The following is a 127,543-nucleotide window of genomic DNA, read 5'->3' on the forward strand; positions in this document are numbered from 1 at the left end:
GAATTGGTGATTTTTTTATTTACAAATGGCCGAAGCCGATTTGTACTATAAATGTTTCATACTTTGAATATATAGTGTAACTTAAATTGTTAGGACAGTTTTTTTACACGAATAAACATAGTAGGGGCAATAAAAAAATCTTAGTTGATAATAAAAAAAATTAAACCCTTATCATCACCCCAATAGTGCATAGGGCACTGCGTCATATAAACGCAGTGTTATCTTGATCGTTTACACATGAAGGAAAGGCAATCAGCCCTCCGATTCAGGTAACAGTCCAGGGTAATATTGAATAAATATTACAGTGAAAAAATCACTTCTGATTATTTAACTCCTCTTGGGAATCAAACCCGGGACCTCCAGAACGGTAGGACCTCCAGCGTGCTGACCATTTCACTACGGAGGTGGACATAAAATAAACGGAATATGAAGTTAAAACGGTGAATTATTATAAAAGTACTAGACGAATTAAATTTCTAATTTAGAAAAACATATAATAATATGTCGCCCGCCTCCGTAGTGTAATGGCCAGCATGCTCGCCTACCGTTCTGGAGGTCCCGGGTTCGATTCCCAAGGGGGGTAAAAATAAATATAAGTGATTTTTTCACTGTAATATTTATTCAATATTACACTGGACTGGTACCTGAAGTGGAGGGCTGATCACCTTTCCTTCATGTGTAATCGATCAAGATAACACTGCGTTTATATGAAGCAGTGCCCTATGCACCATTGGGGTGCGGTAAGGGTTTTATTATTATTATTATTATTATTATATAATGTTCCTACATATAGTCACATTATGTATGTTATTATGTTTTATCACAAAAATAATAATAAAAAATAAGAGCTTTTAATTCTTATTATTTTGAAATAGATGGCATTTTTGATTCATTGGTTTATGTTGTAATGTAAGCAGTACCTACATATTTCTTATTATTATTTATTTAAGAAAGGCTGAGATAAAATTAAAAAGGGTGTGTTGAAATGGTTTGGGCAAGTGAATCAGATGAGTGAAGAAAGGATAGTATAACAAATTTATTAGGTGAATGTGGTTGGTAAAAGAAGCAGAGGTAGTCCGTGAAAACCATGGCAACGTCAATTATTTCAAATACTTTAAAGTGATCATGTCAGAAATCAGAATAATCAGCGGGTTTGTATGAGGATATGCGTGAATGTGAAATAGGCGAAAAGCAGATTGGTGTGGCATTTTATTCTCTCTGCCTACCCCTGTGGCGAAGCAGTGCAATGGTGATTTAGTGAGTGTTTCGTGTTGTTTAGTGTTGAACATATTTTATTTTTATTCTCTGCCAACTCCTGCAAGGAACCGGCGGGATACTGAATGAATTGATTTTTCATTTATAATTTATTTACAATAATTATAAATATTTTGTAAATAAATTATCTGGTCAAATTATTAGCTTAATAATAAAAATGAAAATGGTATTTTATGACGTTTCTCATGTGTGTGAGTATCATCCAGGATTTGGACCTCACATACTAATATCAGAGTTTCTGCTTAGTAAAAAGCTTCTTTACATCTCACCAATAGATGTCTCTAGTGAAGTTCCATTGATTCAAGAACAAGGTCTCTTAATTGGTTCATATATATAGAACATCCAAGAATTTGAGTAGTGTGGTTGTCAATAATGGGGTAGAATTGGTGAATGTTACACGTGTGTAAAGTGATCACTTAAACCTGCCCAGACTTCCATTTTTTCTTCATCTTTGATAAGATGTCAAAAAAAAAAATTCAATTTTAAGTTTAAATGTTACATAAGAAATCATGTTAAATCAAAAACGCAATGTATTTTATTCTCTCTGCCTACCCCTGCGTGGAAGCAGTGCGACAGCTATTTAGTTAGTCTTCAATTAAAAGTTCAAAATTTACATTAAAATGAAAACATGAAAAGTTTTCAGCTGGTTATTTTTAAAACAAATTAAAAAAATATATACGTTTTTTTCAGTTTGAAAATTGAAAGGTTTCATCAACACCAAAAGGAATTTAGGCTTTTCTTAAACTCCCCGTTCACCTTGAACAAAAGGCGCTGTCTGTTTTCCATAGAAAAGGTGAAATGTCCCGAATTTTCATAATTTGCGAGTAAAGCATGAAGGTAGGGAAAGGTGCAGAAATAAAAGGAATTTAGATAAAGGCGAAGTCGGTGTGTATAGAGGAGTATGAAGCATCCCCCTGAGATCCTAAAACGGTTTACGAAACAAACCCTTCGCTATAAATTCGTAGGGGTTGAGAGTTGCGGAAAAATACATATCATTTCATGTTCACGCTGCTATTCCAAGGGTTTTTACACTTGCTCATTTTTATGCTCTGAAAACTAGAGAGAAAAATTGGAAATTTGATTAAAAAAAATCAAATAAAAAATTGTCACTTGCAAAACATTTCTTTCATATTGTGCGGAATGAAGAGATAAGGCGTATGACGCAGCAAATCTTGGTCAAATCTGTCGTCAAGAAAAGGCGATTCAGTTGGCTTGGCCATGTACTCCGCATGCCTCCTGAGAGCCTTAATCAAGCTAGCCTCTTTTACAAAGCATCAGGTTCGCGCCGCCCAAGACGACCACTGCTGACAATTCGTCGGCAGTTCTCGTCAGAACTTCGGGACGCGAATCTGACTTGGGAGGATGCAAGGGAGCTGGCAGCCGACAGAATAGTCTGGAGACAGTTTGTGGACTCCATTTGCTTTACCTAGGGAGCGGATATGGTTTAATAATAATAATGTGTTAATAACCTATTTTATTGATCTACGTGTTAAAGTATTTTAACGTTATTTTTTTATATAACTGAGATAATAATTCGTGGATTAATTTTTCATCAAATTATACACAAACAAATGAATATTTTATTTTTGTATACATTTGTTTGTATTTATGCATGTTTATACCATATATCGCTCACTCCTTTCACGAACGTCATAAATCAAAAAACTTGATTTTCAGGAGATCGTTTTTTAAGTTTAGAAATATAATACAATTTATTAAACTTTAACTTTCAACTGTGCAACAGATCTTTTAAGGCTAAACCAGAAGGTTTTTCTCCAATTGTAAAATAATAAGTTTATTTTTAAAAAAATAATTAAATAATACCTTTTCTTCAAAATGCAAAAACAACACTTTTTGCCCTGTAGCGTGTAAATATTAAGTTAAAAATATGCCGCTTTTTCTGGGATATAGTACATTTTCTGGGCATTCCGAAAACATGCACAACTAAAAATTGACGATTTTTGATTTATGACGTTCTTGAAAGTAGTGAGCGATATGTCCTCACCAAAAAGTTTCATTTCCAATATTGGACAAAAAATCCTTTAAATGCAAATCTGTTCTGTTAGCTGTTTTCTATCGAAATCTTAATTAAAGTTGTGACAAAACGTGACCAATCCTGTGTTAAACCAATATGAAATAATCAAATCGCACCAAAACGTAACAATTATACAAGCTAAAATTCCCGATTACTTATAATGGAAATGAACGTTTTTGTGAAGGCCTCCACATTTGATCCATAATTCATAGTTACATACAAAGAAAGTTGTTTCGTGTATATATTTTTATCAAATAAAAGGTTAATTAATTCATGGATGAAAAAAAATGGAATCCCATAACAGAGACTATAAATAAAAACGACAATTAAAAATAATCATTTTTAATATCTAGATGTAGGTTTATATAAATGTTGAGATTCCATTGAATTAATTTTTCATGTAATGTTAAATTGAGAACAACATTTTGAGTGTGTCCAAATACTTGTTCACAAAATCTGGATTATCTCCAATTACAGGAGTTATTTTCATATTAATTTTTGACATCTCATCAAAGATGAAGAAGAATATAGAAGTCTGGGCATTTACGGGGCTGACGACCGTCATCGGCTGGTTTAAGTGATCACTTTACACGCGTGTAACATTCACCAATTCTACCCATTATTGACAACCACACTACTTAAATTCTTGGAAGTTCTATATATATATATGAACCAATTTAGAAACCTTGTTTTTGAATCACTAGAACTTCACTAGAGACATCTATTGGTGAGATGTAAAGATGTAATGCTTAATAAAAAGCTTCTTTACATCTCACCAATAGATGTCTCTAGTGAAGTTCTAGTGATTCAAGAACAAGGTTTCTAAATTGGTTCATATATATAGAACTTCCAAGAATTTGAGTATTGTGGTTGCCAATAATGGGTAGAATTGGTGAGTGTTACACGTGTGTAAAGTGATCACTTAAACCAGCCGATGACGGTCGTCAGCCCCGTAAATGCCCAGACTTCCATATTCTTCTTCATCTTTGATGAGATGTCAAAAAATAATATAAAATTGAGAAACTTTGTAACGTTCACTTTTCTCGCGTCAATAGTATTAACTTGAAGTTATGGATTTCGAATAATTTTCTCATTTAACTCCTACTCGGAATAGCTTCGGTATCATCCCTTAACTGGGTATCTACTGATATTTACTCCCCTTTTGGATAAACTTAAGAAAAAAATACATAAAAATTTCAAGATTCTCAATCTTTAAAAAAAATGCGACCTAAATTCAAACGCATACTTATCCCAAAAAATAATATAAAACGGTAACATAATATTGAATTAGGTTTAACATTTATATGTGGAAACTAAACATAGAATTAGCAAAAGGGGGATGAAAGCGAGATTAATGTCGTTAATTTCATTATCTTAGCCGAATATGAGAAGAAGAAAAAAGCCATTATTTTATTAAATTCTTATTTGATGGGATTTGAAAAAATTACAATGAAATGAAATGAAAATATTAAAATGAAAACACCGTAAGCGAACTGACTATTACATTACGGAGGAGACTGATATAATAAATGGCATAAATATTCACAAGATTTTGAGTGTGTCCAAATACTTGTTTACAAATATGGATTGTCTCCAATTAAATGTGTTATTTTTCATATTATGTTTCGACATCTCAAGAAAGTTGAAGAAGAATATGGAAGATGATAGGTCTCACTAATAGATGTCTCTAGTGAGATTCTAGTAATTGAAGCACTATGTTTCGAGATTGAACTATATGTATGTATAGAAGTTCCAAGAATTTGAGTAGTGTGGTTGTCAATCATGGGTAGAATATGTGAATGTTACACGTGTGTAAAAAGATCACACAAACGAGCCTATGACGACCGTAAGCCCTGTAAATGCCCAGAAATCTATAATTCAGACAGAACAAACTTTTTATAATTTTTTTGGGTTAACAACAGCAACATATGTAAAACAAAACAATTAAAAGATATACATTAAACAAGCCAATTATAGTTAACCACAGAAACATAAAGATTGGTACAAAATATTTAGTGTAGATCTAGCAAATGAATGAATGTGTGTGTGTGTGTGTGTGTGTGTGTGTGTGTGTGTGATGTTGATTCTAGTAGGGACGAGACATACATACAATGCAGAGAAGCATAGTTTATAAAGATTCATTCTATGTTGAAATCTCAAAAAGTAATAGTATTTATATTGTTCATTTATAACTTTATAATCTTAAATTTTAATGAATAATTTCTGTTTTAACTAGCATGTTCAACTTTTAATGCATCACGCAGAATCTAGTTGAAATTCATGTCTACATCTCAGCAGACGAATTGTATCTGGCAGTCTGTTTCATTGTACACATGAAAGTTTAGTTTTTGTGTATGCGAACAGTGCCACCTGACAAGGTACAATAGTACCTACTTGTCTGCAAAGTTTTCTATTCAGATTGATATTGCATGAAATACGTGCATAATGACTATACCTTTATAAAATAAATAAAAAGAGATAAAAATAAATATATATGTAAAACGTGGTAATAATTTTCTTTTGTAAATTGGGTGTAAATAATATGTAAAGTGGGTGTATAATAATAAAATAAACAATGTGTTGCTTTGTTATTAAAGTTTATAATTAAAGTTTATTCTTAATTTATCTTTATAATATTTTTTATCTATCTATCTGATTCTGACAGTTCAGAATATTATATTTTTCTATCTGATGTCTTTTGTTTTATTCAGTGCAACGCATGCGACATCTGGTTGTAGAACTGTTTTATGTAGGTACTAAGTACTTCAAAAAATGTATAGGTTGGTACTATATGTAAGTACTTAATAAAATGTAAAGGTAGGTACCTAGGTATTTTATTACATATGTAAATTTAGAAATGATAACAAAAATAAATTTGGATTGTGAATTTATATTTGAAACACTAACTTTGTGATTTTCCATTTTTTAATTAAAATATAACTTTGTTTAAAATCGCTACAAATATTTTATTGTAACTTTTTAATAATATCTGATTAATACTATTTCTAGCTTTTATTTGGGGTAAGTAAATCGATAAAACGTAAGGTCGATAGCAATCCAAATAGAATATTCCCAATTTAGTTAATGTGCTAGAAGTATTCATTAGAATTACAATTATAAATTCATTAGTGTCAGAAGCAACATAAAGTATTATAATGGAAAACGTTTATTGTTAAGCAATTAGATTTTATCAATACGTTATTGATTAATATGCGATGTGCGGATAATAAAACCGATTATATCATAAAATATATCCACATTATTTTAGCTATAAGATGCCAATGGGAAAACTACGTGGTAGGAATGGAAATTACGTTAATACGATGGGTTTCAAAATAATTGTATAACTGGCAAGTATTTTAGAATGTTTACTGTTTTTCTTCTAACCCTTATCCGGAACCAATTATGCAACGGGCACTGTGTTGATCTTTACTTACTTGAAGGCAAGGTAATATTAAATTAATATTACAGTGCAAAATCACTGAAATTTATTTCAAACCCCCAAGGAATCGAAGCCGGGCCTCTAGCACGGTAGCTAAACACGCTAACCATAACACCATAAAGGCTGACATAAAAATATACACATATCGCTCACTCCTTTCAAGAACGTCATAAATCAAAAATCGTAAATTTTCAGCTGTACATGTTTTCGGAATGCCCAGGAAATGTACTTTATCCCAGCAAAAGAGGCATATTTTTAACCTTATAATAACCCGCTACAGGGCAGAAAATGTTGTTTTTACATTTTGAGGAAAAGGTATTGTTTAATTATTTTTTTAAATAAACAAAATATTTTTCAAATGGAGAAAAAACCTTCATGTTTTACCTAAAAATATCAGTTGCATAGTAAATAGTTCAATAAGTGGCTTGATATTTATTTGAATACATTGTGTTATATTTTTAAACTTTAAAAACGTTCTCCTGAAAAATCAACATTTTTGATTTATGACGTTCTTGAAAGGAGTGAGCGATATATCAAAATAGTTTAAATTCAGTAAACACATCTGTAAGATATTCATTGTTATCATAATTTACTTAATTATTTTTCATTATATAAGTGTTTAAATAAATATCGTGCACCATATAGCTCGCAACTAACGCGCTTAATTTGGAGAGATTGTCTTCGCTGCCGCGGCACCGATGACTTGGAATGCTCTTCCATCAGCAGTTTTTTTTAATAATATTTATTAGGTGCCTAATAAAATTATTCTTGCATATTCGCCTATTCCACTAGTAGTTAGAAATAGTAAGAGTGAGATGATCTTTAAAAAAACTAGATATATATTTTCAGTACCTCTTTTTCCCCATTTCAATCATTGTGAAGTGCCCTTGAGGTAGTATTTTACGGAAATAGCGCTATATAAATAATCCAAATTTATAATTAAATGTTACTTTGTTTTAAAATCAGTAGTAATATTTTATTGTAAATTAATTATAATGTCTACCGATTTTAAAACTAACTAATAATAAAATACTTATAGTTATTTTAAAGCAGAGTTATATTTTAATTATAATTATGGTTAGAAAATTATTATTTTATTCGTTAGTAATAGAATCATAAATCGAAGCATTTTTATTTATTTTTCCTAAAACATATTAAATAGAAATAATAAATAAATTTAATAGAACCATAAATTTGTGTTTTGATTTATTTCAGTAATAATATATTGGTTATAATAAATGGACACATATCAATTTCAAAGTTTTGATTTATATTTCTAATGAGAAATTAAACATAGAAAAAATTATTTAATAGGTTACAATAATAAATTAAACTGTTCCATATTATTTTTATTGTTCTTGAATCACTAGAACTTCACTAAAGACATGTATTAGTGATATAAAAAAAGCTTTTTATTGAACAGAAACTCTTTTATTAGTATGTGAGGTCGTTATTCTCGATTATAATCACACATTTGAGAAACGCCAGAAAATATCATTTTCATTTTTATTATTTTGGCTTATAATTTGAACAGTTAACATGTCATATTAAATTAGTTAGAAAAAAATATTAAATTGGTCGGAATTTTTAATTTAAGTGTTTTGATTTACATGGATAGTAATGTATTCGTTAGAAAAGAAGTAAATTTATTAAAATCATAAAGCGTGTTTACTTTACAGAAGTATGAAATAATGTCCGCCTCCGTAGTGTAATGGTCAGCACACTCAGCTACCGTTCTGGAGGTCCCGGGTTCGATTCCTAAGGGGGGTAAAATAAATATAAGTGATTTTTTCACTGTCATATTTATTCAATATTACCCTGGACTGGTACCTGAAGCGGAGGGCTAATCACCTTTCCTTCATGTGTAAACGATCAAGATAACACTTCGTTTATATGACGCAGTGCCCTATGCACCATCAGGGTGTGGATATGGGTTTTATTATTATCATTATTATGAAAAAATGAACGTTGAAAAATATATTTTGAATAAAAATATTTCACGATTCTTTACATCTAAAAGGTGTTTAAAAAAATACTTAGGTTTTCATTTTAAAGGCTTCATTTTATATATCATAGAATACAGCCTGAAATTTGAATGGTGGTCATGTAAACGACAATCGTCGGTAAGGGAGCAATCTAATTACATCACGAGTCTGATGTGAATTTAAACACTGCCTTCGTTTTTAATATAAGGCTGCCGGAGAATAAACGTGAAATTAAAATATTCCGACATTTATGAAAAATGCCTTTCTAGGAAGTGACACAAACGTCTGAAATTGGAAAACGCCTGAAAACGCTTTCGGAAATATGTCAAAACATAATTATGACGCCATGTTCCGGAAGGTTTGCCCGATTCGCGGAAAATGTATTATTATATTTGCAAATGAAATAACGATCTCATACACCTAACATACGTATTACGTAAATAAAAATATGTAAAAATTACCTTGGGGATTGACAAATAATGGGCAAAATTTGTAACCTTATTTTTTAAATAGTTTTTTGGAAACATTTATAAGATTTTTTTAGACTACTTTTCCATCCCTTCTAGATTTATTAAAATATACTCTTTCTTCTCCTTTTATAAAAATAGTTTTTTTTTTAATAAAAGATAAATCATTTGTGTTTTTATTATTCACACAAATATTTAATTTCATACAATTTCTGTGAACCTAAGCGGCACATTATTAGAAATAGGTATCGAATTGTCATAGAGTGGGTTCGAACCGAGAAGCTCTGACTTATGAGTCCGCGACACTAACCACGTAACCACAACCCGAACAAACCGTTCTTACCCTTATCCGCACCTAATGGTGCTTAGGGCACTACAACGTATTGACGCAGTGTTATCTTGATCGTTGCTTACATGAAGGCAAGGTGATCACTCTTGCGCTTCAGAGACATACAGGGTGGCACAAAAATACTCACCCCATCGGAAGATGTTATAATTTTTGTAAATGTCATTCCACAAATTTAATGCCGAAGTAATAAATAAATTATTAACGTTTGTACATTCACATTCATAGTATGTGAAGTCGTTCATTTTGAACTAAACTACTAATCATGTCTTTATGATTATAATATCTGTCTTCGATCCAATTTATATATTTTGTTGACAATAATTATTTGTCGCTCGAGTACAAATATATTTTGTATTATTAGTTATTTAAATAGATGATCAAAATTACAAAATATAATATTATGATTAAATTTGTACCGACATTTCTTGGTGGATTTATATTTTATAGAATAAATTAACAAATATACAGTTTTTTTACCATAAGTCTGATGATGTCGGTTACGACGAAAACCGGTCGCTGGTCAAATAAAGAGTATATGGAGAAAACTATATAAGTAGTTGTAATATTATTCTACAATTTTTTTTCATCTAATTTTCCCAAAATTTCGTTGTCTGCTTCACAGTAAAATGATATGTTTTTTTTTAATATTTTAAATTTTGATGATAATACGCATAACGTCAAATATATGTGAAACAGGTTCGGCCAAAATATCGTGTACATATTTCCGGCGCAAAGTACTTTCATATTTCGGACAATCTGACAACGTGGGAAAGTTCGTAAGCATATCGAAACGAAGTAGAATTTCCGTTCTTAGAACGAAAATATTGGATAGAAAAATAAATGAGAATTTTCTAGGTTAAAATATTCTCTAAAATTTATTTTTTTACTCATATGAAGGATTTTTAAATATGAATAAAATTCAACACTCAAACCTTTTTTTAAAGTAATAGTTGTAATATGTAATAAAGATTTTTTTAGTGTGTCCAAAAACTTGTTCACAAGCTATTATTATCTCCACTAAGGAGTTATTTTTTTCTTTTTCGGCATATCAAAATAAATTAAGAATAATATAGAAGTCTAGGCATTTAAAGGGTTTATGACCTGTCATATGCTGGTTAAGTCATCACTTCATACGCGTGCAACAATTTTGTTTTCCTCAATCCAACATAGACGGCTGTTGTGAACTCGTATGTACTGTGTCACGATATGAACCAATATATCTAGGAGTTCCAAATAATGTAAATAGTGTGGTTGTCAATCATGTGAAGAATTGGTGAATGTTACACGTGTGTAAAGTGATCGCTTAAACCAGCCTATTAACAGAGCTTATGACCTGATATGGGCTTCTAAAGTGATCACTTTACACACGTGTGTCATTCACCAATTCTATCCATGATTGACAACCACACAACTCAAATTCTTGAAAGTTCTATATAAATGATCAGATTTTGAATCATTGTTCTTGAATCACTAGTTATTCACTAGATAATCTATGAGCGTGATGACGGAAGCATTTTATTAAGTAGAAACTCTTTAATTTATATGTGAGGTCTTAATTCTGGTTTATATTCTCATACTTGAGAAACGCCAGAAATGTCCATTTCACGTTTTTAGTTTTGCTTATAATTTGACTTGTTAATTTATTTACAACATTTTGAGTTTGTCCATAAATATGTAGTTATATTAATGCAAAAACCGACCATGAAAAAAATTTTAATGATATGACTTCCCGTAAAAAATATTAATTTAAAAAAATGGAATACAGTTTTAATGTCTTCTTCTTCTTCGTCTTCTTCTTCTTCTTTTAGGACTAGGTCCTGTCATTCTCGGGTCGGTCCTGGGAGGTGGAAGACCAGCTATCCTTCCATCGTTTAGGTGGTCTTCCTGGGGGTCTGATCCCGCCTATGCTGCTGTCCGCTGCCACCTTCACCTCTCGATCCGAACTCGCTCTTCTCACATGATCTCTCCAGAAACGTCTTTTTTCTCTTCCCCATCGCACAACATCTTCTATAAAACCTGCGTAAGACCGATCCTGACATACGGCACGGAAACAAGAGCCGACACCGCGAGAACAAAAAGCCTTCTTAGGACATCCGAAATGAAGACTCTACGACCCATTGCAGGCCTAACACTTCGCGACAGAGTAAGAAACTCAGATATAAGTTATAATGTTAATGTCAAAAAAAAAATTAAGCAACCAAGTATGTTAAAGTAATATTACAAACAAAATTGCGGAAAAACGATGAATATTTTTGAAAAAAAAAAACTATATTTGTTTAAAATATGAGTATAAACGTTGAAAACACGTTTTAATGACATAATATAGCTTATTTATTCAATTGCCAAATGGAAATCTGTTCAAAAAAATTAAATCAAATAATCGATAAAGTATGTTTAAGAGGATGTATAATTTAAAAGCTTTAGTTTGGAAATGGATTTGTTGGCAATTAATGTCATTCGGTACGATTATTTGCAAAAAAAACACAATGGGCTTCTTCAATAATTATCGGTTTTCAGAGACAAAGCACTCACAGCGGGTGTTTGACTTTAAAACATGCTTTTATCATTTGAGTATGGATGAAAAAACAGTATTTGAATTATATTCTGAAGTTAAAAAGTCTTCATGTATTATTATTTATTGCCATGAAAATCTAAGAAGAAATGTTTACAAGATTTTGAGTGTGTCCAAATTATTTACATTAGTTAAGTTTTTTTGACATTGCAACACAGACGATGAAAAATATGGAAGTCTGGACATTAACGAGCAACAAATAATGTAACAAAATAACTCCAAATTGGAGATAATCCAGATTTGTGAGCAAGTATTTAGACACACTCAAAATGTTGTTAATATATTTATGTACAAACCCTGTAAGCGAACTCCCTCCCTAAACACGAGCAATCTGCTCTCTTAGTGAGGTAGCACGTAAAAAAAATAGTAATTATAATAATAAAAATATGTAACTATGTTGATTATTATGATAAAATATGTAACTAAAAAAATAAAAAATAAAATAAAATAAAAAAAATAAAAATATACATATTTTTTAATTTTTTAAGAATAACTCATTAAGGGTTACCTAATTTAAAAACAGAACAAAGGGTGTAATTAAAACATTTTTTTTATTTTATATCACACATACCCACTGAGAAAAATATATATATTAAATAATACTTTGAAAAAAACAAATTGTTTATCTCATAATCATTTCGTAAATGGACGAAATCGAACTTGCGATGTCAGTTTCGCAGTCGAGCATATCGCTCACTCCTTTCAAGAACGTCATAAATCAAAATACTTGATTTTTCAGGAGAACGTTTTTAAAGTTTAAAAATATAATACAATGTATTAGAAAAAAATATCAAGCCACTTATTGAACTTTTTACTGCGCAACAGATCTTTTTAGGTAAAACCTGAAGGTTTGTTCTCCATTTGAAAAATATTTAGTATATATAAAAAAATAATTAAACAATACCTTTTCTTCAAAATTCAAAAACAACACTTTCTTCCTTGTAGCGGGTAAATATTAAGTTAAAAATATGCCACTTTTGCTGGGATATAGTACATTTTCTGGGCATTCTGAAAACATGCACAACTGAAAATCGACGATTTTTGATTTATGACGTTCTTGAAAGGAGTGAGCGATATATACTCAACCATTCCACGACGTATTTCTCATTATGTTGGCTTTTTATTGCACTTTATCAGTTAATTAGTAAAATTCCTGTAAAAAATATGAAAGAAATATTTTTATGTTCTTGAATTTATTATACATTATTGACGAGAGGCAATAAAATTTTTGAATTTCAGCAAATATTTCGCAGTAATAAATTTTCCTTTTACAATGCCCATCGCAATGTGTTAGCATCGTAAAAATTTTACGTACGTCAAAAAGTAAAAGAAGCCGCCGTACTCTTCGAACGCCCCTCGAAATTTTTATACTTTTCCATTAAATATGGAGTGCGTATGCAAACTGAATATTTTTAATTGAGAAATGTTCAGGGTCCCTTGTCAACCGGAATTCTTTTTGCTGAAATTTACCTGGCATTAATTGAGGTCACATTAAAATACAGATGGCGCTAGTACAAATGATGTTAACGGTCCAAATTAAAATAATAATGTTGATTTAATACGCTGTTTGCTCTTCTTATTAGGATGGCCCTATTTGTCGTAAGTGGGATGCGACGTACCCTAGGGGATACGCCAAAAAATACCAGGAATGAAACAGTATTTTATGTATTTTCTAAATTAAAAGCATTGTCAACTTTGTGGTTTGGTAATATAACACTCTCCTTATCATTCATAGTTCTTTGTGTAATACCATTAAAAACACTACTTCATGACTTCCGGTTTTGGAATAATCATTCCATCTTCGGGTCAAATATACATGTGTGCGCGCATATATATGCACATGTGTGTTTATGCATATGTAGGTGATTATATGTGTTTGTGTATTAAGGCTGTTTGGTCATATTTATTATAATTATTATTGTGTACAAAATAAATATTTATTAAATAAAAAATACACAAAATAATGCATAATTTTTTAGCAAAAAAAAGCTTAAATATTAGATATTTTAAATAAGTCCAAATCATTTATTATTTAAGCCCCATAAAATTTTGCCGCATATTAATGAGGATTCTTATATTCTTGACATACTTATATACGTAAATGAAAAAGACTATGGAAATCGTCGGTAAAATGGTGAATGTTGCACTCGTGTAAATTGATCACTAGACTAGCCTACAGCAGGTCATTAGCCGCATAAATACCTAGACTTCAATATTCTTCGTCATCTTTGTTGAGATTCTAATAATTCAAAAATAACTTAAGTGAAAAAACCCAGATTTTTAACAAGTATTTGGAGACAAAAATCTTCCGAGATGGTGCTTTAAACTCGCACACTTTAAACAGGCGTTTGAATAGAGTTTTTTAACCTTTACGATATAATCCTTTATGACCGCCAGCATTTTCATATTTATCCAACATTTTCTTTTCGAGTTTGTGATATATTACTAATTCACAAATTTAAATTCACAAATTTTGTATTTCAGTAATTTATTCCCGTAAGGCAGTTTAGATAAAGAGCACCTTTGTGTAATTTCAGCATCCGAATGACTGAAGGAACTAACCGATAAATCAAATAACTGAAAACGATCAACTGAAAAGGCAGTGCCGAACTCTGAAGTCAGAAGGGTGGCGCTGGGGGGGGGTACATTCCAGGGGCGGACCTGTCTGAATAAATAATAATTTAGTGCGCATCTTTCTACTGGAATACCTGATCGAACAATTGTGCCATAAAACATCTACGCTCCGGTAACCATCATCTTTTGTATCAAAATAATAGAATTCCTTGGGGCATCTTTTACAACAAAATGTTTGGTTTAACATGTTTTTTTTCATGCACCTGTATTTACTGAAACTCGTCTATGTTCAGTGGAATTTCTCACAACGAGCATTATTTATTCCGGAATCTTACTCATTAAGCAAAACACTCGTTATGCGAAAAAAAATTTTTTTTGACTGGAGTGGAAATCCTGGCTTATATGTAAGTTAATGTCTTGAAAAAGGGACTTACCCTTTCTCAGTAACTCGTTATGTGAAATGTCGCCCGTTAAGAGAACAACTTATTCACATTTTTTTGCTCGTTTTGCGAATTACTCGTTATGAGAAGTTCCACAGTACTCTGAATAAAGATTGTGACGTGTGACGGGTACGGTAGCCGGGTACATTATACGTTATTTCGAAAGTTAAAACAGGACTATCTAGACGTCCACTGATTATATCCTGGAGGATTCCCATATCTAATAACAAACGACGATTTTTAAGACTGAGTAATCGGTATTTTTACCACAATAATCTTAGTTAGTTGTTTGGATAACGTGGTCCACACAAAATTATAGATCATCACTGAAAGCTCTACCGTCTTCAGTTTTACCTGAACCAAAAAAAAAAATCTATCCAGCAGAGTAGTTTCAGACTAACAACTTCCAAAACTTAGTTGGCGGTTGAAGTCAATAAGTTTAAAAATCGCTTGAATATTTTTTGAAGAAAGAAAATCGCAGAAAAATATACTGCAAGAGATATAGACACTCCAGCCAAAGTTGGCAAAACTTTCACTAAAAATTTATAATATATTTTAAAAATATTTTTAAGGCTTCACTCGTTAGCGAGTGTTTTTAGTTCCTGAAAACAAAACAAAAAATGTAATATGTTATAGAAAAAAGATTAAAGAAATAAAAATAATAACAAAAATTAAGAAAAAGATTAAATAAATTATATTTTGTGTATTAAAAGCTTTGTGGTTTGGTTTTATAACACTCTTCTTATCATTCGTCGAAAGAGTGTTTTTTTGAAGTGGTATTTTTTTAAACCCTTATCCGCACCCGAATGGTGCATAGGGCACTGTATCATATAAACGCAGTGTTAACTTGATCGTTTTTACACATGAAGGAAAGGTGATCAGCCCTCCGCTTCAGGTACCAGTCCATGGTAATATTGAATAAATATTACAGTGAAAAAATCACTTATATTTATTTTACCCTCCTTGGGAATCGAACCCGGGACCTCCAGAACGGTAGCCAAACGTGCTGACCATTACACTACGGAGGCGGACAAATATCATTCGTCGAAAGAGTGTTTTTTTGAAGTGGTATTACACAAAGTGAATTTTGAATGATAAGGACCGTTAAAAAATAAATTTCTCGATCTGTAGTAATCAAATCAATTTAAAATACTATAATTGTACATATATATTGTGCTTTTAAGAAATTATTTTTCGGGATTGGCAAATCATAAACTGGACACTCTTTTGGCTCACATACGTATGATTTATAACATTCAGTCGCATTAAAAGTCTCAGTTATAAACAACCTAAAGAATACAGAAATAAAATAAAAAATCTGAGAAATACTAATTAATAAAACACTATTCTAAATTTTGTAAATTTTAACCCCACTCTCTGTCACCCCCTATTCGCCTTACAGTTATTATTCTACTACCACTATGAGTATATTTACTATTTATTGCTTATTACTTTCACCAGTTGATGAGAATACTGTAGTTCTCAAAACTAGTCGTGTTTACATTAATAAACTAGTAAAAGCAGTCTTATACAGAGTGGCGCAAAATGAATCACTCTGTCAGAAAATAATATAATTTTTGCAAATGGAATCGTATGTCAATAATATTTGATATTTGTGAACGAAACAGTTGCAATATACAAAAAAATTAAATGTGGCGCAAAAGTAATTATTTAATTCTATTTTAACACAACTTTTTTAGTACTATATAAAAAAATCATAAAATTAGTAACGGAATTCTTTGTTTGGATTTTTTCATTTTGTTGTTAAGTAGAAAATATGATATCTGTCAAGTGGCAGCCGCCAGTGTTGATACATATTTGAGCCAGAGTTAATTTGTTTGTATACTGCAGCTGTCTATTTTACAAATGTCAAATATGATTGACGTACGACGCCATTTGCGAAAATAATAACATCTTCCCATAGGGTGATTAATTTTGCGCCACCCAGTACAAGAGCTTTTATTTATTAATTGATTCGGCAGTCACTTTATGGCTGAATCTATCTCATTTTATGAAAGTTTCACTTAGTAAATACCACTATTTTTTAGTATATTCCAATATGACAAATAGTGGTATTAACTGAGTAAAACTTTTATTCAGAAAAGGTTTTTTTTTCACAAAGTGTATGCCAAATAAACAAATAACCAAATATTTGAATCATATTTCTTGACAGATTTTTTTTTAATAATAGAAATGTTTAATGAAACGTTAATTTTAATTAAATATTTATTCTTTCTAAATCATTTCATCTATAACGTTCATCTGTATAAAAGACGAGAAGATGGAAGGTCCTTAAAGACAAGGAATAATAGTTGTAGGTACTCGAATCATAATAATATTAACTACATCCCTTATTCTGCCCTATAAACTTCCTTATAATGGCTTACTGTGATATTTTATATGCCTCTAGAGAGCCCTAAAGAGAAATAAAAGATTACATTATAATATAAAACATTATTACTTACTATAACCCTTATTCGAAATACCTAGGATTAAATCAATGAAACTTTTACCTTAGAAAACTACAAGTTCATACATATTTTTATATGTATAAAAATGCAAATGTTCGTTTATTCAAAATCTTCAATCGTCTGAAATAATACATGACTGCGTTTTGACGAAACGTTGAATTTATAATACTAGCTTGTTATATTTTTGCAATAAATAAAAATCAAGAATTTGTTTAAATTAACTCAAATCGCCTAATAAATTACTTTGACTTGTGTTTTAAACTTTTTGAGTTAAAAACATGTATTTTTTTAAAACAGCCTTTCTTCACCACAGTGGCAGCGACATGTGTTGAACGTAATAGCAACACGTCCAATACAAAATTTGTTTGTTTAAATATCAAATCTCCTGACGACATTCACCAATTACTTTGATGTTTTAAACTGTGAGTGGTAAAAACTTTTTTTTTACTATAGTGGCAGCGCCATCTGTTGAACGCAACAGCAACACACCTCATACTAAAGATTGTTTATAGTGGACAACCATGATTCCTTTAATTTCTCAATATTTTGACAATTGATAAAATTGTCAAAATATTAAGAAATTTAATATTTTGACAATTATTATTTAGATTATTATTTAGATAATTTTATTAAGATGATTATTTAGATGATTATTTAGATAAATAATAATAATTATAATAAAACTGGATAAATTATATAGCGCCATTTTCGTAAAAAAATACCTCAAGGGCGCTTCACTGTGAATGATTTTATCAATTATTATTTAGATAATTGATAAAATCATTATTGTGCCTTTGATGCCTCAGAAGAATCTTTATGACATACCATATGTAATAAAGATTCAACTGAGGCATCAACGGCACAATATAACACTCTCCCTGTACATTTTGTGTGATACCACATTAACATATTATTGTTTTAAGGTAGTATTACACAAACTGAACGATGAATGTCAAGAGAGTGTTCAAGATCTATTTATACCTCGAGTACAGATGTTATTCTCAAAAAAGCAAACCAACTATAGTCTACAGTTGACCTCATGGCGGAATGTACATATATTCCAAAACCGGAAGACGTGAAGTAGTGTTTTTAAGTGGTATTATACAAAGGAACGATGAATGAAAGGAGAGTGTAATCAAATATACATTTAGCTTTGAAGTCGACGTGTTGTCATAAAATGTATCATGGGAATTCTCATCAAAATTTCTAAAGTTGTTTAATAATTTAAATTTGTACCTACTCCACCCAAATGTTTAGTTAATTTAGAATGATGGAAAGATAACATTATTATATAAATATGCTCTCCTTTTCCGAGTTCCAAAAATAATAATGACGATACTAACAACGTTCAAAGGTTCAAAAGCAACCTACATACAGGATGTTTCGAAAAAATTTTGTCTTTTTTTATTTTACTCTTTTTTTTATTATTTAATGACGTGACATTAACTCTTTGTACAAAAACGACGATTTCAATATGACAAAAAAAATAAAGTTGTTTAACCCTTCCCTTACGATGCTATAAACTTCCGCGCGCTCCGGTCAAATGTATTTGGTACTCTTTATGAAAATGTGATTTAAAAACGGGATAATATGAATGAAAATAAATTTTGCTTTTATTGACCATAGTTGAAGTTGAAATGTAACAATTTTGTAAAGATGGCTCTGATAAGTACCTAAAAAAGAAAAAAATACATGGTAAATATCCGCCATAGCAAGTGTAGCAGTACAATCATCCTAAAAGACGTCTTGTGCGCAACCAAAATGAGATCGTTCGAAACATTATGAAATATAATATTGAATGTTGGTCATATATAAAGTGATCACTAAACCAGCATATGGCAGGTCATAAGCCCTGTAAATACTCACACTTTAATATTCTTCTTCATCTACGTTGAGGTAATTTAACGATTATTTGAATTTGATAATCTCTTTTATTTTACTTAAGGCAATGTGATAGCACTACGATATTAATTATTGGGCATAGGAACGGGATATTTTTTATGTACATTAGGAAGAGAGAACTAGAGAAGGAATTGTAGTCCCATACTCTTTCTAGCTTGTGTCACTTATACTAACGTATATAAATCAAACATGTACACAATCACAAACTATTTACTAACAAATTCTCAAACAATTTTTGTAACATGTCATCCATCAAATTAGTAAAATCATTTGCCAATGATACATTGTTTTTTGTTCGTCTAACTGATGGTTTATATATAAAAAATGTCAATATACGCAAAAACTTTGTTTCGCAACACACTGTACAAATATCCCTTGACAAAAATGTTTTTTTTTCTTCCTTTTTACATACATAAGGAGCACTTAGAGGAATAGGGATGATAAAAGCTTGTCAATCATCCCCCATATTCTTAATTCATATTATTAAAGTGATTTTTCCTTAGGGATGAATCCATATTTCATAAAATGGCTTTATGTCATTATACGCCAACAAGATTTCTCCTCAACCTGACTTATAAAATATTATATTTATTTATTTAAAATATTAATTTTTCATCATACATACGACACACACGTGTTTATTTTACAACCTTTTTTTAAAAAAAATACATTTTTTAAAAAAGAAAGATTTTTTTTACAATCAAATACAACATGGTCGAGTGATGCGATCTATTATTTTATAACTATTCATTTATAAATAGCTATTTGAATTTTTGTTTCATTATTAAATGACAATGGAAGCAAGTTATACAAATTTATTGCATTATAATCAATGGTCTTTTTTACCAAAAGAGGTTTGTATTGGGTATTGTTTGATGTGTTTGGATCTCAAAGTTCTTTGCATGTTCCCATGTGTTAATTATAATTCGTTTGCTTTTCTGGGAGTCGTTTGCTTGTATTATGTGAGAGTTACTTTTAGTAATTTATATATATATATATATATATATATATATATATATATATATATATATATATATATATATATATATATATATATATATATATACATATATATATATATACATATATGTATATATATATATATGCATATATATATATATATATATATATATATATATATATATATATATATATATATATATATATATATATATATATATATATATATATATATATATATATATATATATATATATATATATATATGTATGTGTGTTAGTGTGTGTATAAAGACAGATATTGTAATTTAAATTGCAGACATTTATTTGCAAATAAGCCGATGATGAAAAGGCAACTGAAGTATTTTAATATAAAGCAAGCATTAAGAGGACAAGGAAGTACGATGAAATGAAATGACTACATCAGAGAAAACAATTATTTCCTTTATATAATAAAGAATATAACTTTGTTTAAAATCCTTTTATACCCCACAAGCTGTATCCGGCTATCAGTCTAAAATGGAACAGAAATAGTAAAATACATTCCTTCTATGTTTAATTTCAACATAAAGCGAAAATGAAAATAATAAAAAATAAATACCAAACAACAATCCAATCGAAAACATTAAAAATGCTTAGTGAGCCATGAGAAATATTTTGTATCACTTTTAACAGATAGTCTCGCTATTGCGGTAAAAAACTGATCAAAAAACATATTTTTACCTTTCACAGTTAAAGTCTACTGTCACAGATTTATATGTTAAATTTTTTATATATTATTACAGAATATTTTAATATATTTTTCTATATCCGAGTGCATGGTAGTTTTGAAATAATATTATGTATGCATAGAAGTAAAACATGTAGGAAGCAAAAAAAGATGAAAAATGGGTGAACTGAAATCTGTAATTTATTAGCGTATTTGCTATGGACTGAATGTAGTTGAAATAGATCGCTCAGACGAATGTGCGGCAAAACGACGTACTATAGATGTTTAAACTGCGATTTAAAGAAAGAATGCAAGGTTAAGATAAGCATTATCGAAGAAAAAAAGAAAGGTTTAATACCATGCGAATCGAATGAGTGAAGGAAGAATAGCAACACAAATTTATGAGGCGAATGTGGTTGCTAATTGAAGCAGATGAGGACTGATGAAAACTAGGCATAATCCAATAGCTTATAATACATTTATATTATCCACTGACACTTCGTGATGGAATTGCATTTTTAATTTATTATTAGATTAAAACCAATATTTTTAGCTTTTCCACTTTTTTTATTTGACAAGCGACTGGGTTTCGTCGTTACCGACATCAGTCTGATGATGTCGGTAACGACGAAACCCGGTCGCTGGTCAAATAAAAAAAGTGGAAAAGCTAAAAATATTGGTTTTAATCTAATAATAAAAAAAACTTATAATACTTTAAAGTGATCAGGTCAGGGGTAGGAATAATCAGGGGGATTGTATGAGGAGATGCACAAATGTGGAAGAGGCGAAGATGAATTATTTCATAATCAATATTTAATATTTCAAACGTTATTTTATAAGTTTTTTTTTTAAATAAATATTTACCTTGAATTTGGAATTTGTAAAAAAATATGTAATTGTTTTTTTTACATTTACACCTTTTAGCGGATACATCGTTCGGTTATATTCATCCCTTTCTTGAGCCATCTTGCATCCCTTTTTGGATACAATAATGGTCCTAATTTACCCGAGAAGGAGAATGATAAAGACATTTTTTTTATTTCATAATCAATATTTAATATTCAATAAATGTTTTTTTGGATAAATATTTACCTTGAATTTGGAATATGGAATGTAAATATGTTCATAGTTTTATTACTTTTACACCTTTTAGCGTATACATCGTTCGGTTATGTTCATCCCTTTCTTGGGCCATCTTGCATCCCTTTCTGGATACAATAATGGTCCTAATTCACCCGAGAAGGAGAATGATAAAGACATTTTTTTTATTTCATAATCAATATTTAATATTTAATAAATGTTTTTTTGGATAAATATTTACCTTGAATTTGGAATATGGAATGTAAATATGTTCATAGTTTTATTACTTTTACACCTTTTAGCGTATACATCGTTCGGTTATGTTCATCCCTTTCTTGGGTCATCTTGCATCCCTTTCTAGATACAATAATGGTCCTAATTTACCCGAGAGACACCGGGAGAAGATGGAGTGGTCACCAGTGGATTCCATCCCCTTTTATTTAATTTCAAAGGGCGGATAAAAATAATAAAATGCTGAAAAATAAAACTGAAAACAGTGGTATTGAAAAACCCTTTTTGAGTTGTGAAGGTGTGAGGTGAAGTATTATAAAATTTACAGTGAAACCAATATTTCTCATTTTTTTTTCTAAAATATGTTTTTTTTTATTTTATTTTATGTAAATATACAGAACGTATAACAGAACGAGGACGACCGAAAAAGATTTGGCTCGATCAGATCAATCAGCACCTAAAATCTGGCGGTGTCAAAAGTCTGCGTAATCGGTGGGTACGTATGACTAGATGTATGGATGTGAAGGAGGCGAGGAGTGTATGTCAGGAAAGAAGAGTGTGGCGTTCCATCTTCTCTGCCTACTCCTGCGGGGAAACGGCGTGATGGTAGATTGTTTCACATTCCTATACACAGGACCAACCTGCCGATGGTTATGCCTGTAGGAAGAGCTACCGCTATGTTGAACAATATCACATTGGATATTGATCTGTTCCATGTGTCCGAAGGAGTTTTCCGAAGCGGGATTCTTCTACACCTTTAAGTCTTATTGCTTACTTTTAATATATACGCCTTGAATATTGTTTGTTATATATATATATATTTTTTTTTTTAAAAATTGAAAATTGAAAATTGAAAATTGAAAATTGAAAATTGAAATTGAAGTTGTAGTAGTAGTAGTAGTAGTAGTAGTAGTAGTAGTAGTACAAAAGGTAAAATTAAAAAAAAATAAGGATAAGTCTAAACGAAGACACTACCTATGCTTTTGTCATATAATGTCCTTTCTTGTCATGAGTTATATTTCTAGGTGGGGGGATCTAAATATGTATAATTAAAATGAAACTTTGTTTTAAAATCACTATAAATATTTTATTATAACTTAATTATAATGTCTACCGGTTTCCAAGCTAACCGCTTCTTTATAAAGACTGATCAATACTTGATAAAGAAGCGGTTAGCTTCGAAACCAGTAGACATAATAATTAAGTTTTAATATAATATTTATGTCGGCCTCCGTAGTGTAATGGTCAGCACGCTCGGCTACCGTTCTGGAGGACCCGGGTTCGATTTCCAGGGGGAGTAAAATAAATATGAGTGATTTTTTTTCACGGTATTATTTATTCAATATTACCCTGGACTGGTACCTGAAGCGGAGGGCTGATCACCTTTTCTTCATGTGTAAACGATCAAGATAACACTGCGTTTATATGACGCAGTGCCCTATGCACCATTGGGGTGCGGATAAGGGTTTTATTGTATTATTATTGATTGTGATTTTAAAACAAACATACATTTTAATTATAAATGGAAAATCACAAAGTTAGTGCTTCAAATATAAATTATATTCTTAATATGTATGTTTTTTTTCACTCTAATACTTATTTACTATTATCCTGGACTAGTATCTGAAACGCAGGACTGATCATATTGCCGTCATATAAAAAATGATAGAATAAACATACTTAATAATACACACGTGTAACATTCACCAATTCTACCCATCTTTGGCAGCCACAATACTCAAATTCTTGAGAGTTCAATGTATATGATCCGAATTTAAAACATTGTACCTACAAGAATTACTAGAATTTTCACTAGAAACGTCTATTGGTGAGAAAAAGAAGCTTTTTAACTAAGCAGAAACTCTTATATTTGTATGTGAGGTCCGAATCCTGGATTATAAACACATACATGAGAAACGCCAGAAAATATCATTTTCATTTAATTACTTTACAACATTTTAAATATGTCCAAATACTTGTTCACAAATCTGGATTTTCTCCAATGAAAAGAGTTATTTTTCATATTATTTTTTGACATCTCATCAAACATGAAGAAGAATATGGAAGTCTGACGGCCGTCATAGGCAGGTTTAAGTGATCACTTATTACTTAAGCTTATAATTTGACCAAATAATTTATTAACAACATAGTTGTGAATAAACATTGCATCAATTCGATGCTCTATGCATTAGGTACAATTAGGGGTCACATATATATATATATATATATATATATAATATATATATATATATATATATATATATATATATATATATATATATATATATATATATTTATATATATATATATATATATATATATATATATATATATATATATATATATATATATATATATATATATATATATATATATATATATATATATATATATATATATATATATATATATATATATATATATATATATATATATAATTTTACTTACTTACTTACTTATAACCCTTATCCCCACCCAATGGTGCATAGGGCACTGCATCGAATTGAAGCAGTGTTATCTTGATCATTGCTTACATGAAGGCAAGGTGATCACTCTTGCGCTTCGTGAACCGGTTCAGGGTAATATTTAATAAATATTGCAGTGCGAAATCACTAATATTTATTTTCACCCCCCTGGGAATCGAACTCGAGACCTCTTGACATTTATAATTTTATCTTTGAAAAAAAATATACTTTTAATTTATGATCGAAGATATTGTTATAATTCTAAAAAAGCGTTCATGATAAAAAATATATAAGATATAAGTAAATTTTATTTCTTATGTTTATGTTATAAATGTTACAAAACATAAAAATATTTCTCTTTTACTACGTCAACAGCTTTAAAAAAAATTATATTTTTTTGAACCTAAATTTTTTATTGAAAAAAAAATTTAAACCGAATACTTCGGATATTATTTTATTTCAGTTTATAATTTTAAAAAACCCAAGATGTTTATATTGATTGAATTAAAAAAAGAGCATGTATAATATTGTTTGCCTTAGAAAAATAAATATCTACATACTTGGATTATTTTAATACACGTCTTCAATAACAAAAACAGAAAACAATGTATAACCTTTATGAATGTCGGCGATATTGTTTTACCTGTGTAATTTATATACTAGATGTGTCTAAAAAACGGTAATATCCTTCTTCTTGAGCAACCCCTAAGATCTAAAATCCCCTAGAACAGTGAATCCCAAACAGTTTTCTTTGTAAAATTATTTCGAGAAATAAAAATACTTTGTATTCTGATCCACTCACATTTTTATTTTACCAACTAGTTTCGGCAACAACCTGTTGCCCTCTTCAGGGTTACATTTATAACTTATAAGTTATAAATGTAACCCTGAAGAGGGCAACAGGTTGTTGCCGAAACTAGTTGGTAAAATAAAAATGTGAGTGGATCAGAATACAAAGTATTTTTATTTCTCGAAATAATTTATCAAGATGATCCACAAAGTTAATGCTTTCAATATTCAAAACAGTTTTCTTTGTGATTACTTAATATTTTATTTACATTTTTGAATCTTGAAGAGCTTTTGAAACGATCAATTTATCTTATAAAGATGCTACGTTATATTATGATATATTGTGACCATATAGGTCACAATAGACCTAATATGGTCGCAGTGACATAAGGGATGCAAGATCCCTTGTCCTCAAAAAAATATGCTCCATCTTTTCAATGCTAATGCATTGAAAGCTGGACACTCACCCAAACTATCACAAATAAAGATTAAAGCCCTGCTCTCTTCAATAAAAAGATTCTTTACATCTCACCAATAGATGTCTCTAGTGAAGTTCTAGTGTTTCAAGAATAATGTTTTAAATTAGGTTCATACATATATATAGAACTTCCAAGAATTTGAGTAGTGTAGTTGTCAATAATGGGTAGAATTGGTGAATGTTACACGTGTGTAAAGTGATCACTTAAACCAGCATATGACGGTCGTTAGCCCCGTAAATGCCCAGACTTATATTATTGACCATATTCTTACTCATCTTTGATGAGAAAAAAAAATATGAAAATAACTCCTGTAATTGGAGATAATCCAGATGTTGTGAACAAGTATTTGGACACACTCAAAATGTTGCTAATAAATTATCTAGTCAAATTATAAGCTGAAATAATAAAAAATTAAATGATATTTTCTGGCGTTTCTCATGTGTGATTATAATCCAGGATTCGGACTTCATATACTAATAAAAGAGTTTCTGCTTAATAAAAAGCTTCTGCAAAAGCTTCTGAAATCATTCTGAAATCTCAAAGACGTATTTTTTCAATTATGATTCAAATATTACTTTTGTAAGATTTGCTAGGTTTTTTTACCGACAAAATTTTTCCGCGACCCACGGATTGAGAGACTTCTCCCTAGAAGAACGACACAAGGGAGGAAAATACAGGAAAATGGAAAGGGGATATGATATATTTGGGAATATTTCGTATTTTTTCACTTTGGAGTCTACGACATCATACCACGATGTTATGGGATATTTAAGATTTTTCCATACTCCCCCATAAAATATGATCTTTTTTGCGACTGAATAAACGCCCTGAGGTAAAATGAACAAAATATAAAACGCGAGTTTTTTTTTAAAAATAAAATTGAATTGTCATAAAACGAAGAGTCTTACACGCCTGAATATCTGAAGAAGAAAAAAACATTATATCACTTTGTCTGTATTCTTTGAGTCGTTTGAATGTTCAAACCACCGACATTATTTTTAATATAATATTGATAAGATGTTAAAAACATTTAATATTTAATAAAGAAAAACGCAATTCAAACCCTTATCTACACCTCAATGGTGCATAGGGCATTGCACGATATAAACGCAGTGTTATCTTGATCGTTAACACATGAAGGAAAGGTGAAAAGAACCTATTTCTAATAATGAGCCGCTTAGGCTCACAGAAATAGTATGAAATTGAAATATTTGCGTAAATAATAAAAACACAAACATAAATCTTTTATTTAAAAAAAAACTATTTAAAAAGGAGAAGAGAGATTATATATTCATTAATCTAGATGGGAAGAGTATTAATTCAGAAATAGTACGAAATTGAAATAATTGTGTGAATTATAAAAACATAAATATTTCTCTTTTAAAAAAATATATTTACAATATTTTCAGTACGAGTATATCCAAATCTTACATTAGGGTTGGTACTCTGTTGTGCACTGGTAGTTTAGCTTCCGCTGTTTGGGTCGTACCACCTCATCCTGTATGCGTTAATATCAACAAATATATTATTTATTGATTCGGCATTAACTTTGTGGAATGACATGTTGATTTTTTTTAATTAAACGCTTGAATATACCACTTAATAAGTTTTATTAATATTTACGACTAGTTTCAAAAACTTACACATGTTTTCATCTTCTGGTAAAAATTAAAACTAACGAAAAATAAATATAGTTAGGGGTTTATATAGGTTAATAAATATAGGGAAGGGGGGGGGGGGGTTAAGAAGATGAAAACATTTGTAACTAACTAACTAACTAACCATCACGCCGCTTCCCCGCAGGGGTAGGCAGAGAGAATAGAGCGCCACACCACTCTGTCCTTGCAAACATTCTTCGCCTCTTCCACGTTCATGCATCTCCTCATACATACCCGCCGATTGTTACGACTCCTAACCTGACCACTTTCAAGTATTTGGCATACCTGATCGTGCCATGTTTTTCTCGGTCTTCCTCTGCTTCTTTTCCCGCTAACATTCGCCTCATAAATTTGTTTTACCGTTCTTTCCTCACTCATTTGTTCTACATGTCCAAACCATCTCAACACACCTTTCTTAATTTTATCGATAATGCTTATCTCAGCTTTGCATTCTTTCCTTATTTCACTATTCGCACATCTATCATACATCGTTTTGTTACACATTCTTCTGAGAGATCGCATTTCGACTGCATTCAGTCTACTTTCATCCTTCTTTTGCCAACTCCGTGTTTCACTTCCATACATTAGAGTTGGAACCAGGACTCCGTTGTGCACTGCCAGTTTAGCTTCCGCTGATAGGTTTTTATTTGCTATAACTGATTTCAGTGCACCGTTCACTTTGTTCCCAGCATTCACTCTCCTTTCTATATCTTTATCAATCTTTCCATCCCTAGAAAACATACTACCCAAATACACGAAATCATCTACCTGTTCCAGAATCTGAAATGAAAACATTTGTAAGTTTTCGAAATTAGTCGTTTGTATAAATAAGTGGTGAATTCAAGTGTTTAACTCATTAAGTGGTGTATTCAAGTGTTTAACTCATTAAGTGGTGTATTCAAGTGTTTAATTTGAAAAAATAAAATAAAATAAAATAAAAAATCAACAAAGCAAACTAACGTAAGCAAAACTTTTCATTGTCTTTAAAAATAAACTCGTCTCTCACATCCATCACTGTAAAGTAAATATTTTGAAAGTTAATATAAAAAAAAAATATTTCCTAGCAAGTGGTGCAGTGGAAAATTTCCACATTATGCAGTTATAAAGTTCCACGTGAACAACAGTTTTGGTATAGGAGAATATTTTGGTCCATGCATCTTCTTCAAGTCTAAACTTCCCACCGCTAATGCTCCCAGAAGAGAATATATATTAACTGGATGCCCGAGGGAGTGCACTACGGCAGTGTATTAGAACCAAAACAGTTTTGAAGAAAAAATCAAGAGTTGAAGCCATAATATTTTTGAGTGTATTCACATACATACATACAAAAAAAATATGTAGTTACATTTTTTATATATTTTTTTTCATTTCTGTTACTAATTAGTGCTTATTAAAATAATATTACAAAGTGAATGATGAATAAGGGGAGTGTTTAATTTCTACTTCAAACAATCTTATAAATTTATAAACTTTACAAAATAAAACATCTTTGTTTTAACCACTTTTTATTTGTACACTTTATCTAACCGGTTTTGACAAGAACCTTGTCATCATCAGGGTTTATGTACTAAATTCTAAAACATTGAAATACTTATAGTTAATTACCCTTCATTATTATTCATCATTCACTGACTTAGATTTATAGAAGGCTATATTGATGAAATAAATTAACAGTTTTCATATTATTTTTTGACATCTCATCAAAGATGAAGAAGAATATGGAAGTCTGGGCATTTACGGGGCTTACGACCGTCATAGGCTGGTTTAAGTGATCACTTTACACACGTGTAACATTCACCAATTCTACCCATTATTGACAACCACACTACTCAAATTCTTGGAAATTCTATATATATGAACCAATTTAGAAACCTTGTTCATGAATCACTAGAACTTCACTAGAGACATCTATCGGTGAGATGTAAAGAAGCTTTTTATTAAGCAGAAACTCTTATATTAGTATGTGAGATCCGAATCCTGGATTATAATCACACACATGAGAAACGCCAGAAAATACCATTTTCATTTTTACTAACAGTTTTGGCTTAACAGTTTTCATTTATTATACCTTTACAATTCAAACCCTTATCCGCACCTCAATGGTGCATAGGGCACTGCATTATACATCACAGTGATATATTGATCGTTAACACACGAAGGAAAGGTGATCAGCCCTCCGCTTCAGGTACCAGTCCAGGGTAATATTGATTAAATATTTGACTGAACATATTACTTTTATTTATTTTACTCCCTCTAAGAATCGAACCCGGGACCTCCAGAACGGTAGCCGAGCATGCTGACCATTACACTACGGTGGCGGATCTTTACAATGCTCATTAAAAACCATAAGTAAATACCTATGGCTATGTCAACAACTATTTTTACCAAAATGTCTGTTTTATTTTATATGAAATAATATCTCGAATCAACAAGGATGTATCAGCAGCCATAAATGTTTTTTTTCAATCACCGATCCTTCCCATACGTCTCTTTCAAAGGTTTCCGGGGTCACTTAAGCTGTTTTCACAGTTCAAAAGATGCCAAACTACGGACTCAGCTTTGCTTCAAGTAAATTGGGCATAAAAACATGATTAGATTAGATGTTTCTATACGCGGCCAAACTTCTTCTGTCAGTCGGTTCTAGTCCAATTTACCCTTATCGACTTTTTATAAGGGTTTTTTTCTATTCCTTACTCACCCCCGACTACGGTGATATTAGTAGGGGTTGTCCCGTGCACCACTTACTTACCGGGGTTATTTTTTATAAATGTTTGAAGAGATTTCGCAAGTACAAACCTTCCGACGAGTGGCCTTTTTGCCATTTGACCTCTAGTTTAGTTTGAGCAAATAAAACACAAGAACTTACTCATTTTTATTTACATGGAATCCTATCATATTCAAAGTAGACTTGAAACATGCGCATATTTACATTTAAGATGAATTGAATATTTAAACGGATTTTTTTCAAATGCTCTATTTAAAAATATATATATTTATTTAATGTTATTTTTTGACATCTCATCAAAGATGAAATCATTTTCATTTTTATTATTTAAGCCTATAATTTGACCAGGTAATTTATTTATAACATTTTGAGTGTGTTCAAATACTTGTTCACAATTGTTAATTGGAGATAATCCAGATTTTGTGAACAAGTATTTAGATACACTCAAAATGTTGTAGTATGTTTTTACTTATTTATTTTTTATTTTTAGGATATTCAGGGATTTGAACAGTGATTCCCATAGTGGTTTATATCGACCTCTAGGGGTCTACGTCAACTTGCAAGGGGTCCATGTCTACGAAAAAAATATATTGGGGGCCCATGAAATAGAAATGTGGGTCAACGACACAAAGTGTGTGTCGGCGCGGTACTCAAGATTCAAACCTAATTTTCTCTGGACTGAGTATTGATATCATCGTGAATTTTGGCTTAATCTTCATACTATTGACATCTGTGGGGAAGATCTCCAACACAAATATGAACTAAACCTAACACGTGTGTTTTTTTTTTAATTTTCACTACACTTCACTACCGTTATAAATTTAATTTTTTCAAAGTGAGTAGCACTACATACACCGGCTATCAAAAATACATTTGAAGATAGTGAATTATTAAAAATTAAAAAAAAAAGCATGGCAAATGGCAATGGGTCTACGAGACACTAAAGTTTTAAAATCTCTGGTTTAAAGAATATAAGTAACTTTTTCTGGGATATTTTTCTTGGATCATGTAAGTAGTGCGACACTATTTCCTTAAATGTAATTACTATTCGCTTCGCTATAATGTGCGACGATATAGTACAATAGTACAATACAGGTAATATCTTTATAACCCTGTTATTTAGTTATGTAATAATTGTATTAAATTAATGATTTTAGTGATATTTCGTGTCGCTTAATAGTCAGAAGCGCAAATCTGTACGTAAGATACTTATTGCTATTACAGTAATTACGAGTACATGTAACGCTTTCAGTCGTGAAACTTGTAGGTGGAGCTTCCTGAAAACAATTCAATAATCTTACATTCGTTTCAAAGTAAACTTACTCTGACAAAACGCCTTTGTTTAACCCTTGGAAATTGTTTATGTTTTTCAGACGAGAAATTCATTATATTTGCATTCAGGGGTACCTACAAAGCTGTCGCGTTTTATACATAGGTACATATTATGGGTGATCCGCATCCCCTAATTTTTTTATGTACATAGTTTATTTATTTTTATAATAAAATAAGAACTATGTATATATTATTATTTATTCCATTTACATTTTATTTGACCAGTGACCGAATCTCATCTTTACCGATATCGTCAGACTAGTGGGAGGCTAGACAAAATTCTAGGTTATATACACAACAAACCGGGAGATTAAAACTACTTTATTTTTTATAAATATACTTAAATTTACTCAATTTTAATTTATTTTGTCAAAAAACTAATTAACATACTTTAAACATTTTTAATCTTTTGTAAATAAATTAGTTTATAATTTGTTTTTTTTTTTTATAATTTGAGGAATTTCCTGGTTCGTATATTATCTCACATATACATGAAACAGGCAACCTGTTATAATAACTAATACAATAATATATGTAGAGATTTCAACAAAAATCTTGATAAATAATAGGAATCATTTTTCTATCATAAATATTCAAGCACTCTTCAATAAGAATTTTTAAAACAACCCCTTTAAAACAACGTTTTTGGGCATCATAGGAAAGTACAGAGCTTACACGTACAATATAAAAGTTTTAATGGAAGGAGTCTATCACAGTTTTAATATGCTATATTGAAAATAAACTTTCTCTTTGCTTTCAATCTTGGACTTCGAAAGCATCTTTGAGTTGTTTTATTTCAAGCCTCGCTTTACAAAAAGTTTCCAAAATCTTCGATTGAATAATGATTTTTTGATGCCTTCATAAATAAATTGAAAGTCGTGTATCTTCAATAATAAAAAAGGCACTGGCCATCAAAAAACCAATTTATGCAGCCCAAAATATCGATAATCACGATTTTCACTCAGTGTAAAACAAGAGAAGAGAAAAACCCTGACACGAAGATTGGCAGCAGAAGTGTGTGCGATTCATCATGACATATCGCTCACTCCTTTCTACAACGTCATATATCAAAAATCGACAATTTTCAGTTGTGCATGTTTTTGACATGCCCAGATAATGTAATTTAAACCAGCAAAAGCGGCGTTTTTTAAACTTAATATTTACCCGCTACAGGGCAGAAAGTGTTGTTTTTGCATTTTGAAGAAAAGGTATTGTTTAATATTTTTTTCAAATATACTAAATATTTTTCAAATGGAGAAAAAACCTTCAAGTTACACCTAAAAAATCTGTTGCATAGTAAAAAGTTCAATAAGTGGCTTGATATTTATTTTTAATACATTTTATTATATTCTTAAACTTTAAAAACGATCTCCTGAAAAATCAAGTTTTTTGTTATTTGACGTTGTTGAAAGGAGTGAGCGGTATGATCGAAAAAATTACGGTCAAATTAAGCTTCAACAATCAAAAATTGTTCTTCGCTTTCAAACACATAGTTTTGAAAAAGTAGCTCAAGTCAGAATGGTTTAAAATAGCAATGCCCTATTTCCAGCATGGCACATAACGTATTGAATGCATCGACGCTAAGTTTACACCGAATCTCTACAAAGCGGGTCCTCTAAAACGTCATAAAATAAATAAGGGACGTGACGTACACCCCCGGGAGCGAAGCCTCTCGTACCGTTGCCTCGGGGGTTGTAAAGCGAGCGAAGAAACGACCTTGCCACCAAATCGAAAGGCAGCCAATGAAACTTTGAAGGGATTGCATACACTAAATGGGCGAATAAGGGAGAAGTTACAATTTATTTGGACGGTTCCTTATGTTTATAGAGGGGTGGGAGGGAGTCATTTGTTTTTTTTTCTAAATGAAAATAAACATGACTCCAACGTATGTTTGTATTAACTTTTTATTTGAATAACAATTATCAATATACAAATATAATAGAACATATACTTTTAGTATTGCTATATCAAAATGCGTTGTCCCAAATGAATGTACAGAAAAACGATGGAACATATATATTTAATATATATATATATATATATATATATATATATATATATATATATATATATATAATATATATATATATATATATATATATATATATATATATATATATATATATATATATATATATATATATAAATATATATATATATATATATATATATATATATATATATATATATATATATAAATATATATATATATATATATATATATATATATAATATATATATATATATATATATATATATATATATATATATATATATATATATATATATATATATATATATATATATATATATATATATATATATATATATATATATATATATATATATATATATAAATATATATATATATATATATATATATATATATATATATATATATATATATATATATATATATATATATATATATATATATATATATATATATATATATATATATATATATATATATATATATATATATATATATATATATATATATATATATATATATATATTGTTTATTTGTGTGTGTGTATTTTTACATGTACAACATTGTGAGTGTATCCAAATACTTGTTCACAAATCTAGATAATAAATAATTACAGGAGTTTTTTATTATTTTTTGACATCTCATCAAAGACAAAGAAGAATCATTAGAATCTGTTGGTTCTTGAATCATTAGGATCTCTAGTGTAGTTCTAATCATTCAAAACAAGGTTTCGAAATTGGTTCATTTAATTAAAACTTCCAAGAATTTGAGTAGTGTGGTTGTCAATAATGGCTAGAATTGGTGAACGCTACACGTGTGTAAAGTGATCACTTAAACCAGCCTATGACAGTCGTCAGCCCCGTAAATGCCCAGACTTCCATATTCTTCTTCATCTTTGATGAGATCTCAAAAAATAATATGTACAAAACTACTCATTTAATACATTTCTAGTTAATACCTTATCCAAAACGTAAATAGTCTTTTACAAGATTTTTAAAAGGTATTTAAATTGATGTCATAGATTAGAATATTGAGATTTCTAAAAATACATGCGGTTTAATCGGATTGCTTTTTATGAAATGCGGCTGCAGTTTAATTATCCCTCTATAGCAATGGGGTTGGCGGCTGATTTAAGGGTGCCTAATTTAGGTCTCGGTTTAGTTCTTGACTAATGAGATTATTTGTGAAGTTCCCCGTTTCATCTTATTTCCTGCTCCAAGTGTCGCCCAACTAAAAGTTTGGGAATGACTTCTCCCGAGAGGAAATTTCCAAACCTTACTCAAGTTGGGTTTGGAATTATAATAGCTTCCATTCACCTGGGACTAAGAGCCATCAAGGATTTTGGTTTTTCCTGAAACTAACTGAAATAATTGAATTTATTTATCATTACAACCATTAACATATACTTTTTATTCAAATATTACATAGTTACGTACTTTAACAAAGTATTATTTATCATACTGGAGATCTAGGGTTCGATTCTCAGGCAAGTCAAAATAAATCTGATGATGTCACTAACGACAAAACCCGGTTGCTGGTCAAATAAAATTCATGTAGAAAATATTACAAAGTTGCTATTTTTTTAAATAAAATGCACCAAGAAATGTTAGTACAAAACTTAAATCTTAATAATAATAATAATAATAATAAAACCCTTATCTGCACCCCAATGGTGCATAGGGCACTGCTTCATATAAACGCAGTGTTAAATTGATCGTTTACACATGAAGGAAAGGTGATCAGCCCTCCGCTTCAGGGTAATATTGAATAAATATTACAGTGAAAAAAATACTAATATTTATTTGACCCCCCCTGGGAATCGAACCCGGGACCTCCAGAACGGTAGCCGAGCGTGCTGACCATTACACTATGGAGGCGGATACTTAAATCTTACTCAAAAAAATATATTTATAATCAACCATAGATACTGCAGAAAACTCATACCATTCCATATTCTTCTTCATCTATCTCGAGATGTCAAAGTGTAGAGACTCAGATTAGTACACAAGCATCTGGACATACCCAAAATGTAATATTATTAATAATATTTTGTTATGCATTAATTTTAAAATAAAAAACAGGTTTTTTGACTCTACTAAGTTGTATTTTATTAACAAAAACACATAACAAATTAATATAGTGACAATTGTTTTGCCTAGTTATGACATTCGTTTTAAAATGCCATAATTAGGTGAAACAATTGTCACAATATTAATTCTAAATGTGTTTTTGTTAATAAAATACAACTTAGTAAATTAAAAAAATCTGTGTTTTTGTTTTAAAATTAATAGATAAATTAAAATGGAGTTATACAAATTAAACGCCAAATCAATATATAGTAAAATGATTTATCATATAATTCTCCTAGATATATCTTTTTTGGGTATGTCCTAGTTTTTATTCACAAATCCTGGATTTTTTATGATTTTTTTTAATCCATTCCCAACTTACAGCGAACAAAACTGCAAATATTTTCCGGGAGGAAAAATCGGAGAGCAACCTGCAGTATTTTTGTTGCAATTCAAAAATTGACATAAGTTTCTTTTTTCCAATTTTAAAATGTTCGCTGGGAATTTCGGTATTGAAATGAAGTAACTGTCGTAGCTGACAAAAATACTGATGAAAGTACTGCACAAAAAATTAATTCTTGTTTTTTCGCTACTTCTAATCGATGCAAGTACCTAGTGCTGTTGATCTCTAGTATTTATTTTTTTCTGTTGGAAAAAGCAATTTCGGCGAACTTTTATCTATAATATTGTGATTATATATTTCGTCACACTATATATGTTTGATAGATGTTCGAATGCATAACGATGTTTGATAGATGTTCGAATGATGAAATAAGGAAAGAATGTAGGCTGAGATAAGTATTATCGATAAAATTAAGGTGTGTTGAGATGGTTTGGACTGAGAATGGTTAAACAAATTTATGAGGCGAATGTAGTTGGAAAAAGAAGCAGAGGACGACCGAGGCACAATCAGGTATGTCAAATACTTGAAAGCGCCTGGGTCAGGAGTCGTAGTAATCGTCGGGTATGTATGAGGAGATGCATGAATGTAAAAGAGGCAAAGAATGTTTGCAAAGACAGGGTGGTGTGGCGTTCGATTTTCTCTGCCTACCCCTGCGGGGAAGTGGCGTGATGGTTAGTTAGTTAGTTAGTTAGTTAGTTAGAGCTTTGATGACGCACAGAAACATTTATGAAAAAAAATGTCTTACTAAATTACTAAAATTTATAATTATTTTTTTTAAATTAAACACTTGTAATAAACCATTAAGTGAGTTTTATATTTATTATGCACGACTAGTTTCGAAAACTTACAGATGTTTTCATCTACAGGTGAAAATTTACGAGCAAGTACTTATTAAGGAAGTACTGTGAAGCAGCGGGCACTGATACGACGCAAACATTGTTTTTTCCATGTGTTTTCATGTTACCGTCGTAATTTTTACGATATTTTAATAAACTGGGGTTAATACGTAAAAAAATGACAATTTGACAGCTATTTCTCAACTCACAAAATATTTTTCATCATCTATTTGTTGTTAAAAAATAATCGTTTATCTTAATTCGAATTTATTAAATGATACGGATATATTTGGATTTAAAGTAGGTACCCCAAGACGCTGAAAAAATGCGCTTACTAGATTGATAATGAGAATTTATTTGTCTGCCTCAAATTTCAAGTATGTTTACGTAGTAAAATATTGGAATTTCTTTTATATTTACGTGTCAATAAATTATGACTGTAGAACGAGTATCGAAAAAGCTAGGAGCGTCTGCTTTATATCCAAGTCACGTCCATATAATAAGCTTAGAGACATTATGTCTGGTGATTCGAATAACCAATAAGGATAATCGAATAATTCGTTTGTTTTAATAACCGTGTAATAAGATTATCTTCTTAAGATATTTTTCATTGTTCGCAATAACATATATCAATCGTATTACATAAATAATATATCTTTTTTGTGTTTGCGATTACCATTACAAAAAAACGGTTTTCAGGAAAATTGAAATGAGGTTTTTTCTCTTTGTGAAATCTGGAAAACAAATATTTTTTTCTCATATTTTTGTTATTAGATTCATGTGTATAGAGATATAGCTTTATTTATTTTATTATTTATTCTAACAGATACCTACTAGATTATTTGCCATACGGATATGTCTATACCATATGTACATATGTATATACGAGTATATTAGATGTCTCAATTTGAGACGAACCATATGTCGTTTTTATATAAAAAGATGTCTGAGCGTTCTAGGACTAACGACTTTTCATTTTTTATTTAGGTTTCACTTAGTAAATACCAATATTTCCTTAAAAAATCTACTATGACAAATCATCTGTGTTTCGATGCATTCCGCATCATTTTTTTCTGGGTTTAAACATGATGTGGAATGCTTCATGCCATATTAGATTTTAAGAAATAGTAGTATTTACAATGTATAATCAAATTTAATTTAAAAATTAAAGTTCTATCTACATTGCGAAGTTAAATCGGTAATATCCACCATTGTTTTTTTTTTAAATTTTTTAGTGTTGGTAGCCTTCTTAAAAATACAAGTTAAATTACAAATATTTTTTTACATATAACACCGTGTTTGAAACCGTATTTGAGTAAAACTTTATTTGAAAATATTTAATTTCACCACAAAGTGACTGCTGAATCAATTAATGAAAAGGGACTTTTCATTTGGCTGGCTAAACTGATCACTTTATATACTTTAATCTTTTTTGTATAAAAAAGATAGATGTATTGTCTCAAATTGAGGTACCTATAGGTTACATTGTATTTCTGTTAAGGTCATTTTTTGACTTCTCAACATGGATGACGAAGAATATGGAAGTCTGGGCATTTACAGGGTTTACGACATAGGCTGGTTTAAGTTATCACTTTACACACGTGGAACATTCACCAAATCTATCCATGATTGACAACTACACTATTCAAATTCATGGAACTTCTAGATATATTGATTAAACCCGAAACACAGTCCTTGAACTCAATAGACTTCACTAGAGAAATCTATGGTGGGATGAGGCAAGCTTTGTGAACAAGTATTTGGACACATTCAAAATGTTGTATATTACTGTTTATATTTCGTTATTCTCATATTTTTATCTTTTATCATTCTACTGTCTGTCTCCGTTAAATGTTAGTTAGAGTGTTTGAATTCCGCACTAGTGGTACCGAGTTCAATTTTTAGGCAAGAGGGAAAAAATTTATGTGATTTTTAACACTTCATATCACCCTGTAATGGTACTTGAAGCGCATGACTGATCCTCATGCCTTCCCCATGCTTAATGATCAATTTAATACTGAGTCAATGCATTGAAGTGCCTTTTGCACCTTTAGGTACAGTAAGGGGAAAAAATCGCCCATTATTCGAATTAAAATATATTATTTAAGATATTAAATTTTGCACGGTCCATTTTTATTTTATATATTAAAATTGTTCGTTTTATTTTTTATTGTTATTTTTTGTAATATTTATCATACTTTGATGTAACAAATTTAAATAATCATAAAGGATCCGTATAATTCCATGATATCCAGATCCTTTGGAAAGTACAATATTTGCAATAAAAAAATAACGTTTTAAAAATACAACTTTGTAGTAGAATTAAAAGGTTAACAAAAACGTTACTTTTTTAATGCAAATAAATTGTTTGAATCAAAATGTAACTCTATTTAATACAGTTATTAAAATGTAAACAATATAATGAGAAAATAATATTTTATAAACTCTTGTTTGGAGATCTAGTATCAAAAATATAATACTGAGTCCAGTATTTTTTTTATAACGATGCAATGCTTTAAAAAAATTCAAGGTGAAAAGTAAAAAAGTTAATTTTATAAACTAGAATTTAATAATTCAAGTCAAACACCAAGAACGAAGGTCTATAAAATCACCCTCTCTTAAGGTAAACAAAAAAACATCTAGTTTAAAGTTCTGCCGTTATTTATTTCATTATAAATTTTCTAGGGTCTTCAAAGCTTTGCTTAAAACACAAGGGGTGGTGAGGCAGTAGTTTTGCACCCCTCGGATAGGCCTAGGAGACGTGAGCTGCCTTGAAACTATCGCTCTATGAGGAATAAAGCCTTCTTTTATTTACAGTAAACCAGTTTTCTTACTAATTACAAACCGTTTCAGTATTGCCGAAACGCTCCGCGAATGTTAAGGAGGAATTTGAGAATTTGTTGGCCAGATGTGTTAACCTTTTTTCGCGTACATCATTATTGTAATTCTTCCGCTTATTTAACATATTCCCACGGGAAGCAGGCGCCTCGTTTATTTTTTCTTCAAATTGAACACGGGAGTTTTATATAACGACCCTCGAATTAGCATGTAAAAATATTGACATTATTTTTTTTAAAACGTAAACATTGATCGTAGCGACTTTTTCGGTGCTATTTTTTCAACCGGTTTAATTCAAAGAAATACAAAAAAAACATTATCAATAAAATATGGTTTCAAGTAAACAGTTAAACTTTGTGAAATGCCAATTGTAATTTAAAAATCCACAATGGTTATTTTCATCATAACAGTATACAATATATGTCGCCTACTTTCGAAATGCGCCAGATCCAATTTTATAAGATTTTAAAATAAATACTCTATCGGAATGCCGATTGTGGGTTTCATTGTTTAAAATATTTACATACTTAAAAACCCTGCTAAAAATACTTAAAAAAGCATTGTATTTCATATTCTGCCATATTCATGAGTCTTGCCTTCTGACCCATATCGGCCAATCAGAGAGCGGGGATATGTCAAAAATTAAGATGACTTCATTATCCGTTTGTGTCTCGTGACTTTTTTAAATACTGAATAATTTTCTAAAAGAATGGTAAAATTCTCTATTTCATAATATTTTATCTAAATATAGACAAATCTTTTAAACATAAATGTTACCCGGAGAATTTTGCATTTTTTGTAAAATCGACTTACGGATTTTGAAAGCAGGCGACACATATGTACTCGTACTGCCCTGATGTGACAAAAGTAGACAACATCGAATATTTAGATATATATTTAGACAAAAAAATTACGATAAGGACCTAAGGAGAACAAAAGAGGTGTCGGAAGACCTCAAAAGAGATGATCCGACGACATAGTTGCTGTGGGGGGTAGAAACTGGCTGCAAGTAGCAACCGACAGGAAGAAATGGAAAGAAGGGGATGAGGCCTATATCCAGCAGTGGAGGTCAGAGGGCTCATGAAGAAGAAGAAGAGGATATAGACAAAAACATAAAATAGGATTATCAAACTGGAAATACAACAACAAAAAAAGCTTTAAATAAATATGTAATATCTTAAATACAAAAGAATTAGTATTTTTTTTTCATTTATTGATTTGGTATAAACTTTGTGAAATGACGTGTTGATTTTTTTATTAAACACTATACTTTTTATTTTTTACTTTTACTTTTCACTTGTAGATGAACATCTGTTAATTTTCAAAACTAGTGGTGTTTAGTGAAATAAAACTCATTAAGTGGTTTCTTTACAAGTCTTTAATTTTGAAAAAAAAAAACAAAAAATTATTTGCTTTATGTTAGTAATTTCAACAGTATAGGATTGTTGGTTAGTGTGGTACGAGTAATACATTATTAAATAATGTCATTTTCGCCCAAAAATCAAAAATGAAAATAATACTTGAAGTTTTGAGACGGACTCCCACAGGGGAAATTACTAACAAATAACAACATACATCATTCAAACAACAATACGATGAAACAATCCTTACATATGCCTTTAAGAATTACTCCCATATATCACAAGAAAGCACCTCCGAGTAAAGCACGCAAATTATAATAAACACACTGTATGGAAATTCAAAACACAGATCTACGTCAAATAAAATTTAACTTTTGGTCTTAATTACCTATAAAGTCTTTAAATAACTAAACAAAGTTTAAAAGTTTAAAAGAGATACTCATAAATGAATTATGAAAGTGGGTAGATCTGAATTAAATCGCATTATTCGGCCATGCCGTATTTGAATGCATATCATCAACAATTTATTTTTATTGTAAATATTTTATTGTAATTTGGTATGATGAAGAATAAAATGTTTATAAAATGTGGTACAAGGTTTTGAAAAAAAATCTATAAATATTGATTATTTATCTTGAAAAAATATCTCACATAGACGAACTTGACAAAATTACTTATCACGACGTGTCAATCATATTATATCTCAGCATGTTTTTATATTGTTTTTAATTTTGTATTATATATTAAATTCCCTTTTTAGAATTTATCAAATGAATTTTATGTTAAACAAACAAACTCAACATAACATTGTATTCACGTGATACAGTACCCTTTGCACCATTTGGTGTAGATAGGGGTTAGAAATATAACGACGACCCCTACGTAAAATACTCTATCTGCAAATCTGTTACTTTACAGGAGAGAGCTTAGAAGATTTTTTCGACGTATTTTTTTTTATTAATTGATGGTTTTATCTGAAATTTTAAACTAGTACTAAACATTCAAAAACACGATGAAATAATGTATTGAATCGTTTCAAAACATTATGCTTTGTCAAAATTAAGTAGTTAGCGTTTTAAGAGTTCAGTTCATTTCGAAAATTCGATATAGATAGCGTCTTATACGCCTGAAAACTAGGCATAATTTATTTCATATATTTTTGTTTGTTTGTTTATATTTATAGAAAACGGTCAGTTGATAACATACACCAAATCAATCTCAAAATTGACAAAAATGTAGTTAGAGCACTTTACGTAGGGCACGTCGATAAGAAGACATGATCCTTTTTCCTTATTTATCTATTTTTTATCATTTAAACATATGTATTTACAACATTTTGAGTGTGTCCAAATACTTGTTCACAAAATCTGGATTATCTCCAATTACAGGAGTTATTTTCATATTATTTTTTGATATCTCATCAAAGATGAAGAAGAATATGAAAATAATATAACTAAAATATTATAATAATATAATAGAATAATATAACTCCTGTAATTGGAGATAATCCAGATTTTTTGAACAAGTATTTGGACACACTCAAAATGTTGTAAATAAATTATCTGGTCAAATTATAAGCTTAATAATAAAAATGAAAATGGTACTTTCTGGCGTTTCTCATGTGTGTGATTATAATCCAGGATTCGGATCTCACATACTAATATAAGAGTTTCTGCTTAGTAAAAAGCTTCTTTACATCTCACCAATAGATGTCTCTAGTGAAGTTCTAGTGATTCAAGAACAAGGTTTCTAAATTGGTTCATATATATAGAACTTCCAAGAATTTGAGTAGTGTAGTTGTCAATAATGGGTAGAATTGGTGAATGTTACACGTGTGTAAAGTGACTTCCATATTCTTCTTCATCTTTGATGAGATGTCAAAAAATAATATAAACATATGTATGTGTAATTAGGTTACTTATGTAGAATTTAGAGTCCTTTTCAGATTATTTCGTCTTTAGGTGGGGTCAGTTATATTAGCCATTTGAAATGGTTCCGTAAAAGGTTTCAGTGCAAGCGTTTGGCCGCATGGGTCAAGGGTTGAGCTTCTAACAAAACCGCAAGTGATTTAATGGTAACCCTTATTACACGAGTTATTAAAGGGCCGTATAATGTATACATACTGGGTACTTAAAATCTTCAGACGAAATAAAAACATATTATTCATACGAGTAAGTGTTTAATAGGCTTCTTAATGTTATAGGTAATCAATGGTCCTTAATTTACAACAAAATAACAGTGGATTTATTTCAATTCGGCATTTCAGTGGCACTTTGCGGTGTAATTTATCTATTTAAATTAAAATGTTAAATGCCGTTTGTTCATAATCTTAAATATCCCCAAGTAATTTGCAGATTGCATTGAATTGTTGAGATAATTTATTATTAGATTAAAACCAATATTTTTAGCTTTTCCACTTTTTTATTTGACCAGCGACCGGGTTTCGTCGTTACCGACATCATCAGACTGGTGAGAGGCTATACAAATTGTTATGTTACATATAAAAGAAGGCAGGAGTTGATAACTATGATTTGATATAATTTTATGAGAAATTAATTTAATTTGAGTGAATTTAAGTACCTATTGTATGATATTTAAAATATTTTTTATAAAGGTTTTTTTTGTATTGAAACACGATTTTATATAAAGTTATAATAGATTTGCATTTTTTGTAAATGAATTTAAATTATGTAACGAGGTATCAGGAAATGCTGGTTGACGGCTCCTTCCACTAAGCTGTGGTTGTCCGGGGGGGGAGAACCACAGCTTAGTGGAAGGAGCCGTCAACCAGCATTTCCTGATACCTCGTTACATAATTTAAATTCATTTACAAAAAATGCAAATCTATTATAACTTTATATAAAATCGTGCTTTCAATACAAAAAAAACCTTTATAAAAAATATTTTAAATATCGTACAATACTTAAATTCACTCAAATTAAATTAATTTCTCATAAAATTATATCAAATCATAGTTATCAACTCCTGCCTTCTTTTATATATAACATAACAATTTGTATAGCCTCTCACCAGTCTGATGATGTCGGTAACGACGAAACCCGGTCGCTGGTCAAATAAAAAAGTGGAAAAGCTAAAAATATTGGTTTTAATCTAATAATAAATTAAAAATGCAATTCCATCACGAAGTGTCAGTGGACAATATAAATTGTTGAGATAATGTTGCTTTTAAAGACGTGAGTGTTTTTATATATTTAAATAAATACTGTGATTGGTGTTTTCATCTGTGATACTTTAAAATATACTTCTTTGAAAAACAGCTTATTTTTACTGCAATAGCAACGAAACATGTTGAATTTATATGAAAAAAATAATAAACAAGAAAAAGAAAGTACAAAAAATAAAAAACAAAAACAACACGGAACTAAATTTAACTCCTAGCATACAGCGTGCTTCTTGACATCTGCTGTCACTGTTTTTAGGAATAACCCGTAAAATATATACTTTTATGGGCTTGTCTGCAGGTAGGATAGTAAGGATAAAGAAGGTACAATAAATGTGAAAAATACATTACAAACACCCAGACCAATTTGAAATATTTATATATTTTAAATTGGTCTGGGTGTTTGTAATAATAATTTATTACTAACTATCTTAAATTACTTACTTAAACCCTGAAGAGGGCAACAGGTTGTTGCCGAAACTAGTTGGTTAATAAAAATGTGAGTGGATCAGAACACAAAGTATTTTTATTTCTCGAAATAATATATCAATATGATCCACAAAGTTAATGCTTTCAATATTCGAAACACAAAATATTTATATTTAATTCATTTTGTAACTGGTAGGAATTGAACCAGAAACGCCAGTTTTGCCGTAAAGCATCCACCCAACTACGTCACGGCTGCTCTCTTAAAATTTCCTACTTATCTCCGATTGCACTGTTGTATAATTTAGATGTATTGAAATTAAACACAAGAAAAGTGTTTGTTTTCTATTTTCTTTCTTTTTCATCTAACCAGACTGAGCCACATCAACGCCAGGCATAGCTTGTTTCTAACTTATGGGAAATACAGGAGGAATTTTATACACGGGGGATGCTACAGGTAAAAGTTTTATGCCTCTGTTCTTATGGTACAATTTCCACCTCAAGGGACGTGTTTACTTTGGTTAATTACACAAGCATATAAGTATAAGTACTCTACGCTAAGTATTCAAGGCATTCCTGATTTATAATTTTCCTGTACCAATTATTGTTTCTTCTCTATTTCATTTCCTTTAACCCTTTCAATGCCGGAAAGTGTTTTTAAGGCAGCACAAAATAAAACCTATAAAATTTTTATCTTTTTTATACAAGTATAAAAGATATTGTCCGTCTCCGTAGTGTAATGGTCAGAGTGCTCGGCTACCGTTCTGGAGGTCCCGGGTTTGATTTCCAGAAGGGGGTCTAATAAATATAAGTGATTTTTCACTCTAATATTTATTCAATATTACCCTGGCCTGAAGCGGAGGACTGATCACCTTTCCTTTGTGTGTTAACAATCAAGATAACACTGCGTTTAAATGATACAGTGCCCTATGCACCATTAGGGTGCGGATAAATGTTCGAATGAATAAAGGACATAATGAAAATTTACCAAATATATCCACCGAGTGGCGTTTGAGCTGCCGTTTACACAAAATGTCAGGGTTGTCACATCTTGGTACAGAAAACACATTTACTAATAAATATATCGGAATATAACTGTGTTTATAAAATATGTTTGTTCATTATTTTTTTAATGTTAACTTAGATTAGAAAAGGATTAAAATAAATGTTAATATTGCATAAAAATATAAAAAATGTAGTCGGTAACCCTGTATCATACACATATTGACTATCATCAGTAAAAGCTTTTAGCGAGATGACTAACTTTGATAATATCGGTAAATTATAATATTTTATTGTTTCTTGATTTGATGTCTCTATATATTCTAATTAAAAGAGATTTCAATCGGATTTGGTATTGACTTGCGACAAGTTCAAAGGAGAGCGCGTTTACGCGCTCATTTTTAAGGCCGGCCTGGCGAGGAATTGGATAGCGCGTTAACGCGCTCGTGGCAGCGAACAGGTTGAAGGGGTTTTGTCCTCAGCTCTGAGTATCACTTGAATCATCAATAAACCATCCCCTGTAATCCACGGACGCTATGAGGGTGTGCAGTTACCCTAGATGTCGACTCTACTAACTCCATTGTAAATTGTGGATGCGATAAAAGTTGGATCATGGCAAAGACATTTTTCTTCCATCTTGGAATGTTACTCAGTAACCTATGACCTTAAATTCCCATGTTACATCCTCGAAAACTTCATCGTCTCTGTTAAATATTATGCTAGCTGTACTATGACCACTTATTGATGTGGCTCAGCCCCGCTCAGTTAATATTTTTTTCAAATCACAAATAAATATATTTATATATATATATATATATATATATATATATATATATATATATATATATATATATATATATATATATATATATATATATATATATATATATATATATATATATATATATATATATATATATATATATATATATATATATATATATATATATATATATATATATATATATATAAAAAGATATAACTTTCGTTATGACATTTATTGGTGAAACTGCATTTTATGTTATAAAACATTAACAAAAACAAAAAAATTACTTTTATAAATAAATTTTTTGGCAGTTATTACTTATCGACGTGACAATTTTAGTATAAGTATGATTTGAAAACAATGCGGAATGCATCGAAACACGTGTCACGATAGATTTTAAGAAATAGTGGTGTTTACCAAGTAAAACATTAACTAAAATGGATCAATTTTACCATTAAGTAACTGCGTAATCAATCAATGAAATTTTCTGTTTGTATTCTTACAGGAATATGCTTTATTTTACAAAAAAAAAAAACATAAAATTAGAGGTAGCAAAAAATAAAAATTTTAATAAAATTTGTGAAATAGGTAATTATATATTTATTTTCTTTGTACGCTGGTCTTGTTCCGTTTCCACTAATGAGGCGGAAGTCAGGTTTTGAAAAGTTTACCGGAACCAGTGAAAAGTTTAAAGTTTGGTCCGTGTTTCAGGGTGGCAGAGACTTATCAGCTGCAGACGTACTCGTAATCAAATAAGTGTACGAGTGTGTAAGAAGTAATAATACCACCACAGTATCGCTTCAAAATAAATAATTATTTATCTTAATAAATTATTTTCTACTACTCAATTTATATTTTACACATCAAACCATTAGAATTGGCCCCAAAAAGTTATTTTTAAATTCAAAAATTTTATGAATAAATTCCCATGTACCCTTTTTCAAGCCTGATTGCTGATTATAATTTTAGTTCTAATGCTTTTGTAATTTACATTGGATATTATCCAATGGATAATTAGAACTTTAAATTAAGACCTCAATAAGGTACGTTCAATACACTCTATTTAATTTAATGTATTAAATACAATAAAAATGTCCATTGTATACAAATACATGTCCTCAATTTATCTTTTTTACACCAAAATATTATAACTGACCCCAAAAAGGTACGTTCGATTTCTACAATTCAATGAATAAATTCCCATGTTACCTTTCTCTAGCGTAATTGCTGATTGTAATTTTGGTTCCGATGCTATTGTAAATCACGTTGGATTGTCAGAACCTTGATCCAATAAACTCAAATTGGAAGTTTTTCTGTGTACTTTCGTGACTCAGGATTAACTTAAGGTAAAACTTTTCCAATAAACCTTCCACATAACTGACCTTCCAGAATAGAAATCAGTAGCCGTGATTTGGAGAAACTTGAAACACTTTTATTAACCATTCATTTTGCGAATTAATTCTTCGGGAAAATCGAATAATCGATGTTTTAACAATAAATCATTCATGCACATGGTGTTTCCTACTAAGTTTTACTTAAAAATTAAATACAAATATACATGCATTTTACAACTCTTATTTCTTAAATGTATTGATAGTACTTAAGTGGCTTGACATTTACTTTTAATACATTTTATTATATTTTTAAACTTTAAAAACGATCTCCTGAAAAACCTTTTTTTTTAATATACTTATGACGTTGTTGAAAGGAGTGAGCGAAATGTATGTCATAGAGGGTAAAGATTTCATAAATAATACATTTGAAATACGGACAGCTAACTAGTAAAATCATGTTTTAATATAATACAAGGAAATAAATCTAAAAAATAATATACTGTAGTGAATCACTGACCCATAACAAGTCATCAAAAATAGCCCTCTGACAAAATACCTTCCTCTTGTAAAACAAACACCTATTTTTACATTTTGTCGGGTCTGGGAATGCTGGATTTATGTTGGTGACAGCTGTCATGAAACAGTGTTTGTAAATACGGCGCCTAGGAAAAAAACTTTACCAAACAATTGAATTTGGTTTTCGTTGTTTGTAAATTATTAAAAATCTACCCCAACCATAAGGATATCAAACAAGCTTGTAAAATATATCTTAAAATATTTATTTTTGGATCGTTTTTAAAGTTTGAGAACATAAAAAAAAACGTATTAAAAATAAATATCAAGCCACATATTGAACTTTTTACTGTGCAATGAGCTAAAAAAATACTTATTGCAAAGATATCTGTGTTACTAATTAGTTCTATTTTGGATTTTTTTCCTTGAAATGTGTTTTTTTTTATTTAATATGGTTACAAAAGTTTTTTTTTTAATAATTTTTATTCATTTTCTAAACGTTTCTACTAACAAACATAAAATTTAAAATTTAGTTCCCACCAATAAAGAGAAAGCTCTTGCATCTTACTTTATACTTACATATTGCTTTATATTTAACATAATTTTTTTTTTTTTACGATTTTATTTGATTTTTTATACTTGTTAACCTTAATCCTATGTCCCGAAACAAGTAATGGAAATAATTCATCGAGAATATTATATATGTGACTTATGTATGTAATATGTTTAAATGAATACATGTATTTAAACCAACGTAGGTACCCAAATATACAGTACCTACTGTCTTCATAAATAAGTTGTAGAAATCGAATTACCTGTATTTTCATGTTTTGAAATAATCCGAATTCAAATTGATGTCAATACAAAATATTCGCTATTTCTGATAATCCCAAAATTCACCGTTTACGATAAAAAATCACAATGTACTCAAAAGCATTTAATATATGCTACCCAAACAAGTCCTACAATAATTTATTTGACTAAGTATTTATAAAACAAATCAATTATATTTAAGATGAATTTAAATGGTAGAGAATCAGAAACAGTGTGTGAGGTACCCACTCCAAATTCAAGATTATGCTTAGCTAGCCGAGTCGAGATACCAGGGGTGCATGTTTGTCGACAGGCTTCTGTCAAATCCAAGTCCGACCCGACCATTTGCTCGACGACAGCTGTAGCTACAAATTCTGAAAATCCAGGAACCTCAAAATTGATTGTTAACAGTGTGAATTCTCAAAACGAAGCCGGGACTTCAAAAAATGATGAAATAAATGATGAACCGATAACAACAAAAGGTATAATTATTTTCATCATTTTGCTTATTAAATTTATTCATTGTGGTATTTGTTCCCGTCTTACATTATACATTGTACAAAAGTGGATTTTTAAAATAGGTAGGAGCTTGTTAGAGCTTTTTTTTGATTAAGAGTTTTTTATACATTTTTTTTACTTTGTCAAATTTCATATATTATTGCTTTAGATTCTATCATTTTCACTCTCCTTACCATCCATTGTTTACTTTGTGTAATACGACTTTTTGTGACTACCGGTTTTAGAAAATAATAAATAAAATCTATTATTTTCTGTCAAATTACTTACCTTATAGAGTTTTATCAATTAATGTTTCTTAATTATATTTTGTAAAATTTTCAGATATTTCTATTTTTATTTTATAATATTTCCATATGTAAATTATCTCTAGACATCAATTAGATTAAATGTGTTTTTTTATAAAAATATTTTTAAAGGATAGACAATTCATATTAAAATAATAATAATAAATATTTTTAAACTCTAAAAAAACTTTATATTGCAAATAATTAATTAATTAATTTTATGTTTGAAAGTGAAGCAAAGAGTTAGCAAAAGAAGGATGAAAGTGGACTGAATGCAGTCAAAATGCGTTCTCTCAGACAAATGTGCGGCAAGATGTTGGCTCCAAATCCTGGACGATGTATAAAACCTACTAAAGGCAACTAGAAACTGCTGGAATGCGAATGCTTAGATGGTCAGCTGGAGTATCCTCTAGAGATAAAATAAAGATTTCACGCATTCGTGGGAGCCTGGGTGTAACTTGGTGTAACGATAGCAAGGTAGAAGAAAGGCAATTGGGATGGTATGGGCACATAAGACGTAGAGAACCTGAACATATTGTAAACCAGGCGATCGCCATGGATCTTCCTCGAACGACATCTAGAGGAAGACCAAACGATTCATGGATGCTACAGAAAGATAACATGATTCGTAGGCATGGCCTAGGTGACGTTGTATGTATATGATAGAAAAACATACAGCTTGAGGACGAAAAGAGCTGGCCCTAACAGTCTACAAAAACGATAAGTTGGGATGAATCCAGGAAGAACAAGACTCTATATGTGTGTCGCCTACATTCAAAATCCGCCAGATCCAATTTTATAAGATTTTAAAATAAATACTTTTTAGTAATGCCAATTGTGGGTATTATTGTTTAAAATTTTTATATACTTGAAAAACATGCTAAAAAATACTTAAAAACAGTGTTGTATTTCAAATTCCGCTATATTCATGGAACTTGCCTTCTGACCCATATTGGTCAATCAGAGAGCGGGGATAGGTCAAAAATTAATATGACGTCATTATCGGTTTGCGTCTCGTGTTTTTTTTAATACTGAAAAAATGTAAAAACAGTTAAAATTCTCTATTTCATAATATTTTATATAAAGATAGACAAATCTTTTAAACATTAATGCTACCCGGAGAATTTTGCATGAAAAATATTAAGTTTATTCAAAAAAATAATTAAACAATACCTTTTCTTCAAAATGCAAGAACAAAATTTTCTGCCCTGTAGCGCATAAATATTTAGTTAAAAATATGCCTCTTTTGCTGGGATATAGTTCATTTTCTGGGCATTTCGAAAACATGCACAACTGAAAATTGATGATTTTTGATTAATGACGTTCTTGAAAGGAGTGAGCGACATGTCATCCTTTATTCATATTTATTTTTAATTTTCAGGTGCCATTACGCTTACAACTATTGCATCAAACCATGATAAAACGAAAGTAAAAACTCCTCAAAATGCTTTTGAAACATCAAAGGAAGTCATACTAAGCCGGCAACTTGTTCATCCCACTGTAGACGAAGCTATTCCATTGGACACTGTTCGCAAAGAATCTTCGAAAAGTTCGAAACTAGAAAGATCCTCATCGGAATGTAACGTGCAACCTTTTGTGTCCACATGGTCCAGCATAAGTCTTCCTCGAGAAAATTCGTCATCCAGTACTGGGACTGAACTGTGTCGGATTTGTATGATGTGCGGCCGAGAAAGGTAATAGAGTACACCTCCCTATAACGCTGAGATTGGTACCGCGTTATCGGAGTGAACGTTATAGGGGGTTAATGTTTTAAATTGTCTTCTTCTTCTTTTTAAAGATCCAAGGGATATGTTTGTGCCTCCGCATGTCGCTCTTGGGATGTCGACTCCCAGCTGTCTGTCCATCTTTTCGGAGGTCTGTCTGGGGGTCTGCGTCGTTCAGGGTTGCCTTGGAGGGCGATACGTAGAAGTCTGTCTTCTGACATTCTGTTTATATGTTCCTTCCAGTATCGCCTTTGTTGTCGTCCCCACCTCACGATATCCTCCGTCTTACACATGCTCCGGATGTCGGTATTTCTTACTCGGTCTCGAAATGTGTTTCCAGTTATGGATCGGAGAGTCTTCATCTCGGAGTTTCGAAGTCGAATTTGTTCTGGAAGTATCTGCTCTTGCCTCAATCCTATAAGTGGCTGTGTAATTGTCTTCTTACATTTTAACCAGCGGAAATGACTGAAATGAGTCATTATTAAGTAAAAATACAATTTAAAACATTTACCCTCCAAAACATTCGCTCTGATTACGCGATACTTAATCTCACCGTTATATTAATTAATTAATTTATTGAAAGGCTAAAGCCTTTAACATAATATATATATGCAGTATCTAAAATAAAAATACACTAATGAATACACTAATAGAGAAACAAAAAGTCTTAAACATAAAATAATACTATAATAACAAATAGTAAGCACTGGTAAATACACGTCTCCTTCACACACATCGAGCAGCAAGAGAGAGAGAAACAGAGGTTTACTGGGATAAACGGTATTGGAAATATTTAGATTATATGTTACTTTAGATTTTATTTTGCTAAAAGAGATGAATGTAGATCTCAAAATAAAATAGAAGTACCACAAATGGGAAAATTTTGGATGAGGTAGATGATTTCGTATACTTAAGAAGTATGTTCTAGGGAAGCAAAGATTGATAAGATATGGATTAGAGAGTGAGTGCTAGGAACAAAGTAAATAATGCACTGAAATCAGTTACAGCAAATCCAATCACCGAGAATAAAACATGGAGTTGACAAAATAATGATGAAAGTAGACCGAATGCTGTCGAAATGCGATGTCACGAATGTGTGGTAAAACGATGTATGTATGATAGATGTTTGAATGGTGATATAAATGTGGAATGCAAGGCCGAGATAAGCATTATAGTTCAAGTTAAGAAAGGTGTGTTGAAACGACATAACATAAACATGTTTTTGGGCATATAGAATGAATGAGTGAAGAAATAACAGTTTAATAAATTTATGAGGCGAAAAAAGTTGGAAATAGGAGTAGAGTTAGACCGTGGAAAACATTTTTTTACATAAATTGTATACATTTATTTAAAAAACAATTATTAACATATTTAAAATATTTTTGCAGAGACCCACCAAGCCACCTTTTATATCTTGGCGGTGGAGGTCTTTTTGCTTACATTTTTTATTGTTTTTATCCATTTTAACCTAATATACACACAAAAAAGATAGAAAAAATAAATATAAATCAATAATATGCTTTTCCAAAACTTCTCACCATTATTGTCTATGTTCCCACTAAACCAAGTCCCACCCTTTAACCTCCCTTCTTCTAGTTATCACCCCACCCATCTCTACCAGAACCTGAATGATTTTTTCACCCGTTAGTTTTGTGATCATCTGTTGATGAAAATATCTGTAGTTTTCGAAACTAATCGTGTAAAATAAAACTCAAGAAGTGTTTAACTTGTCAAGAGTGAGACAGATATAGGGCATGATTATGGCGCGGACTAATTACCGACCTCGAGAAAAATCAGGGATCTGTTCTTTTATTTATCCTTGTGATGTTACAAATCATTAGTCAGATATTTCAACAGATGTCATAAGGCCAAGGATTGACGTATTATTTTATCTAAAGTTCCGTATCATGAAAAAATCCCTCCCAAGTTGAACTGAGGTTCGAAACTTGGAGCAAAGTAAAAACACATACTTACGCTTATGTCAGCCGCGTATGGGGCATGTTTTGTTAAAACATATACGGCTATGCGAGCCACATGGATCCGGTTAATAATTTTTTTTTTCTCTTTCCAGGTTGATATCTCCCTGCTTCTGCAAGGGGTCCTTAGGCCTCGTTCACGTATCTTGCCTGGAGCGTTGGCTGTCCATAGCTGGACGATGCAGCTGCGAGCTGTGTGGATTCAGGTTTCCAGTAGTTCAAACCCAAAGATACCCACTCTACAGGGCTCTCACAATATGGCTGAATCATTCCAGGAATAGAGTTACATTCCAGGTAAAATTTAACCGATTACGACATCATATAATTTAATATAATTTAATCATATAATTTAATAATTTAACCGATCACGACATCATATAATAACCCATATCGCTCGCTCCTTTCAACAACGCCAAATATCAAAAATCTTCAATTTTCAGTTTTGCATGTTTTCGGAATGCCCAGAAAATGCACTATATCCCAGCAAAAGCAGCATATTTTAAACTTAATATTTACCCGCTACAGGGTAGAAATTGTTGTTTTGCATTTTGAAGAAAATGTATTTTTTAATTATTTTTTAAATTTAATAATAATAAAACCCTTATCCGCACCCCAATGGTGCATAGTCTTATAAACGCAGTGTTATCATGATCGTTTTACACATGAAGGAAAGGTGATCAGCCCTCCGCTTCAGGTACCAGTCCATGGTAATATTGAATAAATATTACAGTGAAAAAATCACTTATATTTTATTTTTACCCCCCTTGGGAATCGAACCCGGGACCTCCAGAACGGTAGCCGAGCGTGCTGACCATTACACTACGGAGGCGGACTTTTCAAATGGAGAAAAAACATTCAGGTTTTACCTAAAAAGATATGTTGCACTGTAAAAAGTTCAATAAGTGGCTTGATATTTATTTTTAATACATTTTATCATATTTTAAAACTTTAAAAACGACCTCCTTAAAAATCTTTTTTTTTTTTAAATATGACGTAGTTGAAAGGAGTGAGCGATATATAGATTAACAGCGGTCAATATTTACTCTAAAGGTTTGTTTTTTCTTTTTCACAATTTCAAAAACACTTGACTTACTTACAATCAAGTCGCTTCCACGACTACAAAACCTTTCCATCCCTAGAAAACATTTCAATTAGGGACATAAATGAAATAAGGATTTCAACCATATTTATCTCTAAAATTTAAAGTCCGGTGTAACTTGATAAAGGAGAACTTTTTGACATCTCAACATAGATGAAGAAGGAAATGGATGTCTGGATATTTGCACGGCTTACGACCTGTCATGGGCTGGGTTACTGCCCGCGAACTCGCACATGACCCGATGATGGAATCGTATCATACACATATAACTTCACAAAAATTGGAACAGTATGGTCGTCAATCATGGGTAGAATGGTGAATGTTGCAATTGTATAAAGTAATCACTTAAACCAGACTATGACAGGTCTTAAGCCCTTTAATTACCCAGACTTGTATATTCTTCTTCATCTGCGTCGAAATGTGAAAAAAAGCCATAATATTTTTATTGTTTCCTAATTTTTGGACACTAATTCTGTATTTTCTTTACAATTTTACATGTGACATATTTTGAAATATCAATAAAAAATATTTGTGAAAATTACTCTTAATTTGTAATCGCTTACTCCAGAATGCCCCTGAATTTTAAATTGAAAATTTTAACGCATTCAAAATATTGTTAATAAAAGAACAAATGTAATAAATAAAAGTTTTAATAAAAAAATCAATGATATTTTCATGCGTGTCTTAGTATATGAAATAGTTTGAGGGAATCTTACACACATGTCTGTGTCGAGATGTCAAAATGTATAAATCACCCAAAATAAAGTGGAAATAAAAAAAAAAACACAATAAAAAATTATATCACCCACAAACATAAAAAAATGATAAGTCCCTCTCCAAGCACAGGAGCTTAGTCTCTGTATTGGAGAAGAGAACAGCATAATTGATTTTAAAATTGCAAAGTACTAATGTCTTTATTTTTAAAAAACTCTTCCAACTAAAAATTCATAAAATAAAAACTTGAGAAACCCAGATATGTGAAGAAGGATTTAGACACGCCCAAAATGCTGTATAAAAAGAATTTTATATAATTGATGGGATTTTTTTTTCCAAAAAAGAGAAAAATGTATTTGTGTTTTATTATTCACACAATTATTTAAATTCCGCACTATTTCTGTGAGCCTTAGCGGCTCATTATTAGAAATAGGTATCAAATCGCGGTAGAGTGGGTTCGAACCGAGAAACTGACTTAAGAGTCCACGATACTAACCACGGAACCACAACCCGACATCTGTTTTCGTGTTACTATTTCGTATTTTGAGAAAAGTCCAAGCGATAATCTAGGCATTTTCTAAGGAGCGATTTGGCTTCATCCCATAGTAGACAATAAGTATCTTCATCGCCTATTCGAACCTGACAAATGGATATGGACATATTGATGTATCCCTGAATATGTTCCCGGGGGAATGAGCATCTATGTAGAAATTGTAAGGAGAGGAGTGCTTGAATTCGCATTTAGAAAACGGGAATGAATAGGAATAGATATGTGAATAGACTTTTCAGGGGACCAAAAAATTGAATTCTGAATGGGAAATTGAATGAGACTTTTGCAAATAAGGATGTGATTTCGGAAATAAAGGAAATTTGATGATTTTAAAATTGGTCATTGAAGAAATTCTGAGGAACCCAAAAGCGGAAAACTAAATGAAATATAATAAATACATCTCAAAATATCCAATTAAAAGTTTCCGTTTTTTTTTTAAACTTATTTTTTTGTCATAAATTTTTTAGGCCTATCGAGACTATAATATTGACGTAGAGTGATTACTGCAGTGTCTAATATAATAAATAATATTAATATTGTAATTAGTATCTAAAAGTTTCCTAAATATATATATATATATATATATATATATATATATATATATATATATATATATATATATATATATATATATATATATATATATATATATATATATATATATATATATATATATATATGAACTTATTCGGTAAGATAGCGTATTTAGATACCGTGCTGGTGGTCCCGGGTTTGATTCCCAGGGGGGGTGAAAATAAATATTTGTGATTTTACACTCTAATATTTATCACCCTGGGCTAGTCACCGAAGCGCAGGAGTAATCACCTAGGCTTCATTTAAGTAACGATCAAGATAACTCTGCGTTTATACGCTGAAGTGCCCTATGCACCATTGGATACGGATAAGGGTTAGAAGAAAAAGAATAATTGAAGTTGTTTGACCGATGTTCAAATGGTGTTATATAAGGAAAGAATGCAAGGCTGATATAAACAGTATCGATAAAATTAAGAAAGGTGAGTGTTGAGATGGTTTGTACATATGAATCGAATGAGTGAAGAAAGGAGTGTTGAACAAATTTATGTGGTTGGTAGTAGAAGCAGAGAAAGACCGAGGGTGCGGTGTACCCTAACCCTGGAGTAAAAGAAAGAAAATTCGGTCAGTCAATAGTATAGTTGTCTCAACTTGATATGAAACATTTATCATTCCTCTTTTACATGTAAGCAGTTGGAAGTCTGACATCCCAAGGCTTACGACCTGGCATTTGGCTGGCTTAAGTGATCACTTCACACACTTGTGTAACGTTCACCATTCTGCCCATTGTTGATGGATGCACATACTTCCGTCTTCTTTCATATAAAAGAGGGATGATAGATATTCCATATCAAGTTGAAACAAAACTAACTAAATAACTAAACATCACGCTGCTTCCCCGGAGGGGTAGACAGAGAGAATCGAACGCCACACGATTTTTCTACATTCATGCATCTCCTCATACAAACCCGACGATTATTACGACTCCTGACTCGGCCGCTTTCAAGTATTTGACATACCTGATTGTGCCAAGATTTCCTCGGTCTTCCTCTGCTTCTTTTTCCAACTACATTCGCATCATAAATTTGTTTAACCGTTCTTTCCTCACTCATACGTTCCACATGTCCAAACCGTCTCAACACACTTTTCTTAATTTTATCGATAGTGCTTTTCTCAGCCTTGCAATCTTTCCGTATTTCATCATTCGAACATCTATCAAACATCGTTTTGCAACACATTCGTCAGAGGGATCGTATTTCGACTGCATTCAGTCTGCTTTCATCCTTCCTTTGCCAACTCCATGCTTCGCGTCCACATACAAGGGTTCGAATCAGGACTCCGTTGTGTACTGCCAGTTTAGCTTTCGCCGATAGATTTTTATTTGCTAAAACTGATTTTAGTGCACCATTCACTCTGTCCCCAGCATTAAATCTCCTTTCTATGTATGTTGGAACTATGCGTAAACTAGCAAAAATTCCCTAGTTATTCCAGTCCACTTCTGTTATCATGTCTTTACACTGATGTAACGTTGTATGTGCGTCAAATATTTTTTGCACGAATTCACATAATTCAAATATTTATAAAACAATTTACTGCGATATGTGCAATGAAATGCTTAATAAAATAGAGATCAATAATGTTTCTTTTAATACGTTTAAAAGTAATATTGTTGTTGTCTATTTGACCAGTTGATAAAGAAATGTTCTATATAGTTATACTTTTATGACAGTTTATTTGAATTGTTTTATTTTTAGATTACTTAGGTGGAAACCTATAATCGGAATTGTTATTTTTTTGTATTTTATCATATTATGTTATTTTTATCGAAATATTCTGTTGGTTTTCCAATAAAAAATAAATGAAAATATAAAATATATATATATAAAACCCTTATCCGCACCCCAATGGTGCATAGGGCACTGTGTCATATAAACGCAGTGTTATCTTGATCGTTTACACATGAAGGAAAGGTGATCAGCCCTCCGCTTCAGATACCAGTCCATGTTAATATGGAATAAATATTACAGTAAAAAAATCACTTATATTTATTTCACCCTCCTTGGGAATCGAACCCGGGATCTCCAGAACGGTAGCCGAGCGTGCTGACCATTACACTACGGAGGCGGACAAAAATAAAATAAAAAAATAATGATATTTCAAAGTAACAATATGCACCCCATTCAAAATTCGGGCAAGTTTCAGTTCAGAAAGTACAGTTTTGCGCTCTCCCGAGACTAGAACCCGACACCTCAACATGATCGAGTGGCGCCTTGCATAATGCAACAACCCGACCGGTGGGACTTCTCTGAATACATTAATATTAATATGAGGATATGTTATATTTCAATGACATACAAACGGATAGTATTTCACCAAATTTTGAAATATATTTTTATTTACAAGTTCATCGTTTTGTATGGCTACTTTACACCGTTGTTCGGTAACAAAACCAAGAGTGTATGTTAAATATAGCAAAAAAAAATGATAATTGAAATCCTGAGTTCCCAAAACTTATTTGACCCATTACGCATGGCCCCCCTGAAATTTAACTTTTTTAAACGAAATAAAACAGAAAAATATAGTGAACTTATTTTTGTGTACGTATTTACTTAGTTTTACCTCTAAGCTGCTCGATTTCGAGTGTCAAACTTCCGTCCCGTGCTGGATTATTTTACATTACAATATTTTTGACAAAAAAACATATTTTTGCGTATTTTTTGTATTGAAACTTTCGGATATCCATCATAGATGTTCAAAATACAGAATGCACTTTACTTATTATGTTTTTAAGGTGTATTTACACAAAAATATTAACATTTACGGACTCGCGGCCTAAAGTATGGCGGCTGTATAGAAGACGCGGCTGTCGTATCTGCGGAGCACGAGCCGACCGGAAGTATTCACGATAAAGTTGACACTAAATTAAAATAATTTTTATATTTTATGACAATAAATCAATGAAAACTAATTTATCCATGCCTCAAACCAAATTTAAGCGCAAAAAATATCCATAGGTGTTGATATAAGTACTTAAAGTTGAAAAACGACTATGCATGCGATCCGCAGTCAACGGTACTTCTATAAAAAACAACAATAGATGCGATCCCCAGCTTACGGGTTAGTAAATAAGATTCGCGGATGCTCAAATTCTTTATCATTTTTGCATATAAAGTAGCTTTAAAATAAATTATATTCTCAATATTATTGATATTTAAAGCATTTACTTTGTGGTTATTCATTTTGACTTTTTTTTACAAAAATGTTAGTAATATTAGTATTTAACCACTTACCAGAATTTTTATGTCTACCAGTGTCTAGACGTACCCGTTTCTTCGTCAGGACAATCACTCCAACAGCATGCAAACAATACTTCACGTTATCACCATAGCACTATTCACACACTTACAACTACAAAAAATGTTTATCACATGCGCTTTTTACGATATAAATGTTTCAACGATCCAATAACTACCCTGTTTTTTTATTCCCAATGGGTGTATACTGTTAACGCCACCCTGTTTAAAAGTTTATTCTTATTTTATTTTATTTTTCAAAACATATTACATACATAAGTCATATATCGCTCACTCCTTTCAAGAACGTCATAAATCAAAAAACTTGATTTTTCAGGAGAACGTTTTTAAAGTTCAAACATGAAATACAATGTATTAAAAATAAATATCAAGCCACTTATTGAACTTTTTACTGTGCAACAGATCTTTTTAGGTAAAACCTGAATATTTTTTCTCCATTTGAAAAATATTTAGTTTATTTAAAAAAAAATTAAACAATACATTTTCTTCAAAATGCAAAATTCACACTTTCTGCCCTGTGGCGGGTAAATATTAAATTAAAAATATGCCTCTTTTGCTGGGATATAGTACGTTTTCTGGGCGTTACGGAAACATGCACAACTCAAAATTGTCGATTTTTGATTTATGACGTTCTTGAAAGGAGTGAGCGATATAATATATAATATTCCCGATGAGTAATTTCTATTACTTATTTTGGGACATGGGATTAAGGTTAACAAGACTGGAACACAAATAATGAAGTTACAAAAAAAAATATTTTTTAAATTAAAACTAAAAAACTAAAACTTATGCATGGCAAAATATAAAATAAATAAACAGGTATAATAAATAGGCATAAGAAGCATTTTAGTTATTTTATATTAAATTTATCTTTGAGAATTACCTGAGCTATGCATAAGTAATCCAAGATTTAATGTTCTATCAGAGTCTTAAGAAATTATATTACGGAAATTCAAGTTTGCTGATGGCCATCTTTCATATTTAACGAATTCGTAAGCATTAAGCTAAAAGGTATTTCGGATTTCTTTTTTATTGTTAATACTCTATCGAATACTCAAGAAACTTTGCTCTTAAAAAGTCAGTTAGTTAATAAGAATGACTTAATGAATATGGCGTTGTTTTTTTGAGTACTTAATAATATTTTTCCATTTTTGTATAATGATACTCTTAGATTCTGAAAATATACTTTTTTTAAATAAATTACTGTGACGTGAATTGTTTACTGCCTTTTCATTTGTTTTCAATATAAATTATTTTTGAAAAGGGATGAAAAATAATAATTTATATATAATTCCCACTCGCTTGGACCTACCATTATTATTATTTTTAATGTAGCAAGTCGACATTGAATATATGTGTAGAAAATGTTTTATTGGCGGTATTCTTTTGTTTACATGAAGTAAGAAAACCAAAAAATGGATCACTGTCTCAACGTAGCTTCATCTTTTTTAAACGTTATAAAATAAAAGTACTTTGTTTTTAACCACCATTTATTGGTACTTTTCTCTAACCCGTTTCGACAAGAACCTCATCGTCATCATCAGGTTTAGCCTGATGATGACAAGGTTCTTGTCGAAACCCATTGGAGAAAAGTATCCATAAAAAATGATTAAACACAAAGTAGTTTTATTTTATAAAGTTTAAAAAAGATAAAGTAAAGTTGGGACAGTAATCCATTTTTGGTTTTCTTTCTTCATGTCAACAAAAGAATACCGCTAATAAAAATATTTTCTTCACATATATTCAATGTTGACTTGCTACAAAAATAATTATAATAATGGTACGTCCAAGCGATTAGGAAAGTTATAATGGATTTCGGACAAAATGGCGGAGAGCTTTTACGTCAAAAGTGCTTCAATTATTCAGTGCTAATTATCACTTGGAACGCCGTGTATTTTAGCTGCACAAGCTGCAGCTTCGACACTTTTAACCACGTCCCCACATATGTACCGAGATAAATGTAATATTATCTCATTAGAACAGTAGTCTACATATCGCTCACTCCTTTCAACAACGTCATGTATCAAAAATCGTCAATTTTCAGTTGTGCATGTTTTCGGAACGCCCAGAAAATGTACTATATCCCAGAAAAAGCGGCATATTTTAAACTTCATATTTACCCGCTTAGGGCAGAAAGTGTTGTTTTTGTATTTTGAAGAAAAGGTATTGTTAAATTATTTTTTTCAAATATACTTAATATTTTTCAAATGGAGAAAAAACATTCAGGTTTTACCTAAAAAGATGTGTTGCACAGTAAAAGGTTCAATAAGTAGCTTGGTATTTATTTATATATATTTTATTATTTTTTAAAACTTCGAAAAACTTAAAAAACGACGTCATGAAAAATATTTTTTTATTTTATTTATGACGTTGTTGAAAGGAGTTAGCTATATTATTACCCTACTATGATATTTAAACCCTTCATGAAACATCCACATTTGACAATATCTTCAACACCCTCATATTATTTATTGGTTGGTCATCAGCTCTGAGTAATAAAATGAAAACACTTGTATAATACCACTTTTTGAGATTGTTAATGTAAACGCGACAAGTTTCAAAAACCACGGATGTTCTCATCACAAGGTGAAAATAAAAACAAAGTATCATTTAACAATATTCTTAAGACCCTCATATATTTTATTGGTTTGGCATAATCTTTGTGTTATAACATGAAAACGCTTGTATAAGATTACTTTTTATGTTTATTAATGCCAACACGACTAGTTTCGAGAACCGCGAAGGTTCTCATCAAAAGGTGAAAATAAAAACTATCCAGCAGCAAATAAGCGATATATATGTACTGATAGAGGGGGTGGGGTATTATCTATAGGAGTTGATTAGGAGATGGTGTTTGATTTAGCAAGCAAATATAAATTTAAATGAGAATTTTTTTTATATATATACGTATGTTATTGATTAATATTTTTTTACAATTTAATTATTTGACAAACAAAAAAACTTTTGAAAAAATATTAAAAAATACTTTTTCAAAATTCCTCACCTTTGCTTTCCCTTTAATCCAAGCAACATCCCCTAACCTCCACCCTTCAGTTATTACCCCGTCCACCTATATTAGTACGTAGATTATTTATTGCTTTATAATTTGAATTTTCACCTGTCGATGAGAATACAGTTCTGTAGTTCTCGAAACTTGTGTTTGTATTAATAAACTCTAAAACTGGTCTCATGAAAGTTATTTTATCTTTAAGACACTTGAAGCATCTTATTGCCGTTTTTTTCATCATATGCGAAAAAAACCAATCATCTGTTATTGATATTTGTGTGTATGAATATATATAATATATACATAGTTTATTTCACGATAAAATAAATAGCTTTATCACTTGATTGTTAAAAATCCTCGAAATATTTTTTTCTTGATTGTTTATTAGGTGATAAAAACACGTGTGTCAAAATTAAATTTGCAGGTCTGTTTTGATGAAATTTCTAGTTTTCACTCTGATGATACATTTTTTTCGCTTTTACTATTACTTTAAAACGTTTCATAAATGTTGATCAGAGTACTGTTTGCAGTATATATATATATATATATATATATATATATATATATATATATATATATATATATATATATATATATATATATATATATATATATATATATATATATATATATATATATATATATATATATATATATATATATATATATATATATATATATATATATATATATATATATATATATATATATATATATATATATATATATATATATATATATATATATATATATATATATATATATATATATATATATATATATATATATATATATATATATATATATATATATATATATATATATATATATATATATATATATATATATATAAATATATATATATATATATAAATATATATATATATATATAAATATATATATATATATATATATATATATATATATATATATATATATATATATATAATATATATAATGTTGAGGTATTATACCTCTGAACAAGGTAAACTTAGAATGGTCATTATTAAATTCAGACACCTAGATAGGAGAAAGTATTAATCAAAAGCGGTCTAACTCCCCAACTACAAAGTTCAACGGCTTTCAGTTAGGGCTGCCATTTGGGGCTCTAATTAAACCGTGGCCATCGTTAATGCCACAGATAATCCTTACCTCGGTCATAAGCCAGATGTCGCCAATTATCTATGGACTTTATATAAATGTAAGAAAATGGAAATCGAAGAAAATACTCGTAAAAGTACCTGCATGAAATATAGCAAAAGCTTCTATTTTTAAATGTTCTAGTACCCACGGGTATTTGCAGGTTTTATTGAGAAATGTTTTGGATGCCATGCGATGCGAATCACTTCATCTTCTTCTTCAAACTCTCATCCGCACCCGATGGTGCATAGGGCACTGCATCATATAAGCATAGTGTTATCTTGATAGTTAACACTTGAAGGAAAGGTGATCAGCCCTCCGCTTCCGGTATCAGTCCAGGGTAATAGTGAATAAATATTTTAGTGAAAAATCACTTATATTTATTTGACCCCCCCCCTAGGAATCGAACCTGGGACCTCCAGTACGGTAGCCGAGCGTGCTGGCCATTACACTATAGAGGCACTCATTAATTATTTAAAAAAGATTTTTTTCCAATGAAGTTCATTTATTTTATGTAGTGATATTATATTTACTTAGTGCATCATTCGCAAGATTATTTTATTTTTTAAATTTCACATAGATAATAAATGCACATGAGCGAGCTTATTGCTTAGTAGCAATATCTTCTAACCGAAAAAAGAAACAGTGCTACGAGTCAAGGTTTTTACATTATACACCTGTTTGAAGAAAGGTGGGCAGATGGTGCTTGTACACAGGGTCGTAAACCTCGTAAATGCCCAGACTTCTGTATTCTTCTTCATCTATGTTGAGATGTCAAAATGTAATGCATAAACCGTTTAGTTTAGTGTTAAGGCGTATAATTCTTAATTTTCTAAAGTTTATCCTAACCTAAAACAGCGGCGTTTGCGTTAAGCCGATAGTACTCGAATCACTTTATAAGTCCACTTAGAAGTTCCATCAAATTGTCTAAAGAACGAGGTGCGCGTGGGTTGAATGCTGTATAGATGCTATACCAACCCTCGCCTAACTTATCCACAGCCCAAACTACCCCTAGTCCGCAGATAATAACTTAAACCACCCCTCCTTCACACCGCGGTGTAAAATATTGACGGTTGTTATAAATAGATACCGAATGAATAATATTCTCTGGCATTCCATGGCGTATATTTACCCGGAGCCAATGAATGTTAGTTTAAAGCTGTTGAAATGCATTTTTCTGTTATAATTTATATGTAATTACTTATCTCTTGTACCTACATACGTTTATTTTACTTTGTACGAATACTCGTATATACATTTCATATATACATATGGAGCTAAAATATAGTAGAGTAGAGAGGCTGAATTGAATTGCTTTACCTTTTTTTCCCATACAATATGTTCTTGAAAATACTGTAGGAAATATTTAAAAATGTGTCATTTGTAATTTACCCTATATTTTTTAAGGATATTTAAAAAACACGGCGGGGATTTCATACGGATGTTACCGATTTAACTATGCAATGTAGATATAACTTTACCTTTCTTAATTTTAATTTTACTTGGTAAATCTATTGTGACACGTCTTTCAATGCATTCCGCATAATTTTCAAACACCGGAAAAATAGATAGATAAAGGTTTTTCACTTTAAATTGGACGTTTTACAAAACTAATAGGACGTTTCATAATGATTCAAATTAGTATTGAAATATGTATATGAGATACATATATTTGAAATAAATACGGTGTTTTAAAATGATGCGAAATGCATTGAAACACTCGATTTTTTTCTAAAATGGTGTTTTAAGTTTTAAAAAATTAATTATTTTACCAGCTTCGGGTTGTGGTCCCGTGGTAAGTGTTGCGGATTCTTAAGTCAGAGTTTCTCGGTTTGAATCCACTCTACCACAATTTGTCTATTTCTAAAAATGAGCCGCTTAGGCTCACAGAAATAGTATGAATTGAAATATTTGTGTAAATAATAAAAACAAAAATATTTCTCTTTTTTTTAAAGAAAAAGAAAATCACCAAAAATAAATTAAGGTTTTTGATTTACAACATTTTGAGTGTGTCCAAATACTTGTTCACAAATCTGGACTATCTCCACTTGGGATCACAATTTCTGTTATTGGACCTTAAGCTACTTTAGTGAATGTATTAAATGTATTTTAAATTCAAGTTTTTATTTTTTATTTATTATTTTCCAGACTGATTTGCTATTCTTCTCAATGCTATCCATCCTCACGACAGCCATGGTGGTCTGCTGTGTCATGGGATCGCGCTACTTCATGGAGCAGGGCGGCGTTCTAGGCCTTCCGAGGGTGGTGGCCGAAGGGCTCACAGACGCGCTGATGGTGACCGTCGTCTGCGGATACATCGTGACCACGTACGCCTTATGGAGAGACCACGCCATCGTATGGCGACGGTGGCGAAACGCGACCATGGATGTCAGACTGGTCCTGGAAGATCAGAGACCCCTGCAAACCTGATCTTGGTGCTATAACTAGGCTTGCCAGATGCGATCATGGACTTCAGACTGGTGCTGGAAGATCAGAGACCCTTGCAAACCTGATCTTGATGTTATAACTAGGCTTGCCAGTTGCGACCATTGACGTCAGACTGGTGCTGGAAGATCAGAGACCCATACAAACCTGATATTGGTGCTATAATTAGGCTTGCCAGTTGCGACCATTGACGTCAGACTGATGCTGGTAGATCAGAGACCCTTGCAAACCTGATATTGCTGTTAAAACTAGGCTTACCAGATGCGACCAAAACATCAAATTCTCTTCATCATCGTTAGTAAGAGATAAAAAAATATCTTACTGAATTATTCATTTGTGAATTATAATTATCTGTGGTAACGCTTTTGTTACTTCTCGTCGTGTGTATTTGGCCAATAAAATCCAATTGCCTGGTATGGTTGCCGAGTTTCAAAAAACCATTAAAAATTACGTTGCTTTTTGATTCAGAAAAAAAGAGAAACATTTTCGACGGCAATTGTTTCTACACTTTTGTTTCATAATCTTGTCTTACCTCTTCGAGTTTCATAAGACTGGCCTAGACAAACCTAATTTTGATGATTAAACTAGGCTTGCCAAATGCAACCATGGTCGTCAGACTGTTACTAGAAGATCAGAGACCTACCTGCAGATGTTGATGCTATAACTAGGCTTATCATTTAATTGACATCTTTCACGTGTGAGTTCTCGGCACCATCTTTGATTGAGTTGTCAAATGTTTTTATCACATATTCTTTTTCATCTATATTGAGATATCAATATAAATAACTCCCGAGTGGACAAACCCAGATTTATGAACTAAGATTTGGACTCATTCAAAATATTGTGGATATCCAGATTTAATTTAGATTTTTTAAATGTCACGAGTCAGAAGGCCACAAGTTCTCTACCTCTGGTTTAATCAAACACAGCTTATCAGCAATCTAAGCATAAAAATGACGGAACAAGGTGACAGCTATCAAAACGAAAGAATTACAAATGCCATACCAGTTGACAGATTGTTATATTTCCGCATCCCATAGATGGCAGTTTACCAATCTTGCTATGAACTTTGACATAAAAACGGATACGTTTTGCATACTTATTAGCTTTTGATACAACTTAAAGCGTTATTATTTTGTGATTATACCGCAATGTGTATAATAAGTTACCTTCATGGATATAAACTTAAACTTTATAAGAAATATAAATAAAAAAAACGAAATCGATACTTTTTGAATAAATTGTTTAATTTATTTAGTTATACCTTTCAAATTACTCAAAGGAAAAATAATTACTAATAATATGGATTATCTTTAAATTGTAAAAGAAAACACTGATTTTTTAACCACTTCATTTAATTACGACAAATAGTTTCGGAAGCTATGTTTCCATCTTCAGGTCTATATATAAACTAAAACATAATAAATAATTATATGTTATAAGTAAGTTAGGGGTAGGGGGGTTAGTCAAGGTGGAGTTTGAAAATAAAGGAAAATGGAAAGCAAAGGTGAAGAATTTTTAAATAATATATATATTATTTATTAAATTATTATAATATGTTTTAGTTTATATTTAGACCTAAAGATGGAAATATGGCTTCCGAAACTAGTCGTCATAATAAAATTAACTCAAGTGGTAAAAAAACAAGTGTTTTTCATTTACAATTTCATCATGTTTTATCACAAAGTGAATGCCGAAACAATAAATGGATTATCTTTACATTATACAAATATTAAGTAATACAGCATACACCCTACCATTCCATAGTCAGCTAATATTTTTTATCTGATGTCTGTTTTTAAGATGGGAGCTGCATTTATTATTTATCTTGATTATTATGTACGAGGTTTATGGATCATTAAGTAGATTTTTGTTTCTTCTAGTTAAAATATTGTTTTATTTTAATCTGTGTTGGGAAAAGGAGGGATAACTTAATGTGGGCCATTGAGAAACTTCTCAGCATTTAGTCATCGCTGGGAGGAACAGGCCTTCCGTTCCACTATAAGGGGGGTTCGGTATTTTGTGTCCTAGCTTGGTGTATGGTACCAATATCATTCACTATTTCTAACATAACGTTTTTTGCCAGTACACCCGCGATATACGATTTCATCTCTCGTGAGAGTTCCTTATGAACTAACAGAGTATTCAAAATACTAGAACATGCCAAATTTTCCTCGGTTTCCCTCTGCTTCTTTCTCCAACTACATTTGTCTCATATTTTCTTTTACTGTTCCTTCTTCACTCATTCTATTTGAAATACATGAAAATCTCATTACACCTTTTTAAATTTTATCCTTATATCAATCACCATTCGTACCTACATCGTTTTACCGCACATTTCTCTAAGACATTGCATTTCTTTTCCATTAATTCTCATAAATGCTCATAAATCACAGATATCAGTTGACCCGCAACGTTCGTATTTATATATATATATATATATATATATATATATATATATATATATATATATATATATATATATATATATATATATATATATATATATATATATATATATATATATATATATATATATATATATATATATATATATATAAATATACATATATATATATATATGTATATATATATATATATATATATATATATATATGTTTATATATATATATATATATATGTATATATATATATATATATATATATATATATATATATATATATATATATATATATATATATATATATATATATATATACATATACATATATATATATATATATATATATATATATATATATATATATATATATATATATATATATATATATATATATATATATATATATATATATATATATATATATATATATATATATATATATATATATATATATATATATATATATATATATATATATATATATATATATATATATATATATATATATATATATATATATATATATATATATATATATATATATATATATATATATATATATATATATATATATATATATATATATATATATATATATATATATATATATATATATATATATATATATATATATATATATATATATATATATATATATATATATATATATATATATATATATATATATATATATATATATATATATATATATATATATATATATATATATATATATATATATATATATATATATATATATATATATATATATATATATATATATATATATATATATATTGAATATCGTTCCTTTGCTTAATTTTACTGGGAAAGCAATATTTTCATTGGCTAAAAATTTTAATAGCTTAAGTTCTGAACAAAATAATGAAATTATTAAGTATTCCTTTTATTAAATTCTGATTAAGTCGTCAGAGGACAAAGGAAAAATAATGAAATTTTCGGAACGTGGAACATACTTATCAAGCTCAATGAATACGGAAGCACAAAATGAATTCTTTTAATAAATTAAAATTCATATCCGCTGTAATGAGGATGAAAAATTAAATAATAAACCAAGACATTACTCATCCCACCTCAAAAAATTTGCTTCTTAGTTTAAATCGGTTGGAATGTTGCATCTTCAAACAATAGTATATCCTGTTCATGGATGTACCCAGAGGTATTTACGTGGTTAACTCGCAAAATAACCGCGTTTGTTAACTGTTTGTCTTTATTTAATGTTTAAGACTCTTTTCTGCTTAAAAAAATATTAAAGGACATAGCGATGTAATATTTTCATATAAATTTCTTTTACCACGATTTATTTACCTACCAATTATATTTTTACACAATTTGGTCCAAATATTTACAAAAAAATAGTTTCTTCTTCTTCTCTTCTTTCCATATTCGCTCCCTAGGTAGAGCATATAGCCAGGTTTAAATAGAATAATAGTTTATCATTAATAAATTTCATTAAACCTTATTTATATTTACAGTAAGAGCATAGAAAAAATAAATGCGTTATTTGTATTTTTAACAGTAGTACGTAAATGAAATTCGAAAAATGTTTTAAAAAGGTCAAAACCTAAAATTAAAATGGCCGCTAATCGAAAAGAGGGAATAATACTAATAATGCAAGAATTTGGAATTTGCAAAGATTGTTTGGTAATACGGATTGCTGTGGCGTTCTATTATCTGTACCTACCCAAGCAGAGAGGCGGGATGTTTAGTTTTTTTTAGTAATACTAATTAAACAATCGTAACTTCGAATAACCAATTTAAACAAGGATATCACATTTTTCGATATGCATAGGGCGCTGTAACAGATAATTCAGCGTTATCTTGACCGTAAATTCAAACAAAACCAAGATACGCTCGAGATGGAAGATCTAAATTACAATCTCAAATATAGGTTTATTTCATTCATATCAGGAATATGTATCCGGTATTTGGTATATGAAAATTTTAAAGCCATGGAATATTTTAATGTTGGTATAAGTGCACATAATTTATTTTTAAAATAAGCGCCCTTGGAAGTATTAAACGAAGTCAGTACATTATATTTCAGCACTAGCAAGTTGGTAACGTAAAAAATATTTTACATCTCTTCGTAAATGCGCGTCGAAAATGTTCGCAAACGTTCCGAGTGTTCAAAGTTCAGTGTTCTGTGTGTTCGTAAATCGCGAAGTTTGGCGAACGTAGCCGGTGGCCGCGTCTTCAATACAAAAATTTTAGGTTGTCTGCCGTCGCACACGTGCTGAAATATCGGAAATTCGGTGACACGAATATTGATTAGAATTACATTATTCGCTAGCAAAGGATATCTAAAAATATAAGATCTACAGTGAAATATTGTGTAGGATACCTCCGTTCTCAAAAAAATGTAAGTATATCCTCAGTGGACATATCCAAGGGGCGGGGCAGAAAAAATACGAAAAAACCGTAGCCACGTGTCATTTATAGGGAAAATTCCACCCCAAAAATAAATTACTTTGCTTATTCATCACATTCACGATTTGTTTATTTTGTTATACTCGAAAAATACACCAAATACGACCGAGTCAAATGGTCTATTTGCTTATATTTTTGACAGTTGATTTGCGGTTTGTGGGGATTCCAGCTAGTGGGTCCAAATATTGACCGGTTGAATTCAACAAATACTATGTCGTACAATAATATTTTCTTTCTATCGTGTTTATTACATCTCGATCATCCGTTTTACTTAGGACCCCATTATATTCGACTAGCTTAGATCGTACATTTTTGTGCTAGACGTTTTAAGATTTTCAGGTTATGTGTGTTCCATTTTTTGACTGCGTAAAATATATCGCTCTTCCGTTGTTTTTGTTTTTTATTTTATTTCATCCGTCTTCTCACAAAAATATTTCGTAAGAAATCGGAATAATACCACTAAATATCATAATTTTGTATGGATTCACCGTTCAATGGCTTCTTAAGAAGCGTAGATTTTTAACCATAATATTGCAATGTGGTGATAAATCGAACTGTCATATAAATAAGAAGGTATTTATTTAGATTTCTCAAATTTCTAAAAATAATTTTGCTAATCATAAAGCCATACATATTTACTAGAAAGTATACGATGGAATTTTTAACATAATGATCAGTATGTGTATTGTACAATATTGATTTATTTTCTTAGTGTATATTTTTTATTTATTTGAAATATGAGGGTAACAGGTAATGTCCTGTGAACATCCTGCCCGCCTCCGTAGTGTAATGGTCAGCACGCTCGGCTACCGTTTTGGAGGTCCCGGGTTCGGTTCCCAGGGGGGGTAAAATAAATATAAGTGATTTTTTTCACTGTAATATTTATTCAATATTACCCTTGTCTGGTACCTGAAGCGGAGGGCTGATCACCTTTCCTTCATGTGTAAACTATCAAGATAACACGCGTCCATATGAAGCAGTGCCCTATGCACCATTAAGGTGCGGATAAGGGTTTTATTATATTTCTCATAAGTGTTTTTAGGCAACCATGTCTATGATGGTCCATGAAAGAAATGGTAATCTGTTTAAGTTTTTTCTTAAATTTCAATATTATTATGATTTGCATTAAACGCGAGTGCAAAGGTCCAATTTTTTAACTATTGGGCGATGAAACTAGAAGTCCTATACTCATGAGCAATATTTAATGACTCCGCTTCATCCCGCGGCCTGATCACCTCATTCTGCTAAGATTATATAGACCTAACTATGCAATTGTAGATTTATATGAAATGCATTGATTATCCTTGAAGAGTTATTGCCAGAAAACTCGCAAAAATCAGAGGTTTGCAACTTGGCTCCTCCCAATACAAAGAATTTTTAAGCATATAGCATTGGACTTTCTATGGCCCAGGGCTCGAAATAGGGTCTCCGCAATTGGGCACCAATACAGTTAGAAATTATAATAAATGTAAATCATTCTTTCAATTGCCTTACGAATGTATTTCTTACGGTGATAATATAATGTTACTTGTCAATTTTAAGAGGTGTAAATTTTCTTGCGTTTCTTGCGCCTGTATGGCAATCCCTCACTTCTTTTTCAATTTGAATATAGAACTCATTGGTCACACTGTTCGATAAAATCAACAGGTGCCTATAATTATTTGTTTTTACAAAATCAACAAGTAATGGTAACACTGGACTCCTGTTTTGCAATGATACCAACTTCTAAAGCAAGGTGGTGGGAAGGTGTTCATAAAATGATGACAATTTTTAAAGGACTTTCAACATTGTTCTAATAATATTAATGACTGAATTTGGTACTGTGTTTGTTGTAGAATGGTTTCTCCAGCCGTTAATGGAAGCAAGGCCACGGAGGCCTTCCCTTCTGGAAACTACACATTGGTAGGATGGGACATGGATACTACAGGAAGAAGACTCATAGATGAGGTAAATACATGTCTCATTTACTTACATTCTGAATCCATAGACAACTTTCAAAGAGTACACAAAGTCAGGTCATTTATGTACTCTTAAATCCTGCATTAACTGGTAGAAAATTGGGTACGCTGGTAACATTTTAAATGTAATTTTTTATGAATAATTAGGCGAATTGTAAGAGAGAAAAAATAATTAAAAATTATCTTGGTATCCCTGTAAAAACCTAAAAACATTTAGATAATGTCTGAAAGATTGATTCCCAAACTATCACTCAAAATTTTTCTTACAACAAAATACAAATATTAATATGAAAATTGTAATAAATGTTAACAATGAACACATTGTTTTGGGGAAAACGCTTAAAAGCGTCTTTTTTATACTCTTGGTAGAGAGCGGGAGACACTTATAAGCGTTTTATTTGATTACTTTTGGTAGAGCGGGAAAGATGCCTAAAAATGTTGTACAGATTGGAATTGAGTTTGCGGTTACTTTTGATTAGTATACCGAGGTTCGGATGGTGGACGTGAGTATAATTAGGGCCAGGGTTGATTAATAAACTGCCCGACAACAATGTGTTCAACACTATTCCCACCTTGTGAAAAGATCCTATAGCGCATAAGATACCTTCTTCAAAAGATTAATCAATATTCACTTACATATAGACATCATTCAACACTCTGTGTATCACCTCTTTTTGTGAAGATGCCAACGTCAGAGTGGACATTTCAAATGTGGGAGGTGATTCAGAAGGATAATATGAAGGCAAATGAAATGCCAAAGTCATATCAATATCTGCCTCAGGCAAGTTGAATCTAAAGTCCTGCAAATCACCATTCGGTTCTGTAGATTGAAACCAACCCCTCTATTAAAACTGCCCTATAATATGTGTTAATACCCGTGGGTATAGGTATGCGATTGTCTGTATTTTTTTTTTAAAAGAGAAATGTTTGTGTTTTTATTATTTACACAAATATTTCAATTTCATACTATTTCTGTGAGCCTAAAGCGTCTCATTATTAGAAATAGGCATCAAATTGTAGTAGAGTGGGTTCGAACCGAGAAACTCTGACTTAAGAGTCCGCGACACTAGCCACGGTACCACAACCTGACACCCCAATAATATAAATATTATTAATAAAGAATGTATTGTTTCAGATATGTCATATCGGGGCTTACGCTCCAGATGCACAGTTCTCCCAGTACATAATGCCCCACGGGAACCTCAATCCAGGAGCCAGACGTAGACACAATATCCGGGTGGTCACTATCGGCCGCTACAGGATGCTAAAAGACAATGTCGCTAATAAGGTAAAACCTCAATTATAACCATATTTAACACACTATGGGCGTTTGCCCTCTACCCGGAATTCCGTGTAATTTTACCGTCCGGCACGTCATTTAGCGTTTTAAAACGACGATTGGCTTGGATTGGCATGTGCTTTTGTCCATATTTTTTCGGATCGGTGCGTGATCACGTTGCGCGTAAATTCGATCACGCTAAACTGTCTTAGTCGCTATCATTTTTCAAAACCGGACGGTCAAATTCCGAGTAGTAGGCAATCGCTATGGATGGAAGAGGCATTTCTACCCATTCGGTAGATTGATGCTTAATGACGGGAAGGGTATTTTTACCTTCTGCAGTGGGCTCTTTTCAAATATCAGAAAATAAGGAATTACATTTTTAATATTTTTATATGAATATTACGTACCAATCTCTTTGTTAAGGTCTAAATTATATGTACATAATTATCAAATTTCGTCGCCAGCAGTCTGCAGTCATAAAAAAAAACACCTCTACGAAATGTGTTAATAGCAACATGTCCGCTAATGTTCAATCCAAGACTTGTCATGTAAATAGATGATCTTCATGCGTCATGTCAGGTCCCCCAACATCACTTGACAGCTTACCTGTCTAGGTTAGCTCTAAATAGTTCCTCAACTGTTCCGATCCCCATCCAATCTCGTATATTCCGGAGCCAGGAGATTGCCTTATGGCCATACCTCGTCGATCCTCTATTTTCCCTTTTATGAATAGGTGCAATAGCTCATACTTCTCTCCTCTAAGCACATGCATCCAAATAGGGCACCTGCCGGATTTTTATATCAGTCAGCAACTGTTTTTCTACTCTTGCTCTTTGGAGCATATTTGCATTGCTGATCAAATTAACTACATTTGGAATGCCTGCGACCAGTTCATAGTGCTGATCTTAAGGGTCCACGATTCAACTCCGTATGAAAGCACTAAGATAATGATTAAGCACACCGAATTCTTGAATGTAAACTGTTCAGGAGTCGAAACAACCACTGTGCATGTTTGAGATGTATGGATGTGGAAGAGTTAAAGCATGTCTGTGGAGATAAGAGTAGTTTTTCGTAATCTAAACTGCATACACCTGCTGGAAAGAGGTTTGGAGTTTTTACTGTCCTGTCTCTTCACCAGGACAACTACTGTACCACATGCTAATAACATTTTTCACATCATAGATGTTCATTCTCAACAATGTTAGTTAATCTCTATAATTGTTATAATAAAGTCGGTACAGATTTATATTGGATGTTTCAGGTATTGAAAACTAAATCAGAAATATCTGCCCTGGTAGAGTTTCTAGAATGGTTAGAAACCTTGAAGGCGGATTCGGATGGGATTATCCTAATTATCCACGAACCAAGAAAAGTCACCTCACCAATGCTATTGGAAGCACTACGCAGGTATGTTTATCTTTTTTCATGCACCGCTGTCATGTTCGCTGAGGCTTTTTTTCATGTAGGAGTTGCTTGTATAGACATAATAATAAATAATAAAACCCTTATCCACACCCCAATGGTGCATTGGGCACTGCTTCATATAAACACAGTGTTATCTCGATCGTTTACACATGAAGGAAAGGTGATCAGCCCTCCGCTTCAGGTACCAGTCCAGGGTAATATTGAATAAATATTACAGTGAAAAAATCACTTATATTTATTTGACCCCCCCCTGGGAATCGAACCCGGGACCTCCAGAACGGTAGCCAAGCGTGCTGACCATTACACTACGGAGGCGGACATTGTATAGACATACATCACAATAACGTATTTATATTTAGAAAGATCATTTTAATGACTTGCAAATTGGGCACATTTTTAATATAGATATGTCAACTAGAACATTTTAGCTTATTCAAAAATACCCCTCTCCCTCCCTTGCATTCTCCCAAGTCGGGCCGTGTCCCGAAGTTCAGCCAAAAACGACAGATTGTCAACAGTGGACGTCCTGGGCTATGATGAAACCTGATGCCTTGCATCAAGGCAAGCTTTAAGGCTCTCAGTATGCATGCGATGTATATGATTTTTCCAACTGCATTGCCCTTTCTTGACGACATTTGTAACCTTGAGTTTTTACGTCCTACTCCTTAATTCCTCATTCCTCACGAAGTCAAACCACCGCATGCCTGAAATTCGTCGCAATATTAATTTATTCCAGTCTTACCAACAGCAAAAAAACTACGTTTATACCGAAATCCTCAGGTCGAAGATACTTTCATAGAATTTTTTTTATATGTACACATGAGGGTAGGCAGATGTGCGAAATGGGACATTTTTAAGATTCAAAATGAGACCTTTATAACCACATCGTTCTAAATAAATTGTTTAACAGATAAAAATGTTTGAAATGTTGTTAAATAAAGTGTCAAAAAAAATCAAATATGATCTTTCAGTTCAAAATTATTTTTGTAGTATTTCTAGTATTATTTTTTTGGTATATTTTTTTTTTGCAAACATAACATTGCATTTTGACATCGCAAAATAAGTGGAGATTTCATGACTTTTTTCCACAATCTCTTTCCAAATATATTATTAATTTGACCCCAGATAACCTGAAGCCACTTAATAAGGACTTCAAATGGATTTTGAATGATAAGATTTATTTATATAAATATGTATATATTTAATCAATTTACTAAACAACAATTATCACTTGATTACTTGATTGTTAAGAATCCCCGAATATATTTTTCTTGATTGTTTATCAGATGATAAAAATATATGAGTGACAAAGTAAAATTTGCACGGCTATTTTGATGGACTATCTACTTTCCAATCTGATAACTATTTTTTTCGCTAGTACTATTATTTTTTAAATAAAATTTTACATAAATGTTGTTCAGAGTACTGGATGTAATTTTTTTATTATTTGCAGATGTATTTTTTAAGCTAATTTTATATAGAAATGTACTGCTCATATTTAGTCTTAATCTTCAAATTATTCACATACTACATACATATTTTGATAATGAAATCAAAACTTTATCAGCTGTTCAATTCAACTCAAGTAATTGTTAAAAAAATTAACTAAAAATTTGAATGTCAAATATTAAAATAGTACATTTTAACTCACTTAATTTTTTTGGAAAAATAAATATTTTTACTGTTTTAATGTATCTAAAAAACAACCATCAGGCGTAATATATCAGCTGACTATGGAATGACAAATCATGGATGCGTCTAACAGAACTTTGTTATCAATATTAATATTATTTATTGTATAATATTAGGCACTGAATTATTCACCCTACGGATGAGATGTTTTCTTTCATATAAAGGGAAGAATGATACATGTTTCATATCAAGTCAGTCACCACATTGTTGTCCAGCTGTGTTTCTATCAAACCCGACCCTAATTAGTATACTAATCAGGGTGGTATACTAATCACAAGCAAACGCAAACCCAATTCCGATCTGTACAATATTTTTGGCGTCTCGCTGTGTACCAAAAGTAAGCAAACAGAATGCTTATAAGTGTCTCCCTCTCTTTACCAACAGTATGTTAAAGCGTTTAACCTCAAACAATGTGTTGACACATTTGGGACGGGTGTTTTTTTATACTGTGGACTGCTGGCAATGGAATTTGATAATGATGTACACATAGTTAAGACATTAACATTCATGGATAATTCATTATTTTCTGACTTTGAAATGAGGCCGGCGCAGAATGTATACCCTTCCCGTCATCAATCAACCGAACGCATAGAAAAACCTTTCCCTTCCATGTGTTTACAATGACTGTTTGAAATATTACATAAACTATACAAAATGCATTTATTGACAGGCGCCGTGGCGTAGTTGGGTAGACTTTTGACTGCAAAACTGGCATTGCGGCTTCGATTCCCGCTAAGTGCGAAATAAATTCAAGAAAGATTGATTTTCAATTGGTCTGGGTGTTTGTGATGTATTTTTCACATTTACCTTCCCTATCCTTACTATCCTACCTGCAGACAAGCCTCTAATAGAGGCATTGCGGGTTATTCCTTTAAAATGAAAAAATGTAGTTTTAAATCACATTTTTTTGCAACGTCATCAGACCAGACTGAGTTAAGACTATACCAGGGGTCAGCGATCTCTTGGACCAAAAGAGCGTAGTATTTTTTGCGCAAAAATATGTATATTTGCTATCAAACGCGCCTTTTATTGTTATATTGAACAAGATAGTAGTTTGAAACTAGCGTGGTTTTTCAATGGTTGTTTTCTTTTCAATGTTTACATTTTTAACAAGAGAAAGGTTTTATGAGGGCTCATATGTGCTTAAACGGCACCATCCCTCCTTACCCAACCAAATTGAAAACTGAAGGTGGAGACTGACCGGAGCATTTCGTCGTAATGTAACACGTTACGATGCGAGCATTCAGGCAGTCAGTACACCGAGCCGAGCGCTCCATCTATAGTCTCGGATGCTCGATGACGCTCGCCGCGACCGATGTTATGACGAAATGCTCCGGTCAGTCTCCACCTTAAAATGCACAGAATAATAAAATAAAAAAATCAATGTTTCTGTAAAAAATATGTTTTTGAGTTTGAGAAAATGTGTCCTGATCGGTGTATTATGCATAAATAACTATTTCTTAATGCAAGTTGCCGTTCTGTGCGCAGATACAACCTGATGGACCGCTTCAAGTCTGTGGTGGTGGGGTTCTGCGACGGGCAGGCTCTGGCCGCCGACAAGTGCCTCGCGACGGTGAAGTCCTTCAGCCTGCGCGTGCTCGCCCGCGTGCTGCTGGACGCCGACTGGGCCCTGGACAGCGCCATCGAGCGCGCCACCGCCGCCTTCAAGGTCGCCTACCACCTCTCGCAGGGTGAGAAACTTGACAATGCTATGCAATGTGCCAAAAATTAGAAAGTCTTTCGAATTTATTTATTATAACTGCAGACAGTTGGTAGAATTCCATATTGAATTGTTAAGTAATATATCCAAAATAAAACACGGTTTTTGTTGGATTGAATTCTACATTTATTTATGTATATTTTAATACGTGACGCGTTTCGTCTTCTTAGGACATTATCAAACACTGACCAGTGTTTATTAAAATATACATAAATAAATGTAGAATTCAATCAAACAAAAACCGTGTTTTATTTTGGAAATATTACCCAACAAATCTTTCGAATGTTTGAGTAGCGTTCACTTGACCTTCCCCTCTCCCGGTGACATGTATTTACTACAACTCGACTTTTAAAATGAGAATATCAATCTTCTTCTTTGGTCTCAATCCTGCAGATTGGTCTGTAGCAACAGATGACATCTCTTTCGCCATTCTCGCCTATTTTCGGAAGTCCTCTTCAGCTCCTCATACGTCGAGCAGCCCATGTCTTCAATATAATATATAATAGATATATGATCAGAATTTTTGTATTGCTCCATAATATAATTATGTATTACATGAAAGTATTATATTATAAAGTATTATATTATAAAGTTATTCATTTGCAACGATGGAAATAAATAATTTGTGAAAAAATCAGGGATTAAATTACCAATACACAAACGTTTCTGTGTGTGCTCGCATGGCGTGCTTTGTGTACCTAAACGCGCATGTCGTAACATGTTTACTGCGTCAGTAGTGCGCAGATCGTCTTTACGTAGCGGTCGTGTCGCTAAATATTAGAGTGAAAAATCACTTATATTTATTTGACCCCCCTGGGAATCGAACCCGGGACCTCCAGAACGGTAGCCGAGCGTGCTGACCATTACGCCACTACGGAGGCGGACATAGTTACATTTTAATTATAAAATGGAAAATCACAAAGTTAGTGCTTCGAATAAAAATTATATTATTTATATGTAATAGTCGGCAGACACATTTGTGCCATGTCACACACGTGTGTGCTAGCCACGATCAAAGGGTCAAGATGTCAACTGGTTATATGTATACTCGGTCCAAACTTGTTTTTTTTTAAACAACGTGTTCGTTTGCAGGTGAACAGCAAGACCTAGTTGCTGGTAAGGGAGATGGTAACGCAGCCACCAACAAGAACATGTGTGACATTGTCAGCCAGTTTACCGTCTCTATAGAAAAGGAACTATCCGAGTTATCAGAACTTAAGTGTCTACTCGACAGGCAAAACACATTCAGGTACATTATGCTTTACATTTATTTCATTTCAAATTCTACTATGTGTTCCAGAAATATGAGGCCATCTAGTAATTTAATTTTGTTAAAAAATGCAACCAGTATAATAAATAATATTGCTTCAATATTCAATATATTGTCCGCCTCCGTAGTGTAATGGTCAGCACGCTCGGCTACCGTTCTGGAGGTCCCGGGTTCGATTCCCAGGGGGGTTAAACAAATGTGATTTTTTCACTGTAATATTTATTCAATATTACCTTGGACGTACCTGAAGCGGAGGGCTGATGACTTTTCCTTCATGTCTTTACGATCAAGATAACACTGTGTTTATATGATGCAGAGCCCTATGCACCATTGGGGTGCGGATATGAGTTTGAAGAAGAAGAATTTTTCTAGTTTAAATGGTAAATAGGTGAAAATTCTCAATGATGTGTGTTTCCAGGCCCGTATTTGGTCCGCTGCTAATTCGCACTTCGCGGGATGAGCGTCTCCGTGCGGCCACCCTCCGCCGCCTCCTCGCCGAGGCGGACCTGGATTACTCTCGCCTCAAGGCCGTCTGGGAAGAGAACAAACTCACAGGTTAGCCCGAATGTTCTCATTACCCTCATGATTTTAATATAGGAAACCGTCAATATCTTGTTCTTGCAAACACATTCAAAATATTGGATAAAAAAAAAGTGATATGAATAATAAGTATTATCAAATGAAAATTATTTATATTTGTGAAGATCTCTGACTTTCAACCTTTTGACTTTTGAATTTCAACCATATCAAAACAAATGTATTAAAAATAAATATCAAGACACTTATTTAGCTTTTTACTGTGCAACAGATCTTTTTAGGTAAAACGTGAAGGTTTTATCACCATTTGAAAAATATTTAGTTTATTTAAAAATATAATTAAACAATACCTTTTCTTAAAAATGCAAAAACAACACTTTCTGCCCTGTAGCGGGTAAATATTCAGTTAAAAATATGCCGCTTTTGCTGGGATATAGTACATTTTCTGGGCATTCCGAAAACATGCACAACTGAAAATTGACGAATTTTGATTTATGACGTTCTTGAAAGGAGTGAGCGATATGTGTTGTCTATGAAGTTTATTATTAATAAAAGAACAAGAAGTGCGAAAAAAAAATAGAACCATATTTTTTAGTAACGCTTAAAAGCGTCATTTACATATTATTGGTAGACAGCAGAAGATCCCAAGAAACATTGTACAGATCAGAATTGGGTTTGCTGTTATGGATCGGGTGGCAGACTGTCCAGTATAATTAGAGTTGAGGTTGATGAAATAACCATCCGACAACAATATGTTAAGGAATAAATAATGTATAAATTATTTTTTTAAATGTGTCAAAAGTCTACGTAATCGGAAAACATGTATGGACATAAAGGAACCTAGAAGTGTATGTCAGGACAGAAGAGTGGCGTTCTATCCTCTCTCCCTATCCCTACAGGGAAACGGCGTGAATGTAGTACGGCTGTCCGAACTTAAAACACAGTAAGGGACATTTTTTTGTGGTACGTTTTTTTTGCATTTTTGGACTAAGTAGAATCTACTTAGTCCAAAAATGCAAATAAAAACTTGCTACAAAAAAATTGTCCCTTGCTGTGTTTTGAGTTTGGACAGCCGAGTAGTAGTAGTAGTAAATTATTAAACCATCTTTATTTCGTATGGCGAGAATGCAGAGATAAATTGTGATGTCATCACTTGTTTCAAAAAATAATTTCTATGATTCCCCATCATAAACCTTGCTGTCTCTATAACGATGCTTATATGTGATTCGCTAATGTCCATGGTGGGTAATTTTTCAAATTATTGACATGTAGATATGCACAAGTGATGATGTTATGTAAAGTGCTGTTATTCATGGACAGAAAAGAGACATAGAAAGCCGTGACATAATTGATTTAAAGATTTTTATGAATACCAAGAGGAGAAAAAAATCCTTATTATGTAGAGTTTATGAAATCTGATATTCCTGCCAAGTAAAAATACCCTTTACCTAAAAATTCCCATTGAAATTCTCAATGCACTTATTTTTTTTAAACTATTTATTTCATAAAATAAGAATTTTGTAATTGTCCATCCCTTCTCAGAGCTGAGACGCGTAAAATGAGAAATAGTTTGGTTTAGAGACTAAAACTAGTTTAGCCAATATCTAATTTAAATTTTTTACTTGTGTCAAGCGAAGTATCATTAGAGAGAACCTCAAAAGGATCAATCCTTTAGTTAAAAACACACATGGATGTTATAAAGTCATACTCTTATCTATTTACGTGACACAGTACATTATAGTCAGGTTTTGACATTTGTGTTGTCTTGCAGGATTGGAAGAGGAGCTGTCATGTCTGAGTGTTTCCGCTAAGGAAGACCAGGTGAAGGAACTGGTAGAAATACTGGACTGCCACTTCGACCCGGCCAAGGAGGCCAAGGGACCCAAAGTGAGGCCCGCAAGACCTAAAAATGCCAGGGTAAGCATTTCAATACAATCCTTTGAATAATAAATGTCTGTCAATGCCTGTCATGTCTGTCAATTCCTTTAAATATTAAATGTCTGTCAGTCTGCAAGTAACAAGGAGAGTTGGCTGTAAACCTTTCCCTTACAGTGCTAATAACTTCCGCATACAACAGCGATATGTATTTTGTACACCATATGGAAATGTGATTTAAAAACGGGAAAAATGTGAATATTTCTAAATGTTGCTTTTATTAACCATATTTGAAGTTTAAATGTATCAATTTTGTAATGTTAGCTGTGAAAAAAAATACATCGCAGGCAGCTGCCATAGCTGGCATAGCGTCACAACCACCCTGAAAGACGACATGCACGCTACTAAAAGGATATTGGTGGTTTGAAGAAGAATTGAGTTATTTATAGTAAAAATCCCTCAAACACATCATCCAGTCATCTTTTTCTTCCTGGCTACATCCCAACTTATCGTCTTTGTAGACTGCTGGGGTCAGCTCTCCTCGTCCTCAGATTGTAGGTCCTTCTGTCATGGACAACGTCACCTAGGCCATGTCTTTGAACCATGCCCTCTCTTTGCAGCATCCATGAATTATTTGGTCTTCCTCTAGATATCTTGCGAGGAAGATCCATTGCTATTGCCTGGTTTACGACATCCTCGGGTTCTCTGCGTCCTATATGCCCATACCATCTCAATTGTCTTTCCTCTACCTTCCTATTTATGTCTGTTACGCCCAGACTACCACGAATGCGTGAACTCATTATTTTGTCTCTAAGGGACTCTCCCGCTGACCATCTAAGCATTCGCATTTCAGCATATTCTAGTTGCCTAGAGAAGGTGCTATACATACATTGTCCAGCATTTGGAACCATTTTCCCTTTAATTTGGATGGCATTCAACATCCAGTATTTGTGTAATATCGTTTCGTTACATTTATAGTTTTACACATGCACATGCAACTTTTTTTATTTTTTTAGGTTAAAGGCTCCACGGAGACGTTGGACTACCGAAAGAGTTTGGGAGTCGCCGATGTTTAGTAATCAAGTATATTTTATTCAACAGAATGGTACGGATGAAAAAGGAAACAGAAACGCAGAGACGGGAGACCAGAACGCTGAGGATAGCGGAACCACCACACCAGACACAATGAGTTCGGGCTCCCCGGCCAAACCGAAACTGTCTCAAGATGCAGGTATTTATAAAAATTAAATTAAAAATCGTTTTTAATTATAAGTTTTAGTTGTTAAATATGTACCACTATTTCTTAAAATGTAATGTTACACGTGGTTTGTGTTTCCACGTGTCTTATGATTTTTTTTTCATAATAATTTATTGATTTTAAAAAAAATTCTAAATACAGTAGACGCTCTCTTACCCGGGCTTGATGGGATCGACCCAGGGTAGCAAACTCTTTCGGGAGTCTAACCTGGATAGCAAAAAAGCCTGTTAAAGAGAAGATAGTGAAAAACACTCTCGCAATGAAGAAAAAAACAATTTTTTCAAAACACTAAACAGAACTTTTATTCTGTATTAAACTATATGAAACTCACATTAAAATTTCACAAACTAAAAAATAAGGATAGGAAATGGCCACACCTCACTCCAAAAAAAATTTTTAACTAGGCCTACAATGGATTAAAAATTATGTTATTTTCTGTTGCTTCTTGTGTTGAATCGACTTTTTAAAAGCGTAGCCATGCCATTTTTTCATGAACATTACATCTGCTGCAGTAAAATCCTTCTGCTGAATGTACATCGCCGCCATCTGTAGAGCATCTTGTCTGCGTATTTTTTTTTGACGCGAGGCATTCCTAGAAGAGGCCGGTTAAAGCGGCGCCAGTTAAGAGAGCGTCTACTGTACCTTCCTTTGCCTGCACAATGCCTTAAATTTAATATTATTCATTTTTAATCAATCAATTTTTGTTAATTGGATAGTAAAGAATGTCTTTAATGACATAATGCCAGATGAATAAATAATATTGCCACTCTAAATAACGAAAAAGCAATTTGTTTAGAGTGATATTTTATTAATGGACCATTGTTTCCAGGTTTGTCAGACAGCCAATCAAATACCAACCACACTCTGGCCACAGCCACAAACTGAGAAGTGCCAACATCACCAGCCATTATATGATCGAACCAGTGTGTGGGAATCAATTCCACTACTATCTTGTCAAATGTTAAATGTTTTTATTGCAGCTTAAGTAATTAACCTTTTTTTAAATAGTTTTTTCCAGACACAAATGTACCATAGTTTATTTTATCATTAAAGCTTTAGATTCTATTGTCTACCGTTACGCCGTATATCTGTAATAATGCTTAATATATTTTCATTGGAATACAATCGAAGCTTTTTAATTTGTCCTTGGAGTATAGGAAATGTTTTATGTTTTCGGCAATATTCGATGTGACTCGTAACATTTCCAATTTTGATGTTTTATAATTTTCATAATGTCGGAAGACTGGGAATGCCTTTCGTTTTATTTTAAAATGACTTAAGTTTGTTTAAAGTGCCTTAGAGATCCGAGGTTTCTTAATTTGTAAGTTAATGTGCATTACTATGCGTACTTATTCACCTTAAAAACGGTATTTGATGTTTCCATCGACCGCATCGGTGCAATTTATTTTAAATAAACCATTTTACAATATACACTTCATATATTTATTGAGTTTTAACACTCTTCGCATATTTTACCACAGTTAAATATTAATATTTTACCCCGGCCTTAAGCATTCATTTGACTTTTGAATTACTTTTATCTGATTCAATTTTTATGTCGGCTTCGGTGGAATTCTTTTAAGTGCAGTCACAAAATATTTTAAAATATATTATTACAAGACACCAATTATCCAAAGCTTCCTTTTGCATAGTACAGAAATGATTAAGTTTTAGGAATTGAAGCAAATATGAAAAAAGCAATACTAGTTTGTAAAATGCAATAATTTTTTACTTTCTCGGTACCTATGTATCGATGACACTATTTGGAAGCTATTGCTTGAAGTATTTTTACTATATTAAACATGTGTATTTGATAAGAATGGACCGTTTATCTAAGATGGTAATTGGGGCACTCGAGATGGTGCCATTTTCGTCATGTGATTATTCTAATCATTAATTATGGTAGTAAAAAAAAAATAATAAAGATTTTTGTACTTTTCATATTATATTAATCCTTTAAAACTTTGGCTAACGAATAGGTTTTTTTGTATGAAATAAAATAGAAATAATCTTTGTATATTATTTTCTGTAATCTGCATAATTTTACTGATTGTACCTTTAACTTTACCTCTAATTTAGTTAGTTGTAATGTGAACTGTACATATATTTAATTTCATATTATGTTCAGATCTCTAATAAAAACATAAGATTAAATCTCTTCTTTTTATTTCCACTACAAATTTATAAATAGAGCATGTGTAATGTTGCTAGACAGCATACAAGGATATAAATACTCTTCAATCAAGCTTATATGCGAAACAAGAAAAATCTAGCCTTGTTAATTAAAAAATCTAACCTTGTTAATTAGCTGACCACTATTGGCATTTTTACAAAGTTAACGTTTCTTTTAATTCTATTTTTACCACCATAGATCAGTTTTTCCAAGTGTAACCAATATTTCCCCATGACATTGTGAGAATTCTCTTCTATATTGTGACGATACTAACATATCGTAGTCGTACAGGAGGAAGTGACCAACAAAACGAAAAATGTTCAGGAGGGTCGTTTAACCGTTTTTGCACTTTTGTCATAGATTAAAAACAAAGAAATAGTGTATTCAGGATTGTGATTATTTTTGTGTGAACAGAAACATTTATTAATATTGAAATGAGGAAATAATATTTTAGAAAATTTACATCCTCAAGTTTTTAAAAATACTTAAAGCAGTTGGTCACTTTTTCCACGCATTTATCTAGGAAAAAATGCAGATAATCACTTTTAATTCTTAGAATTAGATTGGAAAAATTTGTGACAGGTATAAAATTTTAATTCAAAGCATTTTATTTTATTAATTAACATTAAGAAACTTTTTTTTGGAAAATAAACTAGGTCGGTACATGACATAATTTTTTTATACAAGTAAAGTACATTTATTCTGCCTCAGATTCAGAATCTAAGTTCGGTTCTGGTACTCTGTCTTCTTTATAATTGACAGAAAGTGATCTGTACCACCCATGATATTCTCGCGTAGTTGCTCCAGTATCACACAGTTTTAGCAAATCTCTCTTCTTTTTCTTAATTATACTTAGTTCTTTGTATAAACAATTTAATGGAGGAAGAATTACTGGAAATCCTCATCCAAATACTGACAGGATTTTAAAATCTTTGTTTTACGAATACTTATACAATATAATTTTTCCTGGTCTAGTTTGCTTATATCGCAAGCATTTAATTTGCAGCCATGAAAGATATTCATTATCTTCATTTTTTATTCGGTTTTTCATCATGTTATTGGCAAGTGATTGGCAATTAATTAATATGTATTATATGGATCACTCTTTCTTGATTTTACATATTTCCACCAATAATTTACCTCTACAGGCCATTTTACTTCGAATTTATTGAGTCACTTTATTAGGAAAAAATTAAATGTCAACATTTCATGCAGAACATCATAGCGTTGAAAATTGTTACTAGCAAAAACGTCCAACTGTCACTTGGTCACTTTTGCTTGGCAAGAAAATAAACACCAATGCAGATAGTCATTTTTATCAAGTCAATATTTTATACTTCCAAGTTTAAAATCGCTTTCGGATTTTTTCGAAATCAACATTAAGCTAGTAAGACGTCAAATAGTCAATCACGTTTTTGTAAAAAATGCACTTGGTCATTTTTTCCTTTACGAGAACGATATATGAAAAAGATTCTAGATGATCACAGTCCTCGTCTAGAATGGTATGGTTTCTATGGATTTTACCATACAAAATAAAATATGTCAGCGCTGTAGTGGTTATCATTAGTAATTCAGGATTCGATATCTGGGAGGTCCAAATAAATATTTGTGATTTTTTTCATTCTAATGACTCAGAACTAACTACACACTTTGGTCGGGTCGACCAAAATCTCATGTGATAAACATTTTGTGCAGTTGTAAGTTTGTGAATAGTGCTATGGTGGTGACGGGTAGTATTGTTTGCATGCTGTTGTAGTGATTGTCCTGACGAAGAGACGGGTATGTCTTGAAACCGGTAGACATAAAAATCTCAGTGGGTATTAATTCAATATTACTATAATTTTTGTAAACATAAAACATGGCTCGATCAGGTATGCCAAAAACTTGAAAGAGTCAGGTTAGGAGTCGAAATAATCTGCAGGTATGTATGAGGAGATGGATGAACGTGAAAGAGGCGAAGAATGTTTGCAAAGACAGAGTGGCGTTCTATTCTCTCTGCCTACCCCTGAGGTAAGCGGCGTGATGATTAGTTAATTAGTTATATAAAAGTAAAAAGGACTAACCACAAAGTAAGTGCTTTAAATATTAATAATATTGAGAATAAGATAACACTGCTTATAAACGGTACAGTGCCTTTTGCATCATTGGGTGCGGATAAGAGTTAGAAGAGTATATTTTTTTCCAAAGGATAGTTTTAAGGGAAGAACAAGTCTTTTTTTAATTTGTGCAAAATTTTTACAAATTTTGTTAGTTTATTTCAATACAAAATATTCTAGATCTAATATTTAATAATTCTAAATAAAAATTCTTTATAATATATATCATATGTCCGCCTCCGTAGTGTAATGGTCAGCGCGCTCGGCTACCGTTCTGGAGGTCCCGGGTTCGATTCCCAGAGGGGTCAAATAAATATAAGTGTTTTTTTCACTGTAATATTTATTCAATATTGCCCTGGACTGGTACCTGAAGCGGAGGGCCGATCACCTTTCCTTCATGTGTAAACGATTAAGATAACTCTGCGTTTATATGATGCAGTGCCCTATGCACCATTGGGGTGCGGATAAGGGTTTATCTTTTTTTTTTTTTATATATATAAACAGGCATACAAAAAATATACAATTGCTAGTGTGTGATTTCTTGTAAGATTATATTCAGGATTCTTCGGCGATGCATTTTTCAACTAATTCACTCAAATTTGGGTTTTCCAGTGCGGCAGCTATTCTTTCCTTGTCGTTTATTTGTTTGTTAACTGGAAAATAAATAAGAATATATATTTATTATCCTGAGAGTTTCTTTGAAGATTCAAGAGTTATTTTCATATTATTTTTTGACATGTCAAAAAATTATTTGAAAAATAACTCCTATGATTGGAGAAACTTAAAGTATTTGGACACACTTAAAATGTTATAAATAAAAATATATAAGCAGGGTACAAATAATAAAGAAAAAAAAATTTAAAGAGAATTTCTTTTACACAAATATTTCAATTTCATACTATTTCTGTGAGTCTGAGCGGCTCATTATTAGAAATAGGTATCAAATTGTGGTAGAGTGGGTTCAAACCGCGAAGCTAATTTAAGAATCCATGACATTAACCACGAGACCACAACCCGACACGAAAAAAAAAAAATAAAAAAAAAACAAATACATCATTCTGAGGGGTTAAATCCAGTGAATAAGTAAGATCAGTAAAATTAAAATATTTTGTTATATATAAAATTAAATACAGGTTTGGTCAGCTGTAAAGCGGAAGATATGAAGTTATTTTATTTTATAATTAAATGTAACTTTGTTTTAAAATCACCGTAAATTTTTTATTATAACTTAATTATAATGTCCACCCATTTCGAAGCTAACCGCTTCTTTATCAAGAGTGATTAACACTAAATAGTCTAATACTAAACAGTCTTGATAAAGAAGTATTAGCTTCAAAACCGGTAGACATTATAATTAAGTTATGATAAAATATTTATAGTGATTTTAAAACAAAGTTACATTTTAATTATAAAAATGGAAAATCACAAAGTTAGTGCTTGAAATATAGATTATAATTTTATTTTATTTTATTGTAAGTTATTCTTACTTTCTTCTTCAGTTGTGTGTGCTCCCTTTTTTATATAGATGTCCAATTTGATCAAATGGGGTAAGGATCTTTCAACCTTCACTCGAATACAAAGTCCTATTAGAGTAGCGAGAGAGCAATGTGGAACAGTTGGATTGAATTCTATTCTTATTACTTGAACATTATCTGCCGACGGTGGCTTTATGAATATGCCGTCGATATAAACTACACTTAAATCTTCTAACGTTGCAGGTTTCTCTGGATCTCGAATCGTGCGCAAGAAATCTGTAAAATGATAAAACAAAATATTATTTCATATATCGCTCACTCCTTTCAACAACGTCATATCGCTCACTCCTTTCAAGAACGTCACAAATCAAAAAAATCGTCTTTTCAGGAGAATGTTTTTAAAGTTTAAAAATATGACACAATGAATTAAAAATAAATATCAAGCCACTTATTGAACTTTTTACTGTGCAACACATCTTTTTAGGTAAAACCTGAAGGTTTTTTCTCCATTTAAAAAATATTAAATAATATTTAAAAAAATAATTAAACAATACCTTTTCTTCAAAATGCAAAAACAACATTTTCTGCCCTGTAGCGGGTAAATATTTAGTTAAAAATATGCCGCTTTTGCTGGGATATAGTACATTTCCTGGGCATTCCGAAAACATGCACAACTGATAATTGACAATTTTTGATTTATGACGTTCTTGAAAGGAGTGAGCGACATATAAATAAAAAAAAATAATAAAAAGCTTCTTTACATCTCACCAATAGATGTCTCTAGTGAAGTTCTAGTGATTCATGAACAAGGTTTCTAAATTGGTTCATATATATAGAACTTCCAAGAATTTGAGTGGTGTGGTTGTCAATAGTGGGTAGAATTGGTGAATGTTACACGTGTGTAAAGTGATCACTTAAACCAGCCTATGACGGTCGTAAGCCCCGTAAATGCCCAGACTTCCATATTCTTCTTCATCTTTGATGAGATGTCAAAAAATAATGTATCAAAAATCATCAATTTTCGGTTGTGCATGTTTTCAGAATGCTAACCACTTCTTTATCAAGACTGATTAATCAGTCTCGATAAAGAAGCGGTTAGCTTTGAAACCGGTAGACATTATGATTAAGTTATAATGAAATATTTATAGTGATTTTAAAACAAAGTTACATTTTAATTATAAAATGGAAAATCACAAAGTTAGTGCTTCAAATATAAATTATATTATTTATATGTAATAGTCGGCAGACACATTTGTGCCATGTCACACACATCGCTCACTCCTTTCAACAACGTCATATTTCAAAAATCGTCAATTTTCGGTTGTGCATGTTTTCGGATGCCCAGAAAATGTAAAATATCCCAGCAAAAGCGGCATATTTTTAACTTAATATTTATCCGCTACAGGGCAGAAAGTATTGTCTTTGCATTTTGAAGAAAAGGTATTGTTTAATTATATTTTAAATATATTAAATATTTTTCAAATGGAGAAAAAACGTTCAGGTTTTGCCTAAAAAGATCTGTTGCACAGAAGAAAGTTCAATAAGTGGCTTGATATTTATTTTTAATACATTTCATTACATTTTCAAACTTTAAAAACGACGTCCTGAAAAATCAAGTTTTTTGATATATGACGTTGTTGAAAGGAGTGAGCGATATGTATTTTATTAATATTTCAAAAACTCAAGTAGTAAAAAACAAGTGATCTCATTTGCAATTTTGATGGCCCCTACGTAAAGTACTCTATCTGCAAATCTGTTGCTTTACAGGAGAGAGCTTAGAAGATTTTTTCAGCGTATTTTTTTAAATTTATAACGGTTATCTGAAATTCTAAACTAGTATTATAGATTAACAAACACGATAAAATAATGTATTAAATCGTTTTAAAACTTTATGCTTTGTCAAAATTAAGTAGTTAGCGTTTTAGGAGTTCAGTTCATTTCGAAAATTCGATGTAAATAGCGTCTTATATGCCTGAAAACTAGGCGTAATTTATTTTATATTTTTTTGTTTGTTTATATTTGTAGATAACGGTCAGTTGATAATGTACACCAAATATCTCAAAATTGATAAAAATGTTAGAGCACTTTACATAGGGCACTTGTCTTACAAGTAAATGCCAAAACAATAAATAAAATATTTTATTTATTATTCTCATTCTTATTTTAATAACCAGACACTGGATTCTTCATCCTATTAATGAAATATATATATAATAGATCTATCAACTTGAGATTAAGCATCTATCGTTTTTAAACAGAAGGAGATGGAAGTCTAAGTATCGTAGTGCATATGACTATATATAGCTAGCATTTGGCTGGCTTGTGTAACGTTCACCATTCTGCCCATTATTCAACATCCATATTGCCTCAATCCTTGGAAATTGTAGAATATTATACAATAGTAAAAAAAATCATAGAAAGAATTGAAACATAAAAACTAAAAGGATGGTTTGAATGACATAACATACATGCTAAATGACACGGGAACTAAGAAAAAGACGTAAATAAACTATTTTAATGCAGAATGAATCTCAAATTATATTGTTAGGCCAACATCACGATTAATATTTTAATCATTAGTAGTCTCACCGTAAATTGTTTCTTTCAAGTCATTAGAATCTTTATAACCAAGATCTGTTATGGTCCCGGACTTTTCCATTTTAGCCTTGGATGAATCAACTGCGCATTTTCTTGGCACATCTAAAGACAACTTTCTGAAAAACGAAAGCATAATGAACAAAGTTCAAGTATACTGAATTAATCAAAACATTATTTTCACTCGAATAAAACGTCAAATGACGTTACACTCCGAGAGTCATAGATCAAATTTCACATACGTAGACTACCAATTGGCCGTAGACAAATTATTATAGAGTCATAATAGGTAGGTTCCTACTTTTGTTCTTCGTGGAAAACAATCTGTGTCAAGATTGGTTTGCTCCTTTCATGGTCAGTCCCACTCATCTCTTTCCTCGGCTTAGCGTTCCACTATAGCGCCTGTCGAAGATAATTTGGCCCTTGTAGTTTAAGCGGGGTATCCTTACCCCGGTAGTTGTGTCATTGAACATACCCTCCGCAATAGTAAAAAGCAGGCCTTGGTGTCTTATATTATGGCTAATCCATTTGACTCACTTTTGTGCCACATTATTTTGTAAGCATCTAGGCTCCCCAGATCTGCTTAGTACCTTGTTTTTACCCAAATGTTCTGAGTTTCGACCAATGAATCCCTAATATGTGCCTGTAGCATTAAATCTCAAACGCCTCTTGCTGCCTCCGCTCTGCCCGTCCTTTTCACGTTTCGAACCATACAATAATACGCTCCATACTAGAGTTAACCTCCATAAATAATAAAATTCATAATTAGGGTGCCGTAAAATTATTTTTTTGTTTTTCATCTTTTGAGAGGGTCGCGACACTGCTGGCTTACACAAAATTGTCAGCATGGTAACGAACATTGTTTATTTACCTTTATTTCTATCATAAAAAATAACCTCTTGCCATATAAATGATTTCGATCGCAATTCTGTTTTTTGTTCCGATTTTTGTATAATATCGTAGATCAACCGAAAATAGAGCAATGATGTAAATAAAAATGTAAACGCAATAAATGCAAGTATGTATGATAAAACTGAAAAACGGTATTCTTCTATTCGAACTAGATGGTGCATAGGGCACCGAATTGGAGGCAAGGTAGTTAGTCTTGCACTCCTAAAAGAATACTAAAATGTTTACAGCAATGGCAAGCAAATTTTGATTTTCTGTGGGAACAATCACGTGGAAAGTGACAGATGACAGCGAATCTACAATAATACCCGCGGGTTCGGTAGTAATGTTGCAATTTTTGTCGCATGTATTGTTTTTAATTATAAAAGTATGACAATTTTTGTAAAATAAAGATAAACAAAATATCCCACTGTTCTAATTGAAAAGAATTCCAATTAACGCTTACTAAGCATGGAAAATAATATTTCAAGACAGGTAGATATAATTTCTGTTTGGTTTAATCGAAGTTCTTCTGGACCCCATTCGCATCTTAGTGGTCTATAGGACACCTAATATGACCACTTTTGAGTTTTATCAATGTAAACAACTAGTTTCTAGAACTATAGATGTTCTCACCATCAGACAAAAATACAAACTAATTGTTTGTTTTTTCACCTGTTTTATCTATAGTTGTCGAAACTATTTGTGTATACATTAACACATTGCTTGCACGAAACGTTTAAAAGTGTATTTTACACAATGTTAGTAGAGAGCGGGAGACACTTGCAAGTGATTTATTTGCTTACTCGTGGTAGAGCGCGAGATGCTAATGATATTGTACAGGTCGGAATTGAGCTTGTGGTTACTTGTGATTGGTATACAACCTTAATTGTTATACTATTTAGGGTCGGGGTTGATGAAAAGCCGCCTGACAACAGTGTGTTAATAAACTCGAAATTGATCACATACAAGTTTTTTTATCATTTTTTTTTCTTATTAATAGCCATAGCCAATTTGTACAAAATATTTTACATGTATACTTTATGATAAAATAATATTTTATCTCTTTTTAAGGATATTATTGGTTCGAAAAGTACGTCCCTAAACAAGGATGAACATATAAAACAAAGAATTATACAGTAGCCTGAAATATTGTTATTATTATTGCTTTAAAGTTAGGAAGTGACATATTCCAGATATCGATATGGTCTGCGAAAACATTGCCGGGGTTTTGCATTCAATGTATAAGAGTATTGAATCGAGACACTGTCCGGCTGTAATTACAAGAAAATATACGACGGTTTCTCTTGTTTCTGGTTGTTTTATATTGCACAATAATGATTTTAATCAATTTAGCTTTGTATAATTAATATTTGAAGCACTAACTTTGTTTTATAATCACTATAAATATTTTATTATAACTTTTCGAATATTTTATAACGGTTTCGAAGCTAACCAGTCTTAATCAGTCTTGATAAAGAAGCGGTTAGCTTCAAAACCTTTAGACATTATAATTAAGTTATAATAAAATATTCATAGTGATTTTAAAACGATGTTACATTTTACTAACAATTTTTTTATTTATTGTTTAGGCTGACGAAATAGAGGCGTTGGTTTCAATCTACGGAACCGAATGGAAGTCGCTAACTGGTGATTCGCAGGACTTTAGATTCGACTTGTCTGAGGCCGATATTGACGTGACTTTGGCATTTCATTTGCCTTCAAACTATCCTTCTGAATCACCTCCCACATTTGAAATGTCTGCCCCAACGTTGGCACCTTCACAAAAAGAGGTGATACATAGAGCGTTGAATGACGTCTATATGTAAGTGAATATTAATTAATCTTTTGGAAGGTATTTAACACATTTTAGTCGGGCGCTTCGAACAATAGACTCTAGCCTATAGCGGACATTTTTCGCGATTAGCGCAAAAATATATCGCTTTCTTAAAATTTACACGATTTCTAAACCAAATAATATTTTCGATTGAAATTTTCAAAGAAATCATACATGACATTTGATCATCAAAAATAAATTATAATCATAATTTTTAATTAAGTATTCTGTATTTCACAATTTTAGAAGCATTGTAACCTCAATAAAATAGTCTTCCCCTCCGAGGTATCATTCCCTATACAATGCTTATATATTCAAATAATAAAATACCAAACAGTAAACAAAACAGTGCGAGCGGTATGAAAAATACTCCAATACGTGAAATGACTCAAACTAAACTGGAGATTGAGATCGCATAAAAACTCTAGATTTCTGGCGATGCCTTTACAAGCGACACACTAGCCAATCCGGACAAGGCATCTCAAATAACGTCAACAGACTGTCACCTAGCACCCAGGTAGCAGATTACCCTTCAACGCGCTTTATTTCACGCTGATAACAAACCCGTATATTGCCGTTTCCCGCCGATAACCGACAGTCGACAAAAACGGCATTTGCCGTGTCCCGCAGTTGACCGACAGTCCGCGAAAAACAGCAAATGCCGTGTCCTGCCGACAACGTGTTAATGTGCAAAAGGGTCTTTTCACAAAGTGGGAATAGTGTTTAGCACATTGTTGTCGGGCGGTTTTTTCATCAACCCCGTCTCTAATTATACTCAGACAGTCTGTCGCTCGATCCTCAGTTTACTAATCATAAGTAACCGCAAACCAATTTTCGATCTGTACATTGTTTTTAGCGTCTCTCGCACTCTACAAAAAGTAAGCAAATAGAACGATTATAAGCGTTTCCCGCTCTCCACTAACAGTATGTAAAACACATTTTTAAGCGTTTTCCACACACAAACAATGTGTTTGTAATAAATACACATAAAAAATAGTATTGTTGTAATTCTGATTGTTCCTCTATTATTTATTCAAACAAGTTTTTATTTATTTTATACAAATTCATAAGTGCATGATTAAAATTGAGCTGAGCATTAGCTGATAAAAATTAAGTCTGTTGTTACCTTTACGCAAACACACATTACCTTGTTATGTGTGTGAATTTTTGGCAAAATTGATAGCATCTAAAACTGATTATAGGATTTACATTAATGAAAGTGGTGTGCATACTTCTTATCCCATGGCAAAGCACACATTCTTTTCTTGAGCGATATGTACCCTGTCTATGGTTTTTAGTATTATTTATCCCATGCAAAGTATATGTATAGGACACAAATAGATTATGCTTTAGTAAAATGTTAGTTATGTTAGTATATAGCCCCTCAGATTCAAGTCTACTAATTTTGACACAAACCCGTCTAAAATGCAAGCAACACTTCCACCACTATAACCTACTATATCCATAAAATAATATAACTATTTTATTTTAAAGTAGATCATGTTATTGATCATATCGTCCATGATTGGATGACTCATGAGAGAGTCTCACCCTTGCTGGTCTTATGTCAAATCTCATTCGACATCGAAGGACTTAGGTCCCATGTTGGATGTTATTCGACATTTTTTTCATCATTAGTATTAATTATTGAAATTCCAAGCTTCCATTTTTGTCACTCGTATCTATTTTTTTGACATAGGATTTTTTTCCAATTGGAACATAACTGTCTACGTAGATTTTTTTTAAAAATTATTTGGGGACCGGAAAGGGTTAACTAATAAATATTCATTCAACAAGTATTGTAAAATGTCCCTTAGAAAACTCAGTGAGGACATATTATTGTAAATTTAAATTGTAATTATGTGTATGTAACTAAATAAATGAAGTATAAAAAGTAAATAAAAAAAAAATATTGTGATTTTTTTTATTGCCAGCCTAAAAAAATGTGTTTGAAAAATCAGCTACTTTTTAGAAAACGCATTTGAAGCACATTTGTTAGATAACATTATTGCATTCTATCTTATGATGATATAAAAAATAGTATAGCAACATTATTACTTGACAAAATTTTAGCGCTTTAAATATGTTTCTTGCAACAGCAAAAAAATTGTCACTTAAGCCCTTTAGGCGCCAACAGTCAATAAAGCACTTTAATGGATTGTTAATGGTAAAGCTACATTTTAAAGTAATTTCAAACAAAATTTTAACATTTATATCCTTATCGAAAAAGCCTTTATATTTATTTGTTTATTTATTTTAAACTTCATGTACAGAAAATGAATAAGTACATTGGGGGGCTTATTGCTAAAAAGTAATATCTTCCAACCATAAAATAGTATTCTCAGTACATACAGTAAATCTACAAAATGTATATATTTTTAGGGAAAATATCGGCGAGACTGTTATTTATCAATGGATTGAAAAAGTGCGTGAGATTTTACAGAATTTCCCAAAATATATTGAGGCAAAAAAAGACAAACCAGCACTTTTAGTTGAAGAACAGGTTGATATTTTTTTTCCTTTTATTTTGTAATCATTCTAACATTCCAATTTGATCCTAAATCGATAATAAAATCTTGGCTAACAATGATTAATTTTACTTTTAACTAGTGCAGTGTTGTTTTAAGTTTTGGGGTGGTTTTTGGTGTATTGTCTTAATTAAGGTGTTTAGAAACAACAACAAAAAAAAACTAGTTTTGGAAGCTACATATGCTTTCATTAACGGGTTTAAATATAAAGTTATTTAATTTAAACAGTTTATATTTATGCCTGTAGATGGAAGCATCTGTAGCTTCCAAAGCTAGTCGTAACAATATAATACTTAAGAGGTAAAAAAACAAGTGTTTTTTCATTTATAATTTTGTTCTTAGTGTGAATTGCTAAATATGTAGACAAATAACACTTATACATTTATACAGTATTATATTGTTACTAGTTTTGGAAGCTACATATGCTTTCATTTACGGGTTTAAATATAAAGTTATTTAATTTAAACATTTTATATTTATGCCTGTAGATGGAAGCACCTGTAGCTTCCGAAGCTAGTCGTAACAATATAATACTTAAGAGGTAAAAAAACAAGTGTTTCATTTGTAATTAATTAATTAAGTGCTAAATATGTAGACAATTGGAATACATGAAAAATGGAATATTATTTGTTTGGATGTTGAATAAAAAGTTTTGATTTGAACTTATAATTTAACTTACTGTATATATGTATACATACCCGCCCTTGAGGTATTTTTTTACGAAAATGGCGCTATATAAGTTATCCAATTTTATTATTATTATTATTATACCCAGTTAAATATTGTAACCGAATAGAAAATAATACTCCGTTACAAATTAATTTATGTGTAAGAAATGCAATAAATTAGCAAATCATTTAAATACACATGTTTATGTATAAAAGCGTAAATATTTATTTTACATCAACAAGTTGAATTGATGAATAAGTATGTCATACAAATGTAATAAGTAAATAGTACAACATTTTGAGTGTGTCCAAATACTTGTTCACAAAATCTGGATTATCTCCAATTACAGGAGTTATTTTCATATTATTTTTTGACATCTCATCAAAGATGAAGAAGAATATGGAAGTCTGGGCATTTACGGAGCTGACGACCGTCATAGGCTGGTTAAAGTGAATGTTACACGTGTGTAAAGTGATCACTTAAACCAGCCTATGACGGTCGTCAGCCCCGTAAATGCCCAGACTTCCATATTCTTCTTCATCTTTGATGAGATGTCAAAAAATAATATGAAAATAACTCCTGTAATTGGAGATAATCCAGATTTTGTGAACAAGTATTTGGACACACTCAAAATGTTGTAAATAAATTGTCTGGTCAAATTATAAGCTTAATAATAAAAATGAAAATGGTATTTTTTGGCGTTTCTCATGTGTGTGATTATAATCCAGGATTCGGATCTCACATACTAATATAAGAGTTTCTGCTTAATAAAAAGCTTCTTTACATCTCACCAATAGATGTCTCTAGTGAAGTTCTAGTGATTCATGAACAAGGTTTCTAAATTGGTTCATATATATAGAACTTCCAAGAATTTGAGTAGTGTGGTTGTCAATAATGGGTAGAATTGGTGAATGTTACACGTGTGTAAAGCGATCACTTAAACCAGCCTATGACGGTCGTCAGCCCCGTAAATGCCCAGACTTCCATATTCTTCTTCATCTTTGATGAGATGTCAAAAAATAATAAGTAAATAGTAGTTTGTAAATAATTTTTTGTGTATTTATATATTAAATGTTAAAATCAAACACTGATTTTTTTTTGTCTACTAAATTGTATTTTATTGTTGAAAAATACATAAAAATAATTTTGTGATAACTATTTCGCCTTGTTATGGCGTTTTCAAAAGAATGAATATATTTTTATGTATTTTTTAACATGAAATACAATTTAGACTAAAAAAATCGGTGTTTGATTTTAACATGTAATTTAAAAATTAAGTTGGAGTTCTACAAATTAAACGCCAGATCTATGAATAATTTGTGTGTAAATGGTTTTTGGTTTTTTTGTGTCATCTATTTTTTTTTATGATGTATACCATACTGATGTATACTAAAAAAATCGGTGTTTGATTTTAACATTTGATGTGTAAATTAAGTTGGAGTTCTACAAATTAAACGCCAGATCTATGAATAATTTGTGTGTAAATGGTTTTTGGTTTTTTTGTGTCATCTATTTTTTTTTATGATGTATACCATACTGATGTATACTAAAAAAATCGGTGTTTGATTTTAACATTTGATGTGTAAATTAAGTTGGAGTTCTACAAATTAAACGCCAGATCTATGAATAATTTATGTGTAAATGGTTTTTGGTTTTTTTGTGTCATCTATTTTTTTTTATGATGTATACCATACTGATGTATACTAAAAAAATCGGTGTTTGATTTTAACATTTGATGTGTAAATTAAGTTGGAGTTCTACAAATTAAACGCCAGATCTATGAATAATTTGTGTGTAAATGGTTTTTGGTTTTTTAATGTCATCTATTTTTTTTAATGATGTATACCATACTGATGTATACTAAAAAAAATTGGTGTTTGATTTTAACATTTAATGTATAAATTAAGTTGGAGTTCTACAAATTAAACGCCAGATCTATGAATAATTTGTGTGTAAATGGTTTTTGGTTTTTTTGTGTCATCTATTTTTTTTAATGATGTATACCATACTGCAGTCATTAGTTAGAATATGCATCTTGGACAAGCCGCATACCAATATTTGTAGTTTTAAAGGCATTCTTTCACCATAATATCAGTTATATTAATATAATTGGATTTTATGTTTATATTTCTATAGCTTCTTTCTCAATTTAAGCTAAGATTGACTCTTAGGTCAACATAAGATTATGGGCTCAAAAGATAAACTATGCTCTGTCTCTATATGGTGCTTGGTTAGAGACAATTTTCTGTGTTTGTGCATTCTCGTAATTTCTTATTGTCTGTATTCTGCCCCATGTACAATTCATCACATCTTTAATAATTTAGTTTGATTTATAATTCCGTCGGTTGTAGGGTCCCTGGTTCTTTGCTGATTTCATAAGATCTTTTTTATATTTTTTTTACTAACATAAATTGTATACATTTAATGAAATCACAATTTTAAACATATTAATTTTTGCAGAGACCCACCAAGCCACCTTGTGTCTTGTCGGTGGAGTTCTTTTTAAATATATATATATTTTTTTTTTACCATTTTAACCTTACATACACCCAAAAAAGAGAGAAAAATTAAGAATATAAACATTTTACAATTTTCATAAAATTAACTCTTGATCCCATTCCTTAATTTTGCCTTTGTTCCATATTTTATTTTGACCTCTAACATCCGTCGGCAACAAATTAAAAATGTTCAGAACGATATATTGCAGTGTTCGACTCCCATATTTATAGTTAATTCTTGGGACTATCAAACCTTCGTTGTGTGTAAATGTCTGACCATTGTTGACAAATTGTAATTCTTATTAAGGATTGCTTAAAACGTCAAATGCCATGGAGGGCACTGCAGCACCACGGGGAGCACCAGTGACCTCAATCAACAGCCATATTCAAAATGCTTTAACTGTGAAACATATCGCTAAATCAAATAATTTTATTAAAATAAGTAAATTACCGAAAAGTTTTTTTTTATTATTTCAAAATTGACAAATTTTAGTATTGGCATTTAACATGTTGGTGGTTGATTTTGACTAACTTCTTACAACTGATTCATTGAACAAATCATCTTATTCATTTATGACTGCGATTTATCCACGGGTAATATTAAGGTGGAGACTGACCGGAGCATTTTGTCCTAACGTGTTACGTTACGACGCATTGATGCGAGCATTCGTATAGTGAGTACAGCGAGCCGAGCGCTCCATCCATAGTTTCGGATGCTCGCTGATGCTCGCCGCGAGCGATGTTACGACGTTATGTTACGACTAAATGCTCCGGTCAGTCTCCACCTTTATACGTTTCTAAGAATTAAACCTATAATTAAAATGTAACTTTGTTTTAAAATAGTGATTTTAAAACAAGGTTACATTTTAATTATAAAATGAAAAATCACAAAGTTAGTTCTTCAAATATAAATCATAAGAATTAAACCTTTTGGTAATGCGTCCCAATTATTGGACAGTTATGTTACATATGTATTATCTTCTTACAGCCTGAAGTATGTGTGCCTTGTCCAGAAATAGTTCACGGAGAAGTGATCGAGGACAGGAAGAGTCGCTTTCAAGGCCATGTAGCAGTAATCAAATCACCTGAAGATGTAACGTGAGTCTTACAAGTAATCCGCTGATATGATTATGTTTAACACACTTCGCAGGAAAAGATTATTTCTAAATTTTTGGGTAATATATACTAAAATTAAACAAGGTTATTAGATTTAATTATACTTTTATTTACAAATATCGCTCACTCCTTTCAACAACGTTATATATAAAAAAATGTCAATTTTCAGTTATGCATGTTTTCGAAATGCCCAGAAAATGTACTATATCCCAACAAAAGCGGCATATTTTTAACTTAATATTAACCAGCTACAGGGTAAAAAAGTGTTTTTTTTTTTGCGTTTTAAAGAAAAGGTATTGTTTAAATATTTTTTTAAATATACTAAATATGTATTTTACAAATGGAGAAAAAACATTCTGGTTTTACCAATAAAGATCTGTTGCACAGTAAAAAGTTCAATAAGTGGCTTGATATTTATTTTTAATGCATTTCATTATATTTTTAAACTTTAAAAATGATCTCCTGAAAAATCTAGTTTTTTGATATATGATGTTGTTGAAAGGAGTGAGCGATATATGATAATATGTGAAGCGTTTTGTCTGGTTAAGACATTATCAAACACATGTTGATAATGTCTTAATAAGATGAAACGCGTCACATATTATCATATATATATATGTAAATAAAAGTAGAATTCAATTCAATAACCTTGTTTAATTTTTGATATACGTATTACCCAAAAATCAAAAATGGAATTCTACTGTCTGCAATTACAATTAATCAGGGTATTTTTACCAGTTCGGTCTATTGATTCTTAAAGACAGGAAAGGTATTTTTACCTTCTGCGCAAGCCTCATTTCAAAGGCAAAAAAGGAGAAATTATCCAATCTTTTTATATGAGTATTATATACCAATCTCTTTGTTCAGGTCTTAACCATATGTACATAATCATCAAATCCCGTCGCCAGTAGTTCGCAGGCGTAAAAAATACCCATCCGAAATGTGTTAATTTAGACTTGCTATTTTATTTTAGACTTGTTTCAACAATGGCACAGAGTGTTCATAAATTATTTATCTAACACATTTTACTTTTGAATTATTTATGTTTAAACCGCGGTATTTCAAGTATAACCCCAAAAGTCCTGGTAGCCAAAAGAAAAATTATAAAAAAATCTTCCACCATCTTCTGGCTGACTTAACAGTTTTCTCCTTCTTGGTGACTCTCTCTTTCTCTGAACGATGTTTTACATGTTGAGATTTATATGTATAAAAATTCAAGGTGGAAATGTTTTTCAGGGCGGTTTTACAGAATTTGAAAAGCGAAAAGAAAATAGCCGGGGCCACTCACAATATATTGGCGTGGAAGTGCGGCCTGCATCAGGACTGCGATGATGACGGAGAGAAGGCAGCCGGAGGAAGACTATTGAAGCTGATAGACATCCTCAACATTGACAATGTCTGTGTAGTTGTCACTAGATGGTAATTTATTTTGATACCTTTTTTTTCTTCATCTCTTCTTAAGCTTCTTTTCATCTCATCAATAGATGTCTCTAGTGAATTTCTAGTGATTCAAGAAAAATGTTTCGAAATCGGATCATATGATCATACAAATAAAGAATTTACAAGAATTTGAGTAATGTGGTTGTCAATGATGGGTAGAATTAGTGAATGTGCCACGTATGTGAAGTGATCACTCAAACTAGGCTATGACGGTCGTAAGCCCTGTAAATACCCAAAATTCCATTTTCTTCTTCATTTATGTTGAGATGTCAAAAAATATAATTTATTTTGTATCTTAAAAGTATTATTTTTCTTCTGTGCGTCTCATGTCAGGTTCCCTTGACGTAGACTATCACTTAAGAGTAATTATCCTTGTCTTTGGCAGCTCTAAACAGCATCTCGAAGGTCCTGATCCGTCCTATCTCGTATATTCTGGAGCCAGGAGATCTGTCTTCTGCTCGCACCTCATCGACCCTCTATTTGACACCTTCCGGACCTTGACATCAGTCAGCAACTGTCTCCCTGCTCTTGCTCTTTGAAGGACATTTGCATCGCTGACCATAGCGGTCCATGGAATGAGTAGCATTCTACGATGTAGCCACATTTTGAATGCCTCTAATTGGTTCATAGTGCTGATCTTGGGGTCCGTGATTCAACTCTGTATAGTACAAACATAACACCTAACTATTCTATGCCAAAGTTTCAGATTTAGGCTATTGTTACAAAATAATAAATAATTGTGAGATAAGACATAGGACTCAGCAAATCTTGGTCACAACTGTCATCAAGAAAAGGCAATTCAGTTGGCTTGGCCATTTACTCCGCATGCCTCCTGAGAGCCGCCATCAAGCTTGCCTCTTTTACAAGGCATCAGGTTCGCGCCGCCCAGGACGACCACTGCTGACAATTCGTCGGCAGTTCTCGTCAGAACTTCGGGACGCGGATCTGACTTGGGAGGATGCAAGAGAGCTGGCAGCCGACAGAAAAGCCTGGAGACAGTTTGCGGACTCTATATGCTCCACCTAGGGATCGGATATGGTTTAATTAATTATTATTACAAAATATATCTCTAATCTCATTAAAAACTGTACGAGCGGCCTCTATTTTGCACTTTACTTCGGTTTCAATTAACATCAAAGCATTATTAACTTTGTGGTATGGTAATATAATATACCAAACTCCTTATCGCTCATCGTTCACTTTGTGTAACACCACTTAAGAACTCTACTTCACGACTACTAGTTTCAAAATAACAGAGAATAGAACACCACACTACTCAGCATTTGCAAACATTCTTCGCCTCTTCCACATTCATGCATCTCCACATACATACCCGACAATTATTCCGACTTCTGCCGTGACATCTTTTATCATACCAAGTTTTCCCCAGTCATCTCTCACTAAAAATACATTATTTTTGTAACCAAACCCAATATTTGGTCTTCTTCTTCTTCTTGTTATAGGCCTTGCGGCCTGTTTTTAAGAGGGATTAGCCTCCTGCGACGTCGATTCCCAGCTATCGGCCCATCTCTTTGGTGGTCTGCCCGGAAGTCGTCTACCATGGGGTTGGCCGTACAGTGCGATGTGGGGGGAGTCTGGATGGTTCCATTCTCCTCACACGCGCATACCATTGTCTTCTTCGTTGCCTTTCCCACTTAACGACATCTTCGATCTCGCATATTTCCCTGATCTTGGCATTTTTCAATCTATCTTGAAGACTCTTGCCTGTTATGCTTCTCAGAGTCTTCATTTCTGACACTCTAAGCGTGTTTTTTGTGGCAGCGGTGTCTGCTCTACTTTCGATTCCATACGTCATGATGGGTAATATTTGGTTTTGCACAAAAATAATTTGAAAATAAAAATTAAATAAAATTTATATTTGAAGCACTAAGTGCGTAATTTTCCATTTAATGATTAAAATGTAACTTTGTTTTAAAATCACTATAAATATTTTATTTCAAGCTAACTCTTTTTTGTTTTTTTTTTATTATTAATCAGTAAGAAATCTTTTTTTAGTATTAATCAGTCTTGATAAAGAAGCGGATAGCTTCGAAACCGGTAAACATTATAATTAATGTTATAATTATAAGTTATAATAAAATATTTATGGTGATTTTAATACAAAGTTACATTTTAATTATTAAAAAATAAAAAACTTTGTAGATAACCAATTTTGTGTTTATTTATCATTTAATGCTCTTTTTTTTTCTTTCACAAATATAGAACTAAAAATATCAGCTTATTCTTTTATTGTTCTTAGAGATTGGATAGTTTAAAAGTTGTCCAGTACAAAAAACAAAACAAAACAGATACACTAGAATATCCAACAAAAACTTTATCCAATATAAAAAAAAATAGAACAAGTCCAACTATCATAATTTAAAAACAACAAATAACACAATGAAATTTGGTAATTTATCCAAGAATTTCCAATAAATTCCAATAAAAAGCGTCAAATGGCAACTGGCAAGCTCATTTGGGTTGTTTATCTTATGTCCGCCTTCATAGTGTAGTGGTTAGCGCGCTAGGCTACTGTGCTGGAGGTCCCTGGTTCAATTCCCAAGAGGGTCAAAATAAATAATAGTGATTTTTCAGTCTAATATTTATTTAATATGACCCTGGACTGGTACCTGAAGCGGAAGGCTGATCACTTTTCCTTTGTGTATTTAACGATCGAGATAACATTGCTTCTATACGATGCAGTGCCCTATGCACCATTGGGGTGCAGATAAGGGTTAGAATAAGAAGAAGAAGAAGATCTTATGTAATGCAAACAAGTCAAAGCATCCGGGCAATGCTCGGGTTGGTACCATATGACACATGCGGCGTCTCCAAACACTGCCTGTTCAAAATATCAGGTAGTTAAACCTTTCCTTCCCGGTGATATGTATTTACTACAATTCGACTCTAATTACGAGAATATCCATATAAAATATAATAGATATGGGCTCTGAATTTTTGTCCTCCTCTATAGTACAATGCCTTATTGCATAAAAGTATTATGGTATAAAGTTTTTCATTTGCAGTGACAGAAATAAATCATTTATGAAAAAATCGGGGATGGAATCACCAATACACAATCGTTTATCAGTGTGTGCGTGCGTGCGTGCGAGCTGTGCTTTGCATACATGCGTACGCGGCTTGTTATTGTTTAGAAACCGGTAGACCGATCCCCTTTTAGTAGCGCAAAAATCGTCCTTCGGGGTGATTGGTATGCGCTACCCCAGCTGTGGCGGCTACTTGCGATGTATTTTTCTCATTTTCAGATACTCACCAGAGCTAACATTACAAAATTGTTACATTTCAACACATGAGAATAGATAGTGAAATGAAAATATACAAAATATGTGTTCGACCAATAGCCACTTATGGGATTGAGGCAATAGCAGATACTTCCAGAACAAAATCTCGACTTCGAACCTCCGAGATGAAGACTCTCCGTTCCATAACCGGAAACACATTGCAAGACCGAGTAAGAAATACCGACATCTGGAGCATGTGTAAGACGGAGGATATTGTGAGGTGGGGACGACAACGAAGGCGATACTGGAATGAACATATAAACAGAATGTCAGAAGACAGACTTCCACGTATCGCCCTCCAAGGCAACCCTGAAGGACGCAGACCGCCAGGCAGACCTCCAAAAAGATGGAAAGACAGCTGGGTGTCGACATCCCAAGAGCAACATGCGGAGGCACAAACAGATCTCTAGGATCTACAAAAAGATGAAGAAGAAAAAGAATAATATCTCGGTAAAGGAAAGAGATAGAGCAAAATCTGTGATTGTATATGATAGAGGCCAGTTATAAGAATGCTTTAAGCTGTGTTAAGCCAAACATCCTCAACTTGAGTTACGGCTAGTTGCCTTTACATATTGGTTTCATGGGAACATGGAAATTGGTTTGTTCTGAAATCTACTTTTTGTAAAAAATAAATAACCTTCGATTGAAGTTTGAATATACGTTTTATAGAAATGGAAATATATTTTCATATAAAATTCAATTAATCATTATCGACTGTTTTCTTTGTGGGAAATTTGACTGCCCGGATTTCGTACAGATGGTATACAACTGCGCACAGGCCTGGCATCATTACGCAGCTTAAGTAACCCCTAAGTATATAAGGCATGTGCAGCGTAAAGTTCCACCTGTTGGGCAGCTCTATTGAGAACATATTTGTTTCAGCATAGAATTCGCCCATCACTATGAAGAATCTCATTTCATACAGAGCAAGTAGTGGAATGTGTACCATCCAGTATGTGTATCTCAGCCAAGTCAAGAAATATACGTCTTTATTACACATCTGCAAAATGTAGTATGGATACCTGAAAATAAACGAACCATTCTTAGCTGCAATATAAACAATAAACAGCTTTGACAAGTTTTTAACACATATTATTTATTGACAATTGACATTGTGGAATGACAAGTTGATTAAAAAAAAGAAAAATACATGTAATAACAATACATGTAACAACAATACCACTTAATGAGTTTTATTTCATTTACACACGACTAGTTTAAAAAACTACAATTGTTATCATCTACAGGTGAATAGTAAAACTCAATTTCAATTCAATTCAAACCCTTATCCGCACCCAATGGTGCATAGGGCACTGCATTATATAAACACAGTGTTATCTTGATCGTTAACACACGAAGGAAAGGTGATCAGCCCTCCGCTTCAGGTACCAGTCCAGGGTAATAATATTAGAGTGAAAAAATCACTTATATTTATTTGACCCTCCCTGAGAATCGAACCCAGGACCTCCAGAACGGTAGCCGAGCGTGCTGACCATTACACTACGGAGGCAGAATAGTAAAACTAACAAGCATTTGGTATTACACAAAGTGCTACCGGTTGTGGAATAAATATTCCATCATCAGATCAATTTTAGTTTATACGGGTGGGTATCAGAACTCCTTTGTGTACTGTCAGTCAAACTTTAGCTGCTTGGCTATTAACATATTGTTTTAATTTTAATTTTAATTTTTTATTAAATGAAAAAAAAATGAAAATGATATTTTCTGGCGTTTCTCATGCTTGTGATTATAATCCAGGAATCGGACCTCACATACTAATATAAGAGTTTCTGCTTAGTAAAAAGCTTTTCTTTATCTCACCAATAGATGTCTCTAGTGAAGTTCTAGTGATTCAAGAACAATGTTTCTAAAATGGTTCATATATATAGAACTTCCAAGAATTAGAGTAGTGTGGTTGTCAATAATGGGTAGAATTGGTGAATGTTAAATGTGTGTAAAGTGATCACTTAAACCAACCTATGATGATCATCAGCCCCGTAAATGCCCAGACTTCCATATTCTTCTTCATCTTTGATGAGATGTCAAAAAAAAAACATTGTTTGTTGGAAATGCTTTAAGCGTCTTTTACATACTGTTAGTAGAGAGCGGGAGATGCTTATAAGTTTTCTATTATCTTACCTCAGGTAGAGCGCGAGAGACGCAATAAACTTAAATTATATTCAGTTATGGTCAATTATGATTTTAAAGAACAAATAAATATTTTTTAAGTGCATGTTATGTACATAAAATATTATTTACCGTATTATTTCTGCCAAACTTCAAAGTATAAAAATAATAAATATACTATAAAAGTTATGCAATCTGAGCTCATATTGAACAGTAGTCAATATGATTAGTTTTGTAGCCATTTGAAAACACGAAGGAAAAACTTTCCCCTGAAAAATAATCAAATTACAGTAAAACCTCAACAGCCAAACAAAAAAATCAGTCAAGTATAAAAAAAATCAAACGTCTTGTTAAAACATGGTTAAATTCAAATGTCACCGTATGTAAACAATTTTTAGCGGCCACGATAATCACGTCGTATACTAGAATTTGAGACATAATGTCGTCTTACTCATAGACTGCATCTAGCCGGAGCAATAACAACACTGCCAAAAGTTGAGAATGAATGAATCAGTGGTAAGATCACATCTCGATAATCTAATAACATTTATTGAGTATTCGTCAGATAACGACTCTCAACTATATTATACACGTTTTAGTAATTTTTGAGCTAAATATAGAAAAACAGCAAACTTTAAAATAACAAGCAAAACTTGATTCCTTTTTTTAAAGCAACGCCACTTTTGTAATGGCCCTGCCATTTCTCATTCGCACTTTTTACAGTCCTTCCTAGAAAGTCGAGGGACTTGTTTGCTTCCAATATGTTGTCCGGCTTTGGTGTGAGATGCGTCCCATGACCATAAATCAATACAACATATTAGGATTCTCTACCCTAAAGCAAGAGGGTTGTTAAATAGTCTAAATTCGTATTTCGTGAGAGTCGGGTGTAACATCACTTTACAGAGCTGTTTGGAAACACATGAGTATTGACTGCCGTATTGTTTGTTTCGTAAATAAACAAATATATAAATAGTCGATACCGTGTTCTTAATTAATACTCGCTTCGGTCCAACCTGCCTCCTAACACAAGGGGACTCAAGTGTCCTTGTTTAATTGAGCGTCAACAAGTGCTTATCACAAGTGTCGTCGCGCACGTAGCACGCGTCCTTTACACTTGACAACGAGTGTCCGAAGACAATAAACAGTATTTTGTTTGTGTATTGTATTGTTTATTTTTATTCAAATAGTGTTCATATTTAAAAAAATAAATGTTTTGATTTATTTGAAACCTATTTGTATATAATGGACTTTCGGCTTTAACGGACACCTCCTCCCCCAATAACTCCGTTATATCAAGGTTTAACTGTTTTAAAAAAATATCTAATAAATTTAATAATGGTGTCGAATGCTAATTTTCTAACTCATATATAATGTGTGTGATTATAATCCAGGATTCGGATCTCACATACTAATATAAGAGTTTCTGCTTAATAAAAAGCTTCTTTACATCTCACCAATAGATGTCTCTAGTGAAGTTCTAGTGATTCATGAACAAGGTTTCCAAATTGGTTCATATATATAGAACTTCCAAGAATTTGAGTAGTGTGGTTGTCAATAATGGGTAGAATTGGTGAATGTTACACGTGTGTAAAGTGATCACTTAAACCAGCCTATGACGGTCGTAAGCCCCGTAAATGCCCAGACTTCCATATTCTTCTTCATCTTTGATGAGATATCAAAAAATAACATATAAAAAGTGTTTTTTTTTCACATTTTTCAACAATTATTCATTTAAAATATATTTAGTGTCTAAATATTTCAACACAAATGCTTATTTTGACTAAACAAAGAGGTTTTTATCGAGATTAACTTTTTTTGAAATGAGGAAAGGACATAAGGCTGGGATTAGCATTAAATTTATTAAATTAAGAAAGGTATGTTGACACAGCTTCGACATATGAGGTGAATGTAGTTAGAAATAGAAAAATATGTCATGGTCAAATACTTTAAATACTTGAGCCTAGACAGGTCACGTCGGAGCTGCTTGGCCCACCTTTTGATATCCTGAATTGATTTTCATGCAAGGAAACCTATCTACTATATTCTTATTATTATTTTAGTTCATGTGAATGGGGAGTTCAGTGTATTCTCAAGTCGATACTGACCTCAGTAAATCCAATTATCGGAAAAGCGATTTCAAATAATTGCAACAGCAGCGATAATTTCACATTGCTTCCAAGTTGTTCATACGTTCCTTCCATAGAGTCTGAGCCAAACTTTAAATATCTATGCCCTATGACTGCGAGTATGTATGTGAAACTGAGCAATTGGAATATATTGTAGGACATTAGAAATGTTTTTCTAAATCCACCTAAAAGCAATTTATAATTTTCTATATATATATATATATATATATATATATATATATATATATATATATATATATATATATATATATATATATATATATATATATATAATATATATAAATATATATATAAATATATATATATATATATATATATATATATATATATATATATATATATATGTATATATATATAAATATATATATATATGTATATATATATATATATATATATATATATATATATATATATATATATATATATATATATATATATATATATATATATATATATATATATTTATATATATATTTATATATATATATATATATATATATATATATATATATATATATATATATATATATATATATATATATATATATATATATATATATATATATATATATATATATATATATATATATATATATATATATATAAATATATATATATATATATAAATATATATATATATATATATATATATATATATATATATATATATATATATATATATATATATATATATATATATATATATATATATATATATATATATATATATATATATATATATATATATATATATATATATATATATATATATATATATATATATATATATATATATATATATATATATATATATATATATATATATATATATATATATATATTTTTTTTTTTTTACTTAAGTTAGCTTATATTACAACTAATATAAACTATTATTTACACTTAATTCACATCACCTATATATTTATTTACGTTTCCTTACAGTAAACAAAACATTTATTTTTAAATTCTTTCATACTCTTTTCATTCTTCATACATTCAGGCACTCATCATATATTTTCAAACCCTTATACATTAAACAATTTTGCGACTCGGTTTTTTTCAACAATGGCAGTATTTTTTTATCTTTATTTTAAGTAATATGTTCATGACAATTATTGTTTAAAACTATTTTATCCTTAAAATATTTTGGTAATTTATTGTTATAAAAATTATGTTTAAAGATCAGCATATTAAATTTAATTCTCTTTTTTATAGATAACCTGTTTAGTTCTTCTCTCGTTTTTTCTATATTATTTTATCTTTTTTTCTTAAGAACTATTCTCATTGCTTTGTTTTATAAGCCTCATGACATTTTTACTATTTTATTTATTGTTTCGGCATTAACTTTGTGGTAAGACATGTTACAATGATTAAATTAAAAATTCTTCACCCTTGCTTTCCATTTTTCCTTTGTTTTCAAACTCCGCCCCTTGACTAACCCCCTTCCCCTAACTTTCCCCTCTCCTTATTTATAGAACAATTTTATATTTTATATTTTAGTTATTATACAGACCTGAATGATGGAAGTTTAACTTCTGAAACATGTAGTCTTTAATAAAACTCAAGTGGTATGAAACAAGTGTTTTCTTTAATCATTGTAGATTTATAATATATGTATGAGTTCCAAAATTTCAGTAGTGTGATTGTCAATCACTTTCAATACATTTTTTTTTGCATTTTCAATATTTTTCACATTTCAAAAAAAAAAAATTCATTCTTATTTGCTTCACGAGCATAGTAAAATTAAAAATTAAAAATGTGCGCATTCTATTTTCTTTCTTTTTCATTTAACCAGACTAAGCCACAATATAACGTGGCTCAGTATAGCTTAACATTTAATGTACATTTGTAAAATTGGCTCAATCTTGAACATTTATTTTTGATACGCGTTTTCTTTGATTGTTTAAAATACAGAATATCATAAATTATTATTTTTAAATGTCATACCTTTTTTGACGTCATTTTTATATATATTATTATTCATTTTTAATGGTTCTTTTTTTCTATTTTAACTAAGGTTTTCCTGAAACTGAAAGAAAAAAAATATATATATTTATTTAATTTATACTTAAAATCAAACCCTTATCCGCACCCCAATGGTGCATAGGGCACTGCATTATATAAACACAGTGTTATCTTGATCGTTAACACACGAAGGAAAGGTGATCAGCCCTCCGCTTCAGGTACCAGTCCAGGGTAATATTGAATAAATATTAGAGTGAAAAAATCACTCATATTTATTTGACCCCCCCTGGGAATCGAACCCGGGACCTCCAGAACGGTAGCCGAGCTCGCTGACCATTACACTATGGAGGCGGACAAAAACTTATAGTAAAAATAAAAACTTATAATAATTTATACTACTAATACTATTACCACCATCACGCCACTCCGACTTACACTCCTCGATTCACATCCATACATTCCCTCTGATTACACAGACTTTTGACGCCACCAAATTTTAGGTTCTGATTGATCTGATCGTGCCAAGTCTTTTTCTGCCACTCTCATTCTGTTCTTCAGCTCACATTCACCATATATACTTTCTAAATCATTCTCTCGTTATCCATTCGCTCCATATGTCCAAACTACCTCAAAGAACCTTCTTCATCTTTTAAATTTTCCTTATCTTAGCCTTACATTCCTTTCTAATATCATCATTTTACATTCTGTCCTATATCAATTTTTTCACAAAATAATAAGTTTCACATTTTAACGGCTATCACTTTTTTTTCTTTTTTTGTTAATTTTTTTTTCTTTTCAAATTATATAGTAATTATAGGTACAATTTTTATTTTTATATTAATACAAAAAAAGATCCCGCAAAGGCATAGCCTGTGTGTGGGTATACATTTTGTTTTAGTTTATAATAAAGGGCACTGAACAGAATACAACAGTTATCAGAAATATATTAAAATAGATTGAAAGTGCTAACATAAACTACGATTTTTTTAATTTTAACAAAAAATAAAAAATCATGGAGATGAAAATGAAAAAAGTTCACTAATAAGTATGTACTATATGAGTTGAAAGTATGTACTTAAAAGAAGAAGCTACTTAGATTTTTTATAAATAATTTAAGCAAAATTTTAAATTGAAACAAATTTAGAGATTAGTTATTATTTTTTGACATCTCATCAAAGATGAAAAAGAATATGGAAGTCTGGACATTTACGGGGCTGACGACCGTCATAGGATGGTTTAAGTGATCACTTTACACACATGTAACATTCACCAATTCTAGCCATTATTCACAACCACACTACTCAAATTCTTGGAAGTTCTATATATATGAACCAATTTAGAAACCTTGTTCTTGAATCACTAGAACTTCACTAGAAACATAGCTTCTTAACATCTCACCAATAGATAGGAGGCCACAGAACTCTCAACTTACATAATTGTATAAAAAAATGTAAAATGGTTTCTAAATTGGTTCATATATATAGAACTTCCAAGAATTTGAGTAGTGTGGTTGTCAATAATGGGGAGAATTGGTGAATGTTACACATGTGTAAAGTGATAACTTAAACCAGCCTATGACGGTCGTCAGCCCCGTAAATGCCCAGACTTCCATATTCTTCTTCATCTTTGATGAGATGTCAAAAAATAATATGAAAATAACTCCTGTAATTGGAGATAATCCAGATTTTGTGAACAAGTATTTGGACACACTCAAAATGTTGTAAAAAGAGATAAGTTTATTATACCGTAGGTATACCGGCCAAAAACGTTAACTCGAAAATATGCAATTATGACTTAATGATACAAATTATAAAGTTTTCAACATTCTATAAACTGGCAAATACACTAAGTAGTTTGAAATGTCATATTTTCTTGGTTTTAAAATTAAATTGAACTTTAAGTTTAATAGCGGGTATTTTATTCAGGCTAAAAGCTTTAAATAACAGGGATTTTAAATAGTTAACTAATGTTTTACTTAGTAAATACCACTATTCTTAAAATCTATGTGACGTGTTTCGATGCATTCCGCATCATTTTTAAACACCATATTACGGTGTCAAACGGTGTTTGAAAATGATACGGAATGCATCGAAACAGTAGATTTTAAGAAATAGTGGTATTTACTAAATAAAGCGTTAATTAAAAATGGATAGATTTTACCCCAAAGTGACTGCCGAATCAATTCAGGAATTTAAAAGTTAATGTTTTGTGCTAGTATACCCACAATATAGTCTGTGGGATGAATTAAACAGTTTAGGGGCCCTGAAAAATGTGCTTTTATCCTTCTTTTTCCAATTCCATATTTCTCTTCCATACATCAATGTTGGCACTAGCAGTCTGTTCACCACTGTGGAATATTTATAGATAATAAACTATTTCCATTTTGTCTTACATGAAACACTTTTACTAACTTCTATTAAATTGTAATTCACTTTTCTTAAAAAAAAAAACTTTATAAGTATTCTCGGCTCACCTGCCAACAATACAATATTACTGAATTCTTACAAAGCTACTTAAAAACAATGATCCGCATCCAAAGTACAATATAAAAAATATTTAAAAAATGTTTTGCTATCATCAACTCCAAATGTATTCACTGTCGTAATATCGTACATACAAATATAAACACAGATGTTTGTAGCTATTTGCATTTAAGATTAAATTAATTAAATAGAGTAATTATTCTTTTTACCTAATATTTATTCAATATCCGCCTCCGTAGTGTAATGGTCAGCATGCTCGCCTACCGTTCTGGAGGTCCCGGGTTCGATTCCCAGGGGGGTTTAATAAATATAAGTGATTTTCTCACTCTAATATTTATTCAATATTACACTGGACTGGTACCTGAAGTGGAGGGCTGATCACCTTTCCTTTATGTGTAATCGATCGAGATAACACTGCCTTTATATGAAACAGTGCCCTATGCACCATTGGGGTGCGGAAAGGGATTATTATAGTATATTATTATCATTCAATACTACCCTGGACTGGTACCTGAAGCGGAGGGCTGATGACCTTTCCTTCATGTGTTAACGATTAAGATAACACTAAGTTTATATGATGCAGTGCTCTATGCACCATCGGGTACGGATGAGGATTTGAAGAATAATTTTTCTTACTTAAGTTGTGTTAGCTGTCCATTACACAAACTAAACTGGCAGTACACAATGGAGTCCTAGTTCCAACCCTAATATATGAAAGTGAAGCATGGAGTTGGCAAAATAAGGATGAAGTAGACTGAATGCAGTCGAAATGGGATCTTTCAGACGTAGGTGCAGCAAAACGATGTATGATAGATGTTCGGATGGTGGAATAAGGAAGGAATGCAAATCTGAGATAAGCATTATCAATAAAATTAAGAAAGGCTTGTTGTGATGGTTTGGACACGTGGAACGAATGAGTGAGGAAAGAACGGTGAAACAGGTTTATGATGCGAATTTAGTTGGAAAAAAGAGCAGAGGAGGACCGAGAAAAACTTGGCACTGTCAAGTATGTCAAATGCTTGAAAGCGGTCAGGTTAAGAGTCTAAATAATCGGCAGGTGTGTATGAGATGCATGAACGTGGAAGAGGTGAAGAATGTTTGCGGTGACGGAATGGTGTGGCATTCTATTCTCTCTTCCTACGTAAAAGCATCTCTGGCACACAAATATTCACTTGGCCAGCCCATTCTAGGCATGTATTTAAAAGATGAGTAGGCATTCGGCTAACAGAAATGTTCGGAGCAGGGGTTCGGAGTAAAAAGGTCCTGCTGTATATCTTTTGAAATCTCAAGTGTCCTTTTTTTTTAGATTATTTATTTATTTATTTGACATTACCTTCTTCTTCTATGTCACTTTCCTCATTGATCATAATTCTTTATTTATTGTTCTAGGTATGGGGGCATTCAACTGGGCGCAGACAGATTTCGGCACATAAACAATGCCGCCAGGCAAACCATAGTATTGGCGAAACTTATACCTAGATAACATTTGGAAATACTTAGATTATTTTTCAATTTTTTTAAATTTTACTGCAGTTGAGAGGTATTACCGGCTTAATCGTAGTAACGTATCCAAGGCTTTTTTTCCATGTAATGCAGTGGAACGGCATCCCGGCACCTTTTTAAACGAATATATTTTTTTTAAATTTTCAAATATTACACAAAGCAATGTTTGCGCATTACAATCTATATTTATATAATTTGTCAAAATGTAAAATATGGTATCGTAATGAATATTTAAATGATATTTGTAAAAAGCTTGGCATGAAGTTAGTTTCGGTATCTTTTTTGTTTGAAAAAAAAGCCCTGGTAGTAACTGAGTTTAATTGACATATCCCAAAAGTTCATTTGAGGATTAAATTAAAGGTTTTGTATATAAATCGTTAAATGAGTTATTTAAGCTTTAATATTTATCCATATGATATTACCTTGTACTGGTACCTAAAGCGCAGGGTTGATCACTTTTCCTTTGTGTATTTAACAATCAAGATAACACTGCTTCTAAATAATTCAGTGCCTTATGCACCTTGGGTGCGGATAAGGGTCAGTTTCCAGAAGCAAGATCAGTTTCCATAGTGTAATGGTTAGCGGAACTGGCTACTGTACTGGAAGTCCGGGGTTCGAATCCCAGGGGGGCTTAAATGAATATTGTTAACTTTGTGGTATGGTAAAATAACACTCTCTTTATCATTCATAAGACTACTTGTCTACAATTGGCCTGATGATGGAATTGTTATTCTGAATTTTTAAGTGGTATTTCACAACGCGAATGATGAATGATAAAGAGAGTGTTATATTACCATACCAGTCCAGCGTAATATCAAATAAATATTACAGTAAAATATCCCCTATAATAATCAAACCCGGCACCTCGGATATGGTAGCCTAACACACTAACCACTACACTACGGAGACCAACATACGTTTAGCTGATATACAATGGCAAGTTTGGACACCACTGTTATTCAAATTGGTTTTCTTTTTTTTCTCCATGCATACGTAAATTAAACATGATACAAATTACTTTTTTTTATATGGTATATTTATTTTACGGATTATCTTTTTTGTTTGTCAATATGTAAATCTCAACATTTATGTTAAACTATGACGTCAGTTGCTGTCATTCAACCTCGTTTTTTATAGTGTTCTAACAGTGACAAACAGATAATTTTTTATTAATTCTCTTGTTATAATAATATCGATATGGGTTTCAGGTTATTTATGAATTTCCAATGTTCATGAGTATTTTTTTTAATTTTGCCACCAGTAATTAGGATAATATTTTTATTTTATTTTATTTGTTAAAAAATTTAACAGAACATTAACATAAATACATTTACAATAGTGAATAACAAATAAAACAGGTAATTGTAACATTCCAATTACAAAATTTCACGAATGTTAAATGAGTTAAAAGTAAACTGCAAGAATAAAATATAGCAAAAGTTAAGAAGTATTATTTTTTGACATCTCATCAAAGATGAAGAAGAATATGGAAGTCTGGGCATTTACGGGGCTGACGACTGTCATAGGCTGGTTTGAGTGATCACTTTACACACATGTAACATTCACCAATTAATTAATTCACAAATTCTACCCATTATTGACAACCACACTACTCAAATTCTTTGAAGTTCTATATATATGATGAGATGTCAAAAAATAATATGAAAATAACTCCTGTATTTGGAGATAATCCAGATTTTGTGAACAAGTATTTGGACACACTCAAAATGTTTATACATAATAATATAACATAATAATATAACATCTCATCATATATATAGAACTTCCAAGAATTTGAGTAGTGTGGTTGTCAATAATGGGTAGAATTGGTGAATGTTACATGTGTGTAAAGTGATCACTTAAACCAGCCTATGACAATCGTTAGCACCATAAATGCCCAGACTTCCATATTCTTCTTCATCTTTAATGAGATGTCAAAAAATAATATGAAAATAACTCCTGTATTTGGATATAATCCAGATTTTGTGAACAAGTATTTGGACACACTCAAAATGTTGTAAAGTTAAGAAGATTAATAAGCAGACTTAATTTAGATACGTAGCTATTCACACATGAATGAATGAAACGTAGTATGTATTTAGTTTTGAAAATAGGTGCCTGAGGTGCCTGAATACTGGGTATAAAGTGATATGACTTCGTCAGGAATGACGACGTGGGGAGAAGAACTCAACAGCCCCTCATGCTGGAAGTCCTGAAGAGGAGAAGGTGGACATGGTTGGAACATGTCCTTAGAATCCCACCTGAGTGCATCAACCCCTCATGTCTCTTCTTCCAACCCTGAGGATTCCGGAAGGCCGCTGACGACCATTTACCGACTATACTCAGCTGAACTTCTAGACGCCGGACTGACGAATAGGTATCAAATTGTGGTAAATTAGTTCGAACCCAGAAACTCTGGCTCAAGAGTCCATGACACTAACCACGGGACCACAACCCGCCACCCGATTATTGATATGGATTGATACTATAAGTATTGTATGTAACTCTAAGGATTCTCAGGAATATGACCCCCACATATACCAAGGGACTATCACACTAACCCAGTGTGGTGGGATTTGGGTGAAATAAAACGCATTGTATCAAATAGTTCCTTTTATAGTATTTTGCACACGTTAATTGTCATGATACATCGCTCTTAATTGTAAATAATCAAGTTTAATGCGACATTTTGTTTACAACACTCGTTTAACTGTATATAACCATATTGACTGAGTAAATAACATAGTGGTTTTAGGCGCGAATATATTAGTACATTGCAGTCAAACATTTTTGATGAAATGACATTTAGAATTGTCCCAATCAAACGGATTACATAATAAGTTAATCTTTGGTCAATATCGCCCGCAAATCGTGGACATTCTTACGTCTTAATTATTTGTATTAATTTCCACGATTGTACGAGTCTTCGCACTCTTATTTTCACGAATTATTTCATCAAAACTGATACACGTTAATTTCTATTTGAAATCTTTAATCGGTTATACAAAAAATGTGTAAAATTTACTCTCTTTATTAATGAATATTATGGGATTAATCCATGAAAGTAAGAGTGGATAGCCGTTGTAAAAGTCTTTGGTTGTTAACATTACATATACAAACAATATTATGTGATAATCTTAACAGTGTGAGGACAATACTTTAATGATTTGACTATATAACATACGATACGCAGTGTACAATTGTGTTTCTCTCGGGAATATAAACATTGATCGACACACAACTGGCGCTTATACTATGAATACAAGGTTTCCAGGTTCTGGATAGTAGAAATTGTTTGCGAGTATTTCGTACGATCCATTTATTTATCTACAATACGAGGAGAAAAATAAAGAAAGACGGAAGATATAAACATTTCTTTAACTTTACATAATGATTAACACTTATTAATTGAAATGAGAAACGTGGAAAAAATATTTGCCTAGCAAAGCACAGCGGAAAGGTCTAACGTCATTATTTAGTCTATAGTTACTCAACTTCTCAGTTATCAGTTGATTAGCAACATTTATATGCGCCGAATATATGAAATAGGACTGTTTCTGTTGCGAATGTGAGATTTTTTAGATGATAGGTATATTTGCCAACTGAAAAGGAAAGGAATGAAGCTAGAATATTCTATCCGAATGGTCGCTTCGAAGGAGGCATCTCCAAGGGAACATTGACCAAACGACTTTGGGTACCACTGTTCGCAGACGGCAGTACCTATTGACCAGCGTAAAATACATTGTCTAACTGCCGTAACGAGTACTATACACCTTCTATTCAAACACTATGTACTTAAACTCTATAATTCGAAGACAATGTAATCTCAACAATAAACATTAAACTTCATTAAAATAAATTAATGTACTAGAAATAAATATTAATAACCGTATACATGACATTACAGAATAATCAAATCAGTGGGATAAGTAAAACAATTGCCGTGTTTCATCTATTTTTCATTTAAGTGTAATCATTTCACAAAACAGATGTAAACATTTATATAATCTCTTCCAAAGCACTTTGCATGATTTGAATATGTTAATGATATAATATACATGATATGTCGATACACTGCTGTAAGCTTGCCAACACTTCTTCATTGTGAACCTAAATAAACTCTGTGATAGATTTACAAAATCTTGTATCGTTTGCGAATCTGATTTACAATCCTTCCGACTACCGTGTGATTTAATTCCGCTAACATGTGACGACAAACTTTCACGTGTGATATGTTCCTTCACATTCATTTAAACGATCTATCTAGAATTATCTTTGAATTTTAATATAAAACCAACACTCGAACATTTGGTACTGATACAAATTTGAAATACGTTTTTTAACAATCTGCATTTTGAGATGCGTAATATTTACATGGTTTAGCGTGAATTTATTCTAAAATGCGCACGTTTTCTACAAACAAGCGAGTTCACCCCATTTCAAACACACATCTCGTTTTATTTTTAGCAAAATACATAGAAAATATAAAAACATTAATGATTTATTGTTACTTACATATATTTAGAAATTTTCTAGTTATTTTTGTAACATACTAACGAGAATTAATATAACTTTCCATTCGAAGTGTGATTAAGGATAGTTAGATATATTTAGTGAATGTATCAAATTAAACGGTAAATAGAAAACTTCCGTTATTGATGCAAATATGTATCTATTTTTGTGAAATAAATATCTTCAAAGCATCAACAACTATACATAAATAGTCATACTTCAACCGCAGCAAATCATCTTGTAAGTATTTATCTTTCTTTAATTGTTTAACGATATAATATGGAGCAAGATACGTTGTGATAATTGGACCCATTTAATGCAAATTAATTCAACGGAATAAGTGTGTGAGAAGTATCGACAATATAGACAAAACGACGGAAACGAGTTCGGCGATTCCTAAAAGGGGCGGAGGCCCCCCGCAGAAGAAAGTCTGAGAACAACTGGCACCGCTTTCCTAGAATATAGTGATGGATTAAAACTATCAACAAGACCAATAGTTACATACACAGTGAGCCGCTAAATCAACTATCCAATTATATCATTTCCTTTATAACGTATTAAATAAAATACTTTACTTAGTACTATTTATTGTGCCTTATTTCTTACTTATTAAGAGTTAATTCACTTACGTTACTTTCTATTCAACATCCACATTTAACCTTAATATGACAACAAATAACAAGACTAAATATTTTTAACATAACATCACTTAACAGTTACTGAGTATCTGGTTTTTATAAATTAAAAAAGTTCTATCAAGCGCAACAATAAATCCCACAGCTGAATTTTTTTAATTTTTCAGCCGCACAGATAATAGCGATTTTAATGGATAATAACCATATATTATTAGTTTTTCTCACCGACGTTGCCCAGATGAGTGAACGAAACGGTATATAAAATCTAGAAAAACGCTATTACCTAGTAATTCAAGATCAAATACATTTTACTGGCTTGTTTTAAATGGAATTTATTAAAAGACTTTAACAGTTCAATACCGATTAAATCTGTTTTATTAAATTGCCTCATATCCCAGCGATCTGCACTTAACTGACTTATATTTATTTAAAATTATTTCAGTATTGAATGATGAACTTCAATAGGTCATAAAGGCCATCAGCCAAATCTCACGTAGCACTCACAATTAATCTAACACTTTTTACATGATATTATTTGGATATTAAATGTAATGAACACATGTAAAATGCTTTTACATTCATGTTTACACCTCAAACTCACGCATTATAGGACAAGCTTGGCAGTAATACAGCTACCACACGAACTACTAATTACGTTATCAATAACAATGTCTTTTCTTTTGTCCGCAGCATAGTTAGAATTTCAGTCTCTAGACATTTCTTGTAAATGAAGACTGCACTTACGCTAAGTAATTTATACAAGTTCAATTTCGTCTGATCTGTAGGGTGAGAAGTAATTCTATTTAGAATTTCAACGAGAATAATATTAGCATAATATCGGCAGATAACAGCCAAATTGGAGAAAAAATGTACCAATAAAAAAGTGGTTTAAAACAAAGTTCTTTTAAAAAACTTTATAAAATTAAACAACCTTGTTTTAACCACTTTTTTATATTTTTAGTACACTAACCTACCGGTTTCGACAAGAACCTTGTCATCATCAGGGTTTATTAAATTCTAAAACATTAAAATACTCATAATTAATTACATTTCCTCGTCAAAAACTTCCACACACTCCGTAAAAAATCCTTAATGTGAGTGAAATCCTGAGTGTGTGGAAGTTTTTCATGAGGGAATGCAATTAATTATGAGTATTTTAATATATTAAAATTTAATAAACCCTGATGATGACAAGGTTCTTGTCGAAACCGGTAGGTTAGTGCACTCTTAATAAAAAAGTGGTTAAAACAAAGTTGTTTTATTTTATAAACTTTATAAAATGTGCCACAAAGTATCTGTGAAAAACATTAAAGAAAAAATCATGAATCTTTGAGCTTAAAAATGACTGTTTTGTTCTGTACATTTTAAATATTGCAATAACCTCCAAAAAAACTGGTGTTATTAATTAATATTTCATTAATTGATTCGGCAGTCACTTTGTGGTAAAATCTATCCATTTTTAATTAATGTTTTACTTAGTAAATACCACTATTTCTTAGAAATAGTGGTATTTCTAGAAATAGTGGTATTTACTAAGTAAAACATTAATTAAAAATTAATATTTCGTTTTTGATCAAATTTGAGCTGTTATCTTTCAATATAGTCTGCAAAGATATGCATATTGCATATATCAATGAAAATTCATTAATGGCTTTTGACCGTGATTTGTCTAATGAAGTTGTTCGTTTTCAAAGTTTTTTTAAAAATATTATACTTTTTAATTGCAGTATAGTAATCTTTGGACTTATAATGTTTATGTCATTTGTAATGGTGTTATTAATGCAATGCCTTCTAGATATTAAATTCAATACTGCGTAGAGTAGGTATAACGATTTTGTAAGTAACCCGTTACAGTCATGGATAACCTTTACTTCGTTGGCTCTTAGCTGACCCAATAATATTGTATCATATAGAATACGCCTCCGTAGTGTAATGGTCAGCACGCTCGGCTACCTTTCTGGAGGTCTCGGGTTCGATTCCCAAGGGGGGTAAAATAAATATAAGTGATTTTTTCACTGTAATATTTATTCAATATTACCATGGACTGGTACCTGAAGCGGAGGGCTGATCACCTTTCCTTCATGTGTAAAAACGATCATGATAACGCTGCGTTTATATGACACAGTGCCCTATGCACCATTTGGGTGCGGAAAAGGGTTTTATTATTTATGGAATACTGGTTTAATTATCACTTGTTTTATGAATATGAATAGTGGAATTTGCCACATCAAGCGTAAGAACGCTTCATGTGGCAAATTCGGGTGACATATTAAATATTCTTATTCTTCAATCTCTTTTCTTCACCCAGTGGTGCATAAGGCACCGCATCATACTTGAACAATGTTATTTTGATTTTCAATTACATTAAAACACATTAGCTAGTCCTACAGTGTGATATTTATGTTGACTTCAATAGGTTATTCATAATTGAGTTTATAATGCCATCTATCAACATAAATATCGTTTGATTTGAGTGATCACTTTACATACACTGTGTTACATTCAACATTCTGCCTATGGGCATGTTGCATGTTCAATAATAGGCAGAGAGACGAATGTTACACGCTGTACAAAGTGATCGCTTAAGCCAGTCAATGCCAGGTCGTAAGCCCTATGAATTTTCCAGACTGTATAAAAAGATACTTTATCTTTATTGAGATATCGTACGTATAAGTGTCATATGCACCGTTGGGTGTGTGAGTAAAGAAAGACTTATAGTATAAGTGTACTTGTAACACCTGATATGATGTTGTGAAACTCAAAGAGCATATTGTATTTAATATAGAAGGCATTGGCATTATAATTTTTTTTATGAACAGGTCAAAACCTACACGTAGATTATTTCTGTCTGATGTTATTTAATTTATTACTTATTCCATAAATTTTTTATCAACATTTCACTTAAAGTATAGTTTATAATTATTTTTACAAGCAGTCGTAATATTTCAAGATAATTTAAACTTTTACAAGAAGTATCTTACAGTTTCGACTAGAAATGAATTAAAATTATTATTCACGTCTTATTTAAATTGTAATTACTAACATTTAGCATATTATCAAGCCACAGTATTATAAAGGTATAAAGAAAGTTTTATTATATTAAATATTTCATTAACATACATATTTAAAGATGTTGAAAACAAAATAAGCGATCTTTTAATGAATCAATTTGGGTTACTTTACAAGAATATACATATTTTTATTTATGCCAGTAGTTCTGAATTACGACTGGAAACAAATTTACCCATAATATATTTTTGTAATTTGATTTATACCTTTTTTAAGAATAAAAATGTTGAATATATGGTGTTTATATAATATAACATATTCAAGTCTTGTAACTCAAAATACTTCTTTGGAGATAACCTTGTTTGCTTCAGACATCCTGAATTAAAACATATTCGATTTATGTATTAAACTATTTTAAACAGAAAATGAAGCGAAAAAAACCCAGCTAGAAACAGCTAAAGGTAGGTATTTCTTTAATTATAACTTAAAATGGTTTTTAAAAAATAATGTTTAATTATATTGTATTTTTCGTTGTTTTTTATACAATGTAATGTTTTTGTACGATATGAAAATGAGATTTTTTTTGCTTAAATTCATGTTTTTTGTGAATATTGGAGAGTTTTATATAAATAAAAATTAAGTATTCGGCATTCAATTTCGCAAATGTGCAGAAAATGTAATTTTAGTAGAGGACACAACAAAACATTTTTTTTACTGTTTGTTTTTTTTTTATGTTGATGAAGAAAATCAATTATCATATTTTAAAATTTGAAAAAAAAAACAATGTAAAACCACAAGTTGAGTGCTCCAAACATTAAAGAAAAAAATTTGTTAAATCCATTGAAACTAATTTTTAAGTGTTACATTTTTATTTAATAATGTGGAAAAAACAATTAAAATTAAACATAAACTTATTGAATAAACAGTGAAGATTAAATATGTAATAAAATGGTATTATAAAACGAATCACAATAATTTTATTACCAAATAAACCTTTTATTTTTATTTTTATTTAACCCTGGGCCTATATCAATACTGTTTTAGTAAGTCACTTTTGAGATTGTGTGGACATTTAAGTTGAAATTGTTCGTTACATCATTGAGTTATTATTCCCAATCTTTGAGTAACCAGTTACATATTATACTTAAACATTGAGTAACCAGTTATACCAAAGCTTTGAGTAACGAGTTATCACACCCAAAATTTGAGTATCTAACCACCCAAAATTTTAGTTTGTAACAACACACCCAAACATTGAGTAACACTGATAACTGTATCATACCAAAGATTTGAGAAATCAGTAATCATACCCAAACTTTGAGTAACCGGTTATCATATACAAACTTTGAGTAACCAGTTATAATATCAAAATGTTGGATTAACATATTCAAACCTTAAGTTATTACATCCGAACTTGGTATTAATTTACCCAAAATCTGAATAATGTTGCTTATCTCAAAGCCAATTTTACCCAATCAGTAGTGATTTCAAAAGGTGTTACCACTTGTAAAATACTAGACTAGCTATGTTATTTCTTTTGGCCACATCAGTATTTCAATAGTTTCGAGAGAAAGACCCTGTAGCTAATTTATAAATTATATTTCTAGCAACAATATTCCATAAATAACTTATAAAATAACTTCATCATAAAATCACAATAAATATCTTACTACATATAACTTAATTATAATGTTGACCAGTTTTGAAGTAAACTACTTCTTCCTCTAGATTAATTGAAACAAAAACTGTTTGCTTCGTACGTGGTCAACATTATACATAATAAAGTTATAATAAGACACTTTTGAAGCAACCAAATTCTGTTTTAATTAATCTTGAGGAAAAAACTGTTTGCTTCGAAAGTGGTCGACATTATAATTAAGTTATAATAAGACACT

The 127,543-nt window shown here is 31.4% G+C and overlaps 4 protein-coding genes and 1 long non-coding RNA gene across 7 annotated transcripts; 3 read left to right on the forward strand and 2 right to left on the reverse strand.

Moving 5' to 3' along the window:
- Positions 1-49,518: 49,518 nt before the first annotated feature.
- Positions 49,519-67,869, forward strand: LOC148302296 (uncharacterized). The gene is made up of 4 exons (XM_088271822.1): positions 49,519-49,956; positions 51,659-51,971; positions 54,073-54,271; positions 66,481-67,869. The coding sequence occupies exons 1-4, from the start codon at positions 49,677-49,679 to the stop codon at positions 66,760-66,762; spliced, it is 1,074 nt and encodes a 357-aa protein (XP_088127948.1). The 5' UTR covers positions 49,519-49,676; the 3' UTR covers positions 66,763-67,869.
- Positions 67,870-71,395: 3,526 nt separating this feature from the next.
- On the forward strand, positions 71,396-86,804 carry LOC148302297 (maternal protein exuperantia-like). 2 transcript variants are annotated; one of them, XM_088271802.1, is made up of 10 exons: positions 71,396-71,565; positions 73,469-73,580; positions 74,727-74,879; positions 76,135-76,280; positions 79,479-79,681; positions 80,803-80,959; positions 81,399-81,535; positions 83,289-83,434; positions 84,494-84,623; positions 85,480-86,804. In XM_088271802.1, exons 2-10 carry the CDS (start codon positions 73,470-73,472, stop codon positions 85,533-85,535), a joined length of 1,239 nt encoding a protein of 412 aa, XP_088127928.1. In that variant the 5' UTR covers positions 71,396-71,565; position 73,469; the 3' UTR covers positions 85,536-86,804. The 2 variants fall into 2 exon arrangements, with proteins under 2 accessions (XP_088127928.1, XP_088127929.1); XM_088271803.1 differs by lacking the exon at positions 71,396-71,565 and adding an exon at positions 72,188-72,206.
- Positions 86,805-89,021: 2,217 nt separating this feature from the next.
- Positions 89,022-93,200, reverse strand: LOC148302298 (MIP18 family protein galla-1-like). Its single transcript, XM_088271806.1, has 3 exons — positions 92,984-93,200; positions 90,407-90,670; positions 89,022-89,572 (listed from the first exon to the last, which is right to left on the reverse strand). Exons 1-3 carry the CDS (start codon positions 93,123-93,125, stop codon positions 89,475-89,477), a joined length of 504 nt encoding a protein of 167 aa, XP_088127932.1. The 5' UTR covers positions 93,126-93,200; the 3' UTR covers positions 89,022-89,474.
- A 966-nt stretch (positions 93,201-94,166) lies between these two features.
- On the forward strand, positions 94,167-118,506 carry LOC148302299 (protein IMPACT homolog). Of its 2 annotated transcripts, none has more exons than XM_088271804.1 (6): positions 94,167-94,372; positions 95,470-95,702; positions 98,097-98,217; positions 102,398-102,507; positions 103,762-103,944; positions 117,379-118,506. In XM_088271804.1, exons 1-6 carry the CDS (start codon positions 94,349-94,351, stop codon positions 117,470-117,472), a joined length of 765 nt encoding a protein of 254 aa, XP_088127930.1. In that variant the 5' UTR covers positions 94,167-94,348; the 3' UTR covers positions 117,473-118,506. The 2 variants fall into 2 exon arrangements, with proteins under 2 accessions (XP_088127930.1, XP_088127931.1); XM_088271805.1 differs by lacking the exon at positions 117,379-118,506 and adding an exon at positions 107,232-107,364 and having other exon boundaries at positions 94,178-94,372.
- LOC148302300 (uncharacterized) lies at positions 108,159-115,964 on the reverse strand. The gene is made up of 5 exons (XR_015838667.1): positions 115,899-115,964; positions 113,489-113,570; positions 111,500-111,705; positions 109,527-109,663; positions 108,159-108,289 (listed from the first exon to the last, which is right to left on the reverse strand). It is a non-coding gene; the product is annotated as an uncharacterized LOC148302300 (long non-coding RNA).
- Positions 118,507-127,543: the final 9,037 nt, after the last annotated feature.

The sequence above is a fragment of the Brachycentrus maculatus genome, unplaced genomic scaffold (assembly GCF_059751285.1).
Source record: "Brachycentrus maculatus isolate JH-2025_06_01 unplaced genomic scaffold, ASM5975128v1 h1tg000463l, whole genome shotgun sequence".
Lineage (NCBI taxonomy): Eukaryota > Metazoa > Arthropoda > Insecta > Trichoptera > Brachycentridae > Brachycentrus > Brachycentrus maculatus.

Bases quoted from the DNA above. Each gene is read 5' to 3' on its own strand.
- LOC148302298 (XM_088271806.1), bottom strand. From the start codon at position 93,125: ATGCTTTCGTTTTTCAGAAAGTTGTCTTTAGATGTGCCAAGAAAATGC. The intron at 90,671-92,983 runs GTGAGACTACTA...ATCATTTTACAG, and splicing joins CTTGAAAGAAACAATTTACG to ATTTCTTGCGCACGATTCGA. The intron at 89,573-90,406 runs GTAAGAATAACT...TTTATTTTCCAG, and splicing joins ACACACAACTGAAGAAGAAA to TTAACAAACAAATAAACGAC.
- LOC148302299 (XM_088271804.1), top strand. From the start codon at position 94,349: ATGGAAAATAATATTTCAAGACAG. The intron at 94,373-95,469 runs GTAGATATAATT...TTTATTGTTTAG, and splicing joins AAAATAATATTTCAAGACAG to GCTGACGAAATAGAGGCGTT. The intron at 98,218-102,397 runs GTTGATATTTTT...ATCTTCTTACAG, and splicing joins CACTTTTAGTTGAAGAACAG to CCTGAAGTATGTGTGCCTTG.
- LOC148302296 (XM_088271822.1), top strand. From the start codon at position 49,677: ATGAATTTAAATGGTAGAGAATCAGAAACAGTGTGTGAGGTACCCACT. The intron at 49,957-51,658 runs GTATAATTATTT...TTTAATTTTCAG, and splicing joins TGAACCGATAACAACAAAAG to GTGCCATTACGCTTACAACT. The intron at 54,272-66,480 runs GTAAAATTTAAC...ATTATTTTCCAG, and splicing joins GGAATAGAGTTACATTCCAG to ACTGATTTGCTATTCTTCTC.
- LOC148302297 (XM_088271802.1), top strand. From the start codon at position 73,470: ATGGTTTCTCCAGCCGTTAATGGAAGCAAGGCCACGGAGGCCTTCCCT. The intron at 80,960-81,398 runs GTACATTATGCT...GTGTGTTTCCAG, and splicing joins GACAGGCAAAACACATTCAG to GCCCGTATTTGGTCCGCTGC. The intron at 81,536-83,288 runs GTTAGCCCGAAT...GTTGTCTTGCAG, and splicing joins GGAAGAGAACAAACTCACAG to GATTGGAAGAGGAGCTGTCA.